The sequence below is a fragment of the Neovison vison genome, chromosome 7, assembly GCF_020171115.1.
Source record: "Neovison vison isolate M4711 chromosome 7, ASM_NN_V1, whole genome shotgun sequence".
NCBI lineage: Eukaryota > Metazoa > Chordata > Mammalia > Carnivora > Mustelidae > Neogale > Neogale vison.
In genome coordinates this window covers 183,839,718-183,983,896 of record NC_058097.1, presented here as the reverse complement: position 1 = coordinate 183,983,896, position 144,179 = coordinate 183,839,718, and the positions used below count along the sequence as shown (strand labels likewise).

Here is a 144,179-nt window from a genome sequence, read left to right as displayed (position 1 = left end):
GAATCATTTGAAATATATAATTAAAAAAAATTAGTTGCGGGCCCTTAAAAATAATTGCCAAAATTTTGTTTTTACAAAAACATGAGCTAGTATACTGAGTAATAGATTCCAAAAAATATATAAACTTTTAATATTTAAACGAAAGAAACTCTGGACAATCTTTTCTTGGGGGAAAAATCTTCAAGGGAATGTGTGTGTATATGTATATTCATTAGTATCATATTTAACAATTATTATCATCTTCAAATTGGCTGGATAATTTACCATCAACCTTTACTCCTACTAGATTATGAAATTTTTCCGAAATTTTGAAAAAAATTTGAAAATTGTTTGGGGTTCCAGATATTGTACCTGGGAATCATAAACTGAATAATAATAAGGTTTAATTTGTTGAGATTTTTGAGAGAAAGGATAACATACATATTTGCACTATCCTCTGTAGTCTAAGAGACAAGTATTACATTTCAAGGTCAAAAAGACCATTGGTAACTGGAGCCTTTTTATTTGAGCAGGATCACATGAATATGGGAAGTCAATGAATATAAAGTTCTATGGTACTAATGGGAAAAGCAATGGCTACAAGAGAATGAAAATATTTAGATCCTCAAAACTTCCTGCCACTTCTCTGTTTTTCAAAACAAAGGCTTTTCTTTAAAAACTTTTATGTTTGCACATTTTATATGATTCTGTCATTATTTTCTCTTTTTTCTTCTCCAGATTTGAATAAGCACTTTTGTAATTGGGGTTATAATAGTTTCTGGTCTCAGTTATCACCTTAGTGGAACAAAGGATAGGATTTCTGTACACATTTATATAAGTATTTTAGAAGGTCAGTGATCCTTGGGGGAGGAGGCAAACAGAGAAGGGAAGAGGGAAGAGCTAAAATTTGCTGATAAGATAGCAGGTACCTACTGTCATTAATTTGTGATACCTTAATAAAAAATCATCTTGGCATAGTTATCCATGTTTAAAGATTACAAATGACCCAACCAAAAATCCGATATTGTGACCAAGGTCACATAGTGATTAGTAGGATGGGTGTCAAATTCAAGTCTGATGCCAAAGTCTTTAATTTTTCTAAAAATAGTAAAGGAAATAAAAACAACTGATAAAGTCAGATTTGTTTCCCACCTTCTCTGCTCCTCTTTTTTAATTTTTTAAATGTATATCTTTATTTGACCTTTATAATTAAATTTATCATGAGAAGTCTATTTGCTTATCCCTGAGAGGCATATTATTATGATCTATTTCTGCTAGGTTGAATATCTCACTAATTTACAGAAGTCATTTTTCATTCTTAATTTATTTTTTGTCTGTTATTTTCCATTATGTTTTTGCCACATGGTATTAAATGGTACAACAACCTTTCTTAATGATTCTCTAAAATATATGGAATCAATGCCCATGGCCAAATTTAACATCACTGGAATAGTAATGTTAATGTCAAGTGTCTGTGTTTTTCGCTTTAGGATCTGTTTTAATGACTGTATGTTTAAGTAATCCATGACTTTTGAATGTGTACCAAAGTGAATTACTTTGCCTCACACCATTGCAACAATCCATTCAGCCAGAAGAGGCCAACAGAACACAAATTAATGACATTTGCATTGATTCGATGTGAGTCTAAGTTACTGTAATGGGAATGTCTACACTGTCTTGAATATTTTTTCAACTGGCTTTGAAGAAGTAGTGTAACTGTTTCTTCAATGTATCACCAATTGGTTTGGGGAGGAGATGAAATTATAGCTATCTGTTCCCATTGTTTACTTGGTGCCAGACATTATGTTAAATATATTACAAGCATTTTCTCAATGGGATATGGGCCTTAATTAGTTGAGAGTTTTTATTTACTTGTGTGTGTATTTTTTTAACAAAAGTTTTATCCTAAACTTTGTATCAGAATGCAAAATAGAAGTTTCTGATGATAGCTTTCTTTAAAAAAAAAAAAAGCCATTTTATTACCACTGTTATTTCTGTAGTATTCCTGAGAATATGAGAAGATAGAATTAGAAAAAGAGTGAGGGAATTTGCCTTGGGTAGCACTTGGGACTTTCAGGTAATTTGGGGGTTGCAAAATTGTCAATGGAGTTGCCATTTCTTAGCAGTGCCTCTTTGGCAAGACTATTTCCTGTGGTTGTGGCAACAGTTCTGAGGGTCTGTTCAGGCCTTGCAGCAAGGGAGGAACTGTTAAAATCTTGATAGAGGGTGACTTCAGATTAATCACTAAGTTGACCAGGGACTTCTTCATGACCACCTGATAGTTTGTGTCAGCTTTTCTCCCCTTAGCTCTGTCTGTGGTTACGCTGAGGGACTCTGACAGCCGTTGGGTATGGTGGCTTCACTGCATTCTTTATGGAAATATTCTGCCCATTATTTCTGTGTTGTGAGTCTTTCTCTATGTTTATTCTTTTATTTTAAAGCAATTCATTTAGTGACCACTGTGTGTCAAACTCTGACAATTCTCATCTTACTGCAGATCATTTCTCCATATGTTATCTTAGACACAAAAAAATGAATATTACTTTTTACTTCTGAGGCTGCACCATAGAGATCAAGTGTTTTGTAGCGGTCATTTGTATAAGCAGTTTCTATTTTTAAAAATATGCAAATTAGAAAAGGCTTAAGAAGTGACCCTGGAATTTTGACTAAGGCAGGGCTCAGTAAATAGAAATTTACTGCTATTGTCCCTCTTTCATAGATGAAGCAATTAACGGGGTTGGTGAGTTAAGGAAACTTCCTGAACTGATATGCCTATTAAGAGATGAAAAGAGACCTCGGCTTCATCAAATATCTGGACTCTTAATAACTAATAAAAATATTTAAACTTTTAGTGACAGAGATGATGCAAATGATTTGATTCTACAATATTAGTTTCTTTGTTCTTCAAATTTCATGAAGGCTGCTGTTTTAAGACTCTGAAGACTGCTTCGCTTGTAAATGACTTAAACACAATTTCTAATGAGGGTTGTTAAAGCAATGGAAATCAAGTACTGTTCTGGAATTAAGAGACAGACTTTCTTTTTCTAGGGATACACAGTTTGCAACACCTAAATGACTTTTCTGAGTTAAATTCATTAAACAGGACCCTCTCACATGGGTAATATTTGTTCTTTGAGAAAAATTATTAAAGCCATTGACTAATAATCTAAATATCTTGCAGCGTGTCTGCATGTTTTGGTGTCTTGTACCCAGGCATAGTTTGCCAACTAGTAGTGCTTAAGTTGAAAATATGTTATTGGGGGATGCCTGGGTGGCTCAGTCGGTTAAGTGTTAGAGTCCTGGGTTGAGCTCCTTGCTCAGCAGGTAACCTGCTTCTCCCTCTGCCTGCCACTTCCACTCTTGATTTTGGCTCAGTTTGTGATCTTGGGGTCATGAGATAGAGCCCCATGGCTTCACACTCAGTGGAGAGTCTGCTTGATATTCTCTCCCTCTAGCTTTGCTTCTCTCCCTGCTTATATGTGCATGCTCTCTCTTCCTCTCTCAAATAAATAAACTCTTTTAAAAAATGTTATAAATGTATTTATATCTATCTTTATATATCTACTTTACCAGTTTGTCTTAAAAGAACTCATTTCAATTTATAAACTGGCTGATTGGTCCAACAAAAGAAACATTTAGATCATGGGAATCAGTTGCACTCTTTGCACATGTTTACAAAAGTAAGCAACTTATCTTCCTGGTCTTCTTTTGTTAAAATAACAAAGATGTGATGATGCACAGCAGGTGCCATGGCTGTTCTCTTCTTCATGGTGGGACTCATTTTCTATAAAATGAGGTCCCCATTCACATAGACTGCATTTTTGCTTTACCTTACCTCTTTTACCATGTGTTATTTTCTGCTCTGTTGCATTTAGTTAGTTCTTCCAGAAACATCTGCCAAAATATTTGATAATTTTTGATGGCACCAATGGCTTACTTGAATTCCTACATGGTGGGAAGCCATGACTTCAAGTCTGAAGAATGTCCTTGCTCTCATAAGTAGTAACTCAGTATTTGATAGACATGCAAATTCCATAAGACAAAAATAAGTCAATTTGTTGGGATTTTATCTACTACCAAAGATATTGTTTGTTCAGGAAAAAAGTAATGGAAACACTGCTACAGGTATTGGAAGCAGTTATTAAATAAATAAGTAAAAGAAGAAAATTTTCTTTTGTCTGTTGAAACCTTCTGGTGTTGTCAAGTCATTTTGTATCTGATGTTCAAGGGAGATAGGGCTGCTCTCTTCAAAGGCTCATGAGAAAAAAAAATCAACTTTGCAACTTCTGAGGAAGAGAGGAAGAAGGTAATGATGAGAAAATATTTGTGTTATTCCTCAAATCAAAGAGAAATTTGAAAGTATTAATGAAAAGTCTCCCTGGGAAGCTAAGCTTTATTAATACTAACAGGTTGATGGAATGATATAGTGTTCTTTTTCTATTTCATTTGAAAATATGGAAAGGATAATATTTTAATGATTAAAGTAATCCAGTTTATATTTTTATAGCCCTTGTATGTGTGTGTTTTCTTTCAAATCTAACTTATTAGGAAGACATATTGATTCTCTTCTTCCTGATATACAGGTGCAGAGATCATTAGAATATGTATAACCTGACTTAATCATATGGGTAGATTACTGGTTTATTTGTTTACAGAGAAGAGTGTCTTTCATCTTAATAATATGTTTTTAGACATTCAGCCTACAGGAGGATATATATTATCACTTTTCTTCCATACACCTGAGAAAATCACTTGTTGTTTTGCATTCTCTTGACACCAACCAATAGTGTTTATAACACATTTGTTAAAGAATAATTTTCAAGAAAAAGTAAAATCATGACTCTCATACAGAGATAAAATGAACATGCAATAAAGACTGAACTTAACTCATTATTAATGAGGTATCTAAGATGTTACAACTAGTTCAAAAGAGAATGCCAAGAACAGACACATTTATTAATCAAGAATATTAAAATGAATGTGCAAATGAGGGAGGGCAAACTGGGTTCTAACACAGTGACAGAGAGAAGTCAATTGAACCTTTCCCAGACAAAATTTATTTTCTTGTGTATAAATAAGAATCATTTTGCATTGCCATGAATTACCTATAAAGTGTTATCTATAACTTGCAAATAGCTCAGAGGCAATGAATTATTGGAATCAGAGAACTAGGAAATGTGTGTGGTAAAAATTACATAGTTGTCCACTGGAGATACCCAGTAATTTCTTATACTTACTTCAAATTGTCTTACACACTGTAGTGTTCTGGTTAATATGTTAGCTACCTCTCTGATTATATTCTGCATATTTGTACATCTTTTGCCTTCTAGCTAGGTACTGGCTTCTCTGGGTCAGGAACTGTGCTTTGAATTTTGTTTGTTTGCTTGTCTCCTTGCTATTCCCAATATAGGACTGGGAGAAAAATGACTACTTCTTAAATAGCTGTGGAATTAAATTACAACATTAGGTGTTGTTGGTCAACCACAATGAAACTTCAGTATTCATGGTGTGCTCAATAACACACTGTGAAAAAAGTTTTTGGAAGCTTAGGGGAAGAATGTTTATTCTGCTGGGTGTTACTGGTGAATAGCAACACTTTCAGCCTTGTTTCATGCCCTTCATTTATGTATGCTCTTATACATTTTAACTGGTGAGAATTTCTTTGACCCCAACTTAGCCTAAACACCCCCCCCCAAATAATAAATGGGTAGAACTTTAAATGAGACATATCTAGATTCAAATCCAGCTCCACAATTTAACCCATAGGAGCTGTGTGACCATAGAAAGAGATGATTGTTGAGACTTGGGTTTTTTATTTTCTTTTATTTTTTTCATTTTTTAAACTGAGATAATAACACTGTAACCCAAGAATGTTCTGAAGGTTATATAACGTATATTAAAAGCTTAGCCTATGGAGGAATGCATAAATACTATTTTCCTCTTCCTCTTTTTTCCTAATTTAAGTTAAATGAGCAAAAAATCAAACTGAAGACTTATATTCTGCTGAACACAGCTTCAGACTTGAAATTAGCCTGAATACTCAAAACAGATTTTTTAAAAAAATTTTAGTTTATAAGATTAGTTTATACCATTGCTTTAAACTTGACAACGGAAAATGTACTTTAAGCTTAGGACAACTTTTTAAAAACCAATACCTTGCTCCATAATAATTAGAAAAAGCTGAGTTTATTAAAGGATTTTTTTCTCCCTTTTCACCTGTTAGAAGATAAAAAAATGTCAGAATATTTCTGGAATGCAAATATTTCCTCTTGTAGTCCATTCATCCCCCCCCCCCCACATTTCTCTCTCTCTCTTTCTCTCTTTCATAATTAGGGGAGTCATCCAATTCAGAAAACAGATTAACCATTGTATTTATATTCCAGAACAGAAAATATCAGCATTCAGACAGAACAGTCAGTATGTATGCAGAGTTAGTCTAACATTCTCTTATTCCTTTGGTATATAAAAACTGAAAATCGTGGAGCACATGGGTGGCTCAGTGGGTTTAAGCCTCTGCTTTCAGCTCAGGTAATGATCTCAGGGTCCTGGGATCGAGCCCCACATTGGGCTCTTTGCTCAGCAGGGAGCCTGCTTCCCTTCCTTTCTCTCTGCCTGCCTCTCTGCCTGCTTGTGATCTCTGTCAAATAAATTAATAAAGTCTTAAAAAAAAAAAACACAACGAAAAATCAGTCTCTTGAAAGGCCTAATTATTTGGATGGGAGTAGTATATGATATTTTCTTTGCCAATCCCAAATGGAGATATATATATATATATATATATGTATGTGTGTGTGTATATATATACACACATATATATGTGTGTGTGTGTGTGTGTATATATATATATATGTACATATATATATATATATATCTCCTTTTACATGCTATTTCTTCATTTGTAGTTTACAGAGAGCCTTTTAGTTACTACAGCAAAAAAATCAGCTTGGGAGTTGCATACTTTAATGTGATTTTAAACAATACTTATTCTCTCAGAAACAAATTTTGCCCTCTTTGTGTGCTAGTATTTTTATGGCAGTGACATAATTACTTTTTTCCCCCTAAAAAAACAAAAACAAAAACAAAACAACAAAACAGAACAAAACAAAACCCCACCAAAACAACAGAAACAATGACTGCATCTGCTGAGGAGTGAAAACATTTGGAGCAACTTTAATTACTGTGCTGTTTATTTGTGAATTATTTGTCAGAACAGTTTTGTTACCTTATTGTCTCCTCGAGGTTGCTGACTATTTAAAAACAAACACAAGCTAAACATAAATAAACGGATATATCATGTCCTCTGGAAAGCATCTGAATAATGGGAAATTAAGTGCTGTCTTTGCCATTGATGTGTTTAGAGATTCCTGGGCTTCTGTGGAGATTTTTAAGCATATGTGAGGTCACTGTAAGTGATTCTTCAGTAGAAGAGTTTTAAGAGACTGAAAAATCCCTTCTAAAGCCCAATCACAGGAAAATGAAAAAAAAAACAAAAAACTTCATTTAAAAAAAATTATTTATTTATTTGACCGAGATCACAAGTAGGCAGAGAAGCAGGCAGAGAGAAAGGGAAGCAGGCTCCCCGCTAAGCAGAGAGCCTGAGGCAGGACTCGATCCCAGCACCCCGAGATCATGACCTGAGCTGAAGGCAGGGGCCCCCACCCACTGAGCCACCCAGGCGCCCCAAATCTTCAAATTTCACTATAGCAAATTCTGATGCTCCAGGGTTTGGAACCCAGAACTTGGTAGATTATATCTTGAGTACTTCGGCATTTAGAAGCTTATCTTAAAGGAGCTGAAATTTTAAAAAAAAAAAAAAAAAAAATGCGGGCCACATACCAAAGAGAGCTGACAATGCTCACATGACCAGCATTCTAGATGGTTTTAATTTATGGGCTGATCAGATGTGAACCGAATCCTACTTCTTTCTCATTAGCGATAATTAATAATTAATGGAGCAGGAGAGAAGTCAATCTTACAAGATTCTTTTCTTCTATAAGAGATCTGATTATAGGTTACATTTTCCCTTTAGAAATTTTACACACACTGAGATAGTGGTTAATATAGGGGGTTAAAAAGTGCCTAAATTTCCGAATTAGTTGCATTGCATATCAGTAAAACTTTAAAAATATTAAAGACTAACATCAAGGAAAGGGTGATTCAGAATGGAGGAGACTTTGCATTGTCTACTTTTTTAAACAATTGATATGTAGTCAGGATATGTAGTGATGAAGAACAAAAAGTCACGGCAAGAAATGAACAGGGATTTGAACTGTATGTCCAGCTGAGAGTCTGATTCGTCCAAAACCAAACTTTTCATCCTGTCCCTACTTTGCTCCTACTCTAACATCGTTCAGATTGAGTGAGTGAAGGTTATTGGCCCAGTTGTTTGCACTAAATATTTTGAAGATTTTCCCAATACCGTCCTTATTATGTATAGCCCATCAACTTCTTAGGCTTTTGATTCTGCCTCCTATTTATTGTTAGAATTTGTTTATTGTCCTTTTTCTCCCTGTTCATCACCCTGGACTAAACTATAAGCCTCTCTGGAGTGTCCTACAGAAACATTGTGACTGGCCCCTGTCTTAAGGCTTTTTTGTTCTTTTAATTATTTCTTAATCATATAACCAAAGTAGTCTTCAAATTCTGATTATGTCAATCCAACCCATTCTATCTCTCTACCCCCCAAAACACACACACACACACACACACACGAGTTAAAAATTGATTCATTTTAGGAGAAATTCCCAAATACATATCATGGCTTATTGTTTCCTGAATAATCTGTCCTCTGTCTGTCTCTCCAACCTCTGTATCTAAACTCATATATCTGCCCTTTAACTACCCAGCCTTGAACAACTAAATTTTTGTGCCAACATTCCCAGCAAAACTTTGAGGCTCACTATGAAGGGATTGATAGTTTAGTTTAATATGGATTGTGTAGTTAGGTATGAAGTTACCTTTGCTGGAACTATGTGGTTTTCTGAACCAAAACTGTGACATTCTGGAAACAGATGGAATGCTTGCTAACAAGGTAACCCACCAGTATCCACTATGAGTATTTCTAAAATTTTAACCTGCATAGGAATTACCTAGGATGTTGTTAAAATGCAGATTCTGATAAGGGGTGGGCCCCGAGATTTTGTTTGTCTAACAGGTTTCCAGGTGATGTGGATGCGCTGGTCAACAGACACATGAGCAGTAAGGCGTTAGAGTGTTTTCCTTACATGTGTATCAGATAAAGTGGAGTCATTAGAATCTGAGTTTGGGAGTCAGAGAGGCTAGGATTCAAACTCTGAATCCAGTTTTTACTTGTTGGCCAACTTTGGTAAGTTACATAAAACCTCAAAGCCTTCGTTTTCATATCTGTTAAAGAACAGCGCCTATGCAGAGGATCTTTTGAATATTAAGTAAGACTATATATTCATAGTGATTCATATAGGCTTGCAATGTTCAATATTGTTATATGCATATGGGATAAAACACAACACACTAGTTAAGATCATCACTTTCGAAGAAGTTACTGTGTTCAGAGAAAGAACAAACATGGCTGTGGAAAATCTATGCGGTCTCATTCAATACAAAAATGTCATTACCAATGACATAAAAAATGTAATTATTAGTAAAAATCAATAAAAGTATAATATTTTTTAATTCATTAGATGGAAACTAAATTAATGGAGTTTTCTCCTGGCTGTATTTCTTTTTAATATATATTAGGAGAAGTCAATTTAGAATGAAATTATAATTCTTTCCAAAGACTAAAAAAGATGTAGTCTCCATTTATTTATCTGCTTACAGAATTAACATGTAGCTTTAAAAAGAAATTAAGACTTATATATTGGTCAGATGAAAATATTTTGATTCATTTTTTTATATGCTTAGAATTCTATGAAATAAGACATAATGTACATGTATCTAAATTGCAATTCAACATCAAATTACAACTTACTTTGGGAAAGTTAGTTCTTTCTTGAATTCTGCAAGAGAAGCAGGTTACATTACTTTTGCCTTGTTTGTCCAGTTGAAGTAGACAGCTGACAGAAAGATGAGAATACACATTTTCTCTTCCTGAAGTTACTGTTTCTGGTTGAAAGAAAAGGACCTAAGTCTTTACTAGATGAACTCATTTGCATTTGGCTGCAAATTGAGAATAACATAGACAGAGGGGTGGGTGGGAGATGTATTTAGCCAAATTTGAAATGATGGAGGAAAAGAGTGACTGTAACCTCACAGATGAAGATGTTGTAGCACCTTCCCTTACTGTCCCCTTTGAGTTAAGATAGAAAGGATATGCCTCAATATTAATGTCCTTGAAAATTATAATTTGCATTCAAATGATTATGCAATCAGCAATAAAGTCCTATCTTTATGTTAAAATTCAGTGCTAACCTTACAAAACATACCAATGGAGTAGGAAATGTACATATATTATAAACTGGGATGAGTATTTTTTAAATGTAATATTTGGAGTAATATATCCCTAATTTTCCCTGAAAGGAGTTACTATTTTATGAAAAGTGACATAAGACACATGACTAAATTCACCCCAACATTTAATTTAAAAACATGAAAAAAAGCAGCAGCAGCCACAGTATTTGATGACAGTCTGATGGCATTTGCTTCTTCTTCTTCTTCTTCTTCTTCTTCTTTTTTTTAATGGTATTTGCTGCTTGAACTTAAATTTGATTTTCATGCAACTAACTTTGGGGAACGTATTGGAGAAAGTCTGAAGATAGTAGGATGTTTCTGGACCAATCTTGCTGCTTCCATTGTAATCAGTCTCTACCAATCAAAGTACAGAGACAGATTAGATTAAAAAAAATAGAAGTATTATGCAGGGATTTTATGATAGGGGAGGAGAGTGGGACTAGTATGTGGGCTGTGAACGCAGGGTTGGGGCGGACCCAAAAAATCATTTTGTGTCAGAAGAAAAATAAAAGAGAAATGAGATCTATCAATGTATCCACAAGAAGTAACTCCTTCTAATCAGGTTCTCTCCCTCATTTCAAAGGTTGCTTCTTTGAAATGTTACTTATCTATACAGCACATGAGAAATCCTTTTATAAAGAAAAATATGATAAAGATAAGGAGACTTTAAAGTCAAATCATTTTTTTTTACTTTTGGACAGTGATTTTGCCCCTAAGGGACAATTGGCAATGTCTTAGAGACATTCTCACAAGTAGGGGAAGGATGGTTTTGGCATCTAGTAGACAGGCCAGGGATGGTGTTAGACATTCTATAACACACGGGACAGTATTCTACAAAAGAAGTTTTTCCACCCCAAATGTTAATAGAGCTGAGAATAAGAAATCCTACTTTGGGGCCCCTTGGTGGCTCAGTGGGTTAAGCCTCTCCCTTCAGCTCGGGTCATGATCCCAGGTTCCTGGGATCGAGCCTTGCATCGGGCTCTCTGCTCAATGGGGAGCCTGCTTCCCCCTCTCTCTGCCTGCTTGTGATCTCTCTCTCTCTCTGTCAAATAAATAAATAAAATCTTAAAAAAAAAAAAGAAATCCTACTTTGGAATTAGAAAGCATTCATTGTTTGCTTATTTGTTGAGGTACACTCAGCATAAATAATTTCAGGTATATAACATAACAACTCAATATTTGTGTATATTGCAAAATGATAAGTGTAGTAAGTCCGCATAACATATGTCACCATACACAGTTATGGAACTATTTTCTTGTGATGAGAACTTTGAAGATTTACTCTCTTTGTAACTTTCAAATGTGCCATACAGTATTATTAATTATAGTAATCATGTTGTACATTACATCCTCATGACTTACTTATTTTATAACCGTATAAGTCTCTACCTTCTGATGCCCTTCACCCATTTCACCCACTTCCCATCCTTCTGTCTTTCACAGTCACCAATCTATTATCTGTATCTATGAGTGTGTGTGTACTTGATTCCACATAAGTAAAATCAAATAATATTTGTCTTTCTCTAATTTATTTTACTTAGCACATGTACTCAAGGTCCATCATGTTGTAGCAGAAGACGTGATTTCATTTTTTCTGGCCAAATAATATTCCATTGTTTATGTAGATACTGTATTTTCTTTTTTTTTTTATATCTTTATTTTTTTATTTTTTATTTTTTTATGAACTTATAATGTATTTTTATCCCCAGGGGTACAGGTCTGTGAATTGCCAGGTTTACACACTTCACAGCACTCACCTCCCCGATGTCCATAACCCCCCCTTCTCCCAACGCCCCTCCCCCCAGCAACACTCAGTTTGTTTTGTGAGAATAAGAGTCACTTATGGTTTGTCCCCCTCCCGATCCCATCTTGTTTCATTTATTCTTCTCCTACCCCCCCATCCCCCCACATTGCATCTCCACTTCCTCATATCAGGGAGATCGTATGATAGTTGTCTTTCTCCGATTGACTTATTTCGCTAAGCATGATACCCTCTAGTTCCATCCACGTCATCAACAAATGGCAAGATTTCATTTCTTTTGATGGCTGCATAATATATATATATATGTATCTCACATCTTCTTTATCCATTCATCTGTTGATGGACATCTAGTTTCTTTTCATAGTTTGGCTATTGTAGACATTGCTGCTATAAACATTCAGGTGCACGTGCCCCTTCAGATCACTATTTTGTACCTTTAGGGTAAATAACCAGTAGTGTGATTGCTGGGTCATAGGGTAGCTCTATTTTCAACTTTTTGAGGAATCTCCATGCTGTTTTCCAGAGTGGTTGCACCAGTTTGCATTCCCACCAACAGTGTAGGAGGTTTCCCCTTTCTCCGCATCCTCGCCAGCATCTGTCATTTCCTGACTTGTTAATTTTATCATTCTGACTGGTGTGACATGATATCTCATTGTGGTTTTGATTTGTATTTCCCTGATGCCAAGTGATGTAGAGCACTTTTTCATGTGTCTGTTGGCCATCTGGATGTCTTCTTTGCAAAAATGTCTGTTCATGTCTTCTGCCCATTTCTTGGTTGGATTATTTGTTCTTTGGGTATTGAGCTTGCTAAGTTCTTTATAAATTTTGGACACTAGTCCTTTATCTGATATGTCATTTGCAAATATATTCTCCCATTCTGTCAGTTTTTTTAGTTTTGTTAACTGTTTCCTTTGCTGTGCAAAAGCTTTTGATCTTGATGAAATCCCAATAGTTCATTTTTGCCCTTGCTTCCCTTGCCTTTGGTAATGTTCCTAGGAAGACGTTGCTGCGGCTGAGGTCGAAGAGGTTGCTGCCTGTGTTCTCCTCAAGGATTTTGATGGATTCCTTTCTCACATTGAGGTCCTTCATCCATTTTGAGTCTATTTTCGTGAGTGGTGTAAGGAAATGGTTCAATTTCATTTTTCTGCATGTGGCCGTCCAATTTTCCCAACACCATTTATTGAAGAGGCTGTCTTTTTCCTATTGGACATTTTTTCCTGCCTTGTTGAAGATTAGTTGACCATAGAGTTGAGGGTCTGTTTCTGGGCTCTCTATTCTGTTCCATTGATCTATGTGTCTGTTTTTGTGCCAGTACCATGCTGCCTTGATGATGACAGCTTTGTAATAGAGCTTGAATTCCGGAATTGTGATGCCACCCACTTTAGCTTTCTTTTTCAATATCCCTTTGGCTATTCGAGGTCTTTTTGGTTCCATATAAATTTTAGAATTATTCCATTTCTTTGCAAAAAATATCATTTCTTTGATAGGGATTGCATTAGATGTGTAGATTCCTTTAGGTAGCATAGACATTTTCACAATATTTGTTCTTCTAATCCAGGAACATGGAACATTTTTCCATTTCCTTGTGTCTTCCTCAATTTCTTTCATGAGTACTTTATAGTTTTCTGAATATAGATTCTTAGCCTCTTTGGTTAGGTTTATTCCTAGGTATCTTATAGTTTTGAATGCAATTGTAAATGGGATTGACTCCTTAATTTCTCTTTCTTCTGTCTTGTTGTTGGTGTAGAGAAATGCAACTGATTTCTGTGCACTGATTTTATATCCTGACAATTTACTAAATTCCTGTACAAGTTCTAGCAGTTTTGGAGTGGAGTCTTTTGGGTTTTCCGCATATAGTATCATATCATCTGCGAAGAGTGATAATTTGACTTCTTCTTTGCCGATTTAGATGCCTTTAATTTCCTTTTGTTGTCTGATTGCTGAGGCTAGGACTTCTAGTACTATGTTGAATAGCAGTGGTGATAACAGACATCCCTGCCATGTTCTTGACCTTAGCGTAAAAGCTTTCAGTTTTTCTCCATTGAGAATGATATTTGTGGTGGGTTTTTCATAGATGGCTTTGATAATATTGAGGTATGTGCCTTCTATCCCTACACTTTGAAGAGTTTTGATCAGGAAGGCATGCTGTACTTTGTCAAATGATTTTTCAGCATCTATTGAGAGTATCATATGGTTCTTATTCTTTCTTTTATTAATGTGCTGTATTACATTGATTGATTTGCGGATGTTGAACCAAACTTGCAGCCCTGGAATAAATCCCACTTGGTCGTGGTTAATGATCCTTTTAATGTACTGTTGAATCCTATTGGCTAGTATTTTGGTGAGAATTTTCACATCTGTGTTCATCAAGGATATTGGTCTGTAATTCTCCTTTTTGATGGGATCCTTGTCCGCTTTTGGGATCAAGGTGATGCTGGCCTCATAAAATGAGTTTGGAAGTTTTCCTTCCATTTCTATCTTTTGGAGCAGTTTCAGGAGAATAGGAATTAGTTCTTTAAATGTTTAGTAGAATTCCCCGGGGAAGCCGTCTGACCCTGGGCTTTTGTTTGTTTGGAAATTTTTGATGACTGTTTCAATCTCCTTACTGGTTATGGCTCTGTTCAGGTTTTCTATTTCTTCCTGTTTCAGTTGTGGTAGTTTATATGTCTCTAGAAATGTATCCATTTCTTCCAGATTGTCAAATTTGTTTGCGTAGGGTTGCTCATAGTATCTTCTTATAATTGTTTGTATTTATTTGGTGTTAGTTGTGATCTCTCCTCTTTCATTCATGATTTTATTTATTTGGGTCCTTTCTCATTTCTTTTTGATAAGTCTGGCCAGGGGTTTATCAATCTTATTAATTCTCTCAAAGAACAAGCTCCTAGTTTTGTTGATTTGTTCTATTGTCTTTTTTGGTTTCTGTTTCATTGATTTCTGCTCTGATCTTTATGATTTCTCTTCTCCTGCTGGGTTTAGGGTTTCTTTCTTTTTCTTCCTGTAGATCCTTTAGGTGTTGGGTTAGGTTGTGTACTTGAGACCTTTCTTGTTTCTTGATAAAGATTTGAACTGCTATATATTTTCCTCTCAGGACTGCTTTTGCTGTGTCCCACAGATTTTGAACTGTTGTGTTTTCATTATCTTTTGTTTCCATGAATTTTTTCAGTTCTTCTTTAATTTTCTGGTTGACCCATTCATTCTTTAGAAGTATGCTGTTTAGTCTCTATGTATTTGGGTTCTTTCCAAATTTCCTCTTGTTATTGAGTTCTAGCTTTAGAGCATTGTGGTCTGAAAATATGCAGGGAATGATCCCAATCTTTTGATACTGGTTGAGACCTGATTTAGGACCCAGGATGTGATCTATTCTGGAGAATGTTCCATGTGCACCAGAGAAGAATGTGCATTCTGTTGCTTTGGGATGGAATGTTCTGAATATATCTGTGATGTCCATCTGGTCCAGTGTGTCATTTAAGGCATTTATTTCCTTGTTGATCTTTTGCTTGGATGATGTGTCCATTTCAGTGAGGGGAGTGTTAAAGTCCCCTACTATTATTGTATTGTTGTTGATGTGTTTCTTTGATTTTGTTATTAATTGGTTCATATAGTGGGCTGCTCCCATGTTAGGGGCATAGATATTTAAAATTGTTAGATCTTCTTGTTGCAGATACCCTTTGAGTATGATATAGTGTCCTTCCTCATCTCTTATTATAGTCTTTGGCTTAAAATCCAATTGATCTGATATAAGGATTGCCACCCCAGCTTTCTTCTGATGTCCATTAGCATGGTAAATTGTTTTATATCCCCTCACTTTAAATCTGGAGGTGTCTTCAGGTCTAAAATAGTTTCTTAAAGATAACATATTGATGGGTTTTGTTTTTTTATCCATTCTGATACCCTGTTTCTTTTGATTGGGGCATTTAGCCCATTAACATTCAGGGCAACTATTGAGAGATATGAATTTAGTGCCATTGTATTGTCTGTAAGGTGACTGTTACTGTATATTGACTCTGTTCCTTTCTGATCTACAACTTTTTGGCTCTCTCTTTGCTTAGAGGACCTCTTTCAATATTTCCTGTAGAGCTTGTTTGGTGTTTGCAAATTCTTTCAGTTTTTGTTTGTTCTGGAAGCTTTTTATCTCTCCTTCTATTTTCAATGATGGCCTAGCTGGATATAGTATTCTTGGCTGCATGCTTTTCTTGTTTAGTGCTCTGAATATATCATGCCAGTTCTTTCTGGCCTGCCAGGCCTCTGTGGATAAGTCTGTTGCCAATCTAATATTTTTACCATTTTATATTACAGACTTATTTTCCTGGGCTGCTTTCTGGATTTTCTATTTGTTGCTAAGACTTGTAAATTTTACTATTAGGTGATGGGGTGTGGACCTATTCTTGTTGATTTTAAGGGGGGTTCTCTGCACCTCCTGGATTTTGATGCTTGTTCCCTTTGCCATATTAGGGAAATTCTCTACAATAATTCTCTCCAGTATACCTTCTGCTCCCCTCTCTCTTTCTTCTTCTTCTAGAATCCCAATTATTCTAATGTTGTTTCATCTTATGGTTTCACTTATCTCTCGAATTCTCCCCTCGTGATCCAGTAGCTGTTTGTCCCTCTTTTGCTCAGCTTCTTTATTCTCTGTCATTTGGTCTTCTATATCACTAATTCTTTCTTCTGCCTCATTTATCCTAGCAGTGAGAGTCTCCATTTGATTGCACCTCATTAATAGCTTTTTTAATTTCAACATAGTTAGACTATAGTTCTTTTATTTCTCCAGAAAGGGCTTTTATATCTCCCAAGACAGTTTCTCTAATATCTTCCTTGCCTTTTTCAAGCCTGGCTAGAACCTTGAGAATTGTCATTCTGAACTCTAGATCTGACATATTACCAAAATCTGTATTGATTAGGTCCCTAGCCTTTGGTACTGCCTCTTGTTCTTTTTTTTGTGGTGAGTTTTTCTGCCTTGTCATTTTGTCCAGATAAGAGTGTATGAAGGAGCAAATAAAATACTGAAATGGTGGCAAAGACCCCAGGAAAACGTGCTTTAACCAAATCAGAAGAGAACCCCAAATCATGGGAGGGATAAAGGGATAAAAAGAAGTTCATAAAAGAATGATAAAATATTTAAAAAAGGAAACAAATAAAGAAAAAAATATAAAAAAGAAAAAAAATGTATTAGATAAACTAGTTAAAAAAACATTAAAAAGTAAAAGTGTAAAAGTTTAAAAAATTTAGTAGAAGAAAAAAAATTAAATTAAAAAAAATTAAATTAACCACAAGACTAAAGAATCATGGGGAGAAAGCCATGAGTTCTGTGCTTTGCTTTCTCCTCCACTGGAATTCTGCTGCTCTCCTTCGTAGGTGAACTTTATCTTGGCTGTATTTCTTGTTGATCTTCTGGGGGAGGGGCCTGTTGTAGTGATTCTCAAGTGTCTTTGCCTGAGGCGGAATTGCACCGCCCTTACCAGGAGCTGGGCTAAGTAATCTGTTTGGGTTCGCTTTTGGGAGCTTTTTTTTTTTTTTTTTTAAGATTTTATTTATTTATCTGACAGACAGAGATCACAAGTAGGCAGAGAGGAAGGCAGAGGGAGAGGAGGAAACAGGCTCCCTGCCAAGCAGAGAGTCTGACATGGGGCTCGATCCCAGGACCCTGGGATCATGACCTGAGTGGAAGGCAGAGGCTTTAACCCACTGAGCCACCCAGGCGCCCCTTTTGGGAGCTTTTTTTCCCTGAATGCTTTCCATAGAGTTCCGGAGGACGGGAATGAAAATGGGAGCCTCCCAGTCTCTGGCCTAGAGGAGCCAAGAGCTTGGGGCCCCACTCCTCAGTGCGCCCTCAGAGAAAAGAGCTCAATCACTCCCATCTCCCTGGCCTCTGGCCACACTCCAAGCTCACCCAGCCTGCAACTGGTTCAAGGTAACCCCAAGCTGAGAGCTCACTCCTTGGCTTTGTCTCTGTAGCCAGCTTCCCCGCTCTAATACCTGCGAGCTCTGAGACATTCAGACACCCCCGATCCTTCTGTGACCCTGCAGGACCTAGGCACATGCTGGCCCTGCGTGGGCTTCACCCCGGTTTAGCCTCTGGAGTGATGTCCCTCAGCGGAACAGACTTTTAAAAGTCCTGATTTTGTGCTCCATTGCTCTGCTGCTTGCCGGGAGCTGGCCCCTCCCCCCACAGTCTATCTTCCTGTCGCTTTGGATTCACTTCTCCGCTGGTCCTACCTTTCAGAAAGTGGTCGATTTTCCGTTTCTAGAATTGCTGTTCTTCTCTTAGATCTTCCGTTGGATTTGTAAGGTGTTTGCAATGGTTTGATAAGCTATCTAGCTGATCTCCTACTACCTGATGTAGTCTCAGCCTGCTACTTCTCTGCCATCTTCTATGTAGATAACTGTATTTTCTTTCTTTATTCATCCTTCAGTGGACACTTAAGTCATTTCCATGTCTTAGCTATTAAAAATTGTAAATGATACTGTAATGAACATAGGAGTACAAATGAGATATTGATTATTTTCATACACACACACACACACACACACACACCTAGAAGTGGGATTACTGGAACATATCATTGTTCTATTTTTGGTATTTGGAGTATCCTCCATATTATTTTCCATAGTGGCTGCACCCAATTCAAATTCCCACTAGCAGTACATGAAGGTTCCCTTCCCTTCACCACGTCACCATTCTTACAGGGGCGAGGTGATATCTCATTGTGTTTTGATCGGCATTCCCCTTATGACTGGTGATGTTGAGCATAGTTTCATGTTCCTGGTAACCATATTTCTTTGGAAATACATCTATTCAGTTTTCTTGCCCATTTAAAATCAGATTTTGATTTGCTGTTGAGTTGTATGAGTTCTTAAAAAGTTCAACTTGCTTATTATAAATATCCTAAATTAAGACAATAGGTTGAACTGTTTTATAAATTATTGAAAGTAGATATTCAGATGACACTTTATACAGAGATTTATGTGTCAATAGTTCTAGAGTCAGAATCCCTGAGTCTTAATCCTGGCTTTAAGTTTCTCATCTGTGAAATGGACTTCTACTTTGAACTATTTCATAGGATGAGTACATGGGTTAATTGAAATAATTCAAGAAAAACATTTAGAATAGTACTTAGCATAAGATAAGTGCTAAATAAGTGTTAGCTATTCTTAAGAAAAAAGGAAATTCAAACAACCATCCATCATTGCCTTGATTATGGGCTTGATTTATCATAATGTTCCTCGACATTTGTGCCACTACATAGATGTATGTTGGGTTGTTTTAGCCTCTAATAGGGGAAAGTAAGATGGGATAATAAAGTAATGACAGATTTTATTTTAAAAAAATGGCAGATTTTATAAGTATAAATGCAGCCAACAACATGGCTAGATTATCTGGGAATTTTATGTAGCTGAGAATTATTAAAAATCCTTTGCCAAGTTGTAATAATAAAAATTAGAATATATTCTGTATAATTTTCCTTATTGGTCTAGCTTTTATTGGTGTAATTGTAGAAAATGCTTAGTGTTTTTTCCAGTTGGCAGCATTTTTCTATGTTTTACTGAGTGAAATTATGCCCTTCATATCTATATTTCATATTACATGAATACAGTAGTATAAAAATCAGTGTTGTTTATATACAAAAATCGTCATCTATTCAACAAATGGCGATATGCTAGGTGCTGGGAATATAGAGCCAAATAAGATCAGCTTTAGCCATGGAACATATAAACTCTAGTTTGGGAGAGAGACATGCACACAGAAGTTGCAGTACAGTGTAGTGAGTACTTAGACGCAGGAAATAAGTGCTGCTGCTGAAACATACCATTTATGAACTACATTTAATTAAATGGATATAATAGACAGTAATTTAAATAAGCATTAAAAATTATAGTGGTAAGGTAACCTACTGCTGCAATTTGGTTTCATTTTCTGTAAATGCCAGCAATGGTGGTCCGATAGTAGTGAAAATGGATTTACTTGAGTGTATCCCCTTTACAATTTACTCTTAGTATTGTTAATATCAAACTGAGATGTCAATTCTAAAAATTTGTTGCAACATCACCGACCACCAGAAAAAACAACAACAGCAGCAGTTAGTTTGTATATAAGAAAGTATAAGCATCTACAGCACAAGAGTGAAGCTTCAGTTTTCCTTCCTCACATAGACATAAAAATGGGGGTATTAGAATCAGTTCTGGGGGCCTCCCTCATTTTAAGAATCATAAACACATTGAACGGAGAGAAAGTTAAGATAATGATATGAACACAAATAATATAACAAGGAAATGGGTGAGAAAACTGGGAAGAAATAACCCAGCTGTATAAAGTCTCATGGGTCAACATAATAATTATTTCCCAATATTATAAAAATGATTATGTCATATAATACAGGACTATGTCATATAATACAATTGATGGACATAAAATTGTTAGGTAATGTATTTGATTCATCCTATATAGGCAAGTTAAAGTTAAAAAAATGTGAAATGAGTTGTCATAGGATGCGGAGACTTCTTTTTCATTCAAGATGTTTGGCCACAGGACTGAACATAGGTGACAAGATTACATAGGAGGCATACAAACATCATATAAGTAGTGATGAAGTATCCCTCTTTCCAGTACTAAGAAATTCTAATTTTAAAATGGGAAACTGGATTAATTTGTATTTGACTGAAGTTACTAATGAAAGTTAGGAATGTATTAAATGTTGAATACTATTCTGGACTGCATTGAAGTACAGGGAAATAAAATTACACCACTGGTGACCCTTGGGTCTGTCACAGAAATGAGATGTCTATCTCATAAGGCTATTACAGTAAAAAAAAATTAAATAATGACAATTACAGGGTGGCTGGCTTCTCTAACTAATGAAAGTTCAATATCTTCTAATTATATTGGTGGCACAATATGGTTGCAAAATATGACCTAGTAGCTCTAAAGCAGTACTGTAATGAGTCTTTTCATTTCAGCTCTCTGCTGTATGCTTTTAAATCTCTTGGGCATATGAAATACACCATTACTAGAGGACAAGGGATTCAATGTTTTTGACATGGTAGAGGAAGGTGGCTGCTTAGGGAATAAGATGTTTTTAAAATTCAATTTATTTCAGCAATTTATTACAGTTTACCCCCTATCATTCCCTAAGCTGGATCTAGAAATAATACAAAGGTCAATAGAGTTTAAGTTGCTCACTGTCTAGTGGGAGAGTAAACACATTAAAAATATCTGTTATAGAATGGGAAAGTGTGTTAATGAAGCTATGCCTAAAAGCTATGGAAGTACATGGGCAAGAACCATCTGATCTGCTTGTGGATGGATAGGACAGTGGAGAAGGAAAAGGTCAGAGTAAGTTACATTTGAACTGGGTGATAAAATATATATATATATATATATATATATATATATATATATATATGTAATTCATCAGAGTAAGCCTTACAGATACTGTAAACATTATAAATGCAGCTAATCATATGGAAGCATGACACAGTTGGAATGATTACACATTCAATGTCTCTGTTGGCAAAGACCTAAAGGTGAATTGTAGACTTCGTTGGTATAAAAAGCAAATGGGATTGGATCCATTAAAGAATCTTAAATTTATTTTCCTCAGTCATTTCCACCCCTCCCTCCCCGCAGAGCTCACCTACTTCCTAGTATGTTGAGATGGTTTTCTGTTACTGTTTATGGGATATGAGTCCTCTATCCTGACCTGTTAAAAGCAAATCATACAAATCTACTTTCTTCAGATACAGGCCGTTTTGAAAAATTAAGCTCTCCACCCGCTTACCTAGTTATGTGCATATGTTTTCTAAATTTCAGTCTTTGCAATTTATCAAGAACCTTGGCATTTGCTGATTCTATTTGACTAAAGTTTATATAATTTTTATTGATGTCAAGTCTGTATGGTTGGTAATCCCTTCAGTATTTGGCCTCTCAGTTTTCTTGATACCCTGATTTCTAAGGACCTTCTCACTTAATTTGCTTCAGACAACCACCTTCAAATTGTTTTTGATCTGTTGTAAATTCTCTTCCCCCAAAGACATTACTTTACAGATTCTAAACTCTGACCGCAAGCTCTTCTTCTCAGACAGCAGGCTTGGTTATGTCTAATACAATCATTCATGACAATCATTTCCACCTCCAGGTCCTTCTCCTTTCTTCTTTGTAATCATTTTAGTTCTTAAATTTCTTTGCCAATCTATCCAGTACAGGTTGCTTGGTTCATCATTATAAAACAAACAAACAAACAAACAAAAGACACACATTGTCTATTCTGTAGACATTTTAGGTCATTGTTCCTACAGAATTATTGACATTGACAATAACTGAACTAGTCAGAGCAACTAGATATTTGAATTGTTTAATCTTTTTTTTTTAAACTGTCAGAAAGTTTGCCCCAATATGGCATCTATGATTACTTTGAGAAGAAAGTGAGATTTTCATTAACCACCCCCCCCCATGAAAAATATCCCAGGGCTTATTATATAAACTAGTAAAGCAAATCAAGTTAGAAATTCTTACTGTAGTTTGGGACAGTTAGGTTTTTATATAGTTGGTTGGAAGAATAAATGTGAACTGAAACTTATGATGGAAACCAACAGATTTTTCTCTTTTAAACAGATGGACTTTTGTAAATAGTACATACCATAGAACTGAAAGAATAATTTGTTTCTGGCCATGTCTTATTAAATTGTTAGCTATTATTTTTCCTACATAAAACTATATATTATAGATTTTATCTTCTAATTATCTTTCAAAGCTATACATTTCTCACCATCTCCACTGCAACTATCCTAGATCAAATTGTCATCATGCTAAGAACATATTATGTTCTTAATAAACCTGGTCTTCTGCCTTTTTCTCTTTCCCCCTCTACCTCAGGCAGACACTATAACTGAAGTTATGTTTTCTTAATGTAAATCTTTCCCTTTTACACTTTAAAGATTTTAGTGCCTACCCACCTATTTTTCTTTGGGTTAAGATCTACATCCTTCAGATAGCCTAAGGGGTCATGTCCTGGTTCCTACTTTCCTCTTCACCCTCTCCTCCTAGAGTACCATTTTCTTTCTCTAGTCTGTCTCTATCCTTGTTCTCAGACTTGGGATAAATGGTTTTCTCTTCTATAACCTCCATGTTTTTGGTTTTACTCCAGAAAAGCTGAGAAAAGATAAACTTTACCCATGATTATGTCTGTTTTGCCTATCACAATGCTTTGCTCATAGAAGTTGATTAGCAAATGTCTAATTATTTAAGGAAAGAAAACCAAAGGGACTGTGTTGGCACCTGGGGTTAATATTCATTGGTATATAGATATTTCATTGTTCTTAAATGACCCCCCATACATACATTTTTGATATTTTAAAAAATCAGGATGTATCTTACAATTGATGATATAGCTACTTTCTACCAGACAGCTTTCACATCCAGAGTTGTAAAGGCAAGCATTGTGTAAAATTGCTTTTGCAGATGGCAAGGTGGTACAACTGTAACTTTACAATCAAGAAGCCATCAGCAGACCATTTGAAGAAGAAATATTGAGTCCTGGTTATTGTCTCAGAATGTTCTATTGGAAGTGTCTGGACTAACTTACAGAATGGGTGTCAGTCATTTGAGAGGCAATTTATGAGATAGTACGAACACTCTTTAAGAAATGCCACCTTATCCAAACTCTTCTTTAAAACAAAGGAGGTTACAATGTGGAAAAGTATGGATACCAATAGCTCTGAGTTGAAAGTGTTTCAGAAGAGAAGACCCATGAATGAGGTGATGTTATAGCAGAAACCGTAATCAATTTATTCTGATTATATTTTTTATGTTAATACAAAAGTGATAAAGAATACTTTTATGTAAATGTAAATAAAAATTCTAAGTGATGAAATATTATATCATGGTTTATGTGGCAGCATTTTTTCTTAGTGACTTGTAAAATACGGACATTTTTACAACTAATGGGATCTTATATTTAATGAAATTTATTAACATCCACTATTTATAAAGTTCTAGGCCATTTCTTAGATAAGTTTTTATTTTTAAAAATCATGGAGTCATAAATAGGACATTGGATATAATATAGCTCAGTTTTCTCACATTGAGGATACAAATCTTAAATGATGATTAAAAAGATTTATTTTCAAGGACCTTGTTAATGATCTGACAGATCAGTATTTTTTTCTTTGTCTGTTGGGTCCATGTTGAATTACTCATTTCTCTCAATGTTATATGGAAGTACTGTATTTCTGCAATCTGGTTTTGTACTAGAAAGAACTGGCTTCTTAAGCAGAAGGTTCTAAAAGTGTATCAAGATGGTAAGAAGTTCCAGAAGCCTATTTTATCCTCTCTGTTCCTGATAACTTGCCTGCCTGCCATGTGCTGAGGCCTATGATTCAAATGAGCTCTCTACAAAATATGGATACCAAAAATATCACTTGCTTCAGAAAAACTTCCTCATCCACCCCCAGCACCAAAAGGAAAAAAAAAAAAAAAAACATTGTCATGATTAACAGCCTTCCCACAAGGAAATTTTTACATTCATCCTAATTCACTCTAAGCTTCTCATAAATAATAGGAACTACCAATGCACTAAGAAGGGTTTGATTTTCCAATAATCAAGTTAGGATCAACCTTTTTTTTTTTTTTTTTTTTTTTTTAATTTCATTAAAGTGTTTACCAGGAATTCAGATTTAGGTTGGCAAGCTTAGAAGTAGTCAAGAAAAGTACCATTTTTTCTTCTCTATTCTTTATTAGTTCCATCTTTAGGATAAAACATCTATAAAGCTGGTAAGCCTAGAGGCTGGACAATAGTTGGCACTTTGTAAGTATCTGCTAAAATGAAAAGAAAGAATTATTTTCCTTCAATCTGAGACTGGAAGTGAACTTACATTCTGCAGAGTCAAACATTAGCACCAAAGTGAGTCCTGTAAAAGGTCTTTGCTGGGGACTCTTTCTGATGGTAGATTTCTTTAATAGGACTGCTCTGTCTCATTGACCACTGACTCAGTGGGTTTGATGGCAGAAAAAACTTACTGTGTCACACAGTCACTTAAAAAAACTTTACTGTGTCACAGAGTCACTTAAGAAAGGCTGACTCCAACAATCCCTAACAAGCTGCATATGGAAAGTAACACAGAGCCATTTCTATGTTTTTTCTCCTTTTGTTTCCCTCTTTTTTTCTTTCCTTATATTAAAAATGTCTTTTATTTTTTTTTTTTAAACTTTGCCTTGCGTTTCTTTTCCAAATGGTCCTAGAGCTTCTCTTAGGAGTTTCAGAATAAAAATTAAACCAAGATTGCTATTGTTATGATTGTGTAGGGCAAATCTCTAATGGCTGACTACTGGTGGGAAAGAGACAGATTCTTGAAACTTATGAATTATCTACACAGGAAACTATGGAGGCTCATAGTGTGAAAGGATTCACGGCAACCTGTCAGGGTAAAGAGGATTAACTTGCATTTGGTATTTGTGCTCAGTGGTAGAAATTATTCAGCACCAATCTATGGAGGAACTACTTACCCTGAATTTGGATGGAGTAGTATATACAAGGGAGGGAGTCATTGGGTTATATTTTTCCTCTTTCAGGCCATAGAATAATAACATCTGGATAGTTGAGTGCTAAACATATACCTCATTTTTGGATAAGTTGCCAGTCTATGTGGGTTTTATTAGAATGTAAATATTCAGTTGATTCATTATTGATAATCCCATAGGTTGTTCTACAAAAGTGTAGCCAGTAAAATCAGTGTCTCCCATGTGAACAATGTTCATGTAAGTGAATGATAAAATGACATTTTCTGCTACATGACTTGTTTGGTTGTTAAAGAGACATTGTTTTCCTTCTCTTGGTTATTTCTCTGCTGTTCTTCAGATACCCCCCTCTCCCTTGAGTGCTCACTATGCATCCAGGAAAATTGACTTCAACATTGGTTTACTGAGCATGGGGCTAATCAGTGAAAAAACATATTCTGTATTATTGATTCAAAGATAAGTAGATCCTCCAATGGAGGCCAACAAGATGCAAGTTGTCTGTGGGGAATTCCTTAGAAGGTCTCTTCCTCAATCTTCAAACTCTTCCTCTTTCTATGGACTTAGATAAGGAGCAAGTAGCCTAGAGTTTTTCAACAGTCATCTTGTAACCCAAGAGGATGCTTTTCTTAGGTTGATGCTGTTATTATGCATGGCTCTGCACAGGGGCTAAAAATTGAAAAAAACTGAATCCTGGGTCAATAAATCAAACAAGTTGTGGCACCTGACCTGCTTCTGCCACCTGCAATTGTAGGGGATAATAATTCCTTTTTATTAAGCGGGTTAAAGCTCAGGTTTCCGTTATAGGCCTCATAAAATCTTAACTGCTAGAATGTGTGTTTAAAATATTTGACATAACCAAATAGAAATGAGGCTTATTAATGGAACATTCTTCAAAAGATATTGCTGACCTTTGTTTCTGTATGTTTAAGAATAATAATCTGAGCTTCATTGTATAAGTATGCTGCTTTGCAAAATGTATATCTATTTATTATTTTCTAGTGTTTTTTTTATTTAATTTAAATTCAATTAACTAACACATAATATATTAGTAGTGTCAGAGGTAGATGCCAGTCTTATATAACACCCAGTGCTTATTACATCACATGCCCTCCTTAATGTCCATCTCCCAGTTACTGCATCACCCCACCACCTCCCCTCCAGCAACCCTATTTGTTTCCTATGTTTAAGTCTCTTATCATTTGTCTCCCTTTCTAATTTTGTCTTATTTTATTTTTTCCTGTCTTTCCCTATGATTCTGTTTTGTTTCTTGAATTCCACATATAAGGGAGATCAAATGATAATTCTCTTTTTCTGACTGACTTATTTCACATAGCATAATATCCTCTAGCTCTATCCATGTTTTTGCAAAGGATGAGGTTTTTGTTGTTGTTGTTGTTGTTGTTTTGACAGCGGAGTAGTATTCCCTTGTATATATATCTCCCACATCTTCTTTATCCATTAATCTGTCTATGGGCATCTGGGATCCTTCCATAGTTTGGCTATTGTGGACACTGCTGCAATAAACATTGTATGCAGGTGCCCCTTTCAATCACTATATTTGTACCTTTGGGTTAAATACCTAGTAGTGCGAATGTTAAGTCATAGGGAAGCTCTATTTTAAACTTTTTCCCAGAGTGGATCTACCAGCTTGCATTCCCACCAACACTATAAGAGGGTTTCCCTTTCTTTGCATCCTTTCCTGACTTGTTAATTTCAGCCATTCTGACTGGCATGAAGTGGTATCTCATTGTGATTTTGATTTCTATTTCTCTGATGCCTAGTGATGTGGAACTATATATTTTTTTATGTGTCCATTGGCTATTTGTATATCTTCTTTGGAGAAATGTCTTTACATGTCTTCTGACCATTTCTTTCTTCTTTTTTAAATTTAATTAAATTTTTTCCAGTGATCCAAAATTCATTGTTTATGCACCACACCCAGTGCTCCAGGCAATACACAATACCCACCATCAGGCTCACCCCACTTCCCACACCCCCTCCAAAACCCTCAGTTTGTCATTCAGAGTCCACAGCCTCTCATAGTTTGTCTCTCCTTCCATTTTCCCCCAACTCACTTTTCCTCTCCAACTCTCAATGTCCTCCATGTTATTCCTGATATTCCACAAGTAAGTGAAACCATATGATAATTGACTCTCTCTGCTTGATGTATTTCATTCAGCATAATCTCTTCCAGTCCTGTCTATGTTGATATAAAAGTTGGGTATTCGTCCTGTCTGATGGAGGCATAATACTCCATTGTATATATGGACTGTATCTTCTTTATCCATTTGTCTGTTGAAAGGTATCTTGTTTTTTTCCACAGTTTGGTAACTGTGACCATTGCTGCTATGAACATTGGGGTACACACGGCCCTTCTTTTCACTATGTCTGTATCTTTGGGGTAAATACAGAGTTGTGCATTGCAGGGTCATAGGGTAACTCTATTTTTAATTTCTTAAGGAATCTTCACACTGTTTTCCAAAGTGGCTGCATCAACTTGAATGCCCACCAACAGTGTAGGAGGGTTCCCCTTTCTCCACATCTTCTGCAACATTCATTGTTTACTGTCTTGTTGATTTTGGCCATTCTAACTGGTATAAGGTGGTATCTCAATGTGGTTTTGATTTGAATCTTCGTGATGGCTAGTGATGATGAACATTTCTTCAAGTGTCTGTCAGCCATTTGTATGTCTTCTTTTGAGAAGTATCTGTTCATGTCTTCTGCCCATTTTTTGATATGATTATATGTTTTGTGTGTGTTGAGTTTGAGGAGTTCTTTATAGATCTTAGATATCAGCCCTTTGTCTGTAGTGTCATTTGCAAGTATCTCCTCACATTTCGTGGGTTGCTTCTTTGTTTTGTTGACTATTTTCTTTGCTGTGTGGAGCTTTTTATCTTGATGAAGTCCCAAAAGTTCATTTTCACTTTTGTTTCCTTTGCCTTTGGAGATATGTCTTGAAAGAAGTTGCTGTGGCCGATGTCGAAGAGGTTACTTCCTATGTTCTCCTCTAGGATTTTGATAGATTCCTGCCTCACGTTAAGGTCTTTCATATATTTTGAGTTTATCTTTGTGTATGGTGTAATAGAATGGTCAAGTTTCATTCTTCTATACATAGCTAATCAATTGAGGTGATAGAACAAATCAATAAGAGAAGAGAGAAGAACCACATGATCCTCTCAATTGATGCAGAAAAAGCACTTGGCAACATACAGCATTTGTTCCTGATTAAATGCTTCAAAGTATAGTGATAGAGGGAACACTCCTTAACTTCATAAAATCTATCTATGAAAAACCCACAGTATATATCATCCTCGATAGGGAAAAGCTGACAGCCTTCCCTTTGAGATCAGGAACATGACAAGGATGTCCACTCTCACCACTGTTGTTCAACATAGTACTAAAACTCCTAACAACAGCAATCAGACAACAAAAAAAAATAAAAGGTATTCAAATTGGCAAAGAAGAAGTCAAACTCTCTCTCTTCTCAGATGACATGATACTTTATATGGAAAACCCAAAAGACTCCACCCTCAAACTACTAAAACTCATACAGGAATTCAGTAATGTGGCAGGATACAAAAATCAATGTACAGAAATCAGTTGCCTTCTTATACACTTTCAATTAAAACATAGAAAGAGAAATTAGAGAAACAATCTCTTTTACTATAGTACCAAGAACCATAAGATACCTGGGATTAAACCTAACCAAAGAGTTAAATGATCTGTACTAGAAGAACTAGTAACCATTCATGAAAGAAATTGAAGAAGACACAAAAAGATGGAATAGCATTCTCATGTACCAGAAGAATAAACATTGTTAAAATATCTATACTGCTTAGAGCAATTTATACTTTCAATGTCATCCTGATCAAAACTCCATTGGCATTTTTCAAAGAGCTGAAACAAACGTCCCTAAAATTTGTTTGGAATCAGAACAGACCACAAATTGCTAAGGAAATGTTGAAAAAGAAAAACAAAACTGGGAGCATCACTTTGCCTGATTTCAAGCTTTACTACAAGGCTGCGATCACCAAGATAGCATGGTACTGGCACAAAAACAGACACATAGACTAGTGGAACAGGGTAGAGAGCCCAGATATGGACCTGCAACTCTATGGTCAAATACTCTTCGACAAAGCAGGAAAAAATATACAGTGGAGAAAAGACAGTCTCTTCAATAAATGGTGCTGAAAAAATTGGACAAATATGTATAAAAGAATGAAACTTCTGCCCATTTCTTGACTGGATTATTTGTTCTTTGGGTGTTGAGTTTGATAAGTTCTTTAAAGATTCTGGGTACTAACCCTTTACATGATAAGATACTTGCAAATATCTTCTCCAGTTCTGCTGGTTGTCTTTCAGTTTTATCAACTGTTCCTTTGTTGTTCAAAAGCTTTTTATCTTGAAGAAATTCCAACAGCTCACTTATGTCTTTGCTTCTCTTGCTTTTGAAGACATGTCTAAGAAGTTGCTGTGGCCAAGGGTGTAAAATTTGCTGCCTGTGTTCGCTAGGGTTTTGATGGATCCCTGCCTCACATTTAGGTCTTTCATCCATTTTGAGTTTATATTTATGTATGATATAAAGAAATGGTTCAGTTTCATTCATCTACATGTGACTTTCCAATTTTCCCAACACCGTTTGTTGAAGACACTGTCTTTTTTCCATTGGATATTCTTTCCTGCTTTGCCAAAGATTAGTTGACCATATTGTTGAGGTCCTTTACTGGTTTCTCTATTCTGTTCCACTGACCTGTGTGTCACTATTTGTGCCAGTACCATACTTCTTCTTCTTCTTCTTTTTTTTTTTTTCAAAGATTTTATTTATTTAATTTGACAGAGAGAGGTCACAAGTAGGCAGAGAGGCAGGCAGAGAGAGAGGAGGAAGCAGGCTCCCTGCTGAGCAGAGAGCCCAATATGGGACTCGATCCCAGGACCCTGAGATCATGACCTGAGCCGAAGGCAGCAGCTCAAACCACTGAGCCACCCAGGCGCCCCCAGTACCATACTTCTTGAAGATTAAAGCTTTGTAATAGAGCTGAAGTATGGCATCGTGATGCCACAAGCTTTGGTTTTATTTTTCAACATTCCATTGACTACCAGGGTATTTCCTGGTTCCATACAAATTTTAAGACCATTTGTCCCAGCACTGTAGAAAAAAGTTGATGATATTTTGATAGGGATTGCATTGAATGTACAGATTGCCCTTGGAAGCACAGACATTTTAACAATGTTTGTTCTTCCAATCCATGAGCATGGAATGTTTTTCAATTTTTGCGTCATCCTCAATTTCTTCCATGAGTGTTTTATAGTTTTTGAGTACAGATCTTTTGCCTCTTTGGTTAGGTTCATTCCTTGATATCTTATGGTGTTGGGTGCAATTGTAAATGGGATCAATTCCTTAATGACTATTTCTTCTGTCTCATCGTTGTGTATAAAAATGCAACTGATAATCTGTGCATTGATTTTCTACTGCCACTGTGCTGAATTCCTGAATAAGTTCTAGAAATTTTGGGGTAGAGTCTTTTGGGTTTTCCACATAAAGTATCTTCAGCTAGTGAGAGTTTGATTTCTTCTTTGCTGATTCAGATTCCTTTTATTTGTTTTTGTTGTCTGACTGCTGAGGCTAGGACTTCTAGTACTGTGTTGAACAACACTGGTGAGAGTGGACATCCCTGAGATTGTCCTGACCTTAGGGGAAAAGCTCTGTTTTTCCCCATTGACTATGGTATTAGCTATGGGCTTTTTGTAGATAGGTTTTATGATGTTGAGGTATGTTCCCTCCATCCCTACATTGTGGAGAGTTTTAATCAAGAAAAGATGCTGTACTTTGCCAAATGCCTTTTCTGCATCAACTGAGAGGATTGCATGGTTTCCATCCTTTCTTTTATTAATGTAGAGTATCACATTGATTGATTTGTGGATGTTGAACCACCCTTGCAGCCCAGGAATAAGTCCCACTTGGTAGTGGTGAATAATCTTTTTAATGTACTGTTGACTCCTATTGGCTAGCACATTGGTGAGAATTTTATCATCCATGTTCTTTGGGGTTATCAGTCTGTAATTCTATTTTTTGGTGGGGTCTGTGCCTAGTTTTGGGATCAGGATAATTCTGTCCTCATACAATGATATTGGAAGTTTTCCTTCCATTTCTATTTTTTGAAATAGCTTCAGAATAATACTTATTAATTCTTATTTAGGTATTGGTAGAATTCCCCTGGAATTCTTGTTTATTTCAAGATTTTTGATTACTCTTTCAATTTCCTTGGTGGTTATGGGTCTGTTCAGGTTTTCTATTTCTTCCTGTTGCAGTTTTGGTAGGTTATAAGTCTCAAGGAATGTGTCCACTTCTTCCAGATTGACTAATTTGTTGGCAAATACGTGCTCATAATATGTTATAACAGTTTATATTTCTTTGGTGTTGGTTGTGATCTTTCCTCTTTCATTCATGATTTTATTTATTCGGGTCCTTTCTCATTTCTTTTTGATAAGTCTTTCCAGGGGTTTATTAGTCTTACTAATTCTTTCAAAGAAACAGCTCCTAGTTTTATTAATCTGTTCAGCTGTTCTTTTGCTTTCTATTTAATTGATTTCTGCTCTAATCTTTATTAATTCTATTCTTCACCCAGATTTGGGCTGTATTTGCTGTCTTTCTCCACCTTCTTTAGGTGTAAGAATAGGTTGTGTATTTGAGAACTTTCTTGTTTCTTAAGAAAGGCTTTTAATGCTATAGACTTCCTTCCTAGGGCCACCTTCGCTGCATCCCAAATGTTTTGAATAGTTCTGTTTTCATTATCATTTGTTTCCATGATTTTTTAAATTATTCTTTAATTTCCTGTTTGACCCATTAATTCTTTTTTTTTTATTAAAAGATTTTATTTATTTATTTGACAGAGAGAGATCACAAATAGGCAGAGAGGCAGGCAGAGAGAGAGGAGGAAGCAGGCTCCCTGCTGAGCAGAGAGCCCGATGCGGGACTTGATCCCAAGACCCCGAGATCATAACCTGAGCCGAAGGCAGCGGCTTAACCCACTGAGCCACCCAGGCGCCCCCATTAATTCTTTAATAGGATACACTTTAGCCTCTATCTATTTGAGTTCTTTCCAAATTTCCTCTTGTGACTGCATTAAAGTTTCAAAGCACTGTAGTCTAAAAATATGCAGGGACTGATCCCAATGTTTTGGTGCTGGTTGAGATCTGATTTATGACTCAGTATGTGATCTATTCTGGAAAATGTTCCATGTACACTGAGAAGAATGTGTGTTCTGTTGCTTTAGGATGAATGCTCTGAATATATCTGTGAAGTGCATCTGGTCCACTGTGTCATTCAAAGCTGTTTCCTTTTTTGATCTTCTTCTTAGATGATCTGTCCATTTCAGTAAGTGGGGTGTTAAGGATCCTACCATTATTGTATAATTATCAATGTGTTTCTTTAGTTTTATTATTATTTGGCTTATATAATTGGTTGCTCCCATGTTAGGGGCATAACAATTTAAAATTGTTAGATCTTCTTGCTGGTAGACCCTTTAAGTGTGATACAGTGTCCTTCCTCATCTTCTATTATGGTCTTTGGTTTAAAATTTCATTTGTCCAATTTAAGGATTGTTACCCCAACTTTTTTTCCCACTCTCTCACTTTCAGTCTAGAGGTGTCTTTTGTTATAAAATGAGTCTCTTACATACAGCATACCAGTGGGCTCTTGTTTTTTAAAACTAATTTGATACTCTATGTCTTTTGGTTGGAACATTTAGCCCATTTACATTCAGAGTATTGAAAGATGAATTCAGTGCCATTGTAATTCCTGTAAAGTCATTTTCTCTACATTGTCTTTGTTCCATTCTGGTCTATGTTACTTTTGGGCTCTCTCTTTGCTTATAGGATCCCTTTTATTATTTCTTGAAGGGGCTGTTTTAGTGATCACAAATTCTTTTAGTTTCTGTTTGTCCTAGAAGATTTTTGTCTCTCCTATTTTGAATGGCAACTTAATCAGGTAAAGTATTCTTGGCTGCATAGTCTTCTCATTTAGCACGCTGAATATATTATGCCATCTTTTCTTGCCTGCCAGGACTCTGTGGATAGGTCTGCTGTCAGTCTAATGTTTCTACCCTTGTAGGTTATGAACCTCTTGTTCCAAACTGCTTTAAGGATTTTCTCTTTGTCTCTGATATTTGCAAGTTTCACTATGATATGTTGAACATTGATCTATTTTTATTGAGTTTGAGGGGGGTTCTCTGTGCCTGCTGGTTGAATGCCTGTTTTCTTCCCCAGATTAGGGAAGTTCTTTTCTATAATTTGCTCCAATATATCTATATGCCTTCTCCCTCACCCCTTCTCTTTTTCTCTTCTTTTGGGATCCCAATTATTCTAATATTTTACACTTTATGATATCATATATCTCTTGAGTTCCCCCCTTGTGATCCAGTTTTGTCTCTCTCTTTTTTAAAATTTGTTTAAAAGATTATTTATTTATTTATTTGACAGAGAGCACAAGTAGGCAGAGAGGCAGGCAGAGAGAGAGAGGAGGAAGCAGGCTCCCTGCTGAGCAGAGAGCCCAATGTGGATCTCGATCCCAGGACCCTGAGATCAGGACCTGAGCCAAAGACAGAGGTTTTAAACCACTGAGCCACCAAGGTGCCCCTTGTCTCTCTTTTTTAACCTTCTTTATTCTCCATCATTTTGACTTCTATATCACTAATTCTTTTGCCTATTTATCCTAGCATTTGTAGCCTCCATTTTTATTGTATCTTATTAATAGCCTTTTTTTATTTCAACTTGATTAGATTTTAGTTCTTTTATTTCTCCAAATAGTGATTCTTGACTGTCTTCTATGCTTTTTACAAGTCCAGCTAGTATCTTTATAATCATTATTCTGAACTCTAGTTCTGACATCTTACTTATACTCAAACTGATTAGGTTCCTGGCAGTCAGTACTGCCTCATGTTTTCTTTTTTTGAGATAAGCTTTTCCATCTTGTCAGTCTTTCCAGAGAATAATAGATGAATAAAAGAGCAAAATACTAAGATGATAACAATGACCCCAGAGAAATATACACTAAACAAATCAGAAGAGACCTGAAACCAAAAACAAAATAAAATTTAAAAAAGAGAGAGAGAGCATAAAATCAGACAAGTGAACAGAACAGAGCAATACACTGGATCTTGTGTATATTTTGGTCTGTTTGTTAGAAAACTAGATTCCAAATTTGTAAAGAAAGAAAAACTTATATGTGGAAATATAAGATTAAATACAATAAAAGTATAGACTATAACTGTAAAAATGAAAATCAAGAGACAAAAATAATGAAGGAATTTAAATATACAGGTGAACAGAACAGTAAACTATATCCTGAGTGTATTTTGGTTTGTTTGTTAGAGGAAACTACATCTCAAAATTGTAAATATATATGTGTATGTGTGTGTGTGTGTGTGTGTGTGTGTGTGTATGATGAAACAAAACTGGATTTTTATAAAATTAAAAAGAAAGAGTAAAGGAGAATATGATTAGACATTTGAAGAGAACAGAGCAATACCCCCCATTCTGGGTATATTTTGTTCTGTTTGTGAGAAGAAACTACATCTCAAAATTATAAAGAAAGGAAAACTTTGTGTGTGTGTGTATATATATACACACACAAAAATAAAATTAAATAAATGGAAGGATGGAATGTAACTGTAATATCGAGAATTACAATGATTTCAAAAAAGTTGATAAAAGAAGAAATTTGTTGAAAAAGGAAAGAGAAAAAAGTTGAAATTGAAAGACTAAAGAATCACGTAGAAAACAAATAAACAAACAAACTGTGAGTTCTATACATGATTTCCCCCTAGCATTGGAGTTTTACAGTTCTGTGTGTTTGGTAATCTTGATCTTAGCCAGATATTCTTGCTGATCTTCTACAGGGAGGGACCTGTTGCTCTGATTCTGAGGTGTCATTGCCCTGGCAGAATTTCACCACCCTTGCCAGGGGCCAGGCAATTAAGTTGTTCCTGATTGTTCTATGTGGGTTTTGTTTCCTGAAGTCTTTCAGTGCCACTTTTGGGGTTGAGAATGAAAATGGTGGCTTCCCAATCTCTAATGCTGGAGTTGAGAGCTCTGGGCCCCACTCCTCAGTGAGCCCTTGGGGGAAAAGCCATAAATCTCCTGTCTCGCTGGTCTCCAGCCGTATTCCATGCTTACCCAGCCTGTGACCGAGAGTTTCTATCTCAGGCATACAGCCCCATTTCCTGTCTCTAAACCCTGTAGAATTCTGAAGTGAGCACCTACACCTCCTGCCATGGTAGGGTAGAGGGATCTCCCCATGGTTCTGCTGTTTGCTGAGCCTCTGCTCAGGGAGTGGTCACAGGACAGTGCCATGGTTTGCAGTTTATAGCAAAACTGAGCTTAAAGCCCACTCCTGGGATTGCTGATTGCATCCAGGCTCCTTGCTCTGATGCCTGGGAGTTCTGCTGGAGTCAGGCACTCCCATTCTTTCTGTGACCCTGGGCATCCTGCGACCACACTGTCCCACCTAGGATTCTGCCCTGCTTCACCACCTGAACACCTTTTAGTTAGTGATGTCTCTCATTAGAGCAAACTTCCAAGTTTGTGCTCCATTTCTATATCACTCTCTGGTAGCTGGCTTATGGAGGCTTCCTCTCCCCATGGTTTATCTTCCTGTATATCACCTCAGATTCACTTCTCTGCACTTCCTACCTTGCAGCAAGTGGTCGCTTTTTCTATTTGTAGAGTTGCAGTTATTTTCTTAGATCTCTGGTTGAGTTTGCAGGTGTTCAGAATGATTTGATAACTATCTAGCTGAATTCTTGGAACCAGATGAAACTAATGTCTCCTTCTCCTCCACCATCTTGGACTATCTCCCTGTACATCTATTTAGAATGAACACAAAACTTGTTGAACTCAAGAAGACTTTTAATTAGGAGTGATGATCTACAGCTAAAGTGAAAATTTGACACTTTCTGTTGTATCTTTAAGTATAATATACAAATAGGAGCACTAAGCAAACTTGTAGGGGCACACTTTGAAATTCTATGGATAAGGAAAAGTATCCCCTTGGTCTGCAAACACCAGCTACTTTCAAGTGTTGAAGAAAGTTTTATACTCTTTCCCATGACACATCTGCTATGCATTTCTTTCAGTTCTCTACTACAAGGCTGTGACACAGAAATCTCTCAAACTTCTATTAGGAGAAACAATAATTAAGGCATGAGTCTTTTCCTTAAGAACATGGTATAAGACCTGGACTTACTGCAGTGTAGGTCTTAAGGGAAGGACACTCGCAGCCTGCCATGTATGCTTCAGGGATCACCTGTCAATGCTCCTACTCAGCCTGCTTAAGGATATTCTCCAGACTGACATCTTTGACAGATGTCAGTTCATCTCTTTACCCTGAAATGAAAGCCAAACAAGATTCACCATTCTCAGGTAGTCAGAAGATTTTTTCCCGCTCCCTTTTTCGCCCTCTTCTTATTGATCTGCTCTTTCCTGTGTTCCATAAAAATACTTTAAAGGCATTCTCCTACATATGTACATATATTTTATGCAATCCATGGTGAAAACATTTCTATTTCTTCCCTGACATTGCTTAGAAAAAGGAATTACTATGAGTACCCTAAACCACTTAGCTAAGTATTTAATAATCTTGCTTAAAATAATTGTTCACTTTTTCCTAAGAAACTGTCATGCCTTATATGTATATAATTGTGTCTCACTTAGTGGAGTTCAATCCCTCTAAGCTAATACCAGGCAAAATTGCACACTTATACTATTCCGCCCAGGCCATATTCACGTTTGATTCAAGCAGCCAACCTATCTGACTTCTGTGCCATGATTGTTATAAACTCCTTTACTATGCTCATTTGAACTCTCTTAGGAGTTCCTTTTCTTTGTTTCTTCTTTATCTCTATTTCCTCCTGGAAGTCTGGTAGCCTACCAAATGCTCCATCTTCCTTGCAGCCCTCTCAAGCGAAAGGGGCTTTCTTACCCTGTCTCAAATGTACAAAAGATAAATTGTGGCAAGTACCCCAGCTCCTGCTTATCATTGAGGCTCCACAATCATTTAGTTTTCTAACTTTTAAGAACCAAAACAATACAGAAATTAAAAAAAAAATACAAAAACAGCTTCTTTGAATATCATGCCATCCTGTGCCACTTCATTAGAGAGCTAATTACCTCCAGGATTCCCAATCATTCCCACTCATTAGTTGAAGAGTTAAACTTTTGGATAACAGAATTCTAGGTGACTATTCTTGGTTGGTTTTTTTTTTTTTTCAGTGAATTTAATGAATTTAGAAGATTTCACATATTTATACTCATTACCTATCTAATGCATTGTATCCTTAATATCTCAGCTATCTTTCTTTACCACCCACTCCTTATTCACCCCAGGCCATCAGTTCTTCCAGCTCTCTTTTTCTGTATTCAAACTATGATAGTTCTTTGACATTTAAGAGTTCTTAAGTATTTATTAAATTTTCAATTTTTTGTTCTTTTCCCTTTTGTTTTATTGTTAATAGTAGGGTACCATTCTCTCATTTCATCTCCCCCCACCCCCAACCCATTTTTTATTGTGTGGACTATTTTTATCATTATCCTCAAGATCTTATGTTCTTGTCTTTCTCTCACACTTTACATGAATTCTATAAGATATACTTTTAATTTTATTTTCAACACGTATTTAAAGTAATAGTGTGCATCACTGCTTTATCTGTTACCATTCTATTGCGAGATTATCATCTTAAACCTGGGTTATTTCAATGCCCTCTAAAATGATATTTCTGTTTCTACTCTTGTGTTCTGCTCTTTCCATATCCTTCTGAACACAGCCACTGTGTGTGTGTGTGTGTGTGTGTGTTTCAATTTGAAAAAAAAAATTATTCTAATGGTTTTCTTTTTACTCACAATGAAATTCAGTCTTATCTATATCCTGCAAACCTTTACATGATCTGATCTGTAGCATCCTCTTGGTTTTCATCCTGTAATATTCTTCCCTTACTTTTCTACTCTGTCCACACTGGTTTTCTCTTCATTCTTCAATTTTTTCAGATATACCTGTTCCTTGGTGCTTTTGCACTTTCTGTTCCCTCTATCAGGAATGTTCTTTTGCCAGATAGCCTAAAATTTGACTTATATGCTCCTTTCTTATTATATCTTTTCTTCTGCTTAATGGTATTTAATTTTCTCTTATTTTTTTATTTTCCTAAGGTAGAAACAGATTATTGATTTTAGATCTTTCTCCTTTTTTAAAGATATATACATATATTCAGTGTGATAGCTTTCCTCCAAGCACTGTATTTGCTACATTTCACAAATTTTGATAAATTGTGTTATCCAAAATATATTTTTTAAAATTCTCCTGAGATTTCTTATTTGGCCCATGTGTTACTTAGAAGTGTTTTTCGTGTGTGTGTGTGTTTTTTTGTTATTTGATTTTAAGAAGTGTGTTGTTTTTTATCTCCATGTATTTTGGATTTTCCATTTATCTATTATTGATTTCTCTTTTTCTTCTTTATTTTTTTCAAAATTTATTTTTTTTCCAGTGTTCCAAAATTCATTGATCATGCACCACACCCAGTGCTCCATGCAATATGTGCCCTCCGCAGTACCCATGACCAGGCTCACCCCAGCTCCCCCTCCAAAACCCTCAGTTGTCTCTCAGAGTCCACAGTCTCTCATGGTTTGTCTCCCCCTCGGATTTCCCCTAACTCACTTCTCCTCTCCATCTCCAATGTCCTCTTTGTTATTCCTTATGCTCCACAAGTAAGTGAAGCCATATGATAATTGACTCTCTGATTGACTTATTTCACTCAGCATAATCTCTTCCAGTCCTGTCCATGTTGATATCAATGATGGTATCAATGTTGATATCAACATGGACAGGACTGGAAGAGATTATGCTGAGTGAAATAAGTGAATTATTGATTTCTAATTCAGTTTGTGTTCTGAAAGCAGGCATCATATGATTTATATTCTTTTAAATTTGTGCAGGTTTGTTTTATAGCCCAGCATGTAATCTATCTTGGTGAATGTTTCTGGTGTACTTGAGATGACTGTGTATTCTGCTGTTGTCAAATGAAGTAGTCTATAGATACCTTTGTATGCAGTTGATTCTTAGTGTTTTTGAGTTCAATTGTCCTTGCTGATTTTCTGGCTACTGGATCAATCCATTTCTGATGGAGGAATGCTAAAGCCTCCAACAATGATAGTAGATTCACCCATTCCCCTTTGCAGTTCCAGGAGTTTATGCCTTACTAACTTGATGTTCTGTTGTTAGGTTCATACACACTAAGAATTTTTATGTCTGCTTGGAAAATAAATTTCTTTATCATGGTAATGCCCTTCTTTAATCTCAGTAACTTTCCTTGCTTTGAATTCTGCTCTGTCTGAACTTAATGTAGGTACTCTACTCTCTTTTGATAAGTGATAAGTGATTGCATGGTAAATATTTCTGCATCCATTTAATTCTAATCTATATGTGCCTTTATATTTTTAGTGGTTTTCTTGTAGATAACATATGGTTAGGTCTTTTTTTAACCTGTTCTGGCACTCTGTCTTTTATTTAGTGCAGACCACTGACATTCAAAGTAATTGCTGAATTATTGATATAATTGGACTGACATCAACCATATTTGTTACTATTTCTTATTTGTTGCCCTGTTCTTTGTTGCAGTTTCTTGGTCTTCCACTTATTTTACTTTTGTGGTTTTAATTTAGTATCCTATGATTCCATGTTCCTGCCTTTCTTAGCATATCATTTATATGCTTTTAAACTCTTTTTTGTGGTTGCATTAGAGTTTGCAATATATATTTATAACTAATCTAAGTCTAGTTTCAAATAAACTACATCACCTCTGGAATAATGTGAGTATAATAACAATATAATCCTCATTCCTCCCTCCCATGCCTTGTATTATCACTATCATCCATTTTGCTTATATATAAGAATCTGTAATCGCTATATGATATTCATAAACAGACATCATTGAATACACTATTGCTATTATTATTTTGAACAAAGTATAATTTGTTAGATCAATTAAGAATAATAAAAATGAATTTTTTATTTAATCTTCACATATTCCTTCTTCAATGCTTTCCTTTCTTTACGTAGCTCCAAGTTTCTGGCCTATATATTTTCTTCTCTCTAAATAACTTCTTAAATTTTTTCTTACAAATCAAATCTATTGGCAACAGTTTTCCTTAATTTTTGTGCCTGGGGAAGTCTATTTCTTCTTGACTTTTGAAGGATAATTTCACAGAATACAGAATTTTAGATTGGTGTGTCTTTTCTTTTTTCCAATACTTTAAATACTTCACTCATTCTCTTCTTGTTTGGATGGTTTCTGACAAGTCATATCTGACTTTTTTTTTTTTAAAGATTTTATTTATTTATTTGACAGAGAGAGATCACAAGTAGGCAGAGAGGCAGGCAGAGAGAGAGAGAGAGGAGGAAGCAGGCTCTCTGCCAAGCAGAGAGCCCGATGTGGGACTTGATCCCAGGACCCTGAGATCATGACCTGAGCCGAAGGCAGCGGCTTAACCCACTGAGCCACCCAGGCGCCCCATATCTGACTTTTTATTATTTTCCCCATTGTAAAGTAGTTTCTATCCCTAGTTTCTTCCAGGAATTTTTTTTTTTAATCTTTGATTTTCTGTACTGTGACAGGGATATACCTATTTGTTGTGTTTTGTTTTGCTTTGGCATTTATCTTGCTTGGTGTTTTAGTGTTTGAGATTAATTCAGGAAATTCTCTGTTTTTATTTTCAATACATCTTCTGTTGCTTCCTCTCTTTTTCTTCTGATAGTCCCAATATGCATATATTACACTTTTGGTATTTCTCCCACAGTCCTTGAATATTTTGCAGTTGTTGTTGTTTTCATTTTTTTGTTGTTGTTCATTTATATTTGTCTTGAGGGTTTCTATTGAGATATCCTCAAGCTCAAAGATCATTTTCCTCAGACCTGTCCTATCTACTAATAAGCCCATCAAAGACATTTTTCATGTCTGTTATAGTCTTTTTGATCTCTAGCATTTCTTTTCGGTTCTTTCTTATTTTTCCATCTCTCTGCTATTGGCCTATCTATTCTTGCATGCTGCAGTCTGCCTTATATATTAGAGCCCTTAGAATACTAATCATAGTTGTTTTAAATTCCTGGTCAGATAATTCCAACATCCTTTCTGTGTCTAGTTCTGATACTTGCTCTGCCTCTTGAAATCACATTTTTTTGCCTTCTGGTATGCCTTATAATTTTTTTTTTCTTCATAGCTGGACATGTTGTACTATGTAAAAGGACCTGTTGTAAATGGCCTTTAGTAATGTGGTAGTAGGGTGTGTATAAGGTGGAGAGAAGAAAGGACGCATCCAATAATCCTGTTATTAAGTCCAGGTTTTTCAGTGATCTTGTGCATTTAGACTGAACTTCATTAAGTGTTTTTCAGGTTTTTTTCTTCCCCCTTAGGTGAGACAGGTTGGCTAGAGTGGGCAGAAAATAAGTATTTCGCTTCTCCCATGTGGAAGGTTACATCTGTCTATATTTGGGCATTTCTCTGTCCCCAGGTCAGTTAGACTCTGCTAATATTCTAGCAGATTAGGTTCTGGTTAACTAGTTTCTCCTGAGGAAAGACTTTGTTAAGAAAAAAACAGCATGCTCTGGTATATTTAAATATAGGCCTTTTTCTCCTTCCTCTGTCAGAAACATGAGGGAATTTTTTTCTGATATTTACTGTGAGTACCTAGTCAAGCTCCTGGAAGAAAAACTCACAGTATTGCAGGCCCCCCCACCTTAGATCTTTTAACCATTAGAGTTGTCTACCCTGAGCTCTAGCAATTTGTCAATTATCATTCAGGTTTTTCTATCCAGCACCTATTCCCAGAATGATTTCCTTTCTTGCATCTCTGCTCAGGTAAGCCACAATTTCCCATACCTGCCTGTTTGTCTCTCTTGGGGTCAGTGGTTTTCCCTGTATCCTCAACTCTCCTGCAGATGCAAGAAGAGTTGTTGATTTTTTTCAACCTGTTTGACTTTTACTTGTTGTTAGGATAGAGTGGTGACTTCAAACATATGGAACTGGAAATCAGAAATATTTACTTATGTTAATTTTTCTGATCTGTGTAATAGAGCTATTAATGATATCTACCTCATGAGGTTGTACTGACTCAAAAATGTTTACTAACTTAATATTTTCCCAGCTCTTCTAGGAACTTGGTATAAGGAAATGTCAAGGTTGAATGTAAAATGTTCTCATTACTAGTCTTTTATAACTTTGAGTATTATTTTAATTTTAACCCCCCCAAATAGATGTAGTAACTATTAATTGACAGATTTATATTTACATTGTAATTTATGATTCCTTTCATTATCATATATTTTCAGAAAACTTATGTTTGGTCCTTGGCCATTTTTAAAATTCTTTCATTTTTGATATTTATGTAGCCCTTGATCATTTTAAAATTTAAGTAAATTGATGATCTCTAGTTATACACTTATATTTATAGTACCCACAGTGAGAAAGGATTCTGAGTGATTGATAGGAAAAATAGCCAAGCTACAGGTGCTTGTTCTATATTTGTTTAACACCTCAGGATGATGAAAATATAAGGACCAGAATAATTTGAGAAAAAAATGAAAGTACTTTAAATATTATAGATGGTGTCTTAGAAAAGCCCAATTGTTTTGTTTTGCCTCCAAATACATGTTCAGAGCATAATGTCAACATTCAGGCAAAAATAGTTGAGTTTATATTATTCTTCATTACTAAGTAAGCCTGATTAGAGCAAAGTTATCACAGCACTGTGTTATGTTTTCATTTTTTGAGACCTTCACTGAGGCACACTGAAGAAAATGAATTAAGATCAGAAGGTCATTTGAGATGGATAGAGCCTCATCTAGCAACAAATCTAATGAGTGCTTCTTGCCTTATAGGATGAAATTCATTGTTCATTACCTATTGCTAACAAATGGCTTTCATGGTCCTCTTGTAGGGAACAGGGGTCTTCAGTCCATTCCCCTGAGGCCATTATGTTCCCAGGCAAACCTTCCATCCTATTTGGGATCATTCCATCTTAGTACTGGAGAAATTGTGTTGTTAAAGACAGAACTCTATGAGTCAGAGTTCAGTTACACTGTCAGTTGGTCCAAAGAAAATGCATGTTTGGGAATCCAGAAGATGTGGCTGTAATTCTTCCTATTTACAAAACTGGAAGCCAGAAATCAAATTACCTTCGGTAAAGCAAACCACTATGCTTGGAACAATTTTTTAGGAATATTGTCTCTGAGGTAATTCGGTTACTGTCAGATACTGCAAGAGTGTACTTAGGAATAAGATACTTCCAAAAGTTAGAATTCATGTGAGAGCATACAATATTATTAATTTTAATGAATGAGCTTTTCTCTGAAATATTCCTACAGATTATTCAACAATTGGAATAGATAATCCTGTTAAGGTAGGCTGTGCATATACATATAGACTTACAAATGTAAAGTGGAAGAAAATATCTGGATTGACCCCATGTCATTAATCCTAGCAAAGGCATGAGAATAACAGTGATATACATTTAGAGTACATTTTCCAGGATATTTTGTGTTGATCATTTCATTTAATTCTCAGGACATCCATTAAATTAGCTACTTTAATTCTCAGTTTTTCAGATGAGAAAATTTGTAACAAAGAAGAAACAGTATAGAAATTCATGAAGACCCAGGGAGATTTTCTTATGGTAAAAGAAATGTTCACAAATTCTTCACATTGGAGAGAAATCATCTAAGTCTGTAGAAAAGGAAAATAAGCAGAGCCACAAATAGTTTTTCCACAAGTACTCACTGTTTTAATTAATCCCTGTATTTCCACTGTTTCTTCTTTTCACCTATTTGTGACTTTCTTGCTGTTTGAGGGAGGGAAAAAAAATCAACTGATTTCTTAGGACTCTAAGAACAAATAGTGATCTAACAAATTAGTGATCTAATCATTAGTGATCTACACAACTATTAGTGCTCCAACAAATTATCTATTATTTTTAACATTTGTAAAGAGAAAAATAAAACAATATAAAACATATATGAAGAAAGAAAATGAAACAGATGAACTAAAATCCATGCAGTTGGGGCGTGGGGAGAGTCTCAAATATGAAGAGAACAGAATATCCTATTATCATTTGGAAGTTTGGCAACTTGGTGATTTAAAAGTTAATTATTTTATTTTCTACATTATTTAAGTCTGTTTTCTGCATATAGAAAAAACTAAAAGTCTCACTCAAACAGCCAAGTAGAAAGGAAAAAAACTTAATTCTTCTCTTTATGCCTAAGACATCATAGACAGGCTGCCCCCCAAAATACATATGTATATATAGTCCCTTCTGAATTGACAACATCTAGAAATTAAAAGGCAAATGTGAGATTGTATTTTTAATTTAAGAGATATGCCTACTTGAAAATTGTCAAGAGGCACCTACTTTTAATCATTTCCTCTTTCCTGAGCACAGAACAAAAGATATTTTTAAAAATTATAATATCTTCCTACATAGAACATAAGGCTGATATTTTTTAAAAAGTGAAGGAAGGCATTCAACTTTTGGAGGGGTTCTTCCCCCTAACCAATACAAAAGATGTTTTAAAAATACAGAGTGATTATACAGATAAGATTCAATGAGAAGAGTAATTTAGGAAATGTGCTCAAAGAGAATCAAATCAATATTACTGAATCTCCTGTGAACACAGTTTTAAATATTACCCTCTATTCCTTCTAGGGTTAGGTTATTGATTACAAAAATTGCTCCCAAGCCTCCATTCTGAATAATTACATTCTACTTGCCTGTCTTTTCCTCCCAGTGCCATGAAAATTACAACATTCTGATCAATAAAGATATAAAATCAGAGGAACAGAAACAGTGGTTTCTACCTTTCCCACATTCCACATTTTTGTAAACACCAATACTTGTCTGCAATTACTTTCCTCTGAGGGTTGTGTTTTATGAAGCTTTTCAAATGGGAAATACTGGATAAGTTTTTGTTTTCTTTTGTTCATTTTCCTTATCACATCCCATTGGATTGTCAGCTAAACATACCAGTATACATCCCTCAAATGTCTTTATGCCTAGTTCCATTTGTTTTCATCATGTCCAAAACTATAATAGTGTGAAATATGAAGGCAAGTTTTGGCTGCAGTTAGTAAATTCAACAAAAACACATTTTGGTTATTTTAATCATTAATTAACATTTCCACTTAAAATCAAGACAAGCACTTAAGTCAGCAAGCATTCATACTATTGACTCAAATCACTTGAGCTTAGTTTTATTTTCTTATTGCTAATGTTCCAGGCTGATCTTAATTGGTTTGGGTATTAAAAAGCCCAGGATAAACTGAGCCAGATTTCCTTTTAGCTAAATATAAAGCTAAGATTGCTTTTGTGATTTCTAAAAAATAATGTGGACGAAATCCAGCCACTACTCCTTGACAATAGGTAGAAGCATATAAGAAAAGATAAAAGTTGACATTCTGCTTCTCTTTGAGGCTTTCTAAATTGTTAAAAGAACCAAGAAGCATTAACCTGGCCCAGAATAGGCCCTTTAAAAACAAAACCATCTACCAGAACTTTATTAAGAGTGTGAATTTTAGACTAGTTTCTGATGGGTTTGAATCTTATCCCCAACTCATTGCTGTGATTCTGGCCAGTGTGATTCTGGCCAAAATGCTGAAACCTCTTCAAGATTTAGTTTCATTCTTTGTACAATATGGTAACATTTATGCTTAGTGAAGAAGTTGTTAAGAGAATTAGATAATTTTCTCCTAGTTAGTGAGATTAGCAGAATGTATTGGCACATAGTAAGTATTCAGTAAATATTAACTATTAATTTTATAACTTTTTTTTTAACTATTACATAGTCCATGGTAGCTGTCAGCTACTACAATCAAGGACTACTTTTTCTATCTGTTGAACTTACCCATAGGACTTGATAGAGACTAAACATTTTTAGAATAAATGAATAGTGATGAATAGATTTAGCTTTTAAGTACTGATTGCCAATATTGATTTTGTTGCAGACTAGAGATTACTGTCTTAAGACAAATCATTGCTAACTCATAACCTCTCACAAAACTGCCATGCCCCTGAGGACCTTCCCCATCCTTTTTTGATTCCATGGACTACATTCCGCTAGGTAATGAGATGGAGTTAACTGGCTTGATGACTCCCCAAGGTTTCCTGAGAAAGAGAACTCTATGTGAAGTCAGAAGAAGGAGAGGAAAAAGGCTATGCACTAGGCTCCCAGAAATTCAACTCCTTTCCAAATTGCTTTTCCTAGAATGCCCTTTCTACTGTCCAACTTTGTTTTCTGTCACACTGGTCTAGTAAACTTTGGGTTAGAAGTGGACGATCTGGTGTCAAAATTCTATTAGTTAACAATAGTAGCATAGATGCCATATGATAGCATTTCAGTATCAACCCTACCCTTTCAGAAGAGAGGAAGTCATCTTCACAGGAACTTTTGTAAGTTGCTGATATTATCCAATGATTTCTCAGTTATTTTATTTTGAGTAACAAAGGGGAACATGTATTAATGGGAAATGGCCTCAATTAATGGCTTGTTTAGTATGCTTATAAAAGCTGCTTGACTCAGGGAACAGGGAAAAATATGGAGTGGAATAAGTTTGTAAGAGTTAGTGATTATTCCTGGGAATTGATTTCACAATTATAAGAATAGATAGTGATTGTAAATGAGCCTTTAAAAAATTTAATTATAAATTTGGGTATTTATCCAGAGAAAATTAAAACATTTATTCAAAAGGAACATTAATAAATTAATTAATTTTTTAAAATCTTCATACAAATGGCTATAAAGTAGTTATATTATAGACCTCACAAGTTTAAGTTTATATGATAGGTAAAAGATGTGATCTGAATGGGTCCCTGTGTCTCAGTGTAAAATTTCAGTGATGGAAACAGGCTTCATGCAATAATGTTACACAATTTTGAAGAAAGTAAAAATTGTATGTTTTAATAACTCAGGTGATTCAAAAAGATTCCCCAGTAAGGACTCAGACATTGACGTAGAAGAGGGACAAGGAGAGTTTTTGAAAAAAGTTTTTATGAACTGTCAGTACAAAAATAGCAGTATTTCTAAATTGCTACACCTATATGAAATTATATGATATATAATTTCATGTATTGTTATAATGAAATTAATAAATTAAGTATCTTAAACAAACGCTTTTATTTTCTTACACTTCTCAGAAAGTGTAGTACAACATGTCAATCAATAAAACAATAAACAAACATTCTCCCTATGTATTAGGAGTTTGTCTTATATTCTGGTTTATATTACATGCAGGAATGTAGGATGATTATTTTTATCATTACATGTATCTTTGAGTTTTCTGCAAAATGATCCGGTTGATTTACTTTTAGTGTGTGTGCATGTGTGTGTGTATATGTAACAAGGGAGGTCTAGAGTTAGAGAGGACCATTTAAAATGCCCATGACAGAGAAAGTGACTTTATGTTACCAGATAAATTTTAGATTCTTTTGTATGTTTTTTTCCCCCCATTCCTTTCCTTGACATTTCTATTTAATTTCCCCATATGAAGCACCACCCATGGATTTATAAGCTCAGGTGTGTGTGTGTGTGTGTGTGTGTATGTACATGGACAAATCTGCATGCATGTGTTTGGGGTTGGAAAAGGGTGATAAACATCTAATCACCAGCATTTTCTAACCTTCAACAATTGCAGGAAGCCAAATAAGTGTTCTGAAATGAAATAAACATAGGAGTTTTACAAACATCAAAAAAGGAATAAATTCAGTTTTTAAGCAATTATCTTGATGTTTAAGACTAAAACAGAACTTTTTTTTAAATTAACATATAATGTATTATTTGCCCAGGGGTACATGTCTGTGAATCATCAGGTTTACACACTTCATAGCACTCACCATAGCACATACCCTCCCCAGTGTCCATCATCCAGCCACCCTATCCCTCCCCCCACATCAGCAACCCTCAGTTTGTCTTGTGAGATTAAGAGTCTCTTATGGTTTGTCTCCCTCCGATCCCACCTTGTTTCATTTTTACCTCCCTACCCCCCACAAACCCCCATCCTGTCTCTCAAATTCCTCATATCAGAGAGGTCATATGATAATTGTCTTTCTCTGACTGACTTATTTCATAAAGCTCAACTTTTGATAGAGCCGTAAAGTAGTGCTTACTGTGGTGAAGGGCCATGGTGGATTTGGATATTTAATATAGTCTTCAGTGTGTCTTTTATGATACAGGATCTTTCATCTAGTTTTGAAAGAATATTTTTGCTAATTTGGAAAATCTTGTGTCAGATTGATTTACATACTGCAAATCTGAAATATTATTTTTTAATAACTGGACAGTTTTGAGCATTAAAAACAAAGTATATTCAAATTGAAGTAGAATATATAGAACACTTTGACAAACAAGGGTCCTATTAAACTCACACTACTTTAAGTAGGCCTTAAATGGCTTATCCAACATAGATGCATACTTGAATGGTGATGCCATTTTAAGTCTTTGATGTCCCTTCTTGATCATATCTATATTGTGTGATGAGACATATTGCACAATCACCAAAAGAAAAGGATAGGCACTACTATCATTAGTAGACTAGGCACTTTGACAATAAAATTGGGAATGTTATTCTTTTGCCAGATATGTCTGATTGTCTTTTATGGCCATTAGGCTAAACCACTGGAGTCTAATAGTTATGTTAGTTTGATGCTAGACAACTTGACGAATTGATGGTTATTTTGTGTAAGAAACCTGAGAGAACATTCCATGTTACTCATTAACTCTTGGCACTGTTACATTTTCTATCACTTAGCTACGTGACTTCTTACATTTTAATGGGTCAAAGAAATGGCTACCTTGAATTGCGAGTTCTCTAAATAAAAATGTCAACTATTAAAATACTATCTTCCAATTAATTGATAATCTTCCAGGAGCACACTTGGGTCCCATCCTCCCCTCAATATGCCTGGACCATCATGGACTTTGCACTGATTCTGAACAGATATGTGAATGAACAGCTATTTATGTTGGATGTTACAATACAATATTATTTCCATGGAAACCTCCTAATGATTATTTTACAAATATAAACACTGTGTTCCAAACCCCCTTTTAATTACATTTCTGATGTAATGAACTTTTATCTTATGATTCAATTGGTATATGTGTGAAATAAAAAGTGTGACTTCTTTCTTTGTTCTTAGAAAACTCATTAAATTGTGTGATTCCATGAATAGAGGTATATATTTTTGGTAAAAATCAGTTTTTAATTTAAAATGAAGTTGGCATTTTCAGTATCTACCTGAAAAAAGGAACAATGACTCAATTAGAATGCCAAATAAGTGAGATTTTTTTATAGAATTCTGGTTTTAGAAATAAAATATATGGTATTTGTTATAGGAGGTTGTGTGAGAGATATTATAGATTGAATATTTCCATTTGGGGGGAAAACATGCACTTTCACTTCCTGCATTTGATAGCAAAAGAAAACGTTGACTCACATGTGATTCTAACATCACCTTCAATTATGTGATTCTATCTGCAGAAACTGTGATGTGGTCATCACATACAGGAATAAATATAACACTTTGGGAAATGAGTCAGAATTTTTGAAAAAAAAATAGGTAAAGACAGTAGACATGAAGGTGGGAAGTGTTTCATTGTTTGGAGTGAATGAATACTTTAAAAGTTAATTTTTAAAACAATTTAAATTGATCTATTTTCTTCTTCGTATTTCTCTTAATACTTTTATTCTATTAATCACTCCATTGACCATTCTTTTGCCCCTCTTCTTCTTCAAACATGTATGTACCATTTCTGGATTAGGAAAAGTTTGTTGGACAAATTCTGTGTTGTTCATGACTTTCCATGTAAAAGGAACAAGTGGTAACTTTCTAGTTAGGGGACATATGAAATAAAGTAGATGAGTAAAATTTATAACAGGTAAGGGAGTGACAAGCGCTAAGAAGAGGATTCAGGGTGGTAAAAGAGAACAGGGTATACGTGCATGTATGTTTACCTTTTTTTTTTTTTTTAAAGATTTTATTTATTTATTTTACAGACAGAGATCACAAGTAGGCAGAGAGGCAGAGAGAGAGAGAGGAAGGGAAGCAGGTTCCCTGCTGAGCAGAGAGCCCAATGCCGGGCTCGATCCCAGGACCCTGAAATCATGACCTGGGTCAAAGGCAGAGGCTTTAACCCACTAAGCCACCCAGGTGCCCCCGTATGTTTACCTTTTTAACAGAATATTTAGAAAAGGCACCAGTGAGAAGACATGTAAACTGGTGACAGAAGAGAGGAGGGTGTCCATGAACATATCTGCAGAAACACTCCTCAAGAAAAAAGAACCGCAGATGTGCTAAGGAATGTTTCTGTGCACAGGTAGAGCAGGCCTGGAAGGTATGAAGTCCATCAAAGAGATTAGAAAGAACAAAGGGAACAAGGAGAGGAGATGAGGACAGAAATGTCACAGCAGCCCTGCTATCTAGCCCCTTGTGAATGTATTAAGGATTTTGGTGTTTCTCCTATGTGAAATGGACGTTTTGGAGAAATATTTAAGCAGAGAAGTGGCATGTTTTAATGTCTGGTTTCTGTATTCGAATAATCTGCACAAGGTTTAGGAGGGAGACCAGTAAGAAAGAAATCTTGCCCCAGGTAACTGTGGTTTGGATGAATGGGATAACAGTAGAAGACGTAAGAAGAAATCAGATGTTAGGTATTTTTTCATGGTGGAACAGATAGAATTTGCTGGTGAATCTCATGTGAGGTATAACAGAAACAGAAAAAGTTAACTCAAGTATTCCTTTATTGTTTTTGCCTAAGAAATGGGAAGAATTGAGATGCTGTTAATTGAGGGAGGGAAGACAAAGGAGCAGGATTGAGAGGTGGGCTGGGCATATGAATTAGAAGTTCAGTTTTGGAACACTTGAGGTTGGGAGACTATTAGACATCTAATGGAGAGGTTAAATAGGCAGGTGGATTTTTGAGTCTGCAATAAGGATCCTCAGTAAATAGATGATATTTCCATATGTCATCTTTCTTTTATCTGTTTTGCCTTGATGTTGGTAAAGCACTGAAGATCAAGATGGGGTTTGGGTCTGAGCTTAAATGTAGCAAGATGCAAACTTAGTCATGAAAGTTAGGCCCATTTAATCTGTAGACATTGCTTACTTATGCATTCTCAACCAATGTTTAAGAATTTATCTTTATTTCTTATTTTATTGAAAGACTACAATATTGGTTATTTTTAAATAAATATAACACAATAATATATCTTTCTGATATTTCTTTCATAGTTTCAATGGCAAATACCTATGGGTATGGGGCTCAGAAAAAAAATGAAGACCAAGGAAGCTTCCTGGTCTTGATTTTATTATGGAACCTTGGCCAAAATATGCAATAGTACATATTCATTATTGGCAAATTCACCATAAAATTATCTTGAACTTGAATTATCTGGTTAATATTTTCTCCTGAACATCTGTCTCTCTCTCTCTTTCTTTCTTTTTTTCCCCTCCTTTTTTTTTTTTTTAAGATTTTATATATTTATTTGACAGACAGAGATCACAAGAAGGCTGAGAGTCAGGCAGAGAGAGAGGAGGAAGCAGGCTCCCTCCTGTGTAGAGAGCCTGATGCAGGGCTCAATCCCAGGATCCTGAGACCATGACCGGAGCCGAAGGCAGAGGATTTAACCCACTGAGCCACCCAGGCGCCCCATCTGTCTCTCTTTCTTAAGGGCAACTATAGTAGGAACAGGATTTAGATTTGTAATCCTGCTCATGTTCTGATGCCATTAACTGGGGACACTGTGGTTAGTAGGATTATGTCCTCAAAAAACTTCTCCCCTTTCTTTTCCCCTACAGTGTCCTATACCTAAGGCAGCACATTCTAGGAGAGTCACAAAGCAAGATACATGAGGCAATTACACAGATCCTTCATGTCTAGGATGATTCTTTACTAAGAGTGCCCTGCATTTGGCACCAGAAGTGTCACTATTTTCTCCTAGATGAAATTTTCTTATTAATTGATGCAAGTAATCTCCATGGGGATAAAAAATTATTGGGTTAGCATTATATTGAATAATTATTTTATTCCAATCTCTAAACTGTCAGTTTTATAAAAATTACAAAACAAATAAATATTATGCAAATAAATACTCTAGGGGGATATTTAGATGACATACACTTTAATTTCTTATTGGAAGGATTGGAAAGTGGACAAGGTATTTCCTACAGTTGAATATATGGAAGCACATGCACACAAAAATACATTTTTTTCCACTCTGGGGTACGTGACAGGCTTTGCAATGAATATCTGTCATTTGTTGTGGCTGGGTTTCAAAGATTTAATCTCAGTAGTTTAAAACCTAGTGAGAAATGCTGCAGGAATGACCTTTTCAAGGTGTAGTTTGTTAATTGAGAATACTGGCAGTTTTCAATTTTTCAGTTCTGTATGGATATTTGTTCTTGTGCAAGGATAGTTCTGCTGACAATATTCCTATTTGTGAGTGCAAGGACAACAGACCCTTGACATTGAGGAGAAAGTCTGAGCAGTTATTGAAATGCAAAACTAGGAGGTCCCCTGATTCACTGCCTACCTAACTGATTTTACCTTTGTAGGGGAAGGAGAACAGCATATGCAATTCAAAATCACACTTTACATATATTATCTTCTTTAATCTTAACTACTCTGATGATGTAGAAGATACGTTTTCATTACAAATAACTACTTGTCATGGGTATTCTGTCCTTTACTAAAATGCAAAACCTCAGCTGTTAAGAATGTAAGTGGTTTACGATGTGTATAATGTATATACGGTTTACTATGTTCAAGGCAGACACCTGGATTATGGGGTTTTATTTGCGTATTTTTCATAATTTTCTTTTCTTTGAGGCATGCTGTCTTCAGTCACTTTTTAAGAAGAGCCAATGTTGCTTTGGAATCCTCCTGCTCCTTTAGGTTGCTGACCTGTTTGTTGGAAATGACACATTTTGTCAACGATTTCTATAGTGAGGTTTGGGTTCTGGAATCTTTTTGTTCTCATTGTTGAATTTTCTGCAAGTCCTATCGTAATATAAAGCAGGATGAAGATGGCATTCTTAAGTCACATTTGTATTCTGTAACTATTCAGGAAATAAGAGTTGGTCTTTGACTGTTCAAGAAGCTATACATAGTTGCCTGAGATACATCTCACTGAGCTTTTTAATTCTGTAATTTAAAAATTCCAATTTCTGAAGACTGCTAATTAAGATATACTGATATTCTTTTTTCAGAAATTATACAAAGTTATTTTTGAGTTAGGTGCTATTTGAGGTGGGATATACCAGCCCTCCAGTTTCTCTACTGCCAGAGAACGTTTTGGCTTGTCACTGATAACTGAAATTACTGAATGGCAACTGCAGATCAGGTTGAAAAAATACACTCTGTTAGCCAATGTCAAAATTAAATAAGGGGCGCCTGGGTGGCTCAGTGGGTTAAAGCCTCTGCCTTCAGCTCAGGTCATGATCCCAGGCTCCTGGGATCAAGCCCCAGCATCCGGCTCTCTGCTCAGCAGGGGGCCTGCTTCCTCCTCTCTCTCTGCCTGCCTCTCCGCCTACTTGTGATCTCTGTCTGTCAAATAAATAAATAAAATATTTTTAAAATAAATAAATAAATAAAACACAAGTAAACCTGAAATAGATATTGTAATTACATCACCTTTTTTGCCTGTCACCTAGTAGTTTCATTCATTCTGTCAGGATGGATTTCTCATGCCACTTACACCAGAACATTATTTTATGAAAATGCTTCCAGGGTACCTGGGTAATGCAGTCAGTTGACTGCCTGACTCTTGGTTTCAACTTGGGTCATGATTTCATGGGTCCTGAGATAAGTCCCACATGCAACTTCACACTCACTGTGGAGTCTGCTTGAGGTTCTCTCTTTCTACCCCTCCCCCACTATGTTGCTTGCTCTTTCTCTCTCTCAAATAAATAACTCTTTAAAAAAAAAAAAAAAGGAAAATACTTTCCAGGAAGTTTGCAACTTCATGTAAATAGCAAAGAATTTGACATTGAGTAATGCCCAACTACTTTATTAATGTTTCTGATGTTTCAAATGTTCGATATGGCAAAATAAAGAATTTCCAATCTTTCTAAATGTTTTTCATGCTACTCCTGCAATGGGATGCCTGACGTAGTATAGGAGTGTCAGGAAAGTCTATACCAATGTATTGTTAGGAACGTTGGGATGAATCAGGGCCAAGATGCACCATGCTCCAATGGCACCATTGCTTCACACATTAGTTATCACCTAATGACATGGAAGACCACATCATAGGACATAAAAAGCTAGCACACTATTTTTCATTATAACTTGAAGAATACACAAAATTGCTAGTATGACTTACTATATGTATACTTTGAACATGATAATAATACAAAGTAAGATGTTTTTATTTGAGATTCATTGCTTAGATACACAATTAGTTCTGAACTGTATAAAACTATTGAGAATTTTGTTGTCAACAAGTAAGTTTTGTATAAAAGTATGTTCTGATGGTGCAGCTGCGATGGTAGGACAACATTCTGAGTAATTACCCAGATTAAAGAACTTCCTCCAGAATGCAAATCAACTTACTGCTTTCTTCACAGAGAAAGTTTTATGATGGAAAACAAATAATAAGTCAATTGATATAACTGCTGTACTTAGTGCTGTAGTAAAATTTGTGAATTATATAAAGACCATTGTGCTAGAGTCTATTCTCTTTAGTATGTGATAATATGAATGATGCTTATTAAGAATTTTTAAGCATGATGGTTATTGAGTGGAAATTTCATGTCAATCATGTTTAAACTATGTAACAAACTCTTAGTGTTTTTACAAGATAAGAAAGCAGTTTGGTGTCAGCTTTTAATATGAATTAACAGCAGACATACTTATTTTTTAATTACATTTTGTTTTTGTTTCTAATAACCTTAAAACTTCCTGGGAGAAAGTCGTATCATATCATTTACATATTATTGTAATTTTGTGCATTTACTTCTTCAGAGACAACAGTGCCTGGTCTTCTGCTCTCCATTCCTTAGCCTCATAGATGAGGAACAAAAGTAACAATGATGTATTTGTAGTGAGGTGTGTTTAGACATTTTAATAGTAGTGTCTTGTCCTACCATTGAGTGTCTTGCTGGAGGTCACAGGCATTCTGTGAACACTACTATTCTTCATTCTAGCATCTTTTACAAATGTCTTGACTGCTTAAAGTAGCTGGGGTGTATTCTATCGTTTATTGACTAAGAACCCTGACTTTAGTAACCATGAAGCAAGTTCCTGCTCCTGTTTCTTTTCCTTTTCCTTTTCCTCTTATAGATCCTATGTGGGGTAATAATATAATCTTCTTAAGTTTCATGATGCTCCTCTCTATGTGCTACAATTTTGTCCCGGTTACCAATAGGCTTTCTTCTCTTAGCACAAAATAGTATCTGCAATAACATATGGTACTCCTTCAATAATTGCCACACCATCAGGACTGGACAACAAACCTCTTTGTGTATATCATATGACCATTTCTTTTTGCTACACTACTCATATTATGAAACATCTATTGGCTATGTTTACATAGATTTTTAGTTCTACAAGGCAGTGCTTTTCAAATATCTCTTTGAGAGATTATTTAAGTTTATTTTTTCTTGCCAGTTGTGGCATTTTGGAAAATGTAATAGTGAATTATTAAAAAATTAAAAGCACAGACATAACAGAAGCTCATGTATTCTATTGTTAGATTCGACAAGAATATAATTACATTTCAATAAATATAGTTAAAACAAATAAGGTCAAAAACATAATTAAAAACTTTACACATTGTTTTTGAAAGCATACATATAAATGAGTAATCTAGATATCTCGTTATATTTCATTATTCTGTATTATAAATTATTAGCTAAATAAGAGGTTATGAATAAAATAAAGATTCTGCGTATCAAGTGCCCATTCACATACTGAATAAACGCCACATATATTGTTACTTAAACTTGATTGTGACAAATGAGCTTGCTTCTTGCCTATGAACTTACATATTTACAGGTAGGTCTGGATAATGACTGAAATTTTTCTTCTGACAACCTATGGCATAAATTTATTAATCTGATACTATAAATGAATACATCATTAGAAAAGGTGAAATTTAAGTTACAGGTTTTTTTTTCCTTTTCAACAGAACTTCTGTTTCAATAGAATATCTGTTCAAAAGAACAGATATTCTATAGTTCTACTGATGTAGGCAGGGATCCGTTAGTCTTGAGGCCAGACTGATTTAGTTTTAGGTCTTCCCCACATGCTTTCATGTTCTTCTTGGACTGGCAGCTCACTGGGGCATACTCTTCTTATAGTTTGTCGTAGGAGCACAACAGTGCAATGTAAATGATGCACAGTCTAAGCCTCTACTCAGATAATACTGACATCCTATTGTTCAAAGCAAGTTCCATAAGCAACTTCAATAAAGCATGGGAGTATATTTCACTTACTCTAGAGAAATAATTGCAAAGCCACATTTAAAAAGTATAATGCCAGGAGTGACTGAGAACAATTCTTTAAGCTACTAAACCTATTTGCATTAATATCCATTTACTTCAGGGTTGCTGCTGAGACATGATTATTGCTTAAGCCAGCACAAATCAGAAGAAAAAGGTAATGATACTTAGAGTAATAGTTATGATGGCAGGACTTCATACTGTAATCTTCCTTTCTCTGGCATTCATGATGAAATTTAATAGAAAGTTCCCACATTAGAGTTCTATTTTAATATATTCCATATAATGGGAGGATAATATACACAAAGCCAGGAGAAGGCACGTAAGAATAGAATACAGATAAAAATCAAGGTGATGTCAAAGTAGCATGTGTGATAAAGAAATGTGACCATTCTTTTCTAAGATAGACTACATAGCCATCACTAGTTTCAGAGGGAATTACCCTGATCTTTAAAAAATCTCACAGAGAAAGGGAACATATAATATCACATTATATTAAAAGACCACCTTATTTTAATCCCTTTAGAAAAATGCCTAACCACTTTAATGCCACTAATATCAAGGGTTGTAATAGAACTATTACATTTTAATTTATAGAACCTAAATCTTTAATAATAATATAGCAATATAAATTTCCTGAACTTGATGATTTTGATGGTAATGTAGTTATATAGGATAATGTCCTTGTTTGTGGAAAATACACAATAATGTATTTGGATATGGGCTCATCATGTTGCTGATTTATTCTCAGAGATTCAGAGGGAAAAATAGTTTTTTGAACAATTCTTTCAACCTTTCCATAAGGTTGATAATTGTGTCAAAAAATTTAAAAAGTTGCACCAGTAATAAAAATGTAATATATTTATGAATAAATATAGCAAAAGGCATTAAGGCTTTTATGTAGCAATGGTAAACATTTACTAGAAGTCATTTAAAAACTAAATAGATATACCATGTTCATGGAGAGGACCTTGCAATATTTTAATCTATCAATTATCTTGAAATTAATTAACATATCAAATAGACTATAATATAATAAGTAACAGTTTTTCATGGAACTTGGCAAGGTGATCCAAAATTTCACACAGAAGAGCAGAGGGCTGAGAATAGCAAAAATTCTTTATATGAAAAAAAAAATCTGGGTAACTTTCTTATGATATAAGAAGACTTATTATAATGCTTTGAATAGAGATTTCAGAAATAGACTTTGCACATATGGAAACTTGGTTTAAAGCAGATTTGTCACGCAGATCAGTGGGGAAAGGATACATTTTTCAAAATAGTAAGATGATAACTGGTTATACAATTAGATTCATTTTTCTCACTGGAAATTTTTAGTGTCTTTTCAATTCCCTCATTGCTCTGAAAATCATGAGGATGTCCTTTAGTGTAGATTATTTTTATTCATTGTGCAGGAAGTGTGGCAAGCCATTTAAATATGAAACTAATGCAATTCATTCAGTCTATCTAGACAATTTTCTTGAATTAAGTCTTTGGTAATTTCCTATACTATATATATATATATTTTTCTGATTTTCTTCAGGCCTGTCTATTATGCAGATATTGGTCCTTTTGTACTGATCACCTAATTTTGTTTTATTATCATCTATTTTAAACCCATTTTTCTTTTTATTATACTTACCAGGAGATTGCCACAATATTTCCCAACCCTGTATAGAATTTTAATTTCTTCTATAGTTTTAAATTCTGAGGGACGATTTTATTCTTTGAATATTCCTTTTCGTAGCATGCAGTTCTTTCCTATGTGTGATTTTTTTTTCCTTCTCTCTGCAGAGATTAATTATACTCCTTTTTGAATGTTGCTCTCCTTGCATTGTTTTCACTTATTTTAAAATCCTCTTGGAAATTTGTTTGTTCTCTATGTGTTCTGGTAGAAAATGTCTTTTATTGATACTTGGGTGCTCCATATAATTAAGGGGAGCTCTCAAAAGCTGATTGGAAGTTCAATGAATTGATGAGATCATTTCCCTGGTGGATTTCACTCTAGATGACCTAATCAAGGGACTTCATTTGGGGACCCAAACTGTCAGGAACCATATATGTATGTTTGTAAATGTATATGTTTATGTGCATAGGTATGTTTATATATACAGATATACATATTTTTTCCCTCTGAGAAGGATCTTCCATCTTGGGCTGTAGGTTGTAAATTCCTCTGTCATTATCCTGGACCCCAAGTAGGGGAATAATAAAAGTAGCTAACAAAGGGGTGTCTGGGTGGTACAGTTAGTTAAGCATCTAACTCTTGGTTTCTGTTTTGGTTGTGATCTCAGGGTCATAAGATTGAGCCTGATGTCAGGCTCTGCCCTCAGTGCAGAGTCTGCTGGAGATTCTCTCTCCTTCCCCCTTGCTCCTCCCACCTGTTTTCTCTCTCTCTAAAATGAATAAATATATTTTTAAAATGTAGTTAGCACATATATCATGCTTATTTTTTGTCAAGCACTGGAAAACATGTGCTTCACAAACATTCACTCATTTAATCTTTGCATCAGTCTAATAACTATGATTATATCCATTTTTCAGAAGAAGTTGAGGTGCAAATAAGAAAATTAATTTACCTAAGGTCACAAAACTTATTTAGATAGAAAGCGGGGATTTGAACCCAAGATAGTAGGTTCCTAAATGGAATATACTTGGTTTCTTATCTAGCTGTGCTTTCTTTTTGTTGGAATTACCCTCTTCTGTGTCTGTGTTCTTCTAGTTGAAAGTACTATATTTTTAATTCTACAGGTGATATACCTTCAGTGATTTTCTAATGCAAGAAATGGTCATTGCCAACCTGAGTCAGGTGGATGAAGATCAACGTGTTCAAACACTTAGCAGATTTTCAGATTATCCTCCTGTTTTTAGCTCTATCTAACCACATTTACAGAGGTCTGTAGTTCAGCAAATTCTTGCACATTTCTAGGATAATGCAATGCAAAGCAGGTGGTTCTCTGTCTTCCTCTGTGGTTATTTAAATTTCAGCTTTCTCTGGTCTTCTAAATTTGTTACCACTATCCATCTGTTTTACATTCCCATATATTTTTTTTTCTTTTTGACTTTAATTGTCCTTGTATTTCTTTTATAAAAAAACTCACTTTACAGTTGTTTTCATGAGAATTGAAGAGTAAACTGGGGTGAATATGTATGTTTATTCTCTCATGTTTAATAAGAACCCACTTTTATCTGTTTTTCTTGATGCAAATTACTTGCAACTCACTTCTTATTTGTAGATGGTGGATTCCAAACTGAGACTTATGTGCTGGATCAAGAAAGTTCCTTTTCATCATCAAAAATTTCCCGATTTCAGTTTGTTGAGGAGCACAGCAAATCAGAAGCCAGATCTTAGGGATTGGCTGGAAATACTGAATCTGCCACATCAGTCAGGGCTTTCTTTCATGCAGGGTATGCAAGTCCTAAATGTAAGTTGAAAGAGGAAATAAAGATGACTCTTCCAGGTCTACTAAAAAAATCCAGAAGTTTTAGTCAGAAAAACATTTGTGTAGTTTCTATATGAAGTCCCTCCGTCTTTAAGCTCCTATAGGCTTAAAGCTACATACATTAAATCTGTTTGATAACCAGACAAAATAACAGCTACAAAGAGGAAACAAGCAAGAAATTCAACTGTATAGTGGGTCTTAGCTTCTGCTTTACGTGAAAATGATCTGTGGAGTTTTTTTAAAACCCCATTACAAAGGCTTCCCACAAACCCAATTAGATCTGAAACTCTAGGGGTGGAGTCCAAGTAACAAAAATTTTTAAATCTTCCTCATGGGATTTCAATATGCAGTCTTGTTTATCGGTCTTATGCATGGTTTGAGCAAACCTGGATCTAATGATAAATCTGTTAAAGACACTTAGTTGTTGGTTTCTCTGTGACCATCCTTGGATCTTTTTGTATGAGATTAACTCAATAATAGAACAAAGCTGAAGATAATTGATCTGCAATTTAGTGTTTGGCTATTCCCTATTCCCCCTTGTTGGTATTCCTTTCAGAGCTCACTCCAAGCATTCCTTCTTTGCTGACAAGTTATTTTTTTAAGACCTCTTAAACTCCTAATGTAGGCTTATGAAAAATATATACCTATATATATATATTTTTCTTTCTGGCAAACTTTATAGCAATGGAGACAACTCTAACAGCAAGGTGACTTGGAAGGCTGAATATAAATAACTAGATCCCGAGTTGCATTAATTGGTAGAGATGGAAATTGAGAAAGTGAATTTTGTCGTGTTAGATTTTGTTATAAAGCACCTCTCTCCCCAACAGCCATCTTAATTTAATTACCACTTTATCCATTACAGGCTGAGTTTGTGACAATGGCAGCTTTATGCGTCTCTCTTAATAGGAACTGAGCCGAGCTTCCACTTGAAGTGTCAGGGTCAGAGGAGCAGTGGTTGAAGTGCCTCAGTATATCACTTGAGTGGAAGAGCTTTCCAGTTAATATACTTAGGGGAAGTATGAACTGCTCCACTCCCTCCTCTCACCTCATACAAAACAGCATCCTGCTGGCTCTTAACTGTGCTGGGAAATACTAAGGCTCATTTAAGGAAACAGTTGGTAGGACATACAAAGAGAGAAGAAGGGCGTGGAGTTTTAAAGATTTTGAAAAGGAGAACAAATGTTAAGTTTCTTGCAATACTTGAGACATCAATTCAGTCAAGAAGTGGAAATAGTTGTTAAGGGAATAAGCACAATGGAAAGGATAATGCCTCCTCTGAAATAAATGGAAACACCACAGTGCAAGCACATGTTTGTCTATGTTCTCTTTAGGTTGGGGAAGAGGACTGAGTGAGGAATATGAATACCAAGTGCTTTTCCTCTTTTGTATCCCCTATTACTACATAAGATTTACATGAGTTTGATCTCTGGCCAGTAGGGAATATGAGAGCAGTTTCAACAGAGAAGATCCAACAGATAAAAGCCATGTAGGGTCTTATGTATAACTCATTTCTATCCCAACTTGTGATCCTGAAATTCTTCCATAAGATAGTTAGTAATAATTATAATAACTTTGTAATGCTTTGGTCTTTTTAATTAAAATGAAAATTTTTTGATTTCTGCCTTAAATAAAATTCCTGAAATTAATTAACCATAAATATATACACTGTATGAACAAATCACAGAACCTTAAGAGATTCCCATTGGCCAGCCCAGGATAGAAATGGGGTGAGTAGTCAGGGGGGTGGGAGGGGATAAATGATGATGGCAACTCAAGTTCAGGAAGCAAAAAAGCAAAAATAATATACTTGCAGAAACTTTGCCAACTGCATTCCCAAACCACTTTATTAAATAGCTGATGTCATTATGAAATAATTTTGATTATGACAGTCAAAAAGAATGGACAAATTAAAAATGTGTATAAGAGGTACCTGGGTTGCTCAGTTGGTTGAACATCTGACCGTTGATCTCAGTTCAGGTCTTGATCTCAGGGTCATGAATTTAAACCGCATGTTGGGCTCCATGTTGGGTGTGGAGCCTACTTAAACAAACAAACAAACAAACAAACAAAAATAGTGTGTATGAAATATGTATCAAAATATATATGCAATTTGTTTTAGAGTAGTAGATGATTCCATTTTTCAAATCCACATATAAGTAGCTTTGGAAACTAATATGTAAAAAGGGAAGCAGGAAAATTAGCATGATATATGCCACAACATAGGCATTTTTATTGGTCAGAATTTTGAGGCTGCAATGACAGAAAGCTCAAAAATGTTAGGGGAAAAAAAGAAACAAGAATGTGTTCTGTCATATAATTTAAAACATTTTGGGATATCTGGCTAGCTCAGTTAGTTAAGCATCTGCCTTCAGTTCAGGTAATGATCCCAGAATCCTGGGATCCAGCCCCACACTGGGCTTTCTGTTCAGCAGGGAACCTGCTTCTCCCTTTCCCTCTGCCTGTTGCTCCCCCTGCTCATGTTCTCTCTCTCTCTGTCAAATAAATAAAAAGTCTTTAAAATAAATGAAACTTTTTTGTTGATTCATAGGCAATTTGAAATTAAACACTTTGACCAAGATAAGTGGAATATGAGGTAGGATCTTGTGCCTACCACTGGAAAAAGGAGGTAGGGTCAAGGCCTTTTGGATCACTGTGTTTAAGTAAGAAAAGGGGTGATTTTCCTGAAGGAAAATCAAGATGTTATCACCCAGGTAGGAGGGTATAGATAATGGGCAAAGAAAAACAGTTGATGTTACCACTAGTAATTAAGTCGTGCTAATTGAATGAGTGGCCATGTTATGAATGGAATAAAAAGAAAATGAGGAGAACAGGTATGTGAACAAATGTAAAGGATTGAGGCAAAATGTTCTGCAGTGCACCAGAAATGTACTGCAGTGTCCCTTTATTTTTGTCTTTTGTTTAAAAGGTTTTCTTCCATTGTGGTATATGCCACGTTACACTAGAAGAAGAAATGCATAGTCATTTCTGATGTTTTTATATATGAAAACACCCCATTCCCTGTGAACCACTACTGTTTAAGATGGGAACTATCAAAATCAAATAGTTTCTGAATCCAGTCAGGGCCCTGTTTGTTTGTTTGTTCTGGCTTATCCTCTTTTTCTCCTTTTCTTTCTCCTTTCTCCCTGAAAAGGAGATCCTCAGATCCACACCCCTACAGTTTTTTTTCTTTCTTCTCTTTCCTCCTCCTCCTCCTCTTCTTCTTCTCTATTTTTTTTTTTTTCCTTCTTTTAGTGGAGTAGGGCTTAGGGGAAAGGGAATAGACAAGGACCTGACTCTTCAGCAAGAACACACAACACTGTTATGATGTTCTCTTTAGGTCCCTGGATGATTAGATGAACAGCAAATCATCCAGGTCAAACTAAACTGGGTTGTCATTCTTTTTTTTTTTTTTTTTTGGTTTTGTTTAATTTTTTTTTTAAGATTTTATTTATTTATTTGACAGAGAGAGATCACAAGCAGGCAGAGGCAGGCAGAGAGAGAGAGAGGAGGAAGCAGGCTCCCTGCTGAGCAGAGAGCCCGATGCGGAACTCGATCCCAGGACCCTGAGATCATGACCTGAGCCGAAGGCAGCGGCTTAACCCACTGAGCCACCCAGGCGCCCCTGGGTTGTCATTCTTGATTACATCTCAGGATAACCAGTTAGCACTTTACTTGGCACTTGATGGTTACCAAAGCAAGGATAGTTTCCCTTCCTTTCTAGATTACACAATTATCAATCAATCAATCTTAGACTTCTAGTTTATCAACTAAGCAAACTTTCTGGCTTAATAATTATTATAGAAAATAATGAGGTAAACAATATTTCCTGTTTAATGTTTTGAGAAAACATGTGATTCAGTTTAACTTTTTCTTAGTTGTAAATGCACTTTTAAAAATAAAAGCACCTATTCAGTTGAAGAAATGTTAATTCCTGAAGGAGCAACATTTTATCTAGAACTTGCTTCAAAAAGACCTAAGCTGTTCTTAATTTCTCCACGCTATTTTGATCTAGAAATTGAGCTAGAAATTCCATAAGGTGTGATCTGAACCTTACTCTGACAAAATTCAGGTTTCTTTAGCAACACAAAGTATTTGCATACTTGAGAGAAATGTTAATTTTAAGGCAATAATGCAAAGAACAAAGGAGTGTTTCAAAGCTTTCAGTGTTCTCAGTGTAAAAACAGAACAATTTAAAAAATAATAGCCACATCACAGATCTAAATTATACTCCTTTAGCCTGTCAATAATCGTGACAGTCTCAAAAGTAATTACTGATGAAAGACTTTGTCACCTTTCTGTTAAAATTCATTTAATGACATGCATCTTAGCTTGGATCTGAGTCATAGCTACTTTTTTTTTTTTTTTTGAGACTTTACAGTAAATTGTATGGGATGTGGTGGCGGGATAGTTCAAAAAAATGTGCATATTCTCTACATAAGAGTGGCAATATCTTACCCTTATTCATTATTAGTTTATTTGTAGAATATTTGCTTCTAGTTTTTTTTCTATTTATTATTGTCAATTTTAGATCTTGGAATAATAATTTTAGATTTCATTATCATTGTAACTTCTAATATAGTGTTACCTACAATAAACTAAAAAATTCTTTTAATTTTTATCCATTAAACACTATTAAATTGAAGTACAAAAACTTGTATTAACCATGCAAGATATTTTTGGTGGGGGAAAAGAAAATTCTTCAGTGGATTTTTTTTGCTTGTCCAAGAGAACACAATTCTGATGCATTAAAAAAAAAAAAGATATATACTTCCTTATAATCCGCTTCTACAGTTCAACTCCAAAGCAGCAACTGATGTAAATGAAAAATAACCATTACCGGATGACTCATTCACACTTTGCCCTTCTAATCAGGAACATCAGGAAAGATGCTAATTCATGTCAAAATATGACATTTCTTAGATATGCCAGGCTTTTCTTGGCTCCTCAAATAATTGGGCTCTTTGTGGCTGCAGTCAGTCAACACTGCTCATTGTGTACCTTGTTTGTACAAGCTATTTTGTTAAATAAACACAGTGAAATCTTATACAACACATAAAAATGATTGGTTTTTAGGGAGCTGTTTAGCTGAAAAAATAATTGACATACACAGAAAAGAAGATAGTAGCTATCTAGATTACATCTTTAATTATCAATGTAAATAATAAACATAATAGGAAGAACTGACACTGATGTACCAGTTTTATAATTTCTGTGCCTGGATTTCCTCATCTGCAAATGGGCATCTTAATAAAACCTAAGGTTGTGGGTATAAATTATACTGTATGTCATATGAAATTATTCATATCTATTTCTCTCTTTCCCTCTCTTTCCCTCTACTTGAGAATACCCCTAGAACTTAACTATAATGAGAGAGCAGTAGGCAAGCTGAGGACAAGGCTCCAGTTGACACCCTACAATCCCCCCACCACCCTTAGGATATGCGTGACATTCTTCAAGCACTTCTGGCTGCCCAAAGCTAAGGAAAAGCAAAACAAATGGTTAACTTACAGAGATCACACTCCAGCAAGACATAAGTCTCCCTCAGTTTACAAAAATATTCGTGATTTACAAGAAAAAGCGTTCTTACCAATAGCTTAACTTCCAAAGCTTTCTTATCAATAACTTAACTTTCAGAGACCCATAGACTCAATTTTCTGGAGCTCTAACATCAGGCACCCACCCATAGTGATGTGTGTAGAAGGTGGAAGATAATTTAAGTGAAATAAAATTTCCATGTAACTTGTAGCCCATAGACAAGCACTTGAGATAGGCAGAGTATAACATTCCTCAAGGAAGCTCCCAACTATCTTAATGTTAATGCTTTACTAGAGGGAAGAAGTCTTAACTTGACAATGGCAAGACCTCCAGTATCTTGTGGGTCCTCTTTAGCATACAAAAATTATTTTGAGAACCTCTCTTTTTCCTAACTGGCAACTCCCAACTACATAATCAATCACCCCTCACTCTGTAATACAGCTCTTTCTGCCTACAGGTCCTATCCTCAAGCTTTAATAAAAACACTATTTTGCACCAAAGACATCTCAAGAATTCTTTCTTGACCATTGGCTCCAGACCTCACCTGTTTCCAAAATTATATCAATAATTTCTATATAAATGTCTTTTATTTCTCTAAAAACACATCTTATTTTAAATTTTCTTGTTGTTGCTTATAATGAATAATGTTTCCACCCTTGGACCTTAAACTGTCTGAATATACTTCATTGGATCACAATCAAATTTGTATCACTACAACTTTCCTAAATACAAATAATGAAGCTATAAGCTAAATGAACATTGACTTGGACTGCTAGATTCAGATCTGGACTGAGCCTCATCAGAAATAATTAGACACTGAAGATGAAGTAGAGGATGAAAAACTGGCAGCTGTAGATGATCTTCCACTGGATATTAATTTACATCAAAATTACCTGATGTTTAGTGTCTTGATAACCCATGTTTCATATACTTTGTCAAATTTTTTTGCTAGGTCAGAGGGTAAATTCTTTGCCTGTTCTTTTCTCTTGAGTGGGGAGATCCTTGTTTCTTAAGAGAAGGTTTGTCATATATTATTAAATGAGATTTATTCTGAAATATGATGCTGCATGTATAATGTTGGGTACACAATCATTAGTCAGATTAGGAGTCAATTTGTCCAATTATATAACTTGGTAAAAAGGAGGATAGATTTTATTTTTTTATGATTTATATATTTATTTTAGACAGAGCCCGTGTGCACAGTGGGGAGGGGCAGAGGGAAAGAGAGAAAGAAAATCTTCCAGCAGACTCCCTGCTGAGTAGGAGCCCAATGGGGCTCCATACCAGGATCCTGAGATCATGACCTGAGCCAAAATTAAGGGTCAGATGCTTAACCTACTGAGTCACCCAGGTGCCCAAAGGAGGATAAGTTTTTATTGAACCTATGTAAATACCCATAGTGCCAGGAAAATGTAAGAAGATTCCACAAAACATTTTTCTCTCAATTCTGAGGAATTATTGAGAACAGATTTTATTTAAAATGATTAATTTCTGTTTGGAAAAGCATATCTTATTATACTAAGAGTTAAAAGTGCTTCGTTGTTGTCTTAGTCTATTCAGGCTGCTATAACAAAATAGCATAGACTAGGTGGCTTACAAACAAGAGAAATTTATTTCTCACAATGTAGCCTGGGAAGTCCAAAATAAGGGCACTCTATATTTGGTATCTGGGGAGGACCTGTCACAGGCAGCTTTTGACTCCTTCTCTCCTCACTTGGAGGAAGGGACAAAGAAGGGCATTAATCCCATTCATGAGGACTCCATACCATGAGCTAGTTACTTCCTAAGGACCACCTCTAAATACTATCACATTAGGCATTGCAATTTATCATATGAAATTGGGAGAGAGCACAAACATTCATTCTATAATAACTATATATACATAAAACTAAACATTAGAGTTATACCAATAATATTTCAGGTAAATATTGTACAAATATTGTCTAATCATTGTCAATGTGGAAGACCCTTCTAATTATCTATCACTGAAAGGCCAATAATTTAAAAATTTAAAGCATCAGATACAGCCTCTTTCTTTCTTTCTTCTCTTTTTCTCCCTTCCTTCTTCCCTCCCTCCCTTTTTTTCTTCTTTCTTTCTTTCAAAAAGGAAGTAGAGTCCAAAGTAGAGTGAAAGAGAGGGAAAGAAAGAAATAGATATAAATAATTTTATATGACATACAGTATAATTATTTATGAATAATTTCATATGACATACAGTATAATTTATACCCACAACAACCTTAGGTTTTATGAAGATACTATTTGTAGATGAGGAAATCTAGGCACAGAAATTATAAAACTGGTACATCAGTGTCAGTTCTTCCTATTATGTTTATTATTTACATTGATAATTAAAGATGTAATCTAGATAGCTAGTATCTTCTTTTCTGTGTATGTCAATTACTTTTTCAGCTTTTTGGGGGGGATATAGTCTTTTCAACAGACATTTTGACCATACTTTTTTGGTGATGACAGAAAGTCTAACTTAAAGTTTATAGCAAGTCTTCAGGCAAGCATCAGTGGGAAGCAGAAAGCTATTTGGTTTGTTATTAAATGATTTAGAGTAAGTATGAATATCAGAAGAGAGAATCAATTTTCTATTGGGGTTCAGTGCATAGTATTTTAGGATTTTGATCAATGTTTCTCCTGAGGATTTTGATCAGTGTTTCACAATTAAAAAAAAATATTGTGGATAGTGAAGAAACAGAAAAATCTCGAGGAACATAGACAGTGTAATTTCTGAAATCCTGTTGTAATATTTTATTTGTGTAGTGTTTACTTAGGAAAGGCTGCCTGTTTCTTCTACTTTGATCATTATTCCCTTATAGACTTCATACTACTGTCAAGCTAATTATGAATATGGAGCACAGCAAACAACCTTCATTGTTCCCATCATATCTTTTTTTATAAGGTGAAGTAATAAATATTTATGTTTAGGGTGCCTGATTGCCTCAGTCTGTTAAGCTGTCTGCCTTCAGCTCAGGTTATGATCCTAGGTTTCTGGGATCAAGTCCCACATCTGGCTTCCTGATGAGTGGAGAGTCTACTTCTCCCTTTCCCTCTGACCCTTCTGCCTGCTCATGCTCACTCTCTCTTTTCTCCTCTCTCTCTCTCTCTCTCACAGTCATGTTTGCACATACTTTCTCTCAAATAAAATCTTTTAAAAAGCCCACAAATATATGTGTTTGTCTAGAAGACCTATAGGACCCTTCTTTAATATATTATTTTTTTTTCCCTAAATTTGGGATGTGATATTTGAGGCAAACCAAAACATTAAAACATATTTGATGACTCAAGATAGGACCATGGATGCTGAGAAACTATATCTGGTTATCTATTTAATCAAACTGATAAAATGTTTAAAATAAACATAAAAATAGGGCGCCTGGGTGGCTCAGTGGGTTAAGCCGCTGCCTTCAGCTCAGGTCATGATCTCAGGGTCCTAGGATCGAGTCCCGCATCGGGCTCTCTGCTCAGCAGGGAACCTGCTTCCCCTCTCTCTCTCTGCCTGCCTCTCCATCTACTTGTGATTTCTCTCTGTCAAATAAATAAATAAAATCTTTAAAAAAAAACATAAAAGATAAAAACTGTTGTTTTGTTTTAACTAATTATATAATAAAATCAACTCTATGCAGATAAGATTCTTCTGATAAGGTATGGAATCTTTGCTATATGGGAAGTTTACAATGATAAAAAATGATATTTTGTTACCCCTTACGAGTTTCTAAGACTTATTTATCCACTTTATAGGAAAGAATGAAATTTATGTTTTGCATGGATATATACCTGACAGGGAAGTTTTCATGAATCTTCTTCACCTCCTCAAATTATCTGGAGAATAAGCTCATCAAAACTGATTTCACTTTGCCAAAATTTAAACTATTCATAGTTTCCTTTCAGTGTCAGGTATTATAAACCAAAACAAATAAAATTAATTTCACTCATGCCTTCTACTACTTGTATGCACACTAATATTCTCTTCTTTTCTATATTTTTTTCTTATTTGGGATCAAATTTATACTTCAAGAAAAAACTTTGTTTTTTTCCTTGAAAACCCAAACCCCAATTTTATATAACACACTGTTTTTTTCAATCATTATTACTCATAGTGTAGTCCCAATAATCCATATTAGTTGTAACTTTTAACCAGAAGACTCTCTTGTATTGAACAGAGAAAACTAGGAGATTGTACTAAGATATATCTATTATATATAGGCACAATTTGAGCAGATTATCACAGGTCATAAATACACACAACATACTCCTAGCTTCATATATCCCTTTTCTGTTTTATTGAAGTGGCAAAATGACCAGGTTCATTACTGTAACCCAAAGTATAGTAACTCTGTATCACATGCAAATAAGGAGCAAACTACATAAAATTAAAATTATGCCCTGTAACATTGGTTCACTAATCTCACTTTAAAATTATCTATGAATTCAGATTTTCCATTAACCAATTTCAGTATTAATTGAAGGATTTTAGTTATCTAAAGATCTAAGAAGTTTTATTCAGTATGATGTACTATAAACCATATTTATACTTTACATATAAAGCATGTCAGAATTAACTAAATTTAATTAAATCAATAGTTACATTTTTATGCTCTCTAACATTATATAGGTTTAAACCAGTATGAGAAGTTTGGAATTTCACATTAGCTTGTCTCTTTGTGAAACAACAAATCCAAATTTTATCAAATATAAAAATCTTTTAAATCTTATAAAAAGACATGATTTATAATCTCATAAAGTGTTTATATCTTTGTATTGAAACTCAATACGCATATAGCTAACATTTATTTTTTAAATACAAAATATAGAAGTAGTATAATTTGCAAAATTCACCTCATTTATGTGTTTTGAATTCTTTAAATGGTTTTAACATAACAATGTATATAATAAAGATTTCTCTTAGTACTTTTGAAGTATGGATTCTTTTCTTCTGTGAAATTTAGAAATATATTATATTATAAATATTTATGTTATATAAATATATTGTTATATAAATATATAAAAATAAATATATATAAATATATCATGTTATAAAAATATATAATATATAAAATAATCAGAAAACAATTTAATTTAAGAAATAGTAAAATCTAATTTGTATCCTCTAAATTAGGAAAATATTTCATACTTAAAATGCCAAGTAAAAACTTTATTTACAAAGAGAGAGACCCATAGTCAAATTATACCTTCTGTTCTACAATGTAAACTGTAAAGTTTTTTCCGGTGAGATAAACACAACACCAGGCAAAGTGGGTGCAAGGCAAGATTTATTAAAAACACTCTCCAGCGAAGTTTCAGGGCTCAGGAGAAGGGGAGCCTAGAAAGTTGCACCCGGAGGAGGTGGGCACCCTCCGGCAAGGTTCCGGGACTCTGGAAAGCAGAGTGGCGGAAGTCGCGCCCAAGGCAGGGAGGAGGGGGTTTTAAGGGGTCTCGAAGGAAGCTCAGGGGTCTTTTGGAAGTTTCCCTTATTCGGATATCTCGCCTGCTTGTCGGGATCCCATTGGTCCACAGGAGCGGGGGGCGGGGGTCTCAGATTCCTGCTTGGGCCTTTGTTCTCCTGTCGGAGCTCAGGTCCTGTGGCGGGAAATTTTCGCCATCTTTAGTAGCCCTTCCTGCCAGCCCAACATAAATTACAAGTCAAAAGTAGACACAAAATTTTAAAAATAATGTATTATCTGTTTAGATTTCAAAGAGTTGTTCTCCTTCTTAGTAGGTATCTAATTCTTAATTAAGATAAACTCACAAGTAGGCCAAATTAAAAAATAATTTAAAAACCTAACAAATGACTAGAATAACACATATATTATTTTTTCTCACAATCAACAAGGAATACATCTTTATAATCTGTTAGAGATTATCAGAAAATTTAGGTCATATACCAAATTCTCAATTTTTATTATAACCAAAGAAGAATAGCTTTTGTCTGTGCACAAACTAAGAATAAAAACAAAATCATAAAATCAGTGGAAAGTAAAGAAAAATAAACAATCATAAGTGTCAGTTCCAAAGTCATTTGGAGATCAGTTACTGAAACCAAGAAAAGATATGTTGGATTTAAACATTCAATGGGAATGTATTTCTGGGTCATCAGTACTTACTTGGTTCTAACCGAGGTGTCAATTTGATATCTCAGAGGATGATACATTTTTTTTTTCGCTGACATAAATTTTTTATTTCTCTGTGCCACAGTAATATCAAGATTTTACACCTAACTTTTCCTTATTTTGAAAGCACATAAAAAATAATGGAATATAAATAATTATGAACTATTTCTGATTTATAACTCATTAAGAAAATTGAAATGAGCATCTGGTGGCTCAGTCAGTTAAGTGCGTGTCTTCAGCTCAGACTATGATCCTAAGGTCCTGGGATCAAGCCCTGCATTGGACTTCTTCACTTCTTCTCCCTCTCCCCCTTACTCATATTTGCTCTCTCTCTCTCTCTCTCTCTCAAACAAATAAATAAAATCTTAAAAAAAAAAAAAAAAGAAAAGAAACAGATGATATCCTCATTTAGAGAAAGTCAAGCGGAAATGAATCAGTAGCCCCTATGTGTTATGCCATTTAATTCATAAATTAGTCTAATGAGGTAAGATTCCTATTTACTAATGAGGACCCTGAGACCAAAGTTTTCTTAGACAGAGATGGTATATCAATAGTGGTTTGTCTAATCTAGAGCCAAGGTTTAATTTTCATTGACTAGACTGCTCACTAATCCTTCCATGGACTTTACCGAAAAAAGTCTTAAAGTAATACAGTGAAGAGTTGTCCTTATTTTAGATTCCCCAATGTCAATCTTTGGTTTTTGCAAAGGCCTAAGATTACTTTTGTGCACTCATTTGAGTTTCAACTTTTGTTCTAACCATATATCACTTGAATTGTTATTTACTCCAAGGTTTTCTTTATGTGAGTTTCCTTTTAATTTTAAATTTATTTAAAGAGGAAACAATATCACATTGCATGTGTAAACCCACTGTGTTTACCAGAAACAACAAAAACGAGAAGTAAGTATGAGAGGATGGGAGTTAACCCCTAAAAAGCTCTAAGGCACTATCAACTGTGCATCCTGAAGGGTGGGAGTGGTTGTGGTAATGCAGGACTGGGAAGTCTAGAGGGTTTTGGGGTTTAGAAGAGGGGTTTTGAGCAATTTTCGGAGGTGTCACATTCATACTTTGATGTTATTGTATCATTTACTTTTCTACCAACGGTCGCAGAGAATTTTGACATTGTAGAAGAGATTCAGCCCATTATATATTTTTTCTCATTTTAAATGTGAAAAAAATACAGAAACAAGGATCCATATGTTACTGGAGCTAGAGCTTTAGAATTCCAAGTGCAAATATCAGAAGAAATTAGTTTCTTAGTTACTTATTTTTGGTTTTCCTGGTATAACAACTTGAACTGAATGCTGATATACATAACACCCAGTGACAGCGTGATCTATTATATTAAATTGAAATTTTCGATATGCTGTACCTTCAATACAAATCTAGTCAAGTGGCTGCCTCTTGTGTTTCTTAGCTCCAAACTTATAATTCCATAAAGTAATTTCTATTAATTTGGGGAACTTCGGTTGATCAGATCAATAAGCTTTTCTCTTAAAATATTTTGAGCTGCAAAAAACTAACTATCTCAAAGGCATGTTTAGGTCCTTACTGTAAAAAGACATGACCTTCATAGAATTCAGAATTATCTTTTATATGTTGATGATATTTTCAATCAGTGATTATTTTCTAGTTGTATATCTTCCTCTTTCATCTGATAAAGAGACACATTTGGTGGGACCAGGATCTGGGAAATAGGTGCAGTGAATGGAAATTTGTTAGGTCCATTAAATGTAGAATCTTCCATTTCAAAAATACTATTAGAAATCAGAATGGCAGAATCAAGAGAAGTCACACAAGAATGAACTAGAATATTCTGAAGTGGATATACTTCAGTGGTAGCAGAAGTTTTGAGTAAAATTTTCTAAAAGTTAAAATCACGACTTACAGGTACATTAAAAAATAACTGATGTCATAGATTTTATTTAACTCATAAATTAGTGAGAGCAGTAGGGAGATGTTAAAACTTATCCACACAGCACTTGAGTAGGGGATTTATAGTGAAATTTTTAAAAAAAAGTAATATTAAAACATTATTGGTTTATATAGAAAAGCCATCAGTATCTCACAACAATAAAAGATAATCTTGTGGTTATCTGCTTTACTGAAGAAAAATAATTGGCATTTCTTCTAGATAAAAAGAAACCTTAAGTTAATCTGCAACTCCTCTGAGACTTTTAATTAATTAGAAATAAACTAAGGACATTTCCCTTGGTTTTCCTCTAGTGGACTTCAGATCATCCTGCCTACCTCTTGGATTTATTTATATACTTTGGTTATATTTTCACAAGAGCATAACAATGGAACAGTGACCTTTGTTATAACATAAAGCTTTCCTGCCCATTACCCCTAAAGCTTAAATAGAGGTTGGGATGATCAAAGATGAAAGAGAAAATCTCTTTATTAACAGGGATCCAAATACATATGGTAGGTGCTCCCCACCACCAAGAGGCAAGGACAGAAATCCAAAATATATTTATATTAGAACATATACCCCTGTGTTGTGGGCAAAATAAGAGAGAAATCATCATACTACCTGGGGAGGGAAAAAGTGACCCCTAGATAACTGGAGTCAGGAAGTCACCAAGATACAAATACTTGTTGCACAAGGAGTTTATACCTTGAAATACATGATTGGTAGATTCAGTATCACCAACAAGGTGCCTAAGGACTTGCAGCTGACACTCAGCAGAAGTGCAGGTGATGATCTTGAGGAAAAAGAGATAAGAATTTAGATGATGCTCAAATTGCATGAACTTGCAATGCCAATGCTGTTGACTAGTACAACCATGAAGGATGGTGAAGAGCACTTGGTAGAATGTTGGGACAGCAAAGAAACAAGTACTTTGACAAAGTATATGTCTTGGAAATTTCCAAAGGAAGACCAGAAGGAGAAGACACTTGGCTCTTATTGTTTGAAAGATGCAGAATTGTCCTAGTGGACTCCAAGAATAACTAGGAAAATAAATTTCTGTGGAAAGTACAATTTGGTGATAATGATGGGATGATAAGATTATAAAAAGTACCATGTAAGGGGGTGAAGTCAAAAATTCTAAAATCAAAGATTTCTAGGTACAAGGACAATTTATACCATTTTCATTACCAATCAAGGTAGAGTAGATATTTCCCTGTACTACTCAGAATGTAATTAATATAATTTTCTCTCAAATGGAAAGCTTTGATTATCATTCCGAAGCTCTTCTGACACAGCCATAGTGGTTTAATCTCAATTGATGAAAAGAGGAGAAATATGGAGCTTGGCATGAGGCACATTTCTCAGGGTATGGAGGTTAGTAAAATAGCAGAGGTTAGATCAATTTTTGAAGAGAGAAAAAGATTTGAATGCAAGAAATTAGGATAAAAATATTCTTTCTCTATAAAATGGCCTTCTCCCTCACCTGTCTCCTTAAAGCTTAACCTCTTGAATATGTACCCTTGTTCTCTAAGAAAATCATATGTGACACACATCTCTAAGTGTTCTCCTCCTGCACTATAATTACATTTCCTTTTCTCAAACCTTTATTTAAGTCTTACATACCTGGATGTTTTATATAATAGTGTCATGGAAAATAAAGATATAGGATAATAAATAAGTGTGCCTCAACCTATTGTAAATCTTCCAGTGGCACTGGCCAGAAAAGTTCTGTGTCCTGTTGAGGAAACAGTGACCAGGAGTTCCAGACAAGACCTTAATTGTAAGGAAATTCTTCCTTAAGACTTTGGTAGCAGTGAGTAATAAGCAGAACACCAGAAGAAACATGGATTGACAGCTCAAGGAGAAATTAAAGTAAAATTTACTTTTTTTCTCTATGCTAGAAAACTGACCATTGAAGGTAGTGGGGTAAAATATGGTAGAAGTTTCCACAGAAGTGAAGAAACTAAACATTAACATGTAGGACCATGGGCAAGCTGCTAGTCAGCAGAATGCTAGATAGAGCCTGAAATCTTTCAAATCTAAGTGAAATATATTTTTCCACTGGACTGGTTTTCCTGAAAGGTGCTTGATGAGGATATAGCCCTGAAAGGCTCCATGTAAGCAATAGAGAAGACACAATCCCTGCCACAAAGGAGAACAAAAGAAGCCACCAGAACAGAAGCTAGTTTCAAGTTCCCACTCTACCCATAATAGTTATGGCAATTTAGGCAAGACACTTCACTTTAAGCTTTACTTATTTATGAAATGATTAATGTCATTACCTTCTTGGAGCATTGTGAGGTAAGACAATGACCTGTAATTCTAAAGTATTGATGATATAAATGTTCTACAAATCTAAAGTTCTTATAATATGCATACAATGAAAAAGATTGTTTCCAAATCTTTTTGTGAATCTTATTTTCTTCCTCTTCTTTAGATGAATTTACCAAGGTTGGTGTATTCATTCATACAGTGAAAACTGTTCTCTTCACCAGAATATAATTTTTTATCTTTATGTTCTCTCTCCTCCCCCACGTGTAAAAGATCTGCCATAGTAGAAATGTAATATTTGTTAAATGAATAAATGATTAAAGTAATGACTGAATTATTTAGTGCCACATTTTTCCTGATCTTTGCTTGACACTTAGAATGAGATGAATAAGAAATGTTCCTTGTCCCCATAGACTTCATCATTTTCTGTCTTGAATATATGAACTTTTAATCACTGCATTACAACTTCCCAGTTTACCACCAAATGAGATTCTTTTAAGTAAGGAAATGCACATATATAAAGCAGTTCACATTTTATGCATATTTAATGAGCCCAGTGAATCATAATCTGTGTTCATGTCTTGCCACATTGTGGTGCCATTTTAAATGGTAAATACAAGCCTAGTCTGCTTATAAGGCCTTCATTTTTAAATAATTCATGTTTCCAGTCATGTGTTCTCTATGAACTCTTCTTTGTTTTAAACATGGTCACAAAAAAGAAATCTTAGTAAAAAGAAGTCCGCATTTCCCTGTTTTGGTTCTCATAATACACAATGCTATAAAATTTTGTAATGGTTCTTCAATAATCCTTCTGTATCTGCCCACAAATGATAAATACATGGCTGCTGGAAACCTTGCATGGTACCATCCTACTCCAGCTAATACATGTGTGAGAGTGGTGAGACGTGAAGGTAAAATAAGTAATAAGGAATTAAAGGTCCTTCTCCCCTTCAGATGATGTGTTAAACTTCAATGGGTTTCTAAAGGCCACTAGTCAAAGACTAAAAGGCCACTGTCAAGAGGAAGTCTGCACTTTAAAATGGTCTCTCTGTGGCTGGTTAATCTATGATTAATTTTGTATTCTCACATCATTTCTCATATCCTCTCATTTTTCCTTTATCTTATTACACACTTCCACCCACGCAGTGCTGGTTCTTCACTGTTTTGTGCTTTCCATTTCAAATGAAGACCCATATTAAACAGACAGCAGTTGATTATGTTGAAATTTTAATTTTGGGATAAATTTATTTTTATTTTTTCATCTAAAAATAAAATACTAACCTTTCTATACGAGGCCAAAACTAAGTAATAACTTAGACAATCCTTTCCTTTGTGTCGTAACTTTCTTGATATGTCCAAATTCAACTTAAGGAATTTTATTGCTTCATCCCATATGGATCAGTTTGCTATTTGTTTAGTCACAGTTGTTTCTAATTTTCAATGTAGACAGATTTCCCCTCAATGAGACAATGCATTTCTGAAAATCTGTCATCCACTTTCTTTTTTTTTTTTTTTTTTCCCCTTCTGGTTTTTGTGTTCATTCACTTATCCTTTCATCCAATTTTATTAAGTACTCTGTGCTAGGAACAGTACTTGTAATATAATAAATACAAATATAAATGAAATAATAAGATATCTTCTCTTCCCTTAAGGGTGTAATAGTCTAATATGGAAGTTTCTAACACATAGTCTCTATAGAGAGCTTTCTCTGTTTTCATAATTATCTGCAAGACATACAAATTTTTGGTGAGTATGCATACGCTCATTTTTTTTGATAGAAAAAACATTTTCTAAAGAGAGTGATTTTGAGATCTCCATCTGTTAAAAAATAATTTATAGCCATTCTTTGCTCTGTTTTATTCCTGTCTTCTTCAAACTCCTTCTCATTCCCTTCCCTTTTATGAGGCCTGTCATTACTCATCTTGCTTAAAATGAGGACTTATACACTTACTTTCTGCTTAAAAAAGAGACTATAGGCCTGAAATGGAGTCACTTGTGCTAAACTCGTGTCACCAAACTGAGACTTAATACCTAATCTAAATTCAGTTTCAGTCTCTCCCAGGATCATAATCTTAACTAGTCAGTCTATAATTTCCTGGTCAGTACTAAGGAGGTAATTGTCCCAATGGACCTCTGCTGTCCCCTAAAGAACAGTGACCTTGTTTGTAACAATCTACTCTCTTCAAATAACTTCTTTATTCTTCCTCCTTCTGCCTATGAAAGTCATCCACTTTGTACAGCTCTTTGGAACTTTCTATTTGCTACATGAAATGATGCCTAATTTATGATTAATTGAATTAAGCCAACCACATTTTTTGAATTTACACAGTTGATTTTTTTTTTTTTTTGGCAATTCTTTTGAGAATTTTATCTTAAAGATATTAAGTCATTCACAAGAGTCACTTCTAGATTGAGGGTATGAGGGTCTCTGCAGACCCACCCCCCATAAGTGAAATAACCATCACTGGAAAAAAATTATATAAAGCAAACAACTATTTAAAGTCTGTGAAAAGTGTCCTAAGCTATCACAGCAAATAAAGACTTATTTTTTCAGGAAATTCTGCTGAATTTCAATAATAATAATAATAGTAAGAATCTGTGGAATTTGTGCTGTAAACTCTTGCCTGTCTACTTCATCCCAGGTAGGTGGGATGAAGCCCCATGGCAGCAGGTGTGGCCAAGAAGACGTGGTTCCCACTCCCTCTTCAGCTTATAGTCAAGTCTATGGTATTTTCCAGAAAGAGGCAAGACAGCAGCATTTCTCAATCCTCTCACCCATTCTGCCTCACTTCCACATTCGAGAGGTCAAATTCAAAATAACTATGGCCAGAATGCTCAGGTCTTTTTCCCAACCCAGCCCCCACTCATAGTCTGAAGTCTTTATAGTGGTGTAGCATGCTGTAAACACTATGGCCTTGAATGCCCTTTCCCCAGTTTGTTTATAGGATGAAGTGTTCACACTTGGATAGCAAGTGAGGAGACTAGAGGCTACTGCCATCAACCAGTGTTTTACTCAAAAAGGAGGTGTTATATTCTGGGAGAAGTGAGTCTCAAGCCCCTAAACCATCCCTCAGAGATTTTGCCCACAGGGAGATCTTAAGAAGAAAGAGCTCTGAACATCTTCCCAAAGGAATGGCTTTTATTTGAAACAGGGTATAGACAAAGTTTGAGACTAATGATAATCTTGAGAATAATGGAGATTTTGTTGTAAGCAACTAAGAGGAGATTGGTAGCTCTTTGAGAGCAAAACTATATAGACTACCTAGTTTATCAGAGATAATAAAGAAAACAAGTAGCTTAGAAGTAGCTTAGAAAAAGCTTCTAGGTGCTCTGAATGAATGAATGAGTGAATTAAAACAAACAAACAAACAAACAAACAAACTGACCTCAATAACTACCCTTGCAAAGGGGGCCCCTGGAGCCTGTGGACTGAGTGCAGCCCTGTTTATACCTTGATTTTTGATGTCTGCCCTCCAGAACAATGAGAGAATAAATTTGTTTTGTTTTAAGACACAAAGTTTATCTGTTAATCTGTTATATAACTCTAGGAAACTAATGTAAACTATAAACTGACAAATTCAATAATTTCAGTGACATGGACAGAAGCCATTAAATAATATGTAATAAGTAATTTATTTATAGCAAGTAAATAAAAAGTAGTTGTTTAACAAGTTAAAGTATTGGAAAAGTAATCAAAACACTACACACACACATACACAAAAAGGCCACATCCAGTTGGCTTTATGAATGAATTCTACCAAACATCTAAACAAAACTTAATACCATTTTTCCCCCACAAACTCTTGTAAGAGAAAGGAACAGTTTTCAAGTCATTTTATAAGGTCAGTATTATTCTCTTGCCAGAACCAAAGATATCACATGAATAGAAAATGAGAGACCAATATTTTTATGATTGAAGATGCAAAAGTACTCAACAGAGTCCTAGCAAACTGGATCCAGCAATATATAGAAGGATTCTATACCATGGTCAAGTAGGATTAACTCCAGGAACTCAGGATTAGTACAATGTATGATAATTAAGGTACTACATCATATTGAGAGAATAAAAGACATATGCCACATGGTAAATCTTAGTAGATGAAGGAAAAAACAGACAAAAGTCAGTACCCCTAATGAGAAAAACACTTGACAATTTGGGAATAGAAGGAAATTTCCTCAGCCTGATCAAAAACATCTCTGAAAAACAATCTGAGGGGTTTGAAGTGGTGGGTGGGGTGGGAGGTTGGGGAAACCAGGTGGTGGGTATTAGAGAGGGCACAGATTGCATGCAGCACTGGGTGTGGTACAAAAATAATGAATACTGTTATGCTGAAAATAAACAAAAAATAAATTTAAAAAAATCTATAAAAAACAGAAACAACATCATCTGTAATGGTAAAAACTGAAAGGGGTAAAAACCCCTACAATTAGGATTGGATTAAGAATGTACCTTCTCACGAAATCTATTCAGTATTATCCTGGAAGTTCGATGCAGGGCAATTAGGAAAGAGGGAAAAAAAAAAAAAAGAACCCAGATAGGAAAGGAAGAGTGAAGCTATACTTGTAGATGGCATAATTTATACATAGAAATGTCTAAGGAATCCAGTAAAAAATGTATTAGAATAGCAAGAATTTCAAATGTAGACTATCCAAAGGATTCCTCTTAATTCCTACTCCTTGACCTTCTTCCAAGAAAAACTCCATCTTTTCCCCACTCTTCTTTAACTTAATCAAATGCAATGTCCCACCCTTTTGATCTAGATAGGTCTCAATATCATTCTCCTTTCTTCTTTTCCTCATTTAACACATCTAAATCCACTACCAAATGTTATACATTCTACTTCCCAAATACATCCGGTTATTGTCCCATTATGTCTATTTCCCTCCTTGACACTCTAATCCAGATCAGTGGGATCTGCTCCCTGTACCAATACTGTAACATCCCAGCTGGTCTCTAACCTGGTCTGTTAAAAGTCACCAGAATTATCTCTTAACATGTAAAAAAGATCATATAATACTCTCTTGTTTAAAAATCCCTGATGACTCTCCATTGTATTTTAACACTCAGTGGGTTTTTAAGTCTTACAAAATCATATGTGATCTGGGGTCTTTCTACTTCCCTGACATCATATCATATCATATATCATATGTCATATCATATATCATCATCACATGATCTATCTCTCCTTATTTTAATTTTCTCCTTTGTTAACTATGTTAGCTCTCTTTTGATTCCTTGATTAGGCGTGTTAATATCTTGTTTTTCCATTAGTTGTTTCTTCTGCCTGGGATGCTCTCTTTAGGGATCTTCTCAGGTTATTTCTTCCTTAGTATTAAAATATTAGCTTAAATATCATCTCTTTAGAGAGAGGCCTTTTCTGATCAACCATAGTTAATTACTATATACTCTCTACTATGTCATTTATTTGCATTTACGTGCAGCACATTATCACTAGATGGATAGTTTAAATTTAATTAAATTCCTCCACCAAAATATAAATTCTATGAGAGTAGACACCTTATCTTCTTTGTTCATCATGGTACTATCTAGATAGCATGGATACTTTAACATGTGAATTGTACTCACAAATATTTGTGAATGAATGAAATAACCAATGAATGATTTTAATTATATGATACAGTCATATAATTACTAAATTGGAATTTGGGTACAAATAAGATGATTGGGGCTTTGCATCGAAGATACCCATTATTTAATAATGAAGTTTAGAAATCAGGTATGTAAGTGAATTCAAAAGAGATACAGTACTTAGCTCCGAGGAAGGGGTGTGTATCTGAATACAAAAGGGTGGCTTGTGAGGTATGTTTTGGAAACTGATCACAAAGCAGAAAGGAAAAAGATCATTCTTGACAGAGAAGACACTGTGGACACAGGTCATATAGATGGATTATGACAATTCAGAGGTGGGAGTCCTGCTTAGTATTACTGTAAAGCTGACAGATGCCCTTCTGAGTTCACTTGCAAAAAGAAATCTAGTTGTTTGGAAAGTTCTCTAATAAGTATACAAAGTATACAGATTCTGACAATTATCTATGTGAGGGAACAGTTTCCAGGTGACCCTTGATTTGAAGATCTAAGCAGATTCTGGAGATATTTTTGTCTGTTTCTTTTTTTAGTATTATTTACAGAAAGGAAACATTGGCAGAAATACTCCATCCTGGTGTGCATCCAATTTCTTTCTATTTTGATTGGCTAGGCTTCAGTAAATGATTTTTCACATAAACAAAGGGCCATTTGAAATACTGATCTGGAATCTGGTATTTCTTTCTGATGCTGATGTTGATGAGTCTAGATACTGAAGTTCATGAAGGCAATGAACATAGCCTATTGACTTATGATAAAAATAAGGTATTTATTTTATATTACTAGCTACGTAACAGTAAAATAGACTTGAATTTTGACTTGGAAGGAGGAAAGGAAAGGTAATCAGATGCCACTTAAAACAAGGTTCTAGACTGGAAATCTATTAAAAAGTTTCAATATCTCTATAATTTTGACAAGTTATATTTAGTTACTAAGAACTATTTAAACTTAATTTGTTCACCTTTGATTCATTCTTCCAGCTACTTTGGGGAAGATGCAAATCCATATGGTTAAATGTAAATTCTGTTAGGTTTTATGAAGACCTTGGCAACAGAAATCTGCAGAAAAACTATATCCTTTGAGAAAATGATTTATCAGGCTACCTGGATAGCTCAATGGGTTAAAGCCTCGGCCTTCAGCTCGGGTCATGATCTCAGGGTTCTGGGATAGAGCCTGGCATCGGGCCCTCTGCTCAGCGGGGAGCCTGCTTCCTCCTCTCTCTCTGCCTGCATCTCTGCCTACTTGTGATCTCTGTCTGTCAAATAAATAAAATTAAAAAAAAAAAAGAAAATGATTTATCAGTTGCAGACAGACTTGGAAAGAGTAAAGCCTCTTGCTGAAATTTTATACATTTAAATACATAATTGTTTGTGGAATGTAATAAGGAATAGCCCAATATGATCTAGGGAGTGAATAACAAAACACTGTCCTGTCATACATATGGGGATTATCTATGCTTTAGTTCCTGGCTACTTTGTACAAAGATACACAAAGACAGATACAATAAGATAGAAAGGCCAAAGTGAAAAATTTCGAGTTTTAAGGCCATTTATTTCCATTATAATACAACATTTTATTCCAACTTTAAAAGGATTGAGTGCTCCCTAAGAAATTCTGGAAAATAAAAGAATATAAAAAAGAAGACAAAATCATTGATAATTTCGACATCCAGATATTTACATCTTGTTACACTAAAAACTTTTTTATTAGACTGGTAGATAATAGATAGATAGAGAATAATAGTTATCATATAGGTGGTTTATATAGTTGGCATTAACCTGTCATCCTACAAATACATTGCTGTTTTTAATTCATTACTTGTTTGAACATTAGGCTTATTAAATATTCTTCAAAATTATAATATATTTGATGAATAACATTCTATAACATTGGGAAACATAAGTTACTGAGCAATCATTCCTATTGTTTTGTAGGTTTATCCTTTTCTCGACTGTAAACAGTTTTATACTGCATATCCTCTTACCTATGTTGCTATACTTACAAATTTTTTTCAGAATGGAGTTTTGAGGAGTTTAGTTCTGGCACAGAGGGTAGAAAATATTTTTGTTCTCTCTATAGATTCCCCCAATTATTTCTAGACCTGTAGCACAATTTTGTCTTTCATTAGCAGTGATAATTTCTGATCACACTATTCCCGTTCCTGCAATGAGTGTTAGTCCTAAAAATCTGTCTTAGCAGAAAATAGAACTTAGTTATTTCAAATTAAATGATTGTATCAGTGCTAAAGTAAAACATTTCTATAAAAATGTTCATTATCTTACATCTATTTCTGTTGTTTATTGCTGTATATTGTAATAAGTTTAGTAATAAGTTTACATATTATTACATTAATATGTAATAAGTTTGTATATGAAAGAGGTTAACTATGATCATAATCACTTCAAAATTTTTGTTTTTTTTAATCTTTTAATGTTCTTTATAAGTGTTCCAGAGTTTAAAATTTTATAAAATGTTTACTTAAGTATGTCACCCTATTCATCTCTCATTATTTTTCTATTGAGCATCATCCTTTAACATGTGTCTATATTGTTTCTTTCTATCTTAAGATAACTACTTTTTACATATATCTTTTAAATTTATTGGATGACATGGAGTTTAGTGGGTCTATGATATAAAATAAAGATCCAACCTCAATTTTTCCAGACACTTTTCTAAGAACTATATTTTAAAATAATATTTTTCATTAGTATGTAATGTTCTCTTTAAAATAAATTTAATTCTCATCTCCCAAACATATTCTATAACATTTGAAGGTTTCTCCTGGCCGGGAGAGCATAGGTATTCCATGGGATCCTCTTCATCTGTGATCAGGTGAGGGGTGCTGTAATGTGAAGGTAGTTGTTTTATGAATGCATATCTGGGGCATAGTGAGGGTTACATTGCCTAGTTATTTCCATCTTGAGTAAGTGAAAAACTAAAAACTCTTTAACTTCTTCTTTAGCTGGTTTCTTGTATAATCTGAATAATCAGAAGTAAATGGCTTTTGGGGGGAGAAATTTCAATAATTTCACTTTATTATGGACAATTATGTCTATGGGTATAGTTTGAGGAAACAAGATATAGCTATAGTGAAGGTTAAAATTGCTTTGCATAATATAAGAGTATCTTCATTTCAGACATGTAATATCTCTATAGATTATTGCTTTAAGAAAATGGTAATTCTTTATTAATATGGACTTAAACATCACTGAGTCTGAAAATAATTTTATATCCTTAGAATGGGTGTTACTGTGGTGTCTGTGATGTGTATGTATTTGTATGCACGAGTCTATGTGTGTGTTGTCTGGCAATTAACCAAAGAAGCACTTAAAGGTTTATTTTTTTTAGGTTTTTATTTCAATTCCAGTTAGTTAACATACAGTGTTATATTAGTTTTAGGTGTACAATATAGTGATTCAACACTTCCATATATCACCTGGTGCTCATCATGATTAAACGTACTCCTTAATCACTGTCACTTCGTTCACCCATTCCCCCACTCACTTCCCCTCTGGTAGCCATCAGTTTGTTCACTATAGTTAAGAGTCTATCTCTTGGTTTCTCTCTCTCTCTCTCTACTTGTTTCTTAAATTCCATATGTAAGTGAAGTCATATGGTATTTGTCTTTCTCTAACTTCTTTTGCTTAGCATTCTACTCTTTAGCTCCACCCATATTGTTGTAAATGGCAAGATTTCATTCTTATTTATGGCTGAACAATATTCCAGTATGTGTTGTGTGTGTGAGTGTGTGTGTGTGTGTGTGTGTACACATTACATATATATCCAGTGAGCTGCTTCCATATTTGAGCTATTGTAAATAACCCTGCTATAAACATTAAGGGACATGTATCCCTTTGAATTATTGTTTTTGTATTCTTTGGGTAAATATCTGGTAGTGTGATTGCTGAATCTTAAGATAGTTCTATTTTTAAATTTTTTTAAAGATTTTATTTATTTATTTGAGAGAGAGACCATGTGAGTGTTATGGAGGGGCAGAGAGAGAAGGGGAAACCAACTTCCTACTGAGCAGGGAGCCTGACACCCGGCTTCATTCCAGGACCCTGAGATCATGACCTAAGCTAAGACACTTAATTGACTGAGCCACCAAGGCACCCCTACTTTTAACTTTTTGAGGATCCTCCATAGTGTTTTCCACAGTGACTGCACCCATTTGCATTTTCCCCAACAGTGAAGCAAGGTTCCCGTTTCTCTACATTCTCACCAACACCTGTTGTTTCTTGTGTTATTGATTTTAGCCATTCAGACAGGTGTTAGGTGATATTGTATTGTAGTTTTGATTTGCATTTCCCTGATGGTGAGTGATATTGAGCATCTTTTCTTGGGTCTGCTGGCCATCTGGATGTCTTCTTTGGAGAAGTCTCTGTTCACATCTTGTGCCCAGTTTTTAATTGGATTATTTGGGTGGGTGTTGAGTTTTATAAGTTTTTTATATATTTTGGATACTAATCCTTTATCAGATAATGTCATTTGCAAATATCTTCTCCCATTCCATAGGTTGCCTTTTAGTTTAGCTGTTTCCTTCACTGTGCAGAAATTTTTTATCTTAATGTATTCACAGTGTATTTTTGCTTTTGTTTCTCTTGCCTCAGGGGACTTATGTAGGAAAAAAGTTGCAACATCTGATGTCAGAGAAATTACTGCCTGTACTCAAATTTTTTTTTTTTTCTGTGTATGGTATAAGAAAGAGGTCCAGTTTCATTCTTTTGCTTGTTGTTGTCCACTTCTCCCAGCACTGTTTGTTGAAGAGAATTTTTCCTCATTGGATATTCTTTCTCTGCTTTGTTGAAGATTAATTGATCAATAATTGAGGATTTATTTTTGGATTTCCTATTCTTTTTAAATTTTATTTTATTTAAGATAATACTCATTTATCTGACAAAGAGAGAGAATGAGCACAATAGGGGGAGTGGCAGGCAAGAGAGAGGGAGAAACGGGCTCACTGCTAAATAGGGAGCCCAACGTGGGCCTTAATCCCAGGACCCTGGGACTGTGACCTGAGCTGAAGGCAAACTCTCTACCAACAGTCACCCAGGCACCCCAGTTTCCTATTTTTTTTTCCATTCATACGTCTATTTTGGTGCCAGCACCATACTGTCTTGATTACTGTGGCTTTGCAAAATAACCTGAAGTCCAAAATTTTGATGGCTTTCGCATTGCCTTTCTCTTTCAAGATTGCTTTAGCTATTCTGGGTCTTTTGTGGTTCCATACAAATTTTAGGATTGTTTGTTCTAGTTCTGTGAAAAATGCTGTTGGTGTTTTGATAGGGATTACATTAAATGTGTAGATTGCTTTGGGTAGTATAGACATTTTTAGAAATGTTTTTTCTTCTAATACATGAGCATGGAATGTGCTTCCATTTTTTTTTTTTTTTAAATGTCCTCTTCAATTTCTTTCATCAGTGTTGCATAGTTTTAGAGACAGGTATTTCATCTTTTTGGTTAGGTTTACTTCTAGGTTCCTTATTTCTGGTGCAATTATAAATGGTGCAATTATAAATTTATCTTTCTGCTGCTTCATTGGTATCATTTAGAAGAACAACAGATTTCTTTCTGTACATTGATTTTGTGTTTTGTGACTTTCCTGAATTTGGGTATCAGTTCTAATAGTTTTTTGGTGGTGTATTTCAGGTTTTCTATATAGAGTATCATGACATCTGTAAATAGTAGAAGTTTTACTACTTTCTTACTGATTTGGATGCAGTTTATTTCTTTTTGTTGTCTGACTGCTGAGGCTAGGACTACCAGTACTATGTTGAATAAAAGTGGTGATAGTGGACATACTTGTCTTTTTCCTGACCTTAGGGGGAAAAGGTCTAAGTTTTTCCCCACTAAGAATAAGGTTAGCTGTGGGTTTTCATAGAAGGCCTTTATTATGTTGAGAATTATTCCTTATAACCCTACTTTGTTGAGGGTTTTTATCATGAATGAATGTTGTACTTTTGTCAGATGCTTTTTCTTCATCTATTGAAATGATCAGATGGTTCTGATCTTTTCTCTTATCGATGTCGTGGATCTCACTGATTGATTTGTGAATATTGAACTACCCTGGAATAAATCCCACTTGATCATCATGAATGCTTTTTAAAAATATATTGTTGGATTAAGTTTACTAACGTTTTGTTGAGGATTTTTACATCAGGGATATTGGCTTATAGTTCTCTTTTTTGTGATATTTTTCTGGTTTTGCTATTAGAGTACTGCTGGCCTCATAGGAAGAATTTGGAAGTTTTCTTTCCTTTTTTGTTTTTTGGGAATAGTTTCAGAAGAATAGGTATTAACTCTTCTTTAAATATTTGGTAAAATTTGCTTGTGACACTATCTGTCCCTTGACTTTTATTTGCTGGAAATTTTTTGATTATTGATTCAGTTTTTTTGCTGCTGATTGGTCCCTTCAATTTTCTCTTTCTTCCTGCTTTTGTTCTGGCAGGTTATATATTTCTAGGGATTTATCCATTTTTTTCTAGTACGCCCATTTGTTGGCACATAGTTTTTCATAGAGTTCTATTATGATTATTTGCATTTCTGTGGTATTGTTGTTATTATTTCTCCTCTCTCATTTGTGATTTTACTTGAATTCTTTCTTTCTTTCTTTTTTTTTTTTTTTTTTGTTGTTGTTGTTGTTGTTGATAAGTCTCTCTAGAGGTTTTGTTGATTTTTTCAAAGAACCAGTTCCTGGTTTCATTGATCTGTTCTAATGTACTTTTTCATTTCTATATCATTTATTTCTGCTCTAATCTTTATTATTTCCTTACTTCTTCTGGTTTTAGGTTTTGTTTATTTTTCTTTTTTTAGATCTTTTAGGTTGAGGTTAGGTTGTTGGAGACTTTTCTTTCTTCTTGAGTCAGCTTGTACTGCTATAAACTTCCCCCTTAGAATTGCTTTTACTGTCTTCCAAAGGTTTGGAGCTATGTGTTTTCATTTCATTTGTTTCCATGTACTTTTTAGCTTTTTGGGTTTTTTTTTTATTAATTTTTTTCCCCCTGGTTGACTTATTCACTGAATAGGAGTATGTTATTTAATTTACACATATTTGTGGTCTTCCCAGATTTTTTCTTGTGGTTGATTTCTCGTTTCACAAAGTTGTGGCCAGAAAAGATGCATGGTATGACCTCAATTTTCAATTTGTCATGGTTTGCTTTGTGGACTAATATGTGATCTTTTCTGGAGAGTGTTCCATTTGCACTTGAAAAGAACGTGTATTCTGCTGTTTTTGGATAGAATCTTCTGACTATATCTGTTAAATCCATCTGTTCTAGTATGTCATTCAAAGCCATTGTTTCCTTGTTAATTTTCTATTTAAATGATTTATTGTTGTAAGTGGGTGTTAAAGTCCCCTACTATTATTGTATTATTATCAATTAGTTCCTTTATGTTTATTATTAACTGTTTTATGCATTTGAGTGATATCATGTGGGGTTCATAACTATTTATAATTGTTCTATCTTCCTTCTGGATTATCCCCCTTATTTTTATATGTGTTCTTCCTTGTCTCTTTTTACAGTCTTTGTTTTAAAGCCTATTTTGTTCTAAATAAGTATTGCTACTCCAGCTATCTTTTGACATCCATTTGCATGATAAATATTTTTCCATCCCCTTGCTTTCCATCTGTAGGTGTCTTTAGGTCTAAAATGAGTCTCTTGTAAGTAGCATATAGATAGGTCTTTTTTTTTTTTTTTAATCCATTCTTTCACCCTATGTCTTTTGGTTGGAGCACTTAGAGAGTAAGGTGATATAGTTTCACCTCAGAAAAGAACAACAGGGTAGAACGTACAATTCTTTTGTAGAAATTACTTTCCCCCTTGACACACCATATTGAAAATGAGGTTATTCCTAGACTGAATATTGCAATTTTGGGAAAGGTATTGGTGGATGATTTTGGGAAACTGTTGAAGATTTTTTTTTCTGCCTTTTTGACATTTTTGTTGAAGTATAACCTACATATAGAAATGTACACAAACCCTAAGTGGAAGAATGGATTTGTAACTGAATATACCTGTAAGTAGCACTGGGATTGAGGAACAGAACATTACTAAGCATCCCAGAAAACTTCAATATGCAATCATCTATTTATTTTTTCCCTAGGATAATCACTATTCTCATAGGGTCCTGGGATCAAATCCTGCATCAGGCTCATTGCTCAGCAGGGATACTGCTTTTTCCTCTGCTTGCCACACCCCTTGCTTGTGTTCCCTATCTCTCTCCCTTTCACTCTCTGACAAATAAATAAAATCTTTTCTTTTGAAGAGTAGATTAAATAATCAGTGTTCTTTATAATATGTTAATAGAAATTAGCCAGTAAATTCAAGAAAAAATAGGAAGATGACAAAGAAACTGCAAAAACATTGGATTCTTGTGACCATTGAAATAAAATGAGCCAAAGCATAGTACAGTTTAGCTGAAGAGAGTGGATCTAGCTGTGAATTTATTATTGCTATTTTTAAATGAATTAATAAATAAATATTAAAAGTTATCATCTAAAATGCCTAATATAGTAAACATGGAGAAATAAAATCTCCAAAAATGCTTTGATATCTTCAGAAACTTTTAGGAGTTGTAAAAGGCTCTTGAAACCAAAATTTGAGAACTACTACTGTCTTAGTCTCTTCAGAGAGAGAGAGAGATAGTGAGAGAAATTCCCAGGAACTGCTAGCCCAGAAGCTATAGAAGATTGCAAGTTTGTATTACTAAGAAGAATCCTTGGACAAATCACACTAGTTCGATAATTTGAGTTGAAAATAGAAGAATGAAATTCACTGAAGTCAGGAAGAATTTTAGAAGAAATCTAGTGGAAAGACTTTCTTTGCTTTATTAGCCTCAAGATGAAAGAAATAATAACAGAGGCTTTTACATTACCCAATATGAGATTTCTTAATGAAAATTTGAGAAAGAAGTTAATTTTCTTGCTTTAGAACATGCTCAGTACTCTATAGGCAAGGAGAATGACCACTTCTCATAGCCCTATATAAATAATTAAGCCAATTAAGACTCTCATTTTTGTGATCAAGAATAATCATTGTAGATTATGTATAATCAAATTGGTGTGGTCACTAAGAAAAAAAAATATTTACAGCTTGGAAGTAAAGAAAAATTGTGTGGACAGTGTATCCTTTCAAATTTATACTGAAACTTCCACAACAAATTATTTAATGATCTAGAATAATGTACCTGTGGTTGATGTTGCTATTAAATAAAGGCTCACACAATCATAAATTACATGTTAATTTGTAGGTTTTATCCAATAGAATTGCAAATATTTCTGTCTAGTAGAAAAATAACCCCAAAGGTTATATATTATCCTTTGGGTCATTAATCATTTTTCCCCCCTCTGGATAAAGTATTTCAGATTGCCTTTCATGGCAAATCATTCTTCTAATTTTCATTTGACCCATGTCGGCTATCTGAACCCATGTTCTCTCCTTCATTAATGAGGTAAGTAAAATCCTTGCCCTGTGTTCATTTTATATGTGTATAAAATCTTTTAAAAATTTTTTGAAAAGGTTTAAAACTTAAAAAAAATTGTATTTATCTTATCACCTATAAATGCAGTGGTATATTGGAGCATTGGCTCTAAATGGTATATCAGAGCATTGGCTCTAAAGAGCTGATTGCATTTTTTTCCAATTTCTCATATCTGCAAGTTCACTTACAAGAAAATCAGCCATGGTGGGGAGATTTACACCAAAATAATTGGTATAAACCAAAAATTGTGATTTTTTATTATTCTTGAAGAGTCAATTTACCTATATGCTATGCATGTAACTGAAAACCACATTATTTAATTTGATTGTTTTAAATTTTTTAAAATGTTATTCTTGGATGTGTTTTGTTTTTCTTTTTTCCACCAAAAATATTTCTTAGAGTTATCTATATTGTTACATCTAGCTGTAGTTCACCCTCTTACACTGATGTATTATATCTATATGTGAATATTCCATTTATCCATTCCCTTGCTAATGACCTTTTGGGTTGCTTCCTATGTAATGATATAACCATTACAAACATTATTGTTTTCATAGCTACAATCACAATTGTACATTTTAATGAAATGCCTGTTTGAATCATATCTATTTATTTACTAGGTTTTCTTTATTTTAAACTGATTTATGTGATACATACACACATAAATTAGAAACATAGAATACACACCCGTGTGTGCGTGTGTGCACACACACATGCAGTCTGTGAGCTCTGTTTGTTTCAAAGAATTTCTTCCACTCTGTGGCTTGCATTTTTATTTTCTTAGCAGGGACTGTGGAAGAATTCCAATTCTTAATTTTAATATAGTCCAGCTTATAATTTTTCCCATTAAATTTCAAAATTCTCTTTGTGTCTTTGTCTATCCTGAAGTCAAAAATATATTTAGATTTTAGTAAGTCTCATAAAATTCATATTGTTTTTTGCTTCAACATTATTTTAGACATATTTAGAAAACTCACCATAATTTAATGTTTTTTCAAAAATCTGCAGTAGCATTAAGTTTCTTTTTGTTCCCACATTGGTAACTTTTCAGTAACCTTTATTCAGAACACTATTACTTTCCTATCACACTGCAGTAATACATTCAAGGGTCCACAGATAAGTGAGTTTGTATCTGAGCTCTTTATTTTGCACCATTTGTCTAGCTCTCTGTTCTTATGCCAATGCCATATTGTCATGTTTGTTGTAGTTTTATAATTAGTCTTGACATTCAGTAAAGCAAGTCTTCTCATCTTATCCTTTTTCTCAAAGACTATTTTGGCTCTTCTTGGTCACTTATATTTCAAAATAAACTTAAGGTTTGTCTTGTCAAGTTCCCCAATTTACCTTCTGGATTTTGATTAAAATTGAGCTAAATCTAAATTTGGGGGAAAATTATCAAATTCAAATATTGTCTTCTAACTAACTAATCTGATAAATCTCACATTTTATAGAACTGACAGCTTTATGGGTTTCTATATAGAACTCTTTCACATCATTTGTTACTTTTATTCCCAGGTTTGTGCTATTTTTGTCTCACTACAAATGGTATATATTTTTACATTTTATTTTGTATTTGTTGTTAGTTTCCAGAATAAAACTGTATCTTTTCAGAAGTTTTCTTCATATTATCTTCAACAAAAATAAAGATATACAATATTGTGGCTCCCGTGTTTTCCTAGAGAGAAATTTAGAGGTTAAAAAGAATGTTTTAAATGATTTTTTAAATTACTGCAGGTTATTTTTCACAAAACAATCAAATTCTAGCATTATTATTTAAATAAATAGTGTGATAAGAAAAATTAGCGTATGCTACACAAGATAAATGGCTTAGGTATTCTTCATTTATGTGCAATAAAGCTGAAAGAATTTCAAGAATATAACTTTAATTGTTGTTATTTTGCTATTTTAAAATCTACCATTTTTTCCTTTTTGAGGATAATTTACAAATATAACATACTCAAACTACAAATAATGTATCCTGACTAAAATATCCTTTAGCAGTGCTGTTCTAATGTTGGTTTATTTTTTTTTTAACTTTACTTTCTAACTTTAAGATCTTTTTAGAAAGTATATAATTGTTGTGTCCTTGAAACTGTGAAAAACACATACTTCATATATTCCTTTTTTTCCATTTTATTTTATTTTATTTCTTTTCATTGTTCCAAAATTCATTGTTTATGCACCACACCCAGTGCTCCATGCAATACATGCTCTCCATAATACCCACCACCAGGCTCATCCAAATCCCAACCCCCTCTCCTCCAAAACCCACAGTTTGTTTCTCAGAGTCCACCATCTTTCATGGTTCGTGTCCCCCATACTTTATATATTCTGTATAGTTGTGACGTTCAACAATAATTGCTTTAAAATATCATTGTATAATGAATCAAATACAATGGCTCATAATAGAGTCCTTCAGTTCAACCAGCATATATATAACTGACTTATTAAGAGTAGACTAGATTTCAATCTCTTAATTCAAAGAGGAGGCAACTGAGGCCCAGAAGAATGAGTTTACCAAGATGAAAAAGTTCAGTCTACTTAGGAGGGAGTGGAATTTTTATGAAGGTTGATAACATCAACAAAGGGACTGAAGAGAGAAGGGCATTCCAGGAAAAGAGACCAGTAATAACAAATGTCTGCACATAGAACAGCACAGGAGAACAGCTGGGAGAATATGAAATAGTTTAGCTTCAATAGAATACAGGTAACATAAGGGAAGTGGAAAGAAATAGTGTAGGTTGAACAGAAATCATAAAAAAGCTTTGAATACAGAGCTAAAGAACCTAACTTTATTTTAACTCATGACTGAAAATTTATACAAAGAAGAATGTAACATTCAATTACCTTTCGTAGCTTTTGGATTTAGGTGACCATTTTTTTTTTTTCAAGTTTAAATTAAGAGTTAGAAAATGGAAGTTGGGGTGTCTAGCTTGCTCAGTAGGTAAAGCTTGTGACTCTTGATCTCAGGATTGTGAGTTTGAGCTCCACATTGGGCATAGAGCCTACTTAAAAAAAAAAAAAAAGAAGAAGAAGTGGAACTTTTGAAATAATTATATTTTATAAATTAGAAAAAGATTTATTGTCTCTGTTATAGATAATAGTTATACTAAGGAGGAAAGTTTTTTGCTTTTGTTTTTATTAATTCCTTGATGATGTAGAATAATGGAGCTCATTTTTCTATTGCTGGCAGGAAAGGACTGGGTGCCGAAAAATGAATGATTAAAAAGCAGCTAAATATCAGGTAAAAATGAGTGTAATCACAGAGTGATATGAAGAGAATGGCTTAGGAGGCACTATTTATTGAATATTTATGGGAGACCTCCCTGTTCTTAGAGATATAGTTAAGCTAAGATCTTAAAAACATGAAGGGCCAGCCAGGAAATGATTTGAAAGCAGAACCTTCCAGGAAAGGGAAGGAACTAGAACAAAAGCCACAGCATAGAAATGGGCTTGTTGTCTTTGACGCCAAAGACAATGGGCTAAAGATAAGGAACAAGAGATGTAGTGGCATAACAGAAGGCTAGATCTTACAATGCCTCATAGGCTACTGTTGAAGATTGAGGCTTTATTTGAAATCTGTTATAATGCATTGAAGATTATGATTTAGTACCACCTAATTATGTTTTATAAGGATCACCCTGAAATGCTCTTGCAGGACTGACTGTAGCATAGCAGGGGTAAAAGGAGGGACTCTATTTATTCCATTAATTTCAGGATATCCTTTCAAGGGTAAGTCAATAGCACTTGACTGAATGTTAGAAACCATAGAAAAATAGAAATCAGGGAAGATTCACAGGATTTTCAGTCAAGTCATTAAGTTGATGGGTATTTGCTTTTTTTTTTTTTTTTTTGAGATGAGAAAAACTAGAGATGAATACTTTCTGAAAGAAATATTCAAATGTTATTACTTGTGCATAAAACTTGAGATGCTTACAAGACGTTAAAGAGATTTTAAGTAGCTGGAAGCTCAGAAAAGTCTTGGCAAGTGATATGAATTTGGGAGTTATTGGCATATGGGTGGTATTTAAATCCATGGCCATGGCTGAGATTACTGAAAGTAAACATTATTTTCATGTCTATTTACATATTTCCTTACCTCATTGTCAGTATTTCCACACAGTTAAAGCACCTTTCTTTCACTAGTGCTCATCCCAGTTCATTTAGGTGCCTAATTATTGATTACCACTGAATATAACAAAATTGCTATGGAACAGCTACAAAACAAGTTTAGTTAAAAGGTATTTGTTGAAATCTCTGAGCTCTAATAAACATGACATGCTTACTGGTGTACTAATAAAGGTTTAGTTTTACTAAAATAATTTAATTTTCTTTCCCCAGGAAGAGTTTAATAAACATTTGAATTAAATTGGTATCCTAAAATACTCAGTATAATCAGGGCAGCAATAGGAAATGTAATTGTGACTCACAGGAGTAAAAGTGAACAGTGATCAGTGATCAGGAAGAAGAAAATTTATAGAGAAGATGAGAGATCTCTGGTGCTGAATAAATGATCCCCATGAGGTCAGGAGTCAGAATTCTAAAATCAAGGTTTATAGCACATTAAGGTTGATGGCATTTTCTTCTCTTACTTGTCTAGATTCAGAGATGAAATGAATGGAAGGTGAGTAAATGATGCTGGGTGGATTTCCTTCCATTCCTTTGGGAAGGAAAAAAAAATCTGTAAATAAAACCTTCCAGATTCAACTCTCTGTTGAACTTGATTTTAGTTGCTAATACATAGAAGTTTATAGACAATTGTTGTATTGATAGGTGAGTTACCACATGCCCAACACTAAAGATTTAGCATAATAAAGATATCCTAATTTGGATTCAGGAAAATTTGGAACGTGGAAATTTTGAATGAATTTGGCAAGGCATAAATGCTGTTTTATTACAAGTGACACAGGCTATGAACAGATGCGGAGGACTGCAGTAGACGTTCTGTCATTCCAGAGGTGTATACTCCATAGAAATACTTCAGGAATTTTAGGACTGAGGACATTTAGGATAGGAACATTTAAGATTTTAGGGAAGAAACAAGTAAACAATAGGATTGGAGTCGAATATACTAGGGGTAGTGGCTGAATAAACGTTTTCTATATTGGCAAGACTTTACAATGTGTGAGAATCATTTCTTGAGTGCTTCCTATATGTCAGTTACTGTATTAACTGCCATGCTTTACGTCAGGCAATCAATTCAAAATCCTATAGAATAGGGAATATAATAATGTTTATTTTAGCGATGAAGAAAACTGAGGCTCAGAAATCATACAATTATTAAATAATTAAGCTTGAACTTGAACCCAGGCCTTAATTCCAAAGCCTATGTTTTTAACCTTTGTATATTCTGATAAAATGGATATTTGAGTATGTCTAGGGTAAAAATCATGCAGAAAATTTGGTTAAGTAATACCTGACTAATGCTTTTTATTTTTCTAATCTATCATCCCTTGAGTACTCTTTTACTTATAAGACAAAAGGGAGATTGTCCAAGTAGATCTAATCTAATCACACTAGCCCTTAAATGTGGAGGCGGAAGGGGAAGTCAGGGAGATGTGAAATGTTAAAAGAGCTTGACCATGCTGGCTTTCAAGACAAAAAGAATAGTATTAGAATAAATGCAACTGGCTTTAAGGAGCAGAAGAAAGCCCCACCCTGGTACCCCAGTGCACCCAACTGACAAACAGTGAGGTAGTGAGGACTTTAGTCTAACCCGTACAAGGAGCTGCACTCTGCCTACAACATACGTTAGCATGAAAGCAAATTCTTGTGCAGATGCTCTAGAAAAGACTAGCTCTACAGTCATGTAATTTTGGCCTGGTGAGACCCCGAGCAGAAGACCCTGTTGAGCTTGCCTGGAGTTTGGGCCTACAGAAATTGTGAGATAATAAATGGGTGTTGTTCTAAGTTGTGATAATGGATATGCAGTGTAAGAAATGAATACAGTGAGACATAGTCAATATGCAAAACCCTAGTTTGCTTCTTTCTTTTGAGCCAATGAGGCAATTAAATGGCTTTCTCTAGAGAATCAGGAATCAGATGGGCTCTAAGAGATTTCCAACTCCATACAGTAAAGTTGGCAAAATAAGGTTTTATTTTCAGTGCTTTTATTTATTTTTTAAAGATTTTATTTATTTATTTGAGAAAGCGAGTTAGTGAGAGAGAGAGAGAGAGAGAGAGAGTAAGAGAGAGCACGAGCAGGAGGTAGAGAGAAAAGCAGGCTCCCCACCGTGCAGGGAGCCTGACATGGAGCTTGATCCCAGGACTCTGAGATAACGACCTGAGCCAAAGGCAGATGCTTAATCAACTGAGCTACCCAAGTACCCCTGTTTTCAGTGCTATTAATAGTCCTTGGTACCTATATCAAATTTGAAATCTTGTCTCCAACATCTAAATGCTAGCAAACCTTAGTTGAATATTATGACATTTCTATTGAATGAGGATAGTGTTGTCAGGTGGGACCCAAAGTTGGCATTTTACAACTCTTGGTTTTAACATCAGTTGACAAAACATAGACATGCCTGATAAAACCACAAGAAATCTCTCCCTTCAGAACTGGGCACTGTGTACTAAGTAAGACTGAGTATGAAGACATATTAACATGAAAAGGATAAACTGGGCAATTGTCCTTTGGGGACAAACCACACTGAATATCTGCTTTTAGAATTAAATGATTTTTGTCCATGTCTCTATAATTTAATATAAATCCAGCACACACACACGCACACACACACACGCACACACACACGCACACACACAGCTTGAAATGTTTTAAGTTAATTATCCTTTTTACAAATATGTATATGCTATTTAATCTTGATATGTTCTTAATGAAATGCTAATGTAAAAAGAAAGAAAGATTTGCCTGAGTGGCTTACTTTAGTAAAAATTAAATGAATTTCATAAGAATGTTAATATAGCCCAGTCATCCAGTCTCCAACATCATTTTCACTGCACCACGGATGCTTCAGAAACAGATCCTGACAAGGGACCTCCAATTAGGTGAGCAAGAAATAAGCTCAAGTGAAAATGTTGGTTTTAACATGAATGAGCCTTGAGAAATTATGACTAAAAACTTCAGTTTTAATGACACCACTTTGTCTCTTGTAGGCATGCATTAACAATGAATCCCCTCTTCATCTTTCTTGCTTCATAAACTTTTATACCCAGTGTAGCCTAGTGGCTTCCCTGGGGAGGATGACTCCAATAATTGAAAACTGAGGTCCAGACCATTCAAGTCAGAGCCCAGCAACATCCCTTTCTCTCATATTCATAAAAAACACATCCAGTTCAAGAAAGTATTAATTTACTCTGCCCACTTGCCAAGAGGATTCTGCTTTAGGACTAGAGAGGGGAAAGAGGAAGATAGTCTGTTTCTCAGTTTTGTTTAAAAAGATGTGGATGTAAAGCAAACTCAGACTTCTCAACAAATTAATCTGAAAATATTTCACACTCATATAGCCCTTGCTCCACTGGATAGCCACTAGATGTAAGATCGACTCAGTCATCTGTATGTCTTCAACACAAAGCAAATAGATGGCAACTAATAATACTTATGATCTTGATAACTAATGACATTTTTCATTGTTGGTGTGTTGGGGGCATATAGAAAATGTGCTTTATTCCATTTAATCTTGATGACAACTCCCTGTAATAGATACTAGTCTTAAACTTAGATATTGAATTTTATAAATGTTTTACCTAAGAAAATCAGCACATTTAAGAACTCAGATGTTTGATAAATTTGGTGAATAAATGACTGTTGATCTCCTCTTTATAAATGACTGTTGATTCCTCTACTAAACTCCATTGTGATTGGACTATCATTGGGATCTGTGGAATATGTATTTCTTCTAAAGCAGAAAAACAATGTCAGTAATGAAATTTTTATTATATTTTTTCCTAGGCTAATCCTATTACTAGGGCTCATGAGATTACTTTTATGTACTTTTATATAGGCTTTCCAATTATCTCTCCTTTCTTTTATCTACTCAATTTTTGCTTGCTTGGCTTCTAACTCCATTAATGATTAAATAGATTCTCTTTCACTACTTCACCTATATTGCCATCCTGCTTATGTATCTGCATGACTCCTCATTTCTTTGTGTATTATGCTGAAATCTCAGCAGATTTCTTTAAATTCTTCACTCATCAAATGGGAATCAAATATAATCGTCAAAACCACTTGTGTCATGTTATAAATACAATAAAACATAAAGACCCTAAAATGAGACACTATTTATTTTCTACTTTATATCCTCAATTTTTTTTATTTTTATGTATGTGTTAGTAATTTGACAAACATTAATATAATGGAATATTAAGTCTTGAAAATGTAATATGTAAATTATATGAGTTAGCTTAATATTAGCTTGAGGCATTTACTGATGTAAAATATTGGTAGAATGACCATTTTCACCATTGATTGTCCTAAATTTATAGTATTAGCAGTTTGTGTCTAAGGTTTCCCTGGCAGCATTTAATTTAAAAAAGTTTTTATAAATAAAATTATCAAAAATATTAAAAAGATAAAAATAATACTATAATGAAATGTAGATTTCATTCAGCTTCAGTAAGTATGAACTGATGTCTGTCTGTTTCATGTGTCCCTCTCTCCCAAATCTTTTTTATTTTTTATTTTTTTTTAATGCTGGAGGATTTTCACGCACTCCCAGACACTATGTTATTTCATATTTTCATACATTTCATGCTTTCATGAAGACATATATACTGATATGGACTTCTATTTTTTTTTTTTGTTAACCAACATGACATTATCAATCTTTAAAAGTATCAACATTGATTACCTAACACCATCTAGCATCAAGCTCATATATAAATTGTCCTAGATGACTCAGAGTTTATTTTAGACTTGCTTGGTTCAAATCAATTTCCAAATAAGTTCCAAACATTCATATGCTTATTATGTTTTTCAAGTCTCTTTTAATCTATCTATATTAGTGCTCCTCCCTTTAGCTTTTAACATTTTTTTTTGTTGGGGAAATAAATGTTTTATGGAATCTTCCATATTTTGTATTTGACTGCTTCTTTTTTTTTTTTTAAGATTTTATTTATTCATTTGACAGACAGAGATCACAAGTAGGGAGAGAGGCAGGCAGAGAGAGGTGGAAACAGGCTCCCTGCTGAGCAGAGAACCCAATGCAGGCATTGATCCCGGGACCCTGAGATCATGACCTGAGCCAAACGCAGAGGCTTTAACCCACTGAGCCACCCAGGTGCCCCGACTGATTGCTTCTTGATTGGACTTTTTAACTCTATCCCCTTGATTTATGATAGATTCGTAGTTAGATACAGAGGCTCTGTTAGATTCAGGTTCTGATTTTTAGGCTAGAATAATTCATATAGGGCAATGTGCACCTCCTTGTATCACTTCATGAAGCACTTCACATGGTCCTGTTGTCCCCTTTTGTGATGCTGAGACTGAACTGGGTTCAGGAGGTGTGATCCTGCCTTGCTATTCAGGCAGTGTTACATGGAAAGTATGTGTTAATGTTTCTTTTTATTGTTGTTGCATGCGTCCAGTGCTAAGTCATTTTCAAGAGGTGCCGCATTTTAATATGCATAACGTTTCTGTTCTCCAACTCATCACTTTCAGCTCTGTTATTAAACACAACTTGGGTAAAAATTGTCAAAATATACTTTAGAAGTCTTGGAACTTAGGAAGAGATAGGATTTATTTATTTATTTATTTATTTATTATGCTTCCTTTTTAAAAAAAATTATTTTTTCATTGTTCCAAAATTCATTGTTTATGCACCACACCCAGTGCTCCATGTAATATGTGCCCTCCTTTTTTTTTTTTTTTTAAAGATTTTATTTATTTATTTGACAGAGAGAGATCACAAGTAGGCAGAGAGGCAGGCAGAGAGAGAGGAAGGGAAGCAGGGTCCCTGCTGAGCAGAGAGCCCGATGCGGGACTCGATCCTAGGACCCTGAGATCATGACCTGAGCCGAAGGCAGCGGCTTAACCCACTGAGCCACCCAGGTGCTTAATATGTGCCTCTCCTTAATACCCACCACCAGACTCACCTAAGCCTCCACCCCTCTCTCCTCCAAAACCCTCAGTTTGTTTCTCAGAGTCCATAGTCTCTCATGGTTCATCTCCCCTTCCAATTTCCCCCAATTCACTTTTCCTTTCCTTCTACTAAAGGAGATAGGATTCAGATTAGTGTCCTAGGATACAGAAATGGTTCAAGACACATGAAAAGCAAATAAAGAATGAAAATCAATAATTCAATAGAAGCAAGGAAAAAAGCCACAAGTATGAACCCCAATAATCTCTAGAAGCACTGGGGCTAATTACACTTCCCAAGATATATGAGATTAGAATTTGTATGGAATAATTAAATCTTTTTTTTTTTTTTAAAGATTTTATTTATTTATTTGACAGAGAGAGATCACAAGTAGGCAGAGAGGCAGACAGAGAGAGAGAGGAGGAAGCAGGCTCCCTGCCGAGCAGAGAGCCCGATGCGGGGCTCGATCCCGGGACCCTGGGATCATGACCTGAGCCGAAGGCAGCAGCTTAACCCACTGAGCCACCCAGGTGCCCGGAATAATTAAATCTTAAATCTTAAAGGCAAAAATGAGATCAGCACAATGGAGAGGTCCAACAACTGATTTATTCATCAAAAAAATTATTTGAGGGGCTATTACCCAGTAAAACAGCTTAAGTCCCATTATGGACTGAATGTTTGTGTCTTCCTACCACCATGACCACCAAACTTATCTTAAAATCCAAAGATCCAGTGTGATGGTATTAAGAAGTGAGACCTTTGGGAGGTGGTTAAGTCTTAAGGAAAGACCCTCATGAATAGAATTAGTGCCTTTCTAAGTGATCCACAGAACTTTCCCACTCCTTCTGGTGTGTGAGTACACAATGAGATCACTGTCTCTGTACCAGGAAGCTGGCCCCACCAGACAACGCTTTCTTGCCATCTTGATCTTTGAGTTCCCAGCCTCCAGATCAGTGTTGTTTAAATCACCTATTCTATGGTATTTTTGTTAGAGTGCCTGGAATGGGCCAAGACACAGTGCTCCCCACTTTTTTCTTTTCCTAAACTGGATATAATTTCTAAACTTAAAGTTATGCAGCATCTTTGATGAAAATAATTTTAGGTTACTGAAGACAAACCACAGTAGAAATGAACATGCACACAAAGAAATTTATGTTCCCAGGAGGAAGAAAAAAGCATAGTGTTGTGTCTGCTTGAGGGATTCTTCTTGTTAAGGTGTGATCCATGAGTTTATGAATATGTTATTCTTCTTTTATTTAAACTTCAAAAGGTTAGAGATAAGTAAAACTAGCAAGAGATATATATTTGCCATCACACTGAAGTGTTAGTATGCCTTTATAAATGAAAATATCTGGGATTCTGTAAAGTTACATTCATCTTCAGGATGGTACTGTGAGTTTAATAGATGAGAAAACTGTGCACAGTGTAGATAGAAGGTCTTGTCACCAATAGAATTGACTTGGAAGCAAAGATTCTTGACTCCATTTTCAGTGTTTTCATTATGCCACCAATAAACTAGAAAATAATGACAGGTAAATTATCAGAAGAACAGAAGGTGTCCATAATGTAAATTAAGAAATAAGAAATTAAGATATAAAACATTAAAATAAATAAATAATGCATAAAATATCAAGTATTCTAAGTATAAAGTATATATAAAGTGTTAAATTTAAAGTTTTGAAGTATGTGTGAAAATAAAATTTTCTGTTTTTTAAAATTTTTTACCTAAAAATAACTATTAGCTATAATTTTTATGGCTGTTAAAAAATACAAGCCATGAACATCAAAAACTACATTATTCTTCTTTTGCAAATTGCAAAAAAGTGATATAAAATATCCATAAAGTAGTTAAACTTTAGTAAAAAGGAATAATAATTTTAATTAGCAGCCATATTTATTAAATGTAATTTAAATATATGACATAACAGTTTTAGAAAACATTTGAATTTTATATTATATATTTAAAATTCATAAAGCATGGTAGGGTATCTCTATCTCTGTTTTGATCGGCATCTGTTTAAACTATCTCATATTTTTTTTCCTATATAAGATAGGACAATGTTCTCCAAGACCCACGTGCCTTTTGTATTGACAGAAATTTTCATTCCTCTGTATGCACCTCATTCTCTGAGGGAACATCTGTCAATTGCAATCTGACTTGAAGAAGTTGGAGTACATGCTTTCTTTTTGATTTGGTACATTATAAGAAAGCAGACTGAATTGCACTTGAGTAATAATTTGGAATGAGGCCCTAAATAAGACTTTTTTTGAGTTAGCTTATGGCTGTTCCAAGATTCAGATAAAACTGTCCACTAGAGTGGGTGATAAATTCTCTGGTTTTCTAATCTCAGATAGAATTAGTAAGAGGACTCAAGCAATTTATCAACAATTTCTCTACATGCAATATGATATCCTTGGTATTGTGGGAAAAGAAAAGCACCATACTACAGAATTCCTGTCCTAAAGAAGTTTATACTTTATGGGAGAAGACAGGTGTTTAAGTATATACACAGCAATGTGAATTAAACTACAGCTTGCTACACTTCCTGTCATGACAATTTTCCCAGTGATAAAAAGAGATAATAAAATCTAAGAACAGAGAAATTTCTAAGGCATAAAACAACTTTTATTAAATGCTTCCCCCACACCAAAACATAAAATAAGATATTTTTTATTTATCCAGGTGAAATCTGAAAAGCCACTTCCTAGCATGGCGATATACACTTTGCTAGGCTTATGTCATATCATCAAGTCTTCACAGCATCTCTGAAATCAGTGGTATTAACTCTATTTCATTGATAGGGGCAATTAGAGGTGCCAAAGCCTTGCTGTTTCTACAAGTTCCCTCTGAGGGAGAGCCAAAGTAAGAACCCAGATAATTTAGACTTGAACATTTGTATACATTTTACTGAGCCATTCAGTATTATTACTAAACGTTATAATTTAAATGGGTAGATCTCATTCAGGTACATTTTAGAAGTTCTGCTAATACCCATCCTGGATGTCTCTTTAAAGCCTATCCACATAGCCTCTTCAGGAAATTTTAAGAGAAAGTATTCAAGATTATCCTCCAATTTTTAAAAAGTAAAAAGAGGAGCTATGGAACTTAGAAAGATTTTCCCCTTCGGGACCAATATTTTTTTTTTTTTTCTACATCATTCTGGAAATAATCACTTTCTGAGGAAGTAAGATGTAACCTCAATGGAGGTGGTGTTTTGCTGGATGATACATGCAATCATCATATGATATTATGGGTTAATATTAACGAAGGGATGAAACATACACAGAAACTTTGTGGCCTAATGCCTATCTTCTGCCTCATGGCACACTCTAAGGTCTCAAAGTTGGCTTAAGCCTGGCTTCTTCCCACCCTTCCTGCCTGCTTGTCCATCTGGAATCTCCCCTTCATTCTCCTCCTTCTTTCTTTTTCTCTTGCTCTCTTTTTTTCACTTCCTCGCTCATTTCTCTTACTCTTTATTTTCCTCATCCCTTCCATCTCTTTTCTCTCTCCTTTCCCCCTTTCTCCACTCTGTCTCTTGCTCTCTTTGTCTCTTTCTCTGTTTCCTCACTTTATTCCCCTTTTTAAATTTTTAAAAATTATTTTTATTAACATATAGTGTATTATTTGCTCCAGGGGTCCAGGTCTGTGAATCATCAGGCTTATGCATTTCACAGCACTCACCATAGCACATACCCTCCCCAATGTCCACAACCCAAGTACCCTATCCTTACTTCCCCACCCCTCCAGCAACCCTCAGTTTGTTTGTGAGATTAAGAGTCTCTTATAGTTTGTCTCCCTCCAGATCCCAACTTTATTCCCCTTTTAAGTGAAAGTATCTCTCTCTCTCTCTTTTTTAATGCTACACAATAAAAAATAATTCTATCTCCCAAAGTATTTATTCCTCTGCTATTCCTATTTCTTGCTTGGACCACTTTTTAAATGTATTTATTTATTTGTTTGTTTATTCACAGTCATGAGCTTAATATATGACAAAGCAAGCATTGTAAATCAATAATGAAGAGATAGCATGTCAATACTTGTTGGAAATAATCAAGTTAGGTCTTCATCTCTATAATGACCACTTGTTTCCTGCTGGTCTCCCCAGCCCAAAATATTTCCCCTTCCTCATAACTACTCCTCCTGGATTTCTTGGTATAAAAAAAATCAGATCCTCAGAGAATGGCTTGCTTGGGCCAGTTTTAAATGTTCCCGTGGGGGAACATTGGATGGAAACAGCTGCATTCAAAAGAAAAGTTTCTGACAAGGCACATATGAAAAAAAAATTACAGCAATCACTTTCACAACTCTGGTTAAGCCAAAATTTGTTTGTGTTGCTGATTGTTCTATAGTAAAAACTGCCATCAATGAACAATGCTTTCCATTCTTAGCACATTTAGAAATTATGTAAATTAAAAGAGGAGACAAGAATATTCTGATGCGCTTGAGTATATCTCTGTGTAATGACCACAGTTGTCCCATTTATCTCTTCAAACTGTCAGTATCAGAGGCTTCCAATGGAGAGACCAGATTAAAAAGGCAAATGAATCATAAATAAGCTTGCTCATCCTTTCTGCAGATGACTGTCTAGTTTTTGCTTTAGCTTTATTTGAAATATACATGTCTGGTGGAAGCTAATATGGGACTTGGAAGGGATAATGAATAGGGAATGCATCCATTCATAATGGTAAGAGAGACTTTAAGTGTTGAGGCTTTTAAATTTCATTTGGGATCTGACGTATAGGATTATCTGTATTTGGATTTAGAGCTATCAAAATTTCCATGAAAATGGCATGGGAAAAAGATAGTGGCTTGAAATGCAAATACATTCTTCAAGTCAAGAAGTAAATATTTCTTACATTGGCATCAAGTTTTATCTGCTGTAAATAAATGTGTACTTTTGTTATTAGTTTAATCTTGTCAAATTTATATCATTAAGTAGATCATTAAACAGAGAAATACGCTGAGGTTTTTTGTGTGGTGGATAGTGTTGATTGCCTACCCGTTACCATATTTCTCTGATACCCCTGTCCATAAATGTTTGCATGCAATTCCTGAGATGCTGAAGCTAGATCGGGGCAGTCATCAAGCTCATGCTTATGTGACAGAATGAAAAAATAGAAGGTTTTAGGAACCTTGATGAGCTTCTGAATTAACTTTGGAATTGTTCAAACTCTGCATTTTCGTTGGGTAAGATCAGAGACTGGTAGACCCCTATTAGAGATGATGGTTTTTCTACTTACTGTGAATCTATTCTTGGGGTTCCAGAGAAAAGTTTTACTTCTGCAGGAGTAACAAGAAACAAACAGTTGCATTTTGACAGCTCGTGTAGCAGTGATGTTTGAAGACACATATCACATTCACTTGGAATGATGTCTCAGGCCTTTGTTTTTTGAAGATTTTATTTATTAATTTGACAGAGAGAGCGAGAGTGCACAAACAGGGGGAGTAGCAGACAGAGAGAGGAGAAGAAACAGGCTCCCCGCCAAGCAGGGTGGGCGATGCTGGGGCTTGACTCCAGGGTCTTTGGGATCTTGACCTAAGCCGAAGGCAGATGCTAAATGGCTTAACTGCTTAACTGTCTGAAACACCCAGGTACCCCGGTTTTTGTTGTTATCCAGAAAACTATGTAACAATCCTAAATTCTTGGAGATACTGGCGGAATCAAGACCCTGTTTCCTATACCAATGCCCTTAATAACCCATTCTTATATGAACTTCTACTCATTCTCTGACCCACTTTTCTTGAGCCTTCACTCCTGGTTTCTCAGAGAGCTTTGAAAATAAGCTATACCTGCACCAATGTCCTTGTATCAAGCTCTGCTTTTAAGTAGATCTCTTGCTAATACACCAATTGTCAAATATACCTAGTGTCATAATTTTAGAAATTTAAATTGTATACTTTCCAAATGATCAGAAATGATCAAACTAAGAAAGTTTTGATTTTGCTTGTTAAGCCAACTGGTTGTAAATTGACTGCTGTAAAGGGCTACAAATCTTCTATCTGACTGGCGAAGGAGGGTGGGTATGGCTAAGGTGGAAGCCAGTGCCCAGAATGCTGATGCTAAGGTGAAGCTCACAATCTGGAGTAAAATTAGATCTCAGAAATCTGAATCTCAAGCATCATTAACTGAAAACCTAGTTAGAGGTTTCCTGTGTGACTCAAAGATAAATGTAATTTTAGTTTAGCCATGATTTTATGAGTCTGAAAGTGTTTCTTACATTCTGCTCACTGCCCTCCTACCACCAACCTTCCCCCTTCATAATACCTCCCCACAATTTCTGGAAAATCTTCTTTTTTTAAATTTTTTTATTTTTTATAAACATATATTTTTATCCCCAGGGGTACAGGTCTGTGAATCACCAATATGGAAAATCTTCTGTATGGAATCATATCATCCTAGCTTAGTTTAATTGACTATCATATGGTATATGTAATTACTATGTGTGGGCATGAGAAAAGCCTTAAAATAATGAGCTAAAATTTCAATAGGGGATGATTTAGTTGATTTTATATTTTAAATGGTTTTTTTTGGGGGGGACCAATAAATGGATAAACAAATAAGGTATATAATTTAAAAATGAAAAGGTATTAAAGTCCAAATATACATCTTTATCAACTCTATTTTATAAATATAATTTAGACGTTCAATATATAAGAGACATGCAAGCAATTGCAGGAAAATACCTGTGGTCATAATGTACTCTTCTCCCTCCTGGTATCTTTTCATAGAATCATCAAAACTTTACTATATATGTACTCTCTACTAAAATCGTATGTTTATTGGAGGCAGGTGCAATGTCTGATTTATCTTTACTGCACCCACTGTATATTACCATAGTGCTTTACATAAATACTTCATACTTCACCTCCCCCTCACATACACTCTCCTGAATTTCAGAATCATATTACCAACTGCCTACTTTACATCTGCACTTGGATGCCTCACGACAACTCAAGCTAACCATGCCCATATCCAAACACTTGATTTCACCCTGAATGAAATGTATTCTTTCCATTGTCCTCTCATTTTAGTAAATGTAAATGCCATATGTTGGTTGCTCAGACAGAAGTCTTAGGTATTCATCTTTGGCAACTATCTTTCCATCACGACACACATCTATTGCACAAAACAACAACAACAACAACAACAACAACAACAACAACAACAACAAACAAAAATACCTCTATTAGCTTTACTTTCCCTATTGATCTTCTTGACCACTCCTGACCATCTCTACCCTTAACATCCTTTTCCAAATCATCTTATGTCTCATTGAATTATTGAAGTTCCTTCATTATTGACCTCCTTCCTACCACTTTCTTCCTCCTTTACTGTGTATTCCCCACTCAACTATCAGAGCTTCCTGGCAAACTGAGTCAAAATCTAGCTTGTCATTAGTGATCTGGACCTCTATTACTTCTCTTACCTTATCTCTTGATATTCTCTTTCTTGTCCACTCTGCTCTAGGACATTTTCTCTTTTCTGTTCTTTGGATCTGCCAAGGAGCCTTTTGTCCCAGGTCTGTTACACTTATCATTTATTCTTCCTGATATGGTATTCCTTTAAATATCTGATGTCTTACTCCCTGTATTAGTTTTCTAGGGATGCTGTGACATACTACAGACTTATATAATGGAAATTCATTTTCTTATAGGTCATTGGGCTAGAAATCCAAGATCAAAATATCAACATGGTTAGTTTCTCCTGAGGACTCTCTCCCCTTGTCTTGTAGATAGCTGCCTTCTTCCTTTTGTCCACAAATGGCATATGTAGACATGATTTTTTTTATTCTTCATATAAGACCTCAGTCCTATTGGAATAGGGCCCATCCTTATGACTTCATGTAACCTTACTTATCCCCTTAAGGTCCTTCTTTCCAAATAGAGTCCCATTGTGGTTAGGGCTTCTACCTACAAATTTTGGGAGAACATATTTCAGTTTATAACATTTTCTTATTCCTTTCATGCCTCACTCTACCAGCAAGGGCTTTTCTAACCAGCCTCTGAAAATTGCATTCCATTCACCATCACCCTTTTATTGACCCCCATCCATTCTTCTGAGCCCAAGTTTCACTTTCTTACATTCCAGATAGTGTGGATGCATGTATCCATTTTCTTTTAGGAATGAAGTAGGATGGGTAATAGTTCAAGATCTGGATTATAAGGTTGATAGAAGAGGGGACTTATGGAAGGGGAAAGGTGAATCGTTTAGGCAAGGGGAGAAGAGTAGACCATCTGAACACCTGAACTAGGCTATGGATATCACTCTTTTTTTTGTTTGTTTTTTAAAAGGTTTTATTTAATTATTTGATACATATAGAGAAAATAAGAGAGAACATGAGAAGGGGTAGGAGCAGAGGGAGAAACAGACTCCTCACTGAGGAGAGACCCCAATGTGTGGATCAATCCCAGGACCCTGAGATCATGACCTGAGCCGAAGGCAGAGGCTTGACTAACTGAGCCACCCAAGCATCCCTGAATATCACTATTAGACTTGGACCAAGAGGAAGCAACAGTAGAAGTTAAAATGGATCCCAATCAGCCAGAGGTGCACCCTGGCCAACCTGAAACTGCATATCCCATCAGTTTAACTGACACCAATAGAGTGCCTACGGATGGAACAGTCATACTTGAGGAGTCATCAGTCCGGAGAATAGCACAACACATTTAAGTCAGTTTTAGAACCCTGTTAATGTGATGGTATGCGCACAGTAAACCCCCTCATACTAGCAGACACTACCTTGAAGTATAGCAGGGGAGAAAGAGGAGAACTGAAACACTGACTATATATCTCAAAGAAACCAATCTCCTATAAGTATATCTCAAGTTATAAAATTAAACTGTGATGTCCAGAATTCGCATTCCTCTCCCTCAAAAAAATAAACTTTGGTTCTTTTTTATCCTCCTTACCAGTGCTTGCATGGGCTGCAAGAAGGATCCATGAGAATATGTCGCTTTTAGAGAATAAATATCTTTCTGCAAATTTGAATGTACTATGCATAATTCCCAAAAAACTAGAAATCCTATTCCAGGAAAACTAATGCTACAGATCACATATATATTTTGAAGTATATGCACGTTTAAGGTTGTTCAGACTCAACTTATGCCCGAAATTCACTCTTGGTTCTGTCAGATCATTGATTTGACATTGATCTGATTTGATTATACGTAGATAGATGATATCAGCTCTAATATTGAGGAAGTAGACAATGCAAAGTAATTAGTCACAAAGCTCTTTTGTAAGCCTCCAATATAATGAACTCTGGGCAAATTAGCCCGTAAGCATAATATCTCCCATTTTAATTTGATTTCTGAGCTCCAGAATTAGGAGAGCCATCAGTAAGATCCGTTGTTATTTTGCCCAATATAATTAGAGGGTCAGCAATTTGATCTTGCCTTGATGACAAAACAATTATCTATGGCATCCCCTTTCCCATTTTGGAAAAAATAAAAGCCTGTGCTTACTTAGGTTTCTTTTCTAATTAAGTAGAGCTCGTCCTGGTTTCACAGGGATGGAATGAGCAAGGCATGAATGTCAGAACTGAAGCTCAGCATGAGTATAAAGTATATCCCAGGCAAGAGGACTCACAACCATAGCAGTCATGATTCTCGAGCACCCTCACCTTATTACCCTCCTGTCTCTGTCTGTATGAACTATCTATCAGCCTTTTTCTTTCCCTCCTGTGAGTGTCACAGTCGCTCTCCCCTCCCACCTCGCCTACATCTGCACGTGAGCTCCCAGCTATTCAGCTCTATGTCTGGTCATTTCATAGTTCTCCATTCCCTGCTACTGGAGGTGGGGGTTTTTCAATGGAATTACATTTCCTAGTTTCTCCAGGAAATTATAAGAAAATAGAAATCACTGTAAAATGCTATAACAATTAAAAAATGAACAGTTGTTTTGCTTCTTTCTTTCTTTTCTTCTCTTTTTTTCTTTCTTTTCCTTTACCATAGCAGAAGTTTGAAATTCTGTCAACTCCCTTGGTAAACCATTCCAATTTCTTATACTCTTTGATGACAAATTTCTCTTAAAAGACTATTTTGGAATTTTTGACATTCTGTTAGACCCATTTCTTACCTTAGCAATCAGTATTCAATATTGTGGCTTACATTTAAGCCACATTTAATGATGGCTTACATTTGACATGTTAAGTTTCTTTGGCTTTTTGCTCCCTACTTAACAATTTTTGTTTTTTCCTGACTTATAAAAATAAGAGTATGAACCACATATGAAATGGCTGAATCTCTACTTCTATCACTAAATAGACAATGTTCCAAATTTATTTTTTCAAATGGTCTCTTTTAAAGTTGGGGAGTGATAGCAACCTGAATATACCAGAGAAAATGGGACCAAAACCCACAGTGTGCCTTATAGACTATACTAGAAGAAAAAAAAAAAGTGACATTTTTTAATGCAACTTTGCATAGTGAAATTTGCCAAGTACATGAATCTCCCCTTGTAATCTTAGTTTACTTGTCTTAGCTATAGGATAACCCCTCATCTGAAGTAAAGTCGCATGATACCTATTTTAGGGCTTGTGCATTTACCTACCAGTTCTTACCAAAGCCAAGTTCCTACACTTGCTCTTAGCCAAAAGGCCGAGAAGCGATACCAAAGCCAAGTTCCTATACTCAGAGTTCTTATGTGTCAGAAAAGCATGTGTACAGATATCTGCTGTGGCAAATTTAGTTGTGTCACATTGAGTAAATTGCTCAATCTTGCTGATTTTGTTTGTATCGGTATAACATGAACCATCATACAATCTTTGTAAAATAGTTCTGAGGATTAATGAATTAATAAAGAAGTTTAAGCACTTTGCATGGTGCCTAGCAAGTAATCAAAGCTTAATAAATGATCATTGCTTTGTTTCTTTAGTTTTATTATCATTTCCAATTTTCTCGGGGAGAAGAAATTCTCTCTGGGATTTATGTTTTCTCTAAGGATTGTGTAAAACATATTGACAAGCTATAATTAAAAGGCAATTCTCCTCTTGTTGTGGGCAAATAAGCATTTCTAGGAAGCACTCTTGTAACCTTGCATTTTTTTCTGGTCACTAGGTTACATAAAAAGACTTATTAGAGCGTTGCTAAGTGAGTGGTACATCTCTTCTTCCCATATGACATCAGGTCTCCCACAAAGTGCCTGTTTTGAGCTTTTAGAAGAGAGTAGAAATGATTCATCTGTCCTATATCCATTGAGTTGTTGAAACCCTGAGATAATTGTAAAATGTAGTCGAAAATTCTTTAACACTCCTCCCATTGATAGATAGCATTTATATCTTTTCCTCTTTATCTGTACAGACTTGTAACTGTTTTACCCAATAGAGTACAGCAGTCCTGACTCCAGGTGACTTCTAAGGCTAGCAGATATAAAGCCATGACATTTCTGCTCTTTTTCATGGATCCCTGAGCTACCTTATGAAAAGTTCAACTACAGTGAGGCAGCCATGCTGTGAGGAAGTCCAAAGAACATGGAACGGACATTTGTAGCTCCAGGGGATAGTTTCAGTTAAGCTCAAAACTGCAGTCATCCCCGTCCAGGTGCCAGATATGTGAATGATAAGTCTCCAGCTGAGGGTAGCCACACCCCCACCCCAGCCTTTCAGTCAAATTCAGGGGAGTCTTCCCAGCGAAGTCCCCAGACAGTGTGAAACAGTCAAACCATCAGTTCTGCCTTGTCCAAATTCCTGGCCCACAGAATCTCTGAGCATAATAAAATGGCTTTTGTTTTATGCCACTCACTCATGGGGTAGCTTGTTATGCTGCAACTTATAACTGGAACACTCTCAGAATTTTAGTAGATCTGCTGGGGCAGAGAGGTGATTATGGAATGATCAGTTAAGACTTCCCCAAAGAAATCTATTCAGATGAGGACAAGGAGAGCTTGGAGTACAGAGTGGGGTCAAACAAACAACTTCAAGGGAACCTGCTATATGGTAACATATAGGATTGAGAAATTAACTTCAAGAAAGTCTAGGCCACCAGGTTTAGGGAACTAGTGTAACAGAATTCCAATCTCCTAAAGAAGTTGTGGAGGAAAATATTCAATAGAAGAAGACCACACAGATTTAAAAACAACCCATATAATCAATTACTGAGGAACCAGCAAAAATATCAATTGGACTGCATCAGTTAAAACTGATTTGTGCGTGTTACTGATTATTGCCAGATTTCTTAATTACAACCAAGATGTTTTATCTGTAAGGCTGGGAGGTTTGAAATGCCCCAGGATATTTAAAAAATACTAGTGTATTCCAAGAAGATAATTGTTCTTTCATGTTAAACATATATCTCCTTTAAAAATTTACTTTAGTATTAAAATTTAAAAACAAAATACAAATTTTCTCTTTCATAAAATATTCACATATACCTTCAGAAAAAGATCTATACATTATAGATTAGTAGTCAAAAACCTATAAGGGTATTTGACACATGGCAAAGTAACTCCATTTGGGAACAGTGACAAGAGATTTCAAAAAGAAATGAAGCATTCCAGCTGAAAAGCTAATCCAAATGTGAGAGTTCTAAAAAATGCTTTGCTTTTGGGGCACCTAGATGGCTCAGTGGGTTAAGCGTCCCACTATTGATCTTGGGTCAGGTCATGCTCAGGGTCTTGAAATCAAGCCCTAAGAGGTTTCACACTCAGGAGGAAGCTTGCATTGGATTCTCTCTCTCCATTTCCCTGTGCTCTTCCCTTCCAATTCCCCAACCTTGCACACATGCTCGCTCTCTCTCTCTTTCTCTCAAAAAACAAACAAAAAATGCTTTGCTTTCTTTAATATGATTTGAATGTTTCCTAAATGAATGCAGATGTTTTTTCTCACAGATCTATGTCAAATTGTTAAAAGATACATTGTGGCATGTATGCATAAAATCAACATACAGACATTTGTCATGCCTTACGTTATCATCAGATTTGGAGATATCTGCAGAACACAATAGTCAAGAATAGGATAGTTCATGGTTCTTAGATAAGGAATTATTTATTTTTCTTCAACTCTGTCCCATATATGCCTGTTTCTGCTTCTACATTTTGTGGGAGAGCATCTAGGCTATTACTGGGCAACATTTTACCACTGGCTAAGATTTTTGTGGTGAAGATTAGCATCCAGATGCAGCACTCTTTTTTGTACCTCCTGCAGGAAGTACACACACAAAGATGGAAACTTTCAGGATGTTCCCCATGATCTTCAGCTGTAAACAGGGGTACAAATTGAGACTAGAATCTCTTCTGCAGATGATCCATTCTTTGGGTCAACTTGGGAATTGTGGGGGTTGTTAAACCTTTCTTACACATCCTGGCTTTAGCCATAGTCCTAAGTCAATTTTTTTGCCATAATTATGCATAAAGGCTTATAAATTTGCAAACCATTTGATTTTTGATTGATTGCTTTTGTTCTATTGAGACATCTTTGGCATATAAAGTTAGAAGGTAGTTAAAGTGGCCATCGGATTTTCACTTGATTTTTCTTTTTGCCTCAGTTGGAAAAGAGGGTTGGAAGAAGGCTTGAGTACTAGGATTATTATTAATCCCTAAACAAAGGCCTGAGAGTATTTTATAAACTGCTTGGAGAGGACTTGGCCTACATCTTCAGAATAAGAAGAGATGTAAACTAAAACTCATTTGATAGCCAGGCCTTGCAGCTTTCATGTTTCATGAAAGTGAGTGCCTTGGTTCCAACTCTGGCAGTTTCCCAGAAGAAAGTTCAGAGGTAACTTTGAAGTGTTGTTACAGATAACATCTGTATTTGATGTTTGCAGGAGACAGAGCTTTTGAGTATATATTTGACATATTACAGAAGTATATCCCACTGATAATTTGGGGGTTTTTTGTTGCCTAAACATATAATGGAAGGCATAGTATTAATCTTCATAAGCTCCTATGTTGGTTTCCTAGAGTTAGCTTTACAAGGTACCACAAACTGGGCATCTTAAAACAGTAAAAATTGACTATCTCATAGCTCTGGAGGCTAAAAGTCAAAGATCAAAGTGTTAGCAGGGCCATGTTCCCTCATGAAACCTGTAAGGAGAATCCTTCTTTGCTTCTTGTCAGCCTCTGGTGGTTTTCTGTCTGTCTCTGGCATCCTATGGCTTGCAGCTGTCAATCTCTGCCTTTGTTGTCCCATGATATTCCCCCTTGGTGGGTGTGTGTATCTCTGTCTCTTCTGTTCTTATTAGGACACCAGTCATATTAGATTAGAAGCCTTTTGTACTCCAGTATGACCTCATCTTAATGGGTTATGCCTGCAACGATCCTATTTCGAACTAAGGTCATTCTGAAGTACTGGAGGTTAGGACTCCAACAGAACTTTTAAGAGTATGCAATTCCACCCATAATGGTCTCCTAAGAGTAATTCTTAGCTTTATTTTAGTATACAGTTTTAGATCACATTTTCTTCCCATTTCCTAAATTGCAACAGTTAGAGCAAATTATAGACAGGCACATTTATGTATAGTCTAGTATTTCCAAAATATATAATGATTTTAACATCTAACTATCTCAGAAGCTCCTTTCCCACATCCTTCCTTTTTATTTTTTGTCTTTCTTTGTCCTTTATAAAAGGCAAACGATGCAAGAATACATCCCTAAATGATTGAATTTATCCGCAAATTGCTTCCAGGTGCTCATATCACTTTCTCTCCATCTTCAACTGAAAGACCAAAAAAAAAAAAAATTTCAATGTCGTTGAAGAGCAAAATCATGAGGAATTTAAATAGTTTTGGTTTTCACCTCATTTTCCTTCTGAAATATTTCTTGTTTACATTCCTCTGGTTTACATTTACTTACACTTACCATATTACACCACTAGTATCATTGTGAGATTTTTGTTCATTCTTGATTTTTCAGTTACCAACATAGCACAAGGTTCACAATAGGCACTAAGTAAGAGTTGATTGACTTCAATGTGGAGTTTTCAAGTGCTTTAATTCACTTGAAGATACCTAAAGTATGACAACCTCGAAAGGATTTATTGGTAAGAAAGAAGTCAGAACAGATTAGTTATAAATACATATAAGAAAGAGTTGAAATTCTGAGGACATCTGTCTATATTCTGTTTTTTATTGCATATCTAAATGGTACTTTAGAGGTGTTTGAAATGACTATTACTCCGTTATAAACTCAATATATGATTTTAATTTAATTGGCATTCCTCCACCTCTGTTGCTTATAAGAAAAAGAAAAAAAAAGATACATTTAACAACTGCATATATTTGCCTAGATTTGCCAAATATTGACATTTTTAAACTGTTGTTGACATCCTCCCTCTTCCCTCAATCTTTTGAAAATAAATTGAAGAGACCATGACACTTTATCCCAAAATACTTTAGCAAGCATCTCATAAGAATAAAGACATTTGCAGCAGTATCCACTGAAAAATAAGATTAATTCAATAATACCATCTCATACATAGTCCATATTTAGTTTGCACCAAAATTTCATTTATCATTACTTTAAAGTCAAAGATCCAGTAAAAGTTGATGTATTTGATTTGTATGCTTCATTAGTTATGTTAAATCTAAGATAGCCCCTATACCTTCTTTTGTTTTTTCCCCACAGCATATACTTTTTCATGGAGTTTATGCCACCTCCCCTACTGAGCATCCAATATTCTACATGTCTCTATTCGTTTCCTCATTACTAGATTAAGATTCAACACTTTGGGACAGAATACTATAAAAGTGATGTTTGTATGTTTAGTGTATCAATCTTGGAGGTGTGTAATATTCTATTTCACAATATTGGTAGTGTTGAATTTGATTTCTTGATTAGGAGGCTGGTCAATATAAATGATAAAAGGTGGTATTTTTGGAAGGTGGTATGTACATGTTCAGTTCCTCTGAAACCTTTTATCAAATGGTTTTAACATCTCTTGATGACCCTTACCTGGATAAACTGTTACATGGGATTATGAAATGGTGTTTTTCAATTCTGTCATTTCTTCAGAATTTTCCTATAAAGGGGAGGCCCCCCTTCATCTCTATTATTAACATTGCCATCATTGCCATTATTTTTAATATCACTATGCTAAATTCCATGTGTTATAATCTGTTTATCTTATTATTCAATATTCAACTTAATTGAATATTGTCTCATCTTTGATTCATGGAATTCCCAGCCCACTAGCTCCTGCATTCTTGTTTTCAGGCACAGTGTTCTAAATTTTCTGTCTAAATTTATAACCATTCATTTCTCCAAGGAACTGGTTTCTTTTTTACTAGGGAATGGTATTTTGAAACCAGTATCTAGGGCTTGGACATCCTTAGGATACTGAGATGTCATTATTTCTAAGCCCTTTGAGTGAATACAGTTAGAAAAATAGTTTTACTGGAATACAAACCTATATTAATATGTCCAATTCTCAACCAAACCCACGGCATTTATTCTTACCCTCCCTACTTCACATTTGTTTGATTTTAGCTTCTTAGTCAGTGAAAACTATGGTTTTCAAAAATACTTAGTATATATACTCACTTGCCTTATTCCAGAACATATTAAAAATAATTTTGCATCATACGACTAACGCTTTTACCAAAAACAGACCTATAAATCAATCTCAAGACTTTTTTTTAACTTTCACTCTTAGAATTTATTTCTTGAGAAGAGTGTTAAAAAGTTATGTGAAATAATTATTTGGTCTGGTTTGCATACTTACAATTTGATATAAAGTTAAATTTTATAATTTCTATTCTTAGTCAATTTGAAAATTTTTCCATACTTTATTCTGTATTTTAAATCTGCAAAAAATGGATGTGTATTAAAATTCAAACTACTTAAAAATGATACTTGAAAAATTCAGACTCCCATTCCTAGTCCCTCATTTATACCATCTACCCTGCAAAAGTAATATTTTTCATTAATATCTGGTTTATCTTTCCTATGTTTCTTTTCTTTTTGCAAAAATAAACATGAACCCCCCCACACACACACATAAACACATGCAATACATATATTCTTATTTCTCCTCTCTCACACAGAATTAGCCTGCTGTATACATTCTTTCATACCTGTCCTTTTTCATTTGACAGTTCATGCTAAAAAATACTGTCAGTCTCTAGAGGTCTTCTTCACTGTGCTTAAGCATCATGGTGCTACATTATGTGAATGCACCAAAAGCTTTTCAGGCCAGTTTCTTATGAATGTCATGTATATATATGGTTTCCATTATTTTACTTTGTCACATCATTCCAGAATGAATAAGTAATAAGCATGTGCATGTCTTGTTTCATGTTGGTGGGAGTGTAGCTTAATTACAATTTCTCATAAGTGCAGCACATTATTCTTCAAAATTGTCTTAAGTGCAATTCTCATGAGATAGCCATGTTCGTAATTTTGAAGAAAATTCATCAAATTCGCATCCATAGTGGTTGCATCATTTTACTCTCTTACAAGCAAAGTCAGATAGTGATGATTTTTCTGGGACTTATCTAAGAAGTTTATTGTTATCATATAAAATTTCTGTTAAGCATTGTCACAGTGAAAAAGATCTTACTGAAGTTTTGTTTTCCATTTCTTTAACTATGAGTAATTTAATGATCTTTTCACATGTTTAAGGGACCTTTGTCTACGTTTTTCTGTAAGATGCTTTCCTTGACAGATGAACTGATTTCATATTATAGGAAGTTACAAAAATAATAGAGTACCCCAATCTTCATCCACTTCCCCCTAATGGTAATATCTTACATACCATAGCACAGCTATCAAAAAGTCAATTAATCTTTTCTAACTATACACCATATTCAAATTTCATCAGTTTTTCTACTCAAGTATTTTCCTGTTCTAGTATCCTAGATACATCTATTTGATTTTGAGAACTATTTATATATTCATGGTAGTGGTTCTTTTCCTGTAATTGAAATTGCCAATATATTCTCCCAATTTTCATTTGTCTGTTTCCTCTCTTTAGAACATCCTTCTTTCTTTCACTTGACTCCATTTGATATATCCCTGACTATTTGTAAGCTGGTTAAATTCTTGTAATTCTCTCTCATAGCTCTCTCAGAGTTTTCTCCACAGAATTTATCAATTGTCAGACTTTTATGTTTGTTTACTTGTTTTGTCTCTCTCCTCATTCAACTCTAAAAGCATGAATGCAGGAGCTGTGTTTAGTCACCACCATACAAACAACTGGAAGACTGCCTGCCATGTATTAACTTTTTACCATTATCATTTGAGTTTCTTAAGTAAATCATGGAGAAAGTGTACTATAGAAGAAGCCATTGAAAGAAGTGAGATTATTTAGTTTAAAACAAAGAAGTTTAAATAGGAACATGATAAATATTTTCAAATATTTAAAGAGTGATCACATACAGTAATATTATTTCTTGTATGTAACTCCAGAGGCCTTTCAGAACAGCCAAAATTAGCTATTTTTTTTTCTAAAATTAGAAAATGTTTTCCTGGTGTTTTTTCCTAAAATTAGAAGAATTAAAAAATGGAATGGAAGTGTCTTCTGAGCCATGGAGTATTTTCAAAGAGAAAACAGATTTCAGAGAGGTTGGAGAAGAGGTTAATGCATAAAGTTGGTTTGACTGAATAAATTCTACTAAGTGTATTTCCAAAGCTAAGATTTTATGAACCCATGAAAATAAACTTTCAGGGTAAATGTTGATATAACCATTCTCTTAGAAGAAAGAAATAATTCAGTTTTAGCCCAAATGAATGAATTCATCATGGTGAAATTTTAGCAATTACACAGCTAAGTGGAAACCTATTGTGGGTAGTAAATATTTCTGGTCACCAAAAAATAATACTGTATTTATAATGTTTTCTCAGATCATCACAAGGATCATGCACTAATCTGATACATTTATTAAAAAGTGAAACTATTTGTATGTGTTATCAGTTCTCATCTTTAGACTTGAGCTGGAGTTTTGCAATTTATATATGAATTAATGAAAAAGAGCTAAAAACTGAATTCTAACACATGAAATACACATTCCTAGATTGAGTATATCATCAGGTCCTTAGGCAGCACCTGAAGCACATGAATTAATGCACAAGCTTGAGGAATAAGAAATTTATATTAGTGTTTAATCTCAAATTTCATGGAATGAATTTTGGGAAATAACATGTCCCACTGATCATGTCAATGTTACCCTGGCATCCCACAGTACCCTTAAAGATGTTCCATTCATGGGCCAGCCTGAATTTAATTCCCATCTTACTCACTGACTAATGAGAAATTCAGTGCTGATATTTAATTAAGTGCTAATCTGAAGGACATACATGCACTAAACCTAATATTAAAGTACATGGCAGAAGGACAAAGTCTGTGAAAGACAATGGAAGTGAATTATTGAATTGCAAATATCAGAACCTATGGCTCTTTTGCTTATGGCGGGCTACCAATTTGGAAAGGTCCGCCATTTTTAAGTTTTCTTTAAGGCAGACATTCTACATATCACCATATGCTCAAAAAAATTCTGTGGTTTTATAATCTCTTCTACATTTTTTTAGTTCGTTGTATTTGCCGCAGAGGGTGAGTTTGCAAATGCACCTGCACAGTTTGATGTTTATAAAAATGGCAATTATGATGATGTACCATTGAAATAAAACTTTGCTGGATAGAAATTAAAGAGTGAAAACAATGATCTGCTAAAAACTATTATTTTGTCAGGCATTCCATTCATCAGAATTGCAATTAATTTCTTCCTCTCCATCGTCATTGTGGTTGAAACAAAGACCAGTAATCTCACATCTGGTTACAGATTTAAAAAGAGAACACTTCCTTCTTTCACAAAGCTCTGGAAGTATTGTGTTTACATTGTTCAAGGAGATAGTTAAAATTCTCTGGTGTTCAATGTTTTATATTTATTGTGATTTAGACTCTGGAAAATTTGCAATCCAAGTATGGAAGCAGTGTTTTATTAAAAATAAATGTCTTAAAACAGCCTCCCTTGCTTTTCAGTTGCTTCGAAATGTCTGCGATACTGAGATTTAAAAAATAATGTTAGTGCACTGTTAGCATTCACTTTACATTTCATAGGAAACAATAGCTATTTTTGTACACAAATAAAATCCAGAGTCTATAAGGGTTAGCATTCATCTTGTCATCTTATTTGTAACCCAGCGCTTCATTCTGGCTGAATCACCTCGCTGTATGAGTTCTGTCATGATCTTTGGCTTTGCCGCCTGTATACATTCTGCTTTTCTTGTTGACTTTCTTCCTACTCTCCATCCAGCCACTACTACTAATGTCAGAAGACAACATGGCTTTCCATATAGTTCTTCCTGTAAATAGTTTAGAGTTTAGTTTTATGTTTATGGTGGCTCCCTGACTCTGTTTCTTTCCAACACTTTTCAACGAGGCAACTGTGTTAGTGTACTCTGACTATATTATAAAAGGGCCCCAGATTTGGTGACTGAAACAACATAAATGTATTTACGTAGAAGTCTGAGATCAAGGTGTCACAGGTTGGTTTCTTCTGAGACCTCTCTCCTTGGTTTGTACATAGCCATCTTCCCCCTGTATTTTCAAATGGTCTCTCTCTGTATATACTTATGTACAAATTTCCTCTTATAAGGATGCCAGTCATATTGGATTAGGGCCCACACTAATGACCCCATTTTAACTTAATTACCTCTATAAGACCCTAACCCCCAAGAGAGTCACCATCTGAGGTATTTATTCTTTGGTTAGACATTTCTTAAGACTTTAGGCCCATTTTTTAATTGGATTGTTTGTTTTCTACTTGTTGACTTCTAAGAGTTCTTTGTATATTTTGAACAACAGTCCTGTTGTTCAGATGTGTCTTTTGCACATGCTTTCTCTTAGTTTGTGGCTTGTCTTCTCATTCTCTTGATGTTGTCTTCTGCAGAACAGAAGTTGTTAATTTAATTTTTTAAGATAGATTTATTTATTTATTTATTTAATGGAGAGAGAGAGAGTTCGTTCACAAGTGGACAGAGCGGCAGGCAGAGAGAGAGGAGGAAGCAAGCTCCCCACTGAACAGAGAGCCCAGTGTAGGGCTCAATCCCAGGACCATGGGATCACGACCTGAGCCAAAGGCAGAGGCTTACCCAGTGAGCCACTCAGGTGCCCCAGAAGTTGTTAATTTTAATGAATTTTAATTTTAATTTTAATGAAGTTTGGTTTATTAATTCTTTCATTGATCATGCATTTGGTCAGATGTAATTATGTAAAGTGTTTTTTTTTTCCTCTGGCTTCTTTCAGAATTCCTCCTTTATCTTTCATTTTCTGTAGTTTGAAAATTATGACTAGAAAAAGTTGAGTTTTGGGGTTTTTGGTTTTTGCATTTATTCCCGGTGTTGTTCTCTGAGATTCCTGGATATGTGGTTTACTGTCTGACATTAATTTGGGGGAATTTGTCAGTCATCATTTTATCAAACTTTTTTTTCTGTTTTTGCTTTCTCTTCTCCTTCTGGTATTCCCATTATGCAACTACAAGTATCTTTGTAGTTGTCCCATAGTTCTTAGATATTCTATTTTTTTCCCCCAATTCTTGTTCTCCTTGCCTTTTGATTTTCAAGAATTCTTGATATGTCCTCTAGCTCAGATATTCTTTTCTCAGCTCTGTCCAGTCTACTAACAAGCTCTTTAATGAGATTCGTATTTGTTATAGTGGCTTTTTTTGTTTGTTTCTTTGTTTTTGTTTTTTGTCTCTAGCAGGTTTTTCATTTTGTTGTTCTTTTTTTAGGATTTCCCTCTCCATTTGCATAGCTCATCTGTTCCAGCATGCTATCTACTTCATCATCAGAGACCTTAGCATAATAATCATGTCGTATAATTCCTATACCCCTACTTCATCTGGTCTGATGTGTTCTCCCTCTCTTAAAACTGAGATTTTTGTCCTTTGTTTGGCCTTGTACATTTTTTCCTGATAGCTGGGCAAGACGTACAGAGTGAAAGGGACTGTAAATAGGCCTTTAGTAATGTGGTGGTGAGATGTGTGGACAGGGAAGGCTTTCTACAGTTCTATAATTAGGACTCAGTTTTGTTTTTTTTTTTTTTTTAAGATTTTATCTATTTATTTGGCAGAGAGAGATCACAGTAGACAGGCAGGCAGAGAGAGGGAGGGGAAGCAGGCTCCCCTCTGAGCAAAGAGCCTGAGGCGGGACTCAATCCCAGGACCCCGAGATCATGACCTGAGCCGAAGGCAGCAGCTTAACCCACTGAGCCACCCAGGCGCCCCAGGACTCAGTTTTTTAGTGAACCTATTCATCTATATTAGGAACTTCATATGAGCTTCTCAGTGTTTTTCCTCCTTTTGGTGAAACAGTTCGGATAGAGTTGCCTAGAGTTGGATATTTCCTTTCCTCTAAATGAGTGAGGCTCTTATAATACCTCAGCAGGCTATCCTCAGTTAATTAGTTTCCCATGAAGGCAGTCCTTATTAAGAAGAATAGAATGCTCCTGTGTATTTCAAAATGGTTCCCTCTGCCCTCTCCCAGCCAGAAACATATGAGGATTTTTGTCCTGTATTCACCTTGAGAATCTCGTCAAATTCCTGGAAGTTGATTCTGGAAGTTGATAATGGATAAGTGGATCCCTTATCCACACTGAGCTTCTGGCAGTTTGTCAATTTCACTTCCAGTTTTCCTACATGGGTACTGATTCCTGAGGTGGTTTCTTCTGTGAGTTTTTCCTCAGGTAAGCCACGTCTCCCTATATTCCTCTGTCTCTCCAGTCTTGGGAGCAATGGTTTACTGTGTCTTCTCCTCTCTTAAGGATCCAAGAAGAGTTGATTTTTCACTGTTCAGCCTTTTATTTGTTATTAAGGTAACTTCAAGATATCTCACATGTAAACCAAATACCAGAAATATTTAGATGGCTATTTTCTTGGTATAGAGGAAAAAAAAAGTGTGCCCCTATGAAACTCCTAGTGTGGTGGATGAAACCTTAGCTGCAGAGTTAGGTACATGTTTGGGTTCACAGTTTAAGTCATTCTGCTGCTTCTCTGCTTCTCTGACTGTAAACGTTGACTAGGAATCACTACTGCCACACATACAGCTGTGGATCAAACCTGTGTCACCATACAAGCTTAACAAACTGGCTTTTATAAGTAAAACACCACTGGTAGTTAATGCAGTAATTAGCATTCACAGATTTTTTCAGTATCATTGAACTAAATTTGGAAAAATTTGTATAGAGAAGCACAGAGATAACATTTTTTATTTATTTTATTCCTTTACTGGTTTTATTCATATCTCCTCTTATATTATATTGTCTTTTAAGATTGAGCCATCAATCTCTAAAATAGAAATCTGCAAAATATATTTTTACCAGAGGCAAAAGGGATTCACTTAGCATTTTATGTTAAGTTAGAAAGGTTGAGACACTTTTACAAGCACCTTATTTGGATATTTATGAAGGTACTGTTTCCCTCAGAAAAGAGTCTTTATATACCATTTGGAGCATTTTAACCTCTCTCTTTCTCCCCATTAGAAGTAAGCTTGATGACATATGTACATACGTAAGATTATTCTTCTCCAAGGCTCATTATCTCTTCCTTAATGCTTGGGAATTATGATCCTAATGGCTTTCTTGCTGCACTTAATGAATGATTTTTCATGTTCTACCTGTTCTTGTCCAATTCTTTATAAAGAGAAAAAGTATTTTAGGATGGTCATAGATATATATATGTAGTGATTCTCCATTAGTAGAGATTGGCACTGCAAAGTACTCCAGTTTAAGAATATTATGTCTATCAGCCAAAGGGCACCACTCAAGCTAATGGAGTCTTCATTTCCTGTAATGACTATTCTACCCTTTACATACAAGCAAAGGACGAAATACCAACGAACTACTTTAGAAAAAAAAAGTAGTTAAGGAAAAAAAAAATAATAGGAATAATCTTTGCAGAGATTTCTAGGCATCTAAAACTTGATATTCCTTAAGTATTTCGTCTTTTAATATGCTTTTTCTCTGGTTCACATTAAGATGCTTATTACTTGAAGAAGATTAAACTTTAGAAGTAGACATTATTAAAAAAAAAAAGAAGTAGACATTGTTTTTTGTTTCTTTGTTGTTTATAGAACTCAAAAATATAAAAAGGGAAAGAAGTCTAGATAAAACCTAGGAGGTTATTTCTTTTTTTTCCCTTCCACTTGAGAAATCAGAAGACTTCTCCAAAAAACACAGAAAAGTAAATTTAGAGGATGGAAATAATAATAGACTAAACCTGTGTTTACTCAAGAGAAACCTATTAGAAATGTCATAAAACTGCCATATAAGAAATTTTCAGAAATCAATAAGAAGTTTGCCTCAGAGAAATGCAACTCTCTACATATATATATGTAATAGTTTCATGGTGAATATTGATATTGAGATTACAGTTTATAAATAACTGATAAAGGTAGCATCAGTCCATGTTTGGTTAACCGATTTCACAATAGAAATTTGAGACATATGAAAGCTGAATAATATTTTTTTAAAATTTTTTTAAAATTTATTTTAAGCATAACCTTATTCATTATTTTTTCACCACACCCAGTGCTCCATGCAATCTGTGCCCTCTATAATACCCACCACCTGGTACCCCAACCTCCCACCCCCCCACCACTTCAAACCCCTCAGATTGTTTTTCAGAGTCCATAGTCTCTCATGATTCACCTGCCTTCCAATTTTTAAAGTTATATCCCAATAAGTCTGAGTTGAGAACTCTGAATCTGATAACTTTTCCTTGGTACATACTATAATTTGAATACAGTTTGAAAATCTTTTTAAGTATTTTACCTTTATTCATTTTTAATCTTCCTTGTAAATTTAGAAATGTTTTGCATTTTCCATGTGAAGTACATTAAAATATTTATTCTAAAAATGGTTTTGACTAAAAATATATTCATAAAATAGTTTTTAAAATATTCTTTTCCTGAAGCAAGTTTTAAAAGTTGCAGATTGACCTGGAATATTTGATCATCAGATTATTACTAGTGAAATTCTCCATTGGATTCAGAGAGAGAGAATTGTTTGACTGGTATTTATTTCTTAAGATAATAGTCTTTAGCTATTTTTTTAGTCTTTACAAGATAGATATTTACTCCAAACCTTTATCTATCTATCCATCCATCCAACCAACCTCTTTTACTCCTTTATTTTTCCCAGAGCCAGTAGGAAATAGAGAGTTTCTAAGATGGTTTAAATAAAATAAATTAGTTCAACAGAAGAAACTAGGCTAACGGTCAGCCAGTTCAAAGCCAGAAGGGATTGTCACATTCTGAACAATGAACAGATGAGGCAAAAGAAACTTAGAATTTTTGAATCACTTCTCTAATTCCCCAGGGACTCATGACTCCTAAATTAGAGCTCATTCCACAGACACATCCAGGTGAACTGTACATATAGCTGTAAAAAATAAGTTGCTCTTGGTGTGCCTGGGTGGCTCAGTGGGTTAAAGCCTCTGCTTTCAGCTCAGGTCATGATCCCAGGGTCCTGGGATTGAGTCCCGCATCGGTCTCTCTGCTCGGCAGGAAGCCTGCTTCTCCCTCTCTCTCTGCCTGTCTCTCTGCCTACTTGTGATCTCTCTCTCTCTGTCAAATAAGTAAATGAAGTCTTTAAAAAAAAAAAAAAGTCTGTTTCTTGGTTTGCCCCTCTCTCTCTCTTTTCCCCTTTGCTCATTTGTTTTGTTCCTTAAATTCTACATATGAGTGGATCATATTGTATTTGTCTTTCTCTGTCTCAATTTTTATTTCAAGTATTTGTTTGACTGTAAACATGATGCAAAAGTATTTTATGCTGTTGAGGTCAGTGCTTAGTTGGCACATAATTTCACAAAGCACTGTGTGTCAGATAGAAAATGTACTGCAGTGGAGAGATCACTGGCTTTGTATGGAGACAAAACTCCTGTGAAAATCCAAGTTCTACTATTTTCTAGTTGTAAATATGTAGGCAATGTATTTAATTTCTCTTTGGAATCTCAGTTTTCTCATCTATAAATAGGAATAGAATTCTTTCTCCACCCTTACGTTAGGAGTATTAAATGAGATCGCATATCTGAAATTTGTGCTCTGCACATGGACACAAATAAGTAATAGAAAGTGTGAATTTCCCTTTCCTTCTAATTTCCCCCCTTCAGCCCTTCATTTTTCTCTATTTCCATGAGAAGTTTCCCACTTATTTTTGGGGATAAACCTTTCTTTTATTTTTTCTGAGAGCCATATATACCTGAAAGTCCAATTTCTCTTTGGTGCCATGCTCAAATAACTAAGGGGATTTTTGGTCTTCCCTACAGTTGTGAACTGAACAGGGAGGGATTTATTACTTGGCTGGTCTCTGTAATGTTGGCCAGAGCAGTTGAGGGTCAAGGCCTGGCTGACAAAAGTGTCTAAATGTGTGTTTCACTTGGACAATTAAAGTGGGAGGGTACAGGCAACATTTATATCAGTTCTTAACTCCAACTTTAATGAAGAGTTAAACAAATAAAATGAGCCTGCAACATTAAAACCTTACAATCCAACAATGACTACAAAATTTGGATAGAAATCTGAACAGGATTCCTTTTAATTAACTCATTGGTTTTACATTAATAGTGTGTACTGTATGTCTTATGCATTGGCTTGTTATTTAATATCTGATATCATCCTCAATTTACAGGGTAGTAAACTTGGCTCAGAGACATTTGACTGTGATTTGCCCAAAAATGTAAATGGCAGTCCTGAAATCTGAATGAACAGCTTTCTAAAAAGACTATACTTAAAATATCAGTTGTCAGTGGTACCTCAGGTCTTTGAACGGAATGATTCCTGTTGCTTTTCATTAGCTTTAGATCCAAAGCACATGACAGGCTTGAAAATTCTTTCAAAATTCCCAGTTCTTGGAAGACTGAATTGTTTTCTGAACTATCACAATTATTTCTGCTCTTTTTTTGCTTTAGTTCAAAACTGTTTTTCACTGAATGATATATGAGTGTGTAGCAACTTAATCAAAATGCCTAGAATTGAAGAGAAAAATAATCACCATCATATTTTGATCTTCTGTGAATAATATTTGACAAGTAGAAATAGTATATAAATAATAGCTAATGGAGAATGTTCAGCATTCACATTACATCTTCCTTCTGGTGGTATAAATCGTTGTTGGGAAAAATGCCATATTTTATTTGTTATGACCCTGAAGAGAGGAAAATAAATTTAAAAAAAAGAGCATTGTGGGGCTGGGGTATGATCAATATGAGATTTCACTGAAATATTAAATATTCTGTTGATGATAGATTGACCCCTTGTCTTCTCTATTGTCAAAGTTGTTAAAGCTGCAATACTTTGAGGCAAGAGGTGAAGAGAATGCAAATGCACTAGAACCTAGTAAAAAGTATGACTTATTGTATGAGTTTATATATGGCACAAATGAAATCATTTTCAGAAATAAAACTACACAGAGAAAGTATCTGATCAATGTAAATGTTATTATGTCTTATTTTTTGAACACTACAAAAATCTCTTGTGGTCATTCAGGTTCCATGTTTTCTGCTGCATAATTTAATTTTCAACAAATATGAAGAGTAATTAAAATGTAAGTTAGATTATATCACTTTATGCTTACCTCTTTACCGTCACTTAAAACAGTTTCTCAATCTCAACACTATGGACATTTTGAGCAGGATAATTCTTTGCTTTGAGGAACTGTCTTGTTTAGTGTAGAAGGTTTAGTGGTATTCCTGGACTCAATTCACTACCTGCCAGTAGCACCTCCCTCTCCCATCTGTAACAAAAACATGTCAGTATTTCCTGCAATGCCCAAATTGTCACCTAGTTGAGAACCATTACACTTCATAATGACTATAAAATAAATTGCACACTCATTATCCTACCCTACAAGACCCCAAAATGCTCTGTCCATATTTGCTCTCTCACAAATATGTAATAGACTTTCTTATTATCACTTTTTTTAAAAATTTCTCCAAATTCCCAAGATAATTCCCAAGGTAGGAGCCCTTAAACACTCAACTTGGACTGCTCTTCTGAAGACCTTGCCACAAGGTCTTTCTTGCCTCACATCAGTTGTCACTCCCTGGGGATCTTCCTTGTTCGCCCTATTTAAAATAGTCACCTGGCCCCTTTCATTGTATCACCTTGATTTTATACCTTTCACAAAACTTATTACTGTATTTTATATTTTGTTTTTGTAAATCTCCTTTCACTGGAATGTAAGGCATTTAACAGGTGCATTGGTTTGTTTAACACATTTTTTTATTAAACCTAACATTATTTTAAGTGTGAGGAATACAGTATTAAAATGCAGGATGCTTAAGGCTTAGTAAATATATAAGCTGTAAAATCAAGTAGGATTTAATTATATCAAGGCTGGAATAGATTATGATAAATATAAGAAATGATTTCAAGTTTTAGAAACCTGTATCAAAGGTGAGAGTCATTAAAAAATATTTAACTCCTATCTGAAATAGGATAATTAGCTTTATTATTACCCATGTGTATGATATGATAAATGAATAGGACTATGTCAAAAGAGAATGAGTGATATGAGAATGAATAAATAAGAAGTTCCCTAACTTCTTCAGGTATTAATAGCTGCCCTATCTTCTTTCTTCCCACTGTACCAATGCATCTGCCCTGTAATAATTTAACAGGAGACTTGCAATTATCTATAAGATACTTGAAGACAGAATCATGACTTTTCATCCAGATATTTGCAGCATACATACCAGTGTATGAATAATATTTGAGTATTGATTACTTTATGGATCTTGGTTTGTGTATTCTATCAATACCTATTGTTAAACTTGATATCAAGCACTATTCTAGACACTATGATTTCTATTATTATGCATGTTTTACTTTTGCTCTGAGGTAGCATGAAAAAATGCAACAATCGTAAGAGCTCTGTCCACCATCGTCCCAAAACAGAATAAAGAAAATCAGTAATACTAAGCTGATGGAACTTCATTGTTTGAGCTTTACTTTTCCCTAATTTGAAAGCCTGCTACTCAGTCAATGAAATTAATGATGGGGAAATTGAGAATCAATGAAAGGAAATGCGTTCTGTGCATTGTGTGTAGCCAAGCGATAGAATTCTCTGACACAGATGAGATCAAGTCAAATAATGTGGTTGGATATGAAAATAGAAGAGATAGCTTTATCTTCATTCATAGCACTTGCAGTTATTACTCTATTGATCAAACAAAGAAGAAATTTATCTTTCGCTTCTAGGCATATTGATAAGTTGATTGTCTGCAAAGATAAATGTGTGATATTTTGATCTTCTGTGGGATTTATGTTGCAGTGTGGAAACAGGGGAAGGGTTGATGTATGGGATTGATTCTAGTGCTTCCAGAAGAGATAGAGATCAGATACCTAGACTGAACCTGTGTGACAAATAGAAGGATCTAAACTATATTCTCAAAGTCATTCAAAAATAAGCAATGGGACAGTTATTAAAATAAAAGTGAATTGAAAGTTAAAACATTTTTACGGTAAATTTTGTTTACGTAAAATAGCCCTGGATTGATAGAAAAAGAAGGAAAAACATTTACTGAGTACTAATCTGCCATAAACATTTGAAGAGGTCTTACCTAGTCACCATAATGATTCTAGTAAATAGAGGAAAATACTGATTTTTTAAAAAGATTTCTTATTTATTTATTTGACACAGAGAGAGAGAATACAAGCAGGGGAGTAGCAAGCAGAAGGAGAGGGAGGAGAAACAGGCTCCTGCTGAGCCAATGAGGGACTGGATCCCAGGACCTTGGGATCATGACCTAAGTCAAAGGCAGATGCTTCACCAACTGAGCCACCCAGGTATCCTCTGGGAAACTACTAATTTAAAGCAAACTATGTGTTAGCAAATATTATATACTCTATGTATTGGTGCAATTTTAATATTCAAAATAATGCATGACATTGTTTTATATCTTAAAATAACTAAAGAAGGGCAACCTGCATGAGAGCAGTAAAGAAACTCATGGCTCTCTGATAACAGCTTATGTTAAAGCCTCTCAACACCATTTTTCCAAAGAGAAAATTACAGGTCCTAATAGATAAACAATTTAGTTGTGATGTGTCACAGTAAAAGAGGAGGGGAAAACATTTTCCAACTCTCTAGAGTAAAATGACTGTTGCCTCCTTATCTTCCATTTAGAAGCTGCCCTGAGCCATTACTTTACCACAAAAGGATTTAATTTGAACATTTTGAATGTGCTTTTAATAGCAAGGGCTGTTTTTAAAAAGGAAATAATCACTTGAGAGTAAAATTTAATTTAAATATTATCCTGCAAACATTCTAATATTATTTACTGTAAGACTGAATTTCATAAGAAGATTCATCTATATCCCATCCCACTGCTCATTCTAATGCCCCAAAAGCTTTATTCAGAGTAGTTAAAGCATCAGGAAACAAGAGATTGTGTATAGAGTGACAAAATAATGTTTGGTGGCAAATAGATGCACAATATTGAAAAGGGGAATATTTGAAGGGAATTATCAACATATCAATTTTCTAATTTCACACTTACGCATTGAATGGACCAAATTAGTAAAAAACCCTCATGAAAAATATCCAGACATAGGTAGTCTTACAGAACTTGTGGCTTGAATTAATCAGTATAGCTACTTCAAATGTATTTATCTAGACAACATCTATTTATTAAACTCATTCTAGGTGTCAAGCAGAGTTTCAGATGTTTGGTATAAAGCAGAGAAAGAAATTGACACAGTTCCTTCCCTTATGGAGCTTGCAGTCTAGTTGAAAAGATCTCCAAATAATCATATAATAAAAATATACAAATATAAAATGTGTTTACTTTTAAGAAAAAAAAAAACAAGAAAACACAAAGCTAGCAAATAATAGGTGACTCCTAAACTGAAAGATCAGGAAGACCTTTTCTGAGAAAGCTGAGAGGAGAAGAATCTATATAGAAAGGTAGTGTGACCTCAAGTGCACATGGAACATTCTCCAGAATAAATCACATCCTGGATCACAAATCAGGTCTCAACTGGTACCAAGATTGGGATCATTCCCTGCATATTTTCTTTCAGACCACAATGCTTTGAAACTCAAACTCAATCACAATAGGAAAGTTGGAAAAAGCTCAAATACATGGAGGCTATACAGCATCCTACTAAAGAATGAATAGGTCAAACAGGAAATTAAAGAAAATTTTAAAAATTGATGGAAATGAATGAAAGTGAAAACACACCTGTTCAAAATCTTTGGGATACAGCAAAATCAGTCTTGGAGTAAGTACATAGCAATACAAGCCTTTCTCAAAAAACGACAAAGTTTTCAAATATACAACCTAACCCTACACCCAAAAGAGCTGGAGAAGGAACAGCAAGGAAAGCCTAAACCCAGCAGGAGAAGAGAAATAATAAAGATGAGAGCAAAAATAAGTTAAATAGAAACAAGCAAACAAAGACCTAAAAACAAAACAATAACAACAACAACAAAACACCACTAGAACAGACCAATAAAATTAAGAGCTTCTCCTTTGAAAGAATTAATAAGACTGATAACCCCCTGGCCAGACTTATCAAAAAGAAAAGAGAAAGGACCCAGATTAATAAAATCATGAATGAAAGAGGAGAGATCACAACCAACAGCAAAGAAATACAAACAATTGTAAGAACATATTATGAGCAAATATACACCAGCAAATTTGACAATCTGGAAGAAATGGATGCATTCCTAGAGGCATATAAACTAACAAAACTGAGCCAGGAAGAAATAGAAATCCTGAACAGACCCATAACCAGTAAGGAGATTGAAGCAGTCATCAAAAATCTCCCAACAAACAAGAGCCCAGGGCCAGATGGCTTCGCAGGGGAATTCTACCAAACATTTAAAAAAGAATTAAAACCTATTATCCTGAAACTGTTATAAAAAATATAAATGGAAGAAAAATTTCCATTTTCTGAAGGAATAAAAACTCATTTTATGAGGCCAGCATTAGCTTGATACCAAAACCAGACAAAGGCCCCATCAAAATAGAGAATTACAGACCAATAATTCTTGATAAACACGAATGCAAATATTCTCACCAAAATATCAGCCAATAGGATCCATTGGTACATTAAAAGGATTATTCACCTAGACCAACTGGGATTTGTTCCTGGGCTGAAAGGTTGGTTGAACATCCACAAATCAAACAATGTGATACAATACATTAATAAAAGAAAGAACAAGAACCATATGATACTCTCAATAGGTTCAGAAAAAAACATTTCACCAAGTACAGCATTCTTCCTCGATTAAAACTCTTCACAGTGTAGGGATAGAAGGAACATACCTCAATATCATAAAAGCCATCTATGAAAAACCTACAGTGGACATCATTTTCAAGGGGGAGAAACTGAGAGCTTTTTCCCCGAGGTCAGGACATGGCAGGGATGTCCGCTATCACCACTGTTTTTCAACTTAGTACTAGAAATCTGGGCCTCAGCAATCAGACAACAAAAAGAAATAAAAGGCTTCCAAATCAGCAAAGAAGAAGTCAAACTCCCACTCTTTGTAGATGATATGATACTTTATGTGGAAAACCCAAAAGGCTCCACCCCAAAACTCCTAGAATGCAGACAGGAATTCAATGCGGTGGAAGGATATATAATCAATGCACAGAAATCAGTTGCATTTCTATACATCAACAATGAGAAAGAAGAAAGAGAAATTAAGGAGTCAATCCCATTTAAATTGCACCGAAAACCATAAGATACCTAGGAATAAATCTAACCAAAGAAGCAAAGAATCTGTACTCAGACAACTATAGAATATTCATGAAAGAAATTGTGGAGATGTAAAGAAATGGGAAAACATCCCAATCTCATGGATTGGAAGAACAAATATTGCTAAAATGTCTACACTACCCAGAGAAATCTACACATTCAATGCAATCCCTAACAAAATACCATCAATTTATTTCACAAAAATGGAACAAATAATCCTGAAATTAGTATGGTACCAGAAAAGACCCCAATAGCCAAAGGAACGTTGAAAAAGAAAAGCAGATCTGGTTGTATCATAATTCCAGACATCAAGCTCTGTAATCATCAAGACAGTATGGTACTGCCACAAAAACAGACACATGGAACAATAGAGAGTCCAGAAATGGATCCTCAACTCTATGTTCAACTAACCTTTGACAGAACAAGAAAGAATATCCAATGGAAAAAAGACAATCTCTTCAATAAATGGTATTGGGAAAATTGGACAGCCACATGCAGAAGAAGAAAACTGGACCATTTCCTTACACCATATACAAAAATAGACAAAGGATGAAATATCTAAATGTGAGACAGGAATCCATTAAAATCCTTGAGGAGAACATAGAGAGCAACATCTTCAATATCAGCTGCAACTTTCTCCTAGACACATCACCAAAGGCAAGGGAACCAAGGGCAAAAATGAACTACTGGGACTTCATCAAGATAACATGCTTTTCCAAAGCAAAGGAAATAGTCAACAAAACCAAAAGGCAAATGACAGAATGGGAGAAGATATTTGCAAATGACAGCAGATAGGCTAGTATTTGAAATCTATAAAGAACTTATAAAACTCAACACCCAAAGAACAAATAATCTAATCAAGAAATAGGCAGAAGACGTGAACAGACATTTCTGCCAAGATACATGAAAGAGTTCTCAACATCACTTGGCATCAGGGAAACACAAATCAAAACCACAATGAGATACCACCTCATAGCAGTCAAAACAACTAAATTAACAAGTCAGGAAATGACAGATGTTGGCGAGGATGCAGAGAAAGTGGAACTCTCCTACACTGTTGGTGAGAATGCAAGCTGGTACAGCCATTCTGGAAAACAGTATGGAGGTTCCTCAAAACGTTTAAAATAGAGCTACCCTATGACCCAGCAGTTGCACTATTGGGTATTTACACCAAAGATACAAATGTAGTAATCTGAAGAGGCACCTGCACCCCTAAGTTTATAGCAGCAATGTCCAAAATAGCCAAACTATGGAAAAAGCCTAGATATCCATTGACAGATAAATGGATAAAGAAGATGTGGTATATAAAATGGCATATTATGCAGCCATCAAAAAATGAAATCTTGCCATTTGCAATGATGTGGATAGAACTAGAGGATATTATGCTAAGCAAAATAAGTGAATCAGAAAGACAATTATCATGTGATCTCATTGATATGTGGCATTTGGGAAACAAGGCAGAGGATCATAGAGGAAGAAAGGAAAAAATGAAACAAGATGAAATCAGAGAGGGAAACAAATCATAGGGGCTCTTAATCTCAGGAAACAAACTGAGGGTTGCTACAGTGGACAGGGGTGAGAGGGTTGGGGTGTCTGGGTGATGGACATTGGGGGGTATGTGCTATGGTGAACATTGTGAATTGTGTAAGACTGATGAATCACAGATCTGTACCCCTGAAACAAATAATATATTATGTGCTAATTAAAAAAATAAGTGGAGAAAAAATTCAGTTAAAATTGAAAAACAAAGAAACAAACAAAAAGTAGGTGTAGGGAGAAGATAAAGGTCATGCACTCAAGGCAGAGGGAAAAGAAAAAGGTACTGGAAAAGAAAAAGAGAAACTTCCAAAGGCCGGTAAAAAGATTGAGACCTGACAGAGAAGTTGTAGCTGAGACCAAATGTGGCCATCAACCTCCAAATTTCAAACTTTTACAAGAACACATGTTCTTCTTGTATAACAAAAGTGCTGCAGGCTGGCTATAACTCTGCTGGGTTCTTTTCAGGTCTCAAAGGCTCATCTGGGATCTGTCTGGGGAATAGTTTGGCTCTCTATGGCTTTCCACTTTAGTAGACAGCTAACATGGCTGTTCTCATGGTGAAAAAATGCACTCTACTTACAGTCAGAATGGTAATGGGAAAGAGCAAATAGGTACTATGTGAAAAAATGATACACCTTATCAGCAACTCCTTTTTTATTACAAATATTTGTTTTACTCCCTGTGAGCAAAATATACTCTTTTCTTCCCCCAGGACACCCAGAAAGTTCAATCACATATCTGACTCCAAGTAGAGGATGCTATAATATATCCAAAGTTGGTATTAACTCCATAACTATTGTTCAGGGAATCTACATACTAAAATTACAAATTACCCATCAACCTATAAGCTAAAAATATTCAACATACAGAAATACAGGGGTGGAATGGGAGTGACATGACCTGTGAACACTTCCATTCAGAAAAGAGGAAAAGAAGGGAGGGCAGAATATTCACAGGTCCTAATCATTTCTGAAATCATTTGGGAAAATGTTGGAATGTTTCTTTATTCCTGTTTCTCTTCTAAAATAGTTTGAACTTTCTTAAAACAAAACCAAAACAAAACAAATAAAAAACTGAAGTACTTGAGTCAAGTCACTTCCATATGCCTTTAGCAACATCAGTGTTTTGTTTTGTTTGCAAAGGGTACTTTGAACTTATCAGCCTTCCAGACAACCCTGGGATTGATTTATTCCCTATTCTGTCTAATGGCATGGATTTCCTGGTGGCCAACCTAACACAACTAGATCTTAATTTAGTCTTTGTCTAGAGTCTGGGTCTTACTTTGAGAAAAGTTTATGAATTGAAGATAAGAAAATTTGCCTCTTTCAATACTGAAACCCATTGCATGTCTTTCTTTTCTTTTTCATCTGTAACTAAAAAAAGGTCAATTATTTTCTAAACTTGTTTCCTGTAATCATGTGCACCTAATAACCCACAATTCATTACCCAAAACCCCATTCATTAGGTACATTTTTTTCCAATTTATTTATTTTCAGAAAAACATTATTCATTATTTTTTCACCACACCCAGTGCTCCATGCAAGCCGTGCCCTCTATAATACCCACCACCTGGTACCCCTACCTCCCACCCCCCCCCCGCCACTTCAAACCCCTCAGACTGTTTTTCAGAGTCCATAGTCTCTCATGGTTCACCTCCCCTTCCAATTTACCCAAATTCCCTACTCCTCTCTAATGCCCCTTGTCCTTTCATTTTATCAATTGACAGTTGTATAAAATATTTCAGCACTGCAAACTTGGGGAAGCATTTTTCATTCTTCATAATACTTGACTTATCACTTGACACCCAGCCTTAAATCCATTGCATATATATATATTTTTTAATTTTATGGTATGACAACCTCTACTTTTGGATTTCAATTTATGTATTAACTTTTACTAGGTTATGTAGTATAATAACCTACCTTCCAACTGCAGTTGGCTACACCATATTTATTTCTAATTCATGTTATGTGAGAGTAGTGGGTCAGCTATGGTTCTCAGCTATGGTTCTATGGCTCAACTGGAGTCTGCAGGGTTCACTGGGCTCTTATTAATACCACATGTCTTCTCATTCCAGAACATAGGTTAATGGGATATTCTCTGGTATGAGCTACTCTTCTCATAGGAAAAGTCTGAGAAAAGAAGTTCCCATACAAATCATCAATCATATTAACGTTTTTTTTTAGATATGACAGATTTTATAGGCAAAAATATATCATGTGGCCAAATTTAAAATTAGTGGGGAAAGGGAAGATGACAACATGAAGAAACAAATAATTATGGACAAATAGTATAATAGAATTTAGAACTCCCACAGTAAATAAAGAAAAGAAGAAAGGAAGGAAGAGATGGAGGTAGGAAGGAAGGTGGGAAGGAAAGAAGGAATGAAGAGGTAGATTAGATAGATAATAGATAGATGATAGATTTGAAATCACATAAACCTACTTTCTAGGTTGCTTTTGTTTTGTATAAGGTATGAAATCTTGGGAAATGCTATAACATTTATAATATGTGCTTCTTATCTACAATAAAGGAATACTAATTTCTTTTGTGTTGGATATTTGTGGACTAAAAACTAAAAAATATAAATAGAATCTGCAGCAGAATGCTTTACACATAGAGGATGTTCAATGAGTATCACGTACAATTTAATAATAATTCACAGCAGAAACTTTGAATAGCTAGAGGTTTATTCTGTTTTTATTCACAGTTAACAGGATGAATTTTTTAAAATAATTTATCTAAAATTAGTTTATATGGAGAAAAAAGAAGGTTGCATATAGAACCTAGTATTTTTGAGAACTGAGTATCAGCTAACATACCAGAAGTTGTTTTTCTTTTCTGGAATTGTGATAGGGACTATAGCTTAGGAGAAATTTACTGATACATGTATAGGTTCTTCACAAAGACATGGTGATTAATTTGAAGGCTATACCATTTCTAATCTTATTCTTAAGTAACTCAGAACTGATAAGATTCTCAAGAGACAGGCAATAATAATTTCAAACATGAAATTGATGTAAAACATCAATAAATTTTAAAACAAGAGTAATGAAATATATCATGATTTCATATTTTATATCATGATATAAAATATCCTTTTCCATGGATGCCTGGGTGGCTCAGTTGGTTGAGCAGCTGCCTTCGGCTCAGGTCATGATCCCAGCGTCCTGGGATCGAGTCCCGCATCGGGCTCCTTGTTCCGCAGGGAGCCTGCTTCTCCCTCTGCCTCTGCCTGCCGCTCTGCCTGTGCTCGCTCTTGCTCGCTCGCTCTCTCTCTGACAAATAAATAAATAAAATCTTAAAAAAAATTTATTGATGTTTTAAAAATATCCCAGGTTTTTAAATTCTAAATTAAATTCCTAATTTCTAATTCTTTAGTTCAAAAATCAAGCATCATATTTTTCATTTATGTAAAACTTGAACTAAATATGTTTTTAAGAGCTCAGAAAACTCCTGGGCAATCCCCTTTAGAGGTGAAAATGCTCCGTTACAGAAAAACAAAATAAACAAACAAACAAAAATCTCAGTAACTTTCCCATAGAAAAAATTCCTCCCCAAGAGAATATCTTTCATTGGGGCAGGAAGGGAGGAGGAAAGAATCAGCAATTATTTCATAAATATAACTAAGACTATGATTAAAGACCTAACGCTAACCTTCTTCAACATTACAGAAAAAAAATCAAATCAATATTAGAGGATTCTTTTCCTAATTCTATCAGAAACTAATTAATGTATGCAGTTTAAAGATTTTAAAGTTTAAGTTTTATTTCCATAAAAGTGCTCACCAATCTCTTGAGAATTGCAGTATATCATATTTAAGCATCATAGTAGTTAGCTCTGTGAGGTACACAAAGTTGTATAACACACAGCACCAAAACCTCAGTGGATTATAATACAACTTCTTTGTCTTTTGTTTTTTCATTTTGTATTTTGATTGCAGGCTCTGCTTTCCTTCTCTCTCTCTTTAGGTTCAAGGAGACAAGAACAGATGAGAGATAAGGAAAAGCAACATATCTCTGGGGAGCTATTAAGGATATTACTTGAAAAAATGATATATATCATATCCACTCATATTCCATTGAACAAGCAAGTGCTATAACCAACTTGGAAGTACATGGGGATAAAGATGAAGGGAATGGGGGGATACCATAAAGAGATAAAGTATATACGTTTTATTTTTAAATATTTTAATTATGTATTTGAGAGACAGAGAACATGAGTGAGAAGAGGGGCAGAGGGAGAGAGAGAAGCAGAACCCCTGCTCGGTGGGGAGACCAACTTGGGGCTTGATCTTAGGACCCTGGGATCATGACCTAAGCTGAAATCAGACACTTAACGAACTAAGCCAACAAGGTGCACTAAAGTGCATATGTTTTAAAAAACATAATTGATCACAAGCCTTTGTCAGAAGTTAAACATTTTCACTTACTTGATTTCCATTTCCAGGTATTGTGAATTTTTATTACATGTAGCTTGTAATTGTTTGCATGTATATGCCTATGTGGTGAGAAAACATTATCAGGGAGGAAATAAATTTAAGTATTTCAGTAAAAAGTTTAGAGTGATTTGAGATGTCACTGTGGTGTAATAGGATATGAAACTATATTGTCAGAATGATTACTTTATCTTCTGTTATACAGAAAAAAGGAATAAGCCAATACATGCTCAGAGTCTTGTGAGTCAGAGAAGAGATTTACACTAATTAGTGTTCCTCTCAGGCTCTGGTTTGCCTCTATGTAATGAAGTGCAAAGTAAGATGTTGGACTGTGCCAGTAAGCCGTTTAGCTGAGAGATACTGCATACTTGGATTGATGTGTTTCTAGTTAGGCATGTCATGTATGAAAGACTGTGGTGATGATAAGGGATTACAAGGTTATAGGATTGCAATCTAGGGTGAGAAAACGTGAACTTTGCCATACCTATGATGTGAAAGGTTTTGGAAAAAAATCTCCAATTTTATTTTATAATACCATTAGCTCGAGGTAGGAACTAAAGTTGAAAGAGAAATGAGTAGCCCAAATGTCTACTCAGTTCACATTCACCACTGTTTTTGAGTTTATAAGGTATTGTGACCCATATCATCTTGGATCTTTCTGAGCTACACCTACTACCTGTTCCATGTCCATTTACATTCAAAATCTTACGAGATTTTCTTTCACTGAGGATTTATTGGACAACTTAAAATACTACCCAAAGCAGGTGATATAGCAACATTTGAACTTGTATTGTTCTTTTTGTTTTATTTATTTATTTTTATTTTATTTTCTAATTTAATTTAATTTTTAATTTTAATTTAATTTTATTTTTTAATTTAATTTAATTTTTTTCAGTGTTCCAAGATTCATTGTTTATGCACCACACCCAGTGCTCCATGCAATATATGCCCTCCTTAATGCCCACCACCAGGTTCACCTAACCCCCCACCCACTCCCATCCAAAACCCTCATTTTGTTTCTCAGAGTTCACAGTCTCTCAAGGCTTTTCCCTCCCTCCGATTTTTCTCTCACTTCTCTCCATCTTCCAATTATTCCTTATGCTACACAATTAAGTGAAACCATACAATAATTGACTCTCTCTGCTTGACTTACTTCATTCAGCATAATCTCCTCCAGTCCTGTCCATGTTGATACAAAAAGTTGGGTATTCACCTTTCTGATTGGAGACATAATACTCCATTGTACCTATGGACCATATCTTATTTATCCACTTGTCTGTTTAAAGGCTTCTTAGCTCTTTCCAGTTTGGTGACTGCAGCCATTGCTGCTATGGACATTGGGGTACAGATGGCCCTTCTTTTCACTACATTTGTATCTTTGGAGTAAATACCCAGTAGTGCAATTTCAGAGTCATAAATTAGCTCTAGGTTTTGTTTTAAATATTTTATTTATTTATTTGACAGAGAGAGATACAGCAAGAGAAGGAACACACGAAGGGAGAATGGGAGAGGGATGAGCAGTCTTGATCCCAGTACCTTAACAACTGAGCCACCCAGACATCCCCCTGAGCTTGTATTATTTTAAACATGTGTGAAATTGACATATATAACTTTAAAAATAATGAACTCTATATAGGTTATATGTTGTCTGTATAAATATAGAAAGTTAAAAACATGTTATGATGGGGCACCTGGGTGGCTCAGTGGGTTAAAGCCTCTGCCTTCAGCTCAGGTCATGGTCCAGGGGCCCTGCGATTGAGCCCCGCATCAGGCTCTTTGCTCAGTGGGGAACCTGCTTCCTCCTCTCTCTCTGCCTGCTTGTGATCTCTGTCTGTCAAGTAAATAAATAGAATCTTAAAAAAAAAAAAACATGTTATGATATAAACTGAGGAACATTTTGAGACAGCTCAAGTAATATCATCACAAAATTTTAAAATAGGAAAAGCACTTTAGCATTCATATATATTTAACAATAAGTGCATTAACTGCATATAATATGCTAATACAGGGATATGTCAGTGTTGGGAAAGCAGCTTGGAAAAAGACAGAGGATAGGTGGTATTTTGGAGGCTACAGTCTTATCAGAAAAACAATGAAAATTACTTAGGAACTGGTGATTTTAGCAAAGGAGAAGTCAAGAGCTTCATGGTAACAGGGGAGAGAAAGAGAGGGAGAATACATTCAAATTCAGCAATGATTAATCTCAGCTTAGTGCTTATTCTACAACACCTACTGTGTCTTGTGACTCATTTTTAGAGTTTTCAACTTTGTCTTTATCTGGTAAAAACATTTCCCAATCCTAATCATACTGATGAGTGCCTATCATCTCTTTTTCAGCCAATCTTATTTTAATGACCCCTTAAGCTATTTTCATTTTTTGCTATTATCAAATGATATTTCAATGTACATCCTTTATATGACTTTTTACTATATGCACAAACACATCCCTTGGGGAGAATACAATGTAGAATTGCTGAGTATAAGGATTTACACACTTTGAATTTTAACTGATATCACCAAATCACCTTTGAAGAGTAGCTGTACCAATAAATATTCTCAAAGTTTCTCGCACTCACCAATAAAGGATATCTTTAAGCATATAATTTCTGTCTGTTTTTTTATGTGAAAATTGTTTCTCATTACTTTAGTGTACATATCTCTGATTTCTATTTTGACCAGTCAAATCTGTTGTTTGCATTGATTTTTATTTTATTGCTCTGTGCTTTATTGATCATAACACTTAAATATTCCTCAATTTTGGCTGTATCAACTTATCTCTCCCATTGTCATTCTAGAGAATACTGTGTTTCCTCACATGGATCACTGCAGCTTCCTAACAGCTATCTCTGTGTTTACTGATCAACACTACCCTTCAATCAGTTTGCCACATATAGTTAGAAGGAACTTTTACAAAATGTATATCTGGCCACAGCTTAAACCATTTCTATGGTTTCACATGGCTTTTAAGATCAAGACCATTCTCGTGAACTTAGGCAGAGACCCTATCTGAACTTGTCCCTGACTTTCTTCAAAGCTTCTCCTTAGGCCATGTCGTCTAGCCATGCAGATCTTCCTTTAGTTCCTGTAGTGTGCCATGTCCCTTCATGCCTTTGGACTTAATCCAGACTTTCAGCATAGCTGTCACATCAACTTCACCGACTTAATGTCTACTCACCCTTCAGATCTTGGACCACTCATAACTTCCTAAGACAAATCATTTCTAAATTCCTCAACGAAGCCCAACTCTTCCATCACATGTTCCTCTTTGCAATACCTATGTAAGTTTTTGTTTATGTAATTTTTTTCTTTTTCTTTAGTATCTGTCTTCCTTGAAAGACTCAAAGTTCACTGATGTCAGAAATGGTACCTATTTGTGGTAGGCATTGCATTTTTTTAACTAGTATTTTATAGTGGATGGTGGATACTACATAGTCACTGATTTAACAAATCAATGAATATCCCAATAAATATAACCCCTCTATATCTTCTAGCCCTTATTCTAGATCTTGATTATTTACATAATTTATTTTAAACCTTTCTATATCATACAATATACATGGAAGGCATTTAACACTTCTAGGTGTTCTTTTTTGGGCATATTAAGCAGGTGTTAATGTAAAGTCTTTAACTGAACTTATTTTTTTTTAATTTTTTTAAAGATTTTATTTGTTTATTTGACAGAGATCACAAGTAGGCAGAGAGGCAGGCAGAGAGAATGAGAGGGAAGCAGGCTCCCCGCGGAGCAGAGAGCCCGATGCGGGACTCCATCCCAGGACCCTGAGATCATGACCTGAGCCGAAGGCAGCGGCCTAAACCACTGAGCCACCCAGGCGCCCCTAACTGAACTTATTTTTAAGTAGTTTCTAGTTACTGTCTTTTTTTTTTTCCACTTTCCTCCTTAATAAAAAATATGTAATTTCTAAGTGGATGGATTTTTTTGAGCACTCTTTATTATTAATTTC

General features: G+C 35.0%; 1 pseudogene; it reads right to left on the bottom strand.

The window, feature by feature from the left end:
- Positions 1–23,156: 23,156 nt before the first annotated feature.
- LOC122913598 lies at positions 23,157–130,417 on the bottom strand (annotated as a pseudogene).
- Between the last annotated feature and the right edge of the window lie 13,762 nt (positions 130,418–144,179).